The sequence below is a fragment of the Leopardus geoffroyi genome, chromosome C2, assembly GCF_018350155.1.
Source record: "Leopardus geoffroyi isolate Oge1 chromosome C2, O.geoffroyi_Oge1_pat1.0, whole genome shotgun sequence".
NCBI lineage: Eukaryota > Metazoa > Chordata > Mammalia > Carnivora > Felidae > Leopardus > Leopardus geoffroyi.
Window position 1 is genome coordinate 128,957,264 of NC_059333.1, and position 142,788 is coordinate 129,100,051.

Genomic DNA, 142,788 nt, shown 5'->3' on the forward strand with positions numbered 1-142,788 from the left:
GCCTGGATCATATAGCCTGGGAGGGGTGGGGCCAGAGTGGAAGCCCACATGTCCCAATTCAAGAGCCTTCATGGTGGTGGCTGCTCTTGGTCAGAGCCAGAGAGTGCCAGCCCATGGTGGCTGGGACATCACCAATCACCACAGGTAAGGGCCTTGCAAACACATGCAAGCCTGCTTTGAGAGTTCAAGAATGAATGAGACAAAGTTCCTGCCCTCAGGGAACTCATAGCTTTGTAGAGCAAAGACCTTGAGCTAAGCCCAGCACCCTGACCAGTGCCTCTGGCCCAGTCATTGTTTTAAAATGTTCCCTTCATGGGCAAGAGTAACGAATCCTGTTCTTCTGGTGTTACTGAGCTGAGATACTGGCGTTTGGGGGCTTAGACGTTAGAACACTCTTCCTTACAATAGTTAATGGTGAACTTCAGTGGGGGTGAACCATGAGCCCAATGTCTGTTGTGCTCATGGGTCTAGCATGGGGCTTGGCACATTGTAGATGCCTGGCAAGGCTCCAGTCAACAAAGAGTGAATCACTGAAGACTGAGGCTGCTGCACCATCAGCACAGCAGCCCTGGCACCTGGGTTGCCCAGGTGAGACTCCAGAAGGTGCAGATGGATTCGGTTGATGACTTCTCGGGGTCCAATCCTGTGCCCTAGGAAGGGATGGTGCTTTGAAAATATTCTTTAGCCTTAGAAGCTATTGATGAGTGTGCCACTGAGCACCAGCCCCAAGTCGGCCTGAGTGAGGCTCTTTGTGGAGTGTGTGGGAGGCTGGGCGAAGGCTTCAAAGGTGGATGGGAAGAGTAGAGGACCGTTTCATGCCAGGTCAAGACTGTCACTCCCTGACCAGAGGATTTGGACCAGGAAGGTGTGCCTAGGATGTCCAGAGGCTCTTTTGACAGAGTCAGTCTCCTGTGAATGGATGTCCAGGACTTCCTTGGGTGGGAAATAACCAGCCAGGCCAAGAGCAGCATGGAAGCACAGGGCAGGGGCTCCCAGGACAGCATACCTGCCTTCCCTTCAGAGGTGTCAGAAAGAACCTTCAGTCCCTTGAAGACATTGGGAATAAGTCTCGCTTTCATTCAGTGATTATTTAATGAGCCCCTACCTTGTGCCAGGCACAAAGCAGACCAAAACCCCTTCTCCTATGGAGCCCACACTCCACTGGGATGATAAACCCTCTTTCCCATACATTGAGAAGGCTCTCTCGGAGGGGTCTGTGCCTCTCCTGAAGCCAAGAGGGTGGCCAAGTGGCATGGACTAGAGATAGAAAGTCAGGCTGTCAGAAGCATCATGACCAGCAATCAGGCCAACTGGTTGCAGACTTTCTTAGGTACAGATTTCTTTTTAAAGAATCTTACCTGGAACCCCACATAAACAGTGTTTTACTAAGCATAACTTTATTTATTGCTTTCCTATCTGTTGTGTGTACTTATCAAGTCTATTGGTGAGAACAATCAGGCAGTTTGATCAACATAACCACTTGAAATCCAGGGTTCTAGAAATCAATCAGAATCATGCCAACCTAGGCATCCAGCACCTTCTGACATATCAGGGTTTCTCAATCTCAGCACTATTGACATTTCTGACTAGATATTTCATTGTGGGGGCCTGTCCTGTGCATTGTAGGATGTTTAACACCAGGCCTAGCCTCTACCTAGTAGATGCAAGTAGTAACATTCCCCTCAGTAGTGACAACCAAAAGTGTCTCCAGATATTGTCAGGTGTCCCTCAGGGGGGCAAAATCACCCCATTTGAGAACCACTGCCATCTGTTTGTGTAATATCAAAAAAATCCTATTTCACATGGAGAAGTACTTCTATTTGGTAAGAGTGTTTTTGTTTTTTTTTTTAATCAGCTCTCTACATTTAATTAAATAGAAGTTTTATTCTAAGGTCTCTACAACAACAACAACAAAAAGTTAATGCAGCAGCCCAAGTTAATGTGTTGGTAGTTTTCAATATACTAAAATTTGTATGTAACACATTTGTGTGGGTGTGTTGTTTTTATTACAGTTTTGAAGAATAGGAAAATCTTCATATGAAAGCATTCAGACCAAATGTTGGCACATCCCTTGAGCCCTTTGGGAGCAGGTTCAGAGATGCTGGTTTCACATTAGGAAGCAGCTGTGGAGAGGCCAGAATCTGATGACTGAGCAGGAGGGCAGGGTCATGATGCCCCTCTGCTGCCCCAGAGATCCCAAGACCTCATCAGACAACGCCTGGAGGAGGCAGAAAGGGTTTGCAGGGGCCTGGGGGCCTCTCCAAAGAGAATCCAGAGTTGAAGAGAAGAAAAATGAAGACTGATTCAGGGGGTGAGGCCTCCCACAGTTCTAAGAAAGAGCCCCATATATTTGGTGACGCAGGGCCAGGAGGTTAAACCCAGAATAATCATGATGAAAACAATCTGTTTCCACAACTCGATGCTTCCACAAGTTCTCAGGAGCAAGTCCAAGGTGGAAAACCCAAGCAGAAGTGCTGCTGGATAGAACTGAGCAGGCGGCTGTGGTAAGATGAAAGGCTGGGGGACAGCATCTCTCCCAGCTCCCAGGGATGAGGGCACCAGCCACCCTGGGGATGACGCAGTAGGGGCCCACAGGCTGCAGGAACAACAGCTGGCTTTAATGCTCTGGCAAAAATAGTCCTTCACTGGAATCTGTTTTTTCTCCTTCCTCCCAAATTAGAAGCCAATTTCAGGGCTCGCTCCTTAGAAATTTGCCTCAAATGAAGTGGGACAGCTGACCACAGGGCACCCTTGTGGGAATTGATAATAGGAAGGGCAAAATGTGGCAAAGGCCTGACCTGGGGACCGACAGCCACCCCGTCGGCTGTGTCCTCAGTTTCTGGTGGTGTTCTTAGAGGGGGCTGACCCAGCTGCCAGGACAAGCCCACTGGAGCCTGGAGTGCAGAGGCACCAGTCAGGGCACCCTTCACTTTGGGGAATTTTGTTCTTGTGATATGATTGACCACTTTCAACATGTTTGAATTTTGGTGCTGACAGAGAGACCTGAGAGATGATGTGGTCCAGCTCCTCACTTCCCAGACAGGGAATCTGAGGCTCAGCAGGGTGACTTTTCCAAGGTCACCCACCCAGACATCCTGACCATCAGCTCAGTGCTTTTTGATGGGGGAAAGTGACTTGTCCAGATCCTCTCAGCTTTTTCAGCCAACCTGGTGTCTCCTGAGAGATAGTGGGAGTGGGAATGAACACATGTATGTGTGCACACTTACCAGTGTGTATTCCTAGCACCACTGAGGGAGTGAATGTACATGTCTACACACGTTTGTAAGTTGCTGACTGCTGTCTGTCTGGACACTGCGTTAAGGGTTGGGATCAGGGTAAGGGCTGGGGGCTGGGGTGTGTGGGTGGGCATTGGGAGTCAGGCAGTCTGTGTGGGACTGAAGAGAGTCCTTAGAGGTTTTTGGCTGGGGCGGAGCTGAATTGAGCTCAGGCAGGTCAGAGAAGCTGTCCCAAGAAACGAGGTCCATGAAGGATGCTCACGACGTCAGCTGGTAAAGAGAGCCCACAGAAAGAATAGGGCTGCAAACAAGAGGCATGTTCAGGAAAGGCCGAATGGTGCATATTGAGCATGGGGCAGGTTTATTTGGAAAATAAATAGCTGCCAGACATTTATTGAGCACCAGCTGTATGCAGGAGGCTTGAGTTGAGAGTTTACCAAGTTTGTTCTGCTCCTTTCCCAGCAAACTTACAGAGGCCCTGCTCAGTGGCACGCATTGTGGCTTCTAGGAGGATGAAGTCCACATCCTTGAGAACTCACTGACCACAGGGAAGACTTCCGGGGGGTAAGGGGGCAGACACAAAACGCAGTTCAGAGGGCTGTGTGGGCTCCTGCCTCGTTCTCAGTTCCCTGCCTAATCCTGACTCCTACACACCCACCTCCAGGGGTCCTGCAGCCAGGATTCTTATGTATCCCCTGCCCTGGGAATTGTCTGAGCCTCTAGAATGTTCATGTGTGCATCCCCCCACCCCTGTGGCGGATTCTCAGAGGCCTCCAGTCAAGAACCACTGGCCCCCCATGCAAGCCCAAGTCTCAGTATGACAGGGGAGTGCAGAACTCAGTTTATCTGGGGTAAAGCACCCCAGGGCACTGTACTTCAAAATCAAGGATGCAAAGAAAGTCTTCAGACTTCGCCTAACTCCCCATTCTGTGGGTCCTGCTGTGCTCTTGGAAGCTTGGCAACTTCAGTGTTCCACATGAGGGATGTCACTTGTTTACCTCAGTATCTCTCCACAGGGTGACTGGACACTGATGAGTCTCACCTCACATTTGGGAAGCACCTTACTGCGACCTCAAACCTCTTTGGGGGCATTAGCAGAGCAACCATGGTTTCCATTTATAGGTGAGGTCATTGAGGCTTGGAGAGGGTGAGTGGCCTAAGGGCCTTCAAAGTTGGTGTCCTTCCCATACCCGGGCCCTGCCCTGTAGGTTCCTCAGAGCCCCCACCCCTTCCAGCCACTGGTGACTTCCCTCTGGACAAAGGCCATGTGTGCTCTGCTTCCAAAACCAACTGTGAAGTTTCCTGAAAAGTGCTATAGGGCCACTGGCTTCAAGGGTGCCGGGAGGCCCTGCCCAGGAAGCATTGAGCCAGCACTTCCCTGGCTGTGTACTTGTGCTAACCCTGGCCTCAGGGGCCTTCCTCTCCTCATTAGGAAAGGATGCTGGGGAGGAGGACAGAGGTTTGGGAGAAGCCAAAGCCCTTCTGGGAACTATCCTAAGGGAAGTGGATGCTCCTGTGTGGCCCTGGCTAGCACTGGACCGCACCCACCCTTGGCTACAGCAGAGCTCTGGTGCTGGAAAGAATGGGTCTCAACCCTGGGGCTTGCAGGAGGCAGAGGTCAGCACATTCCAGGGCTCCACCTTTCCTCCTCAGAAAGCTCCGGCACACAGAAGGCCTGGGCCTCCTCCCAGGCTGCACTGGAAACCTGCAGTGCATGGGGTGTGGGGACTAGAAACCTCTTTGCTGCCAGCAGAGATCTTGGAGCTGCTAGTCTCTGCTGAGTGAGGACTGACCTGGGAACCTTCCTTCCAAGGGTAGTTCAGGATCCCGGACCACTGCCTGGTCACAATGGCTGGGTCCCAGCCATTCATCCAGCTAAGGAAAGGGCCTATTTCTTTGCTGGTAGACAAGACATACCAATTCTAGTCCTAACTTTCTCTCCAGACTTTCTTTTTCTTTTTGAATTTTATTTATTTTTGAGAGAGAGAGAGAGAGAGCGCACAAGTGGGGGAGAGGCAGACAGAGAGGGAGACACAGAATCCGAAGCAGGCTCCAGGCTCTGAGCTGTCAGCACAGAGCCTGACGCAGGGCTTGAACTCACAAACTGTCAGATCATGACCCGAGCCAAAGTCGGACGCTTAACCTACTGAGCCACCCAGGAGCCCTTCTCCAGACTTTCTAAGTCCCCTACCTGGTCTCTTCTTGAGGCACACAGGCCTTCTCTGCCCCTCACATCTCTGTCCCACTTTCTCCCCCGCCAGGAATGTTCTCTCCTCATGTCTTCCCCTTGCTGACTTATGCTCATCCACCAGCTCCATTTTTCCCCTCACATCTTCAGATACCTTCATGGACCCCGGGATGGCTGGTCTCTCTATCCCATAACCTGAACTTTTCCTCCAGAGTGCTCCTTATGGTCACAGTTAATGACCTGAAATTGAGCCCTTGACTTCCCCTCCCCAGCCACAGGAGGGCTAGGATAGTGCCTGTCACTTGTGTGCCAGACCAGATACAATGGAAACACCCTAGCTGTGTTTATTGGGCAAAGTGAATGTTCAAGCAGGATTGGGGGCATCAGAATGTACTGCCATGTGGGCCTGCACACACCTGAAGTGGGAGGAGGCATGCATGGCCCAGAGAAGGTTCTTTAGGACAGAGCAGGGGGCATTACGGGTCTCATACGGAGAGCACAGGTGAGGATAGGGTGCCAAAGAGTGGTGCTGGGCAAGAAGATTGAGGGGGAGTGGCTTGTCTTATCACTGGTTTACAGAGGAAGGAAAGACCTATGGAAGGGGCAGTGCCCAGTGGGGACAGCCAAAGGCAGATTCTGTCAAGCCTTCATGCAATGTCACCAAGGGTCCCCCCACCTTACAAGAGAACTTCCTCCTTGTGGGGCGGGGGGAGGGGGGTCAGCAGTGGATTCAGAGACCATGCATTCACATCTCCTCACCCTCTCTCTGGAGCCCCACTCTCCTCATCTGTAGAGTGGGATGAGAAGACCTAGCCGATGGGGTTCTTGGGAGGTCAGTTGAGGGAAAGGTGAATTGAATGTCATTTTGCTTTTTCTTTGTCTGCAGAATCACGGGCCAGAGGTGAGGGTTAGGGGAAGGTCTATTGGAAGCGGTCCTGCTTCAGTGATTCATGGCTCTGAGAAAAAAGGAGAAGTGGATTCCTGCAAATTTGGAGAGGTGGGGAGAATTTTTCTTGCCCTACCCAGCCCCATTGTTCAACAAACATGTACCAGGCTCTTATAAAGGACCAGGCACCAGGCGAAAACTCAGATGGAATGACATAGCTCTGCCCTCAGAAGTCTCCCTCTCTAGGGCTAAGGGAGGCCTGACCCCTGAATGAGGGGCAGACTTGGGAGCCAGGGTACATTTTCTAGAGAGCCCTAATGACCTGTTAGTGTACGAGAGCCAAGGCCTTGTTGTTACCTACACTCCTTGGGGGAACTGTCCAGTTCTGGCTGTCAGTCCTTCTCTGTGTATCTCAGCCCAGATGCTCTGGAACCCCAGACTCAGGTGGCCAACCACCACCAACCCTTTCCCACCTGGGGACCACTCGACAGCTCAAACACATGTCCAAAGCTGAGCTCTGGAAGCTCTTTCCAGCTTTGCTCCACCCTTACCTCAAATGATGGCAACTACAGCCTTCTAGTCCTGAGGCCAAAATCTTGGTCACCCTCTCTTTCTCCCACAGCCCACCCCCAATCTGCCAACCAGTCCTGGGAGCTCTGCCTTCAAGTAGAGCAAAAACTAATTGACAGTGATAGAAAGCAGAATGTGGTTGCCTGGAGTGCAAGGTGAGGGAGATGACAGAGGGAGGGAGATAAGGAAGTTTCTGGAGGTGATAGTTTAGTGTCAAAACACACCAAATTGTACACTTCATGTGCAGTTCAATGCATGCCTATTATACCTTAATAAACGTGTTGTTTATTTAAAAAAAAACCCAGATGTTTCCAGTAACCTCTGTGAGTCCTGGACAAGTCCTTTCCCTCTCATAGCCTCAGCTTTCCCACCTGTAAAAGGAGGGTCTCTGAGGGACCTTCCAGCTGGACCATGTAACCTCCTGCCACTGTGACCATCCCCCTCATCTCTTAGAAGCATCTCACACCTTGAGGGGAGAGAGTAAGGCTGTGTGGTCCAGGTTTGTCCCAGGATTCTCTGACCCCATGTCGGATCACCCGTCCTCCATGTAGAATTGGCTCAGACCAAGTTAAGAGCTTAGCCAGGGAGAAGTGGATGCCAGGGAATAGGGCCAAGTCATGTAGGAAAACGAGGAAGTGAGTAAATCCATGACTCCACAACTGCCTGGGCTCCTCTTCAGGCCCAGAAAACCTCCGGAAAGCTGGAGAGAAGCACAGAAATTTTGCCAACATCTGCATTTGTCGCATGGGGAAACTGAGGCCCAGAGAAAAGTCATTTTTCAAGTATATGGAACTAGAAACTGGCAGAGTTGATATAGAAATACAGGGTGCTGTTAACTAGACTTCTTGTGGTGATTATTTCACAGTATATACAAATATCAAATTATTGTGTTCACACCTGAAACTAATATAATGGTATATATCTACTATATCTCAAAAAGAGAGATGCAGGTTGCTGGACTCCTAATCTAGTGCTCATTGCAGACTCTCCCCTGAGGGTCAGAAGACATGAAGTTCATCCGTGGTTCCCTGGGCCTCCCTAAGCTGCTTCCCCCTGTGACCTCGGGCTCTGCCTCTGGGGCCTTACAGGGGGTTGCATCCATTTGTGAGCACTACCCCCCAAAGGAGGGAAAGATTGCATAGTGGCATGTGCCCTGAAGTCCTTCCATTCTGGAGGATTCAGAGAATGATCTGTCCCTCCTTCCATTTGGGGAGCAGGAAGGCAAGGGCTTGGAGCCCTAATCCAAGACAGGATTCAGGACCTGGAGTCTGGAGGGCCTGCAGAGAGCCATCTGTAACTGAGCACCTGTTATTCAGCACTTCACACCCATCGTCAGAGGTAATTCTCAAGTAGCCTTGTGAGGCTGGCATTGTTAACCCTGCTTTGCCCTGTTTTCTAAACAAGAAAACTGATATCCAGAGAACTGAAACAGCTTTTTTGGCCTGAGAACTGCTTATTGGGACCACCAATAAATTCCCACACCAGTGGGGCTAGAATGCAGTTGGCCCCATTCCACAGACTTTCCAGAAAGAAGGAGGAGGAGAAACAGCAGCAAATGGCAGCAGAGTCTGTCACTTTCCGCACCAGGCCCACCTTGTCCAAGCCACTGTCTGGACTATTTCAAAGGTTTCTTAACTGATGTCTCTACTTCCTTTTTGTTCCCTTGCAGTTAGTTCTCAGCACAGCAGCTGCAGTGATCTTACTGAAAGGTAAGTTGGACCACACCCTGCCCCACCTCTGCTCAGAACCCTCCAGTGGTCCCATTTCTGAGAGTAAAGCCCAAGTCATGGCAGTGGTCTGTGAGCCCTACAACAGCTGGTCACTATTCTCAACTGATTTCATCTCTTGCACTCTCTTCCTCTCCACAGCCACCCAGCCTCCTTTCTGTTCCTGCAGTACATCAGACACACTCCTGCCCCAGGACCTTTGCACTTGTTCTCTCTGCTTGGAATACTCTTCTCCAGACATCCACATCGTTTAATTCATTCATTCCTTCAGAGTCTTTGTTTAAACATCGCCCTCTCCATGAGGCTTTCCCAAACCAACCTATTTAATACTGCAACTTGCCCTCTCCCCACCCCCAGCATTCCTGATCACCTGACTCTGCATCTTTTCTTTTTTCCACAGCTTATCACTTTCTAATGGATGACATAATTTACTTACTCATTGTATTTACTGTTTGTCTCCCTCTGGGAGACTGTAAGCTCCATACGGCCAGAGATGAGTGTGTGTTGTGATGAATCCCAAGAATCCCGAACAGCACGTTGAACAGTGCCTGGGATAAAGTGGACCTTAATAAATACACAAATTTTTTTGAAGGTCACAATCCTGTAAACAGCATGGGCTTCTGAATTACCTTTATCTGAGTTCAGAGCACTCCTCCAGCACTGACTAGCTGCTTACTTTTATCTTTTTATGATTTATTTTGAGATGTAATACACATGAGTTGCCCAGCAGAGTGAGAGAGCCAACTGTAGGGAGAAGTGACATTATTTAGCAAATAAATGTTATGAGATGAAGCTCTGGCAAATTGAATAGGACAAGTAGAGTGAGCACCCATGAACTTGATTGGGGCATGAGACTCTTCTCAGAGGAAATATTTTCTTCCCTCCTTGGCGGGAAGTGTTCTGGTCCCAGACAGTGAGCTAGGAGAACTCAGCCCTGCTCACTCACTTGCTGGCAGAAGCACTCAGGGCCCCTGGCTTCACCTCTCAGGTGTCTCGTTTATAAAAATAAGACAAGATGAGGCACCTGGGTGGCTCAGTTAGTTAAGTGTCCGTCTGACTTTGGCTCAGGTCATGATCTCATAGCTAGTGAGTTTGAGGCCCGTGTCGGGCTCTGTGCTGACAGCTCAGAGCCTGGAGCCTGCTTCAGATTCTGGCCCCTTCAGATTCTGACAGTACTCTGTCTCTCTCAAAAATAAATAAACATCTAAAAAAAGTTTTAAATAAGACAAAAATGCCTTCTCTGCTGACTTTGGGGGGAAGTAAAGGGATTGAAGGAGAAATCATGTGTGAACATGCTTTGTGGGCAATGCAGGATTGCCTTTATGAGTGTGGTGCATAACTGCCCATATGGGATAAGGTGCTTGCTGCTTCCAGAAGGTGTTATGGGCTGGATGGTGCCCTCCCAAATTAATATGCTGAAGTCCTCACCCCCAGGATATCACAGAATGTGATACTTGGAGATGGGGGTCTTTAAAGAAATAATTAAATTAAAGTGAGGTCATTAGGGTGGGCTCTAATCCTATGTGGCCGGTGCCTTATAAGCAGAGGCATTTTGGACATGGACACACACAGAGGGAAGATGATGTGAAGAGACAGAGAGAAGATGACCATCTAAAAACCAAGGAGAGAAGCCTCTGAAGAAACCAAGCCTGCTGACACCTTTATCTTGGACTTCTAGCCTCCAGAGCTGTGAGACAATAGATGTGTGCTGCTTCAGCCACCCAGCCTGTGTTACTTTGTTATACAGCCCCGGGAAACCAATAGAGTGGGCCTGGGTGGGATTCGTTGAATGTTAGCAAGCCCAGAGAATGGTGCTGCTCTGTTCCTCTCCTACACACACACACACACACACACACACACACACACACTGGCCCCAAACATTAATCCCCCAAGGGCCCCTTGGTCCACCCCCTGCCTCCCTGGGTCCCAGAAGAGTAGCTCAAGAGGAGTCCTGACAGTACCATGGGGGCCATGTCTGGGTAGAGACCCTCAGGAACATACCTTGTTGAGGTTCCATGAGGAGGGGTTTCTGGAAGGGTGTTGGTCCCATCGACTGAAATGGAAAATGCAGCTTCTCTCCTTTTTCCTCTTGGCAGAGGAGAGAAAAGTCTGTACTCTGGAAAGGGCTGGGCAAACATCCAGGGCCCTGTGCCCAAAGCCCCTCATCCCTCCACATGCTCTGGAGGTCCTGTCTGGGCATTCTGGGCTGCCAGGTTTGGGAGATCTGTTTCTGTCAAATGGTTGCCTCTGAGCTGTGGTGTCTCTGATCCTCCCAATGAGAAAGCAGGGCTCCAGGAAGCTGCTGTCAGATGACCCTCTCCTCTCCTCTCCCCTCCTTTCCTCTCCTGTCCTCTTCTGTCCTGCACTAGGCTTATTGAGTCATGAGATATAATCCACTGGCCTTCCCCAGAATCACCTAACCCTGTCCCCCTTTCAGACCAGGCACCCCTTTCAACTGCTTTGGTCAACAGTCAGGCTAAAGGTCAAAGGAATGAGACCCACATATCAGTGCCGTGAATACTGACCCTCTTGGAAGGGTTTCCAAGTCAGGTGCTAGGGTAGAAATCCTGTTAAAACCTTGGTAGAAAGTCTCATTTCTTCTGCAGAGTAATAGGAAAAAGTAAAACAAAACATGGGTTTTCTCAGCAACATAGGGCCACCCACACACACTCCCCTTAAATCTAGGCCCGCCTGGTGTAGCTGTGAGTGCTGCTCTGTTGTCATGTAACTGTCGCACTGCAAGCAAGTGCTCTGAGGCAATTTCCTCATTTGACTGGCTCCTGGCTTAGGAAAATGGGAGCTCCCAGCCCCTCCCTGGCTGACGCACCCCGGGGCCTCCAGGGAGAAAGCTCTGAATTCCAGCCCCGAGGCCTTGCTCCCAGTAGCCTCTGAGTTGAAAAGTCAAGTTCAGCTCCCCTTGGTCAGCCAGGGGGTCAAGTCCCAAAGGAACAGACTGTCCTGCAGAAGCATTGGCTCCACAGTAGCTGCTGGCATACGGGGTTTCAGATCCACAGGGAAATCCTGTCTGATGTTGGATGAGTTCAGAATTCAGACTGCAGCTTTGGGTGTGAATATTCAGTCCCTATCAAGTATTTATTTTTTAGTTTTAATGTTTTTATTCGAGAGAGAGAGAGAGAGAGAGAGCGCGCGCGCGCGCGCGCTCCAGTGGGGGAGGGGCAGAGAGAGAGGGAAACACAAAACCTGAAGCAGGCTCCAGGCTCAAAGCTGTCAGCACAGAGCCCAAAGGAGGCTCGAACTCACAAACCACGAGATCATGACCTGAGTGGAAGTCAGATGCTCAACGGACTGAGCCACGCAGCCGCCCCTCAAGTATTTTCAATGATGAGTTTTGGACTTTTGCTCCATCCTTCATGCTTCCCCAGAAATATGGATGTTTTCTTACAGAAGCCAACAACACACAGATGTCAAGGTCTGTGGCCTCTAATCTCTTTGTGCAAAGGATCAAACTAAAATGGGCTTTTCTTGACAGTTCCAGGACTGGATTAGCAGCCTGTGCTTGTGGGTGTTATGAGGCCAGAGTGACCCAAGAGCCCCACCTCTGTCCTGTCAGCAGAGGAGGCTCCTGGGAAGGGAGATGACTGAGGAGATGGCTCAGGTCCCCACATGTCTGAGGAGTCCCTGAGGCCCCTCAACAGCCTGAGCTGGAAGATCCACAGGAGGAAGCTGCATCCCCCGGGGCCTGCCTGCATTTGCAGCTAAGACCATGATGCCTGATTTCACAGGAACCCACTGCCAGGGAATTTCCTTCCCATTGTTGCCTCCACATTGAGGTGAAAGCAAATAACCAAACAGGAATGCATTTTTAAAAGATGTTTAGGGAGTTTCCTGGCTGTCACCATACATGAGCGCTGTCTACCTCCTACTTTTGCAGCCTGATCCAGTTGGAATTCAGAATAATGTCTCAGGAATCATAAAACCCTAATTGTTTTAAAAGTTCAATTATGCCTACTAGATGAATCTTACAAAGTCAGGAAATGAGAAATATGTTCAGTAAAGATTTCCAATAAGCCACAGTGGACAATCTGTGGTTGGTAGAGTGTCTACTCCACCCACAGGGTTCCAATGTGGACTGACCATAAGCAGTTGCCCTGACCACAGCTGACTGTCCCCCACCCGAAGACAGCTGCTCCCTGGTGAGAAGGAAAGGAGACTGGCGCGTGGGTCCAGCCCGGCAAGTGCTTTGCTTTCAGAGTGGTTCCACACTGACTGGACCCCAGCTGACCCTGAAGATCCTCTCTCCGGAAGCTTTGAGTCAGGACATGCAGAGAAGAAGCAGGGGAAGATTTTGAGGAGGAGAGAGAGATTGAGAAAGAGAGAAAGGAGAGAGGCAGAGGTGTGGGGAAGTCATCTTGAGAGAACAGCAGACCCACCAGGGCAGGAGAGCATCAAGACAGGGGGTCACCATGGTAGAGTGGTTCTCCTGTGCTACATTGCTGGGATCCTGACAGCTTGGGTTTGCATCCCAGCCGTGCACATGCCAGCTGTAGGACTCTGGACAAGTCAGAAATCTCTCTAAGCCTTAACATCCTTCTCAAATGGCAGTAATGTGACTCTACAAGGCTATTGTGAGAATCACATGATAATGGGTGCATCTAGTGTTGTGTCTGGGACCCAGGTGGGCCAAGTGCTCAGTAAATGCTCACTATCATCATTATTAAGGCTGTCTTAATACTAAACCATGAGTCCTGACTATAAGATGGTGCTGGAGCCCAGCCCAAGTATCTCTGTCTGTCCTGTTTCTTCCTTTCCAGCAAACAGCCACCATTCCCACTAACTTGAGCACGTCTGTGTTTTTTGCAGCTTAGAAGAACTTCTCTAATGTGAAAATAAGAAGAACTGTATCGATACGCCAGAGCTCAGATGGCCAGGATGCCCAGTTCATCCAGTAACTCTAGGTTATACATGTGGGGAACGCAGATTGTGGGGGGTGGCTTGGCCTTTAAAGGGCTAAGTGTTGAGTGCCCTTTGGGTGCATGGGGCACAGCCTAGCTCATGGAGGAGAGATGGTGAAGGTCATTTCAAGACTGGTGTGGAGGGAGGAAGAGGATGTTCCAGGCCTGTCCAGGGGCTTGATGTCCCTCAGCAACGAGGCCATGCACCAGGGTATGTGTGTGTGAAGTGGGTGTGTGTGTGGACAGGGATGGGTGGATAGACAAGAGTGCAGCGTGTCCCATGTCCATTGATGCATCTGTTTGCCGGGGTGGATGTGTGTGAAGGCGGGCTGCAGGGAGGGGTATGTGTGTGCAGTCTCGTATCTGGGGAGCACTATGGTGGGGTGTCCTGAGTGTGTGTACCTGAGGATGGGTGACATGCTCAGGTGTGAGTGTGGCCCCGTGTACGGGTGAGTGCGGGGTCACAGTGCGCTTTGTGTATGGGCAATGGCCATGCATGCCCAAGTGTGTGTGAGATTCTCTGCATGGTGGGTGTGTGAGGAAATCACCCTCTGTCTTCAGCAGCCCTGTTGGCCCTAGTGCAGGATGGGGCGGGGCAGGCTGCCTGGCCACCTGACTGACAGGACTGTAATGACAGCTTTTATGGGGCCTGCTGAATCCCGGGACCTGCTGACAGAGGACGAGGAATGAGGAAGTCCCACAGGCTTCTCTGGGTTTTCATTTCATTTCAAGAGGCACAGAGTGACCTTTGTCTCCACTACTTGGTCTGGTGTCTCCCCCAGAGAAGGGGAAAGGTCAGGTTTCACTTTCTTCCAGTTGTTTTCACTTTCAGATCCCCTTGATTAAACACCAGGAAAGGTGGGGAAGCAATGACATGACGTGTGGCGGCTCAGGCGCCTTCATGAGAGGCCCTGGCCAAGACGGCCATCCTGCACAGAGACTGGGGCTCAGCAGCCACGATCTGCCAGCCCAGCCCACCTGACGAGAGGTGCTGTGACCCCCCAGAGCACACCCACTGTAGCTGTCTGGGCCTCCTCATTTGTACTGCTAAGAAAACAGCTCCTGAGAGGAGGCGTGGTTGCCCACAGAGACGCAGGCACTGGTGCCAGAGCTGGGACCAGAGAACCTGCTGTCAGGTCTAGGATTGGTGGAGCACCGCTGGCTGACTGGCCAACAGCAAGGAAAGGTGGGAGCAAAACTCATGACCCACGTCCTAACAGTCTGTGGCAGATGGTATGGCTTCCAATACCTCTGTCCACCCAAGCCACCAAGTCACAAGGGGTGACTGGCCCTCACTGTCTCCTCCTACCCAATCTGGTGCCAGGCCAGGCAGGCCCTGACTACTCCGACTCAGGCCTCACTCACCCCAGAGACCCTGGGGTCCTCCCCAAGACTTCTCCTCAGCCTGAGTCTCCTATTCTTCAAGCAGGTCTCTCCCATGGGACTGGCCGTGACCAGGCCCAGCTTTCTCTCTGGATTACCAACCCCCAGCTTCCCATGTCCCCTCCCACATGGGTCATGCCTGCTTTGCCCTTGACCACTGCCCTCTCAGGTCCCGGGGCTCTGCTGGACAGCCACTGTGGGCCCCCTATTCTCCAGAGTGCCCCCAACAGCAACAACGCACATGCACACACATGACCAGACACCGTGCATCCTTAGGAACATCTTTCCCAGTCAGCACACTGCTTGTCTGCCCACAGCTGGCCCTGCTCCCCTTTCATGGCCCCTGTAAACTGGTCCAGTTATGCCTGAGGCTTACTCTCCTGGTCCCTTCACCTGTTGCCTGCCCCCCCACCCCCACCCCAGGGGCTCCACCTGTGTTGTACGTGTCTTGGTGGATGCTTGACATTCCTCAGGAATACATAGTTCTGTATTTCAGATAAAATAATGACAGTCTTTTCCCAACTCACAGAGCAAGTCAACAGTGAGAATGATCTCTTTTAAGTCCTTCTCCCATTAAGCTTTTGACATCCGTGACCTCAAACAAAGAAACAATAACACATTTCATATGAAGTATCTAGATTCAGTTTGTCACCCTCAATCTTCTCATTAAATGTGGCTGTTGCTTATTTTTATCTCACTGAAATGCTTTGTGTGTCTGAGATGAAATGCTAGTACAAGGACACATGCTTATAGAATGGATTAAATGAACCTGTTCTCTGGGAGGTCACTCAAACGTGGCTTTGCTGCCACCTGACCAGTGCGCACCTCCAACCTGCATTAGCTTGTGTAGTCTGGAGAGGCCTGGCCAGGCTGGATGCTTGTCACCAGCACCCTGGACTTAGTCCCTAATGGCCCTCAGCCACCTAGTGTAGCGTTGCTAGATTTATCAAGTAAAAATATATAGCGCCTACTTCAATGTGAATTTTCAATAAATAACAAATTTTTTAGTGTAAGTATGTTCCATGCAATATTTTTTTTAATCAGAAATTCACATTGGACTGAGCATCCAGCATTTTATCTGACAACCCTGACCTGGTGCTTATATCCACTGGTGTGTGCTGTCCACATCAGACTCTGCAAGGAACTTGTAACTAGTAGTAAAGAACTGAGGTTTGTCAAAGATCCACACGTGAGGGCAGATTCTGTCCTCCCCTGGCATCATGCCCCTTTCTCAGGTCCCACAAAGTGCATGCAGCCTTTCGTCAGTCTTACTGATGCCCAGTCCCCAGCCCCACAGAAGTTACATCAGTGCATTAGCTTGTATAGCAGTTACTTACCATCTGCACAGTGCTCTGAGCTTATACTTCAATGGTCTCTTTGGATTTTCTTTCTCTTCTTTTCCCATTCTAAAGACAATGTTTGTGTCCCCCCAAAACTCATATGTTGTGACCTAATCCTCACCATGATGGTGTTTGGAGGTAAGACCTTTGGAAAGAGATTAAGTTCTGAAGAGGGAGCCTTCAAGAACAGGATCAGTGTCCTTATAAAAGGGACCCTAGAGAGCTCCCTCACCCCTTCCACTTTGTGAGGACACAGTGAATAGACAGCTATCTGTGAACCAGGAAGCAGGTTCTCACCAGATACGGAATTTGCCAGTGCCTCAACCTTGGGCTTCCAGCCTTCAGAACTGTGAGAAATAAATTTCTGTTATTTCTAAACCAGGCTATTCTGTCATAACAGCCCAAAAGACTAAGATACACATGAATACTTAAAAAAAAAATTGAAGTATAGTTGGGAGCACCTGGGTGGCTCAGTCAGTTAAGTGTCCAGCTCTTGACTTCAGCTCAGATCATGATCTCACCGTTTGTGGGTTCAAGCCCCACATTGGGTTCTGCACTGACAGTGAAGAACCTGCTTGGGATTCTCTTTCTTTCTCCCTCTCTCTCTCGTCCCTCCCCTGCTCATGCCCTGTGTCTCTCTCTCTCTCTTTCTCAAAATAAATAAATACACTTTAAATTGAGGTGTAGTTGACATACACTATAATGTTAGCTCCAGGTGTACAGAAAACATAGTGTTTTGACATTTATATGCATTATGTAAGTCTAGTTAGCCATCTTTCACCAAAGTTACCACAACATTATGGACTATATTCCCTATGCTGTACTTTACTTGGGAGTAGCTTATTTTTTTTAATTTTTTTAATGTTTATTCATTTTTGAGAGAGAGACACACACACAGAGCATGAGTGGGGGAGAGACAGAGAGAGAGGGAGACACAGAATCCAAAGCAGGCTTCAGGTTCTGAGCTGTCAGCACAGAACCCGACACAGGGCTCGAACCCACGAACTGCAAGATCATGACCTGAGCCAAAGTTGGACGCTTAACTGACTGAGCCATCCAGGCACCCCTGGCTTATTTATTTTATGACTGGAAGTTTGTATCTCCTAATCCCCTTCACCTATTTCACCCCCCACATACTCACACACATCCTTCCCCTCTGGCTGCCACCCATTTGTTCTCTGTTACTTATGAGTCTGTTTTTGTTGTTTTGTTTGTTCATTTGTTTTGGTTTTTAGATTCCACATATGAGTGAAATTATATGATATTTGTCTTTCTCTGTCTGACTCATTTCACTTAACGTAATGCCCCGTAGGTCCACTCATAAACACGCTTTCAGAAAGGAAGAAAGGCAAGCCCGATCGAAGACACCCACCTCGACATTGCACTTGGGTGAGGATGACACAGTGAACATCTTTGTGAGTGATTCCCACGTAAGAGCAGAGCTGGTATTTGCTATGACACTTTCCAGGTTAACGACACCATTGTATGCATTTGTAAAATAAATAATAAGATTTCTTTATTCTTAGACATCTACAACACTTGCAAGCCCTATTAATACTTGTGGATTGGAGATATGCCAGCAAAATCAATATTTATTGCAAAATATTTGATATTTGAAAACAGATCAGTCTTGTTCATTTATCCTGTATAGTGTCACATTTTAGACTAATTTGTTTACTCATATGCTTGTGAAATGCTTTGGGGCGAACACTGCTCCTAAACACAATGTCTGGAGCATGCTCTGCTTCGCCTCCCTGCACAGTGTTTTGGGGATGTGTTGACACCTCTGTTGGCCTTGGGAGGGAGTCATGGATTGGGTTCCTGCCCAGCCCCCAGATTTAGGCGGGTCAGCAGCCACGTTACCCTCTACATCAGCCTTGGCTAAAATAACTGGCAGATTGAGGCAAAAACCTGCTAGAACCTCATATTTCTTCTCATCGTGGTTTCCCTACAGATGCCAGGTCACGAGCTGGACCTAGTGTTGAAAGAATTAGCAAGACAAGAGGGGAGTTGCACGGCTTTTGGTGTGTGCAGGCTAAGGGCCAAGCTGGGGGGCAGCAGGCAGACCCCAGCCTTGGTAGACTTGAGGAGCAGGCTTCCTGCTCACTCTGCTTTTAGGAGCTCCTAAAAGTCATTTTGGCCTCTGAACCCAGAGAAGGAAACCTGGGGCTGTGACTTTGGATCACATGACCCAGATGGGCCATGCTGTCCACCCCCAATCCAGCATGAGCTGTGCCCTGCCTGGCTGGACTGGGAGACAACAGTCAGCCACGGGAGCAAGGGATTCTCCCCTGACCAGGAGTCTGGGCAACACTGCCCAAGAAAGGAGCATATTCCATGGGGGTACTTGAAATGATTTTCGGTACATAAACTTTAGCATTTTTGTAAATGGCTATGAATTATTTCAATCTAAACATCAAAGTCAATAATCGTTTTATTATACCCTGGTGTGCCCTAGGCTGACTTCTTTAACTTATGCCACATCATCACGTTATTTAGCCATTTTAAGTAAGGTGGCTTTGTTTTTTTTTTCAATATATGAAATTTATTGTCAAATTGGTTTCCATACAACACCCAGTGCTCATCCCAAAAGGTGCCCTCCTCAATACCCATCACTCACCCTCCCCTTCCTCCCACCCCCCATCAACCCTCAGTTTGTTCAGTAAGGTGGCTTTGTCTGTCCAGCAAGACTGACTTCTCTAAGGGAGGACCTATGCCTGAATTTGTTTGGGCTGAGAGTTCCATCAACAAAGTGAGTCAGGCATAAAAAGAAGCCCAGCTGTGAGTAGATCTTCCCAACTCTCGGCTCTGGGCAAGACAGGTTTGTTTACATTTGGTGACCAAATCAACTCTTTAAAAAAATCTTTCATCTGCCTTTTATTGACCCTTGGCCCCATCCCTGGCCCTTCTTTGTTCTTTAGTCCTCTTTCAAGGTCCCAAATCTGAGGCCTGGGAATTGGAAGCATCAGTTGATGAGGAATCTACAAGGGGAGGGATGCCCTCACAGCAATCAGAGGACACCCTGCCCTTGTGGATTCCTGGATCTTTTATCTCCAGAGAATGGGAGGCAGCCATGGATGCTGCTTCCAGTAGGGGGGCCATCAGCAGGTAGTTGAGGGTTTCTTCTGGGGTGGGACCCATGGAGGGGAGAGCCAAGCTGGCCAGGTGGACAGGGAGCCTGTGGCCACGGGACTTTCATTTGTGAGCTGCTGAGTGACCAATCCATTGTTCCCGAGCAGCCAGCTGCAGGATGGAAAAGGATTTGTTTTATGCCCCATCTGAGAACTTGAAGAAGGAAAGGATTAAAAGAAACAGGAAAAACTCAGTTATAGAGGAGAGTAGCCAGGACCGTGTCAAATCTTCAAGAATGGACAGATTATCCTGGAATAAATGCGTTCATTCATTCAACAAATATTTATTGAGCATCTTTTGAGCGCCAGGCAGTGATCCAGGCACTGCTCCACCGGCTTTATTAAAATATGGCTGTTTTAAATCAGATCTGGGTCTCGGTAAGGAAGTGAGTACTGTTTTATTATAGCATTTGCCAAAAAAAATATCAAATACTTTGAGGCTTCATCCAGAGAAACTCAACCCCTGCCTCAGCAGCTTCGTATGTTCTTGAGCACATACACCTCAGCCCTCTGAGAATGACCCCCCTTCTTCCTGTGCAGATATGATCAGCCCTTGCTGGCTGAGGGAAACAGGGGAGACATTTGGCTGGGGGCTCAAGGTAAAAGCTGTTTATGTAGTCCCTCCTGCAGACAGAGGGCAGAGAGGAAGGAGCCGGGGAGACTCTGAGGCTTTGCCCCTGGGGATCAGTGCTGGCCTTGGTTGAGGCTATGCTCATGCTCTGACCTCAGCAAATGTGTTCATTCCATTTCCTTTCCAGGGCTGGCATCTGCCCTGTGTGTAAAGTCCTTCTGTGAGTACTGGTCAGGGAGTTCAGAGTGCCAGAGGAAACAGAGAGTATTCTAAATGTAATTGATAACATTTGTCTACCTTTGCAGAGGCATGGCTTTGTGTCCTTTTAAAACTCCCATGGTTGGGGCACAGAGAAAACACAACAGTTAGAAAGGAATATCTGAATCTAACCTGAAAACAGGCAGAGCACCCTCTGATGGCCATCACTACCACCTACCTATGGCTGGCACACCATTAACAGCCATTGATTCCTCTTTCTGCTCTCCAGACAGAGTAAAATGACACAGAGGAAGTTAGGAAATGAGCCAAGAGTGAGTCCAGGCACAGAACCAAGCTGATGTCAAGGGACACACGACTGTCAGCTGAGCCAAAGTGCAGGGCCAGACCATCCCTCCAGTTTGGGTGGGAGTGGCCCGCATTTGTATGAGCCTGCTGTATTGATGAGAGATTCAGGATGAGGTTGCCGCACTTACAGCAGAATTACCTGGGAACTTGTTAGAAATGCCAGTTCTCAGGCCCGACCCCAGATCCACTGCATCGGAAGCTCCAGGGGTAGGGCCCAGTGATCTGTGTCTCTGACACACCCTCAAATATGAGAATCTCACTGCTTTACATGGAACACCTCCATTCATCTTCTTTACATCTGCACAGGCCAGGTAAGTATTGTCGTACCTAACCTACAGGTGAGAACGCCAGATCCCACTGCTCATTGAGTGGCCCAAGGGTCTGGACTCCCCAGTGTCCTGCTGCTGTCACTAGTTTCTCTCTTCGACTTCCACAACAGGCCCTCAGTGGTGGGGGAGACAGAGCATCAGAGGTGAGTGGAACCCAAAATGTGCTATCATAGAGACCTTATGGGCCATGCTTTTATATGACCTGTGACACTCTCTCAGGGACAGGTGGAAGAAGTGTTTTGCAAGGTAACCTGAGGTTACATAAGGGACAGATGGCCTGCTTGCATAGCAAGAGCAGTTAGGCTAGCTAAGGGAATGAATCTCACATTAGTAGCAAAGGATGAACTTTGGCACGTGAGCTACATTGAATGCTTTAGGTCTCCAGACATACCAAAGTGGGGAGAAGCAAGTTGCAGCTGGAGTGGAGGACATTCTTATAGTTTTCCACCCTCTACCATCACTGTGAGTCTAAATGACTCCCCCCCTCCACCATAGGGAAGCTTTTTGTACAAAATGGCTAAGACTCACGTCTCACAGCAGAGTCTGTGGAAGTTTACAAGGGCATGAAAACATGGAAGTTGCTAACTTCTGAAGGAAAATGGAAACTTTAGGGAGATAGAAATAGTTTTAAAAGACAGAATGAGGGAGGGGAGTGATTGAGGGTGGCATGAGGTACAGAGCAGGGATCCCATGTGGTCACATAATGTGCATGGTGGGGACATCTTCACTGTCTGGGTGTCGAGACTCCATACCTTTGGCTGGAACTTTAGCCTGGTTCCAGAAAGTGATTTATCTCAGTCTGGGATGCACAATACCATGACCCTTAGCCTTCCTATTTGCTGCTATTATAACTGTTTGGCCATCAGAAGTGAGAGAGAAGTCTAGCAAGACTCAGAGATTTCTGCCTTGGAGTTGGTGGGAAACAGGTGAGCAGGATGATAAGGAGGTTTGGGGGAAAGATGGATGCACTCACCTGAGTTCCACACATCTGTGGGCTATCCAGACGAGCGGGCAGGGACCACCGGTGATTTGGAAGTTGGAGAGGATCCAGGTTACAGAACGATGGTGTGAGTGACTAACAGCAGCAGGTGGCAGCTGAGGTCACGGGGATCACAGTGGGGAGAGGATCAGAGCACTGGAGTGCTGGCATCTGAGAGGTGTACGCACCATGAGGGTGCTGTGGAGGAGCCTGAGAAATAGGGTCAGGGTGGGAAAGGCAGCAGGGGCAGAGTGTGCAGGCTACGCAGGGAAAGAGTGGTCGAGGCTGCCGAGAGCCCACCAAGAGCAGAGCCTAGCCCCTGTTGAACTTGTCAAGGGTGACTCCACTGTGATGGTGAAATCTCCAAGCCAGCTAGTCTGGGTTTGAGCCGTGAATGGTAAGTGAGAAAAATAGAGACAATGTCAGGAAGCCTGACCATAAAGGAGAACAAAAAACAGGACAGTGGCAAGGGGAAGCCAAGGAGTTGTTCTGTTATTAATGTGGTGAAACAGGAGAACATAAATAAATTTCCTGAAGAGAGAGAAGAGAGCGAGAGTGCAGGGGAAGATGCAGGAAGAGGGAGGAAAATTGAAGGAACAATTTATCTGCCTGAGAAAGCTGAAGGGAATGGACCCAGAGCACAGCCCAAGGGGTTGGTCACTCTCAGTCAAGAAGAGGGACAGCCCTTCCATGGAATTGTCCAGGCTGTGGGATGGAAGGAAGTGGAAATAGGTGGGGACAGACAGATGGGAGATTGAAGCCATTAAAGCACTGTGCGTCTCTGTGAAGTCAAGGCCAGCTATGGTTGAGATGTGGCCAGAGTAGAAGTGGATGTTCCAGAGGTGGATCAACTCCTGGTGGAGGCAACCCCCAGGTGTGGACAGACACGGGTGACTGATGTGACTGAGAGGGAGAGGCCACCCTCTTCTGGAGAAGGTCAGGCATGGAGGATGTGGGGACAGGAGGGTGGTCATGTGGTACGAGTGGAAAACAGAGGAAAAGCTCTTGAGGATTGAAGAGAGGGACCTGCAGGGGAATGGATGACAGAAACAAGAAGGGGGCTGATGGGGGCTGGGTTGGATATGTGAACCTCATGGTAGGCAGGGCCCAAGAAACAAAGGTGGCCTCAGGGACCCAGGAGAAAGCCTCTGGCCACTCATGTGGCTCAGGGTGTTGGAGAATGGGCAGCTCCACTCAGGAGAGCACAAGTAGGCTCTTGTGGGAAGCCAGTTCCAGCCAAAGGCAGGAAAAGGGAGCAGAATGGGGCAGAGGCTGAGGAGGTGGGGGATGGAGACCATGGATCCAGGGCTCAAGGTGGGGTGGGAGGAGCTAGAATGGCAGGGCAGTGGGAGCAGTTAGGTCTGGGAGGAAGCATAGGGGCGACTGGGGATGGAGGAGGCAAAGGATCAAGATCTGAAGGTCTTGAGGGTTTGACCATGCCCCATGCCAGGGCAGGGGCTTTCCTGCTGGCCTGGGTAGGCCCAGAGGCTTGGCATAGCTGACTGATGTTCTTCAGGCTCTGAGGCTGAGGGATGAGGCAGGGGCAGAGGGGCAGTGATCACATTCCCTGAGTTATGCTGGGCACATTCCCGAATCTAGCCGCGGTTGGTGATGTTCTCTTATTGGCTTTGATGCCCTCCTTCCTCTCTCTCTGCCTGGATAGAACCTACCAACACTAATGCAGCTCCTACTTTCTCTACAAGCCTTTCCCAATCATCCTTGGCCTCTGAGCTCATACCACATTCATTTTAACCAAATAACTCATTTTATTTACTCATTTTAATCCTCAAATAACCTTGAATGGTTATTTTATAGTTGCACGGCTATAGACTTAGAAATACAATTGGTGGATCTTCGCTGATTACACCCTAACTAAAGATTTATCACATACATTTGTGTGGATGTTACTATATCAAGATATCATGCATATTATCCATCATAAAAATAGAAATTAAAAATTATGAGACAGGAATAGCTATAAATAGTTGTGATATATTCTGTCCACTGCACTTGGGATGGTCCTCTGCCCCCAATACACTCCCCTTTGAGATCACAGACCTGTGTTATGAGCTGGAGCGATATGCTGGTGTCTTATATTTCCTCCATGTCTCCTTTGTGAACAAGAATAGTGTCATGTGCATAGCAGGTGCTTGGTAAATATTTGTGAAATGGACAAATAAACAAGTCACCCAGGAATGTTTGGGAATAGAGGCGGCATCACAGCACAGCCAGTGGCTTGAAATCAGATGAGCTGCAGTTCAAGTTCCAGCTGTGTCCCTCACTAGCCCTGTCACCAAGGGCAGGTTCTTGGGCTCCCTGAATCTCAGTGTTTTCCCCAGTGAAAGGGGCACAAGTGACCAGAGCTCCCCTGCAGGCTGTTGTGAGGGTAAAACATGCAACACAGGGTCTGGGGTCATGATGAGGGGGCACTTTCTTCTGATGTGAGTGCTCAAAGCAGTTGAGCTCTCCTATGAGGGCACGTGACTGTGAATTTTGACAGAGGTCAGTGAGTGGAACATTAACACTGGGAGCACCTCGAAGCCACCCACATACCCTCCCATTGTGCAGACACAGTGAGGAGCAGTGAATCTCCCTCCCCTAAGACCACAAGGCCAAAGCAGGGCTGGGCTGAGGTATCTTCCCTGACACGCATCTAGACAAGGGGTTGATGGAGATTTAGTTTCAATTCTGAAAGTGGTGCTTGTGGAAAACTGTTTTGTGGCCAAGTGATTCTTCTCTTCCTTTGTTTTTTTTAAAAAGCTTATTTACTTTCTTATAAAGTAATATTCATCATTAAAATCAGAAAGACGTAGAAAAAAAATTTTTTTTAAACCCTCACATTCCCACTGTGGAAAGATCATCTTTATTAACATTTTGCGTTATTTTTTTAGTCTTAAAAAAATTCCATGCACCAGCTTTTTGAAAAACATAATTGAAAGTATTTTATATAATGTATGTGTGTATAATCTATAGATTTTCCCTATTTTTTCTTTGCCATCAGGACATAAGCTTTTTCCTCACTGTTCTTCATAAACATGTTCTCAGTGGCCATGTTCACTTTTTCTCCACATGTTTTTAGAACCCTTTGCAGCTCAGCTGTCTCCCCAGGGTGTCTCCTCTGCCCTTGCATCCTCAGCCTCCAGGGCCTGACCCCAGCAGAGCATAAGTGGCTCCCCCTACATGAGATCCAGCAGAAGGACAAGAACAAGATCCCAGCAGAAGACCTGGAACACAGGCCACACTGACCTCTCACAGGGATCAGCAAGCTCTTGACCTCCAAGCCTTACTTCCTCTTCTCTGAAATGAGGATAATAACCACTGGATCCATCTCACATGGCAGCTGCAAGGTCCTGGCCCTGAGGTCACTCTGTGAATTGCCTGGTATTGTCCAAACCTTGGCTTATTGGATTTATCAGAAACTTCAGATGCCAGCAATAGGAAATCCAATTCAGCACAACTTAAACCATAAGGAGAAACTATTGGCTCACAGAACTGCAAAGTCTAGATACAGAGGCCTGGTGGGACCCAGAGTGTGACGGACTTGGTTACAGACCTCAGTGACCTCCATCCCACATTCACTCCTCTTCCCTAGAATGCCCCAGACCCCAACACTGAGGGAGATGCCCCTACTTCTGGCAGCCTTGAGAGAGGGCATGCTGTCCTGACTGAGGGACTGTCCAACACAGGACCAGAATGTCTGGGCCTGGCCCCCATGCCCTCCCACCCTGCTGAGAGCCCACCAGGCCTCATTACCAAAGGAATGTCAGGTGCTTCCATCAGGAGCAGGACACTTTCTGGAAGGGGCCAACACCAGATGTCCATTCCTTGGCCATCATCCTACTACTGTGGCCAGAGGGAAGTTCTTGGAGCAGGTGAGGCCAGGAGCCCCTGCAAAGGTTAGTTCCTGAACACTAGTGTGAAAGAGCTGTGGTCTCCCCATCTTCACATCAGAACCCACCCTAGTCACCCTCCTCAGCCTCCTCTCCTGCTGGCTGCACAGGCAACCATGAATATTCTCTTCCCGAATCCCCAGCAATGTGTTCCCTCCCTGTGACCCATGACCAGGGAGGAGGCCTGACTTCCAGTGACCTCATCAGGTGACTCAGTGCACAGCGAACAAGGCCCAGGGTGTGTTAGGGACCCCAGGCCCAGGTGCAGGAACCCACAGAACTTTACAGGCCCCGAAGTTTACAGCTAAGAAAGCAGTTGATGCTGCCTAGGAGAGCCAGGCTAGGAGTGGGACAAAGGGCAAGGACAGAGCAGCAGAATAGGTCATTATCAGAGCAGTCATTGGCTGCCAGCACCCACCCTCATCCCAAGCATTGTTCATCTGGGAAATAAAGTATGTGACAAGCATGTCCCCACCAGTCCCTTCTGCCTGAGAGGGGAGAGGCAGGCTCTTCTGACTGTTGTCCCTGCTCTGTCTCCAGCGGGTGGCATCCTGCTATCTGTACTTGTGTTTGAACTTGGTCCCTGCCCCGAAGGCTCACAATCCACTGATATAGGGTCAGTCCAAACAGTGTAGGGAGGGTGTGGCCTGGCAAGGCAGGTCACCTGTTCCCTTTCCCCGAGTGAGAGAAACAGGACCTGGGAAGGCAGGGAGGGCATGCAGAGGTGCATAAGGGAAGGAAATAGAGCAGAGATCTTTCCTGTAAGTGAAGAGGCTGCAGACCTGTATAAATAAAGGAAAGGGAGAAGGGGAGGGACAAGAAGCAAGACAAAGGGAAAAGGAGAAGATTCCTTCCAGAAGCGTCAGAAGCGAGGGTGGGTCAGGTGGGAGCATGTGCCCAGACCTAGATTCAGAACCAGGAAGAGGGCACAGGGCCGGATACAGGTGGCCCAGAGTGATTACCAAAGTACTACCTACTGGCTGTGCGGGAAATTTAGAGAATGGAAAAGATGTTTCCCTCATGAAATTCCCTCATGGACTGCCCCTGCTGTGGACAAGGTGAGGGAGAGGTGAGGAAGGGAGGGGCGCCTCCAACCAGGAAATGCCAAGAAGACTTTAAGGAGGCCTGTCCATGAGGGTGTGAGGGTGTGTGTGTGTGTGTGTGTGTGTGTGTGTGTCCACGCTGCAGCCACAACAGAGCCCAGGACTTGGGCTCCCAGGGAAGAGGCGTGGAAGCCAGGGCTGGGACTGGGACTCCCAGACTCTCCCATGTGAATGCAGAGAAGTCTCGGGGAGGAGAGAAGACAGCAGGGCCTGGGAGGAGACCTAATCCTGGCGTCTCTTCCTGGACCCAATGTTAGGGGAGAATAGGGCTCCAGACAAGCTCACTTAGGGGGCTGGATTGTCTCCCAGGCTCTACTGAGCAGAAGCCTTTGGGAAGATGTTGTTATGCAGAAAGTAGGCCCTCCTAAGGAGAAAAGCGGGGGACAGCTGAGCAGGAACAGGGACCCACGAGGGAAGCACTGCTGAGTTAGGGCAAAACAACATTATAACAGTGATCATTACTGAGGGCTTGTGAGTCCAGTTCACTCTTCACACACCTCTAAGTGGCAAGTGCCTCCGAGAGAGGTTAAGTGACTTGCCATAGGTCACATAGCTAGCAAGTTGACAGAGCAAGGAAAGCATAAGAGGATAACCCCTCTTTTGACCATGAAGTCCAATACCCTGATTATACAGATGAGGGATCCAGCAGTCCCCAGGAAAGTTCTCATACAAGGCCTCTGACCTATAGTCCTGGGTGCTGAGTTCCTTTTACAGAACTAGGGGTAGGGAACAAGATTTTGGATCAAGGCGGCCACACCTCATAGCACCCTTGGATCAGCTTCTGAGTTGGCTCTTTGAGCTCCAGGCCTTTGTCTGGGCTGCTGGGGATAAGGAATACCCTGGGGTCCCCAGTGTCTAGGTGGACTCTCCAGCTGGAAGAGAGTGGTGCTGGTCTTCCTCTACAGGGGCTGAGAGGGGTATCACTGGGGAGGAAGAAGGGACCTAAGTGGTAGAAATGCAGCATGAGGACTGATTTTGAACATTGTAGAGGAAAATATCTAAATGTGTTCAAATTACACTGCTTGCAATCAGTCCCAAGGCAAACTTTTTTTTTTTTTTTTTGCAAAAAGTTATGCAAGTTGTTATTTGTAAAAGATGAAAATTAGAGACATCCCCAACATTCAACACCAGTGCAGGGTTTAAATAAGTCCTCATTACTCTTAATGATAGAGAACAAACTGTGGGTTGATGGAGAGAGACGGGTGGGGGGATGGGCTAAAAGGGTGATGGGCATTAAGGAGGGCACTTGTTGGGATGAGCACTGGGTGTTGTATGCAAGTTATGAATCACTGAATTCTACTCCTGAAACCAATATTGCACTGTATGTTAATTAAAATTTAATTTAAAAAAATAAAATAAATAACTCCTCCTTACCATTTAAAGAATGATGAGCACTTCTCAACACAGAACAATACTTATTGTTAAAAAGTAGGACACAAATGGTATTCTGTGAGTTTTCTAAGTAAAAACATACTCATTGTGAAGAATTAGAAAAAACAGAAAATTCAGCAAAGTTTAAATAGCAGTATGGAATGATGGGTGAATGAAACATCTTTTCTCTCTCCTAGTAGAGTTAAGATGCAGTTAAATTATTTTTGAAAAAGTATAAAGATGAACAAAGTTTAAAAAAAAAAACAAGCATCATGGCAGAGACCAGGCCCTGGTTTTCTGTTTACTTGGTAACATTAGATGACAGGATCCACTGAGTCCTGGGCTGCAACAGGGCCAAGGATGATGTAGGTGTTCACCGACTGTGTTATGTGGGACCCCAGCAGGATCAAGAGGCAGAGGTGAAGTCTGAGCTCTCCAGGAATGGCTGATTATCACACAGGCATGGTGATGAGCCAGCACAGGATGACAGACTGTGATAAGTATACCTCTGGTATGACCCGAATGGGGGTGGGTGGGGTGCAGAGGCTTGGGCCAGGCTGGGGCTTCTCATGCACAGGGAACAGACATGGGAGGGATGCAGGGTGAGGTCTATTTAGGTTTCTCCTTTTCCTGCCCCTACCATGCCTCCTGCCAAAGCAGAGAGTGACCTCCATGGAGTGAGACTCAGAGGAAAGAGCACAGCCAGGCCTTGAGAAGTCTTTCCTGGAAGCAAATGGAAATCCACCCACTGCGGGTCCCCTGCCTGTGCCAAGGATTGCTATACCCCAGGTAATATGCTGAGAAGCTGGGGTCCTAGGAGGCAGAACACCCTGGCACTGCAGTGCCCTTCTCTCATCTTACTGCATTTTCTCAAGGAAGGGGAGGGCATGGTTGGCCTCAGGTCCTGAAAGGGAGATGTGGGGCTGAAGGAGTACAGGGTGGGCCCTTTGGAAGAGAGAATGGCACGCAGTACGTGCTGCAGAAATGGGATGTGCATAGTGGGGAAGAGCAGAATGGAGTGGCATCTTGGAGCAGGATCTAGGAGGGCCCCAGCGGCCCCAGCCTGTAATCAGACCTCACTTGAGGAAAGCATTCCAGGCCAGTGATGCCGGCAGCAGAGGTTTTGAGGGGGCAAGGATGGGCAAGACACCAAAATGGGCTTCAGACCCCTAAAAGACCATCATATGGGTGGGGGGTTGGACTTGGCCTGCCTGCCTGCTATGACTCAGTCTCTGTGAATAAGAACCCCCAGGAGCTGGGGCTTTGCACTGGGCTGCCAGTGTCTGGATCCTGGCTCTGCCACTTACTAGCTATGTGTCCCCAAGCAAGTTATTTTACTTCACCCCACATATAAAGTGGCACTAATAAAAGTAATCCCTCTCATCGGGTTGTTTTAAGGATTAGATGAATCAACACTGTATTGGTCTCAGGCATGGACAGTCAACACTGTGTGTTTGTTAATTAAAAATATAAACTAGTGGCCAGGTGGCCCACAAGGGAAGCAGGCTGCCCCACCGGTGACAGTGACAAAGTGGTAGAGCAGTTGGCTGCAGATGTGCCCTCTACCTGTCACAGGGGCAGGGGGGACAGTCACTGGGGATGTCCTCCTCCATGCCTGTATATGTGCAAGGAGCCAGGCGGCCAGAGTTAATTCATGATCACACTTGAGTATCCAAATTGCCAGGAGACCCTCACCAGCTGCTGCAGGAGTAGGGGGTGTGGCCTTTGTACTGATTAACTTACCTAGGGACCCATGCCAGCCATCAGTGAGGACAAGGTTGACAACAAGAAGCCTGGGGGTGAGGTGTAGGCAGAAGGGATGGCTTCAGGCAATGGGGGTTTGACAGAGACAGTGGCTTGGAGGCCTCAGGACAATGAAACCTTTCCCAGTCATTGGGTCTTTTTGGAGTTCAGTTAAGCTCAATTCCATTTAATAAACATTTTTAAGTAACAAGATATGCTGGGCCAAATAAGGGACACAAAGAGAATAAACAGAGAAGCTCCCAAGGAGCTCACAGCTGAGTTAGAAAAACGAGATATAGGGGTGCCTGGGTGGCTCACTTAGTTGAGCGTCCAACTTTGGCTCAGGTCATGATCTCACAGTCTGTGAGTTTGAGTCCCACATCAAGCTCTGTGCTGACAGCTCAGAGCCTGGAACCTGCTTCAGATTCTGTGTCTCCCTCTCTTTCTCTGCCCCTCCTCCCCTGCTTGCACTCTGCCTCTCTCTTTCTCAAAAATAAATAAACTTTAAAAGGAAAATTAAAAAAAAAAAAGAAAAAGAGATATAGAGCACACTTATTACCGTCAACACTGCCAACCATCACAGCAAGAGCAGATACCTCATTATACACTATAACAGCCCCGGAAGGTGCACATTAATATCTCCATCTTAAAGAGAAGGTCCTGGGGATCTGGAAGGTTAAACAGGCCCTCTAAGGTAACAAACACAGCTGAAGAGCAGGGTGGTCGGCATCTATGTCTGACTATAAGGTCTGCGCCCTTAACCACCATATGTATTGTCTCCACTGTCACCTGTGATAAAAAAGGCAGAGACACGTTGTATGCACTAAGGAAGAACCCTGAGCCTTTACAGTTTATTCATCTGTAAAATGAGGATAATGACATCTAGTTTCCTGAGAAAGCAGGGATAATGTATGTGACAGGTCTGCACCATGCAAGGCATGTTTCTACTCTTGTTACACGAAGCCCGGAACAGGTAGTAACAGGAGCTGCTCTTGAAGGGTAGAAGCCAAATACGTACTATGAGGCAAGCAGTGCAGGCAGGGGGAACAGCATGAGCAAAAGCTGGGAGGTGTGAACCTTCAGCTGGTCCAGCACAAAACCTGAGAAAGCAGGAGATTCAGCCAGAGAGGAGAGCCCAAAGCTCTTCCCTCCCTTTCTTCCCTCTGCAACTCTGGGAAAGTTGCTGATAGCTCCTTTGCAGTTCCTCCTCAACTCCCATACTCTGATCTCTGCCCACTGGAAACACTCTTGCCAAGGTCCTCAATGCCAGCCTGTGGCCAGCCCAATGGCCATTCTTAGGTCTTATCTTCCCTCCTCCACAACCTGGATGTGTTTCCTGACCTTCTATTTGAAGCACCGCTTCTCTATTGGTTTACTTTCCTGCCCGCTGGGCTCTCCCCTCTGTCTGCTTTGCTGGCTCCATAATCTATGCCACCTCTGAATACTGCTATGGCCGGTCCTGGACCGACTTCTTGTCAACACATTCTCATTGGGAGACCCATCTGTTCCCGAGGCTTACCTCCATGTGGGATGTCCAAGACCCAATCTCTAGTCCAGTGCCCACCCTGAGCACTGAACCTCTATACGTCCCTGCTGGGCATCTAGACCTGCATGTACTTCCAGGCAGTTTGAACTCAAAATGAGCCCGGTGGGGGGGTTTCCTGCATACCCCCACCCTCCCCAGTAGCTGCTGCTCTTTCTGGGTTCTATTTGCTAGGGGTTGGCATCACTAATACAATCAGATCCTGGGAGTTGTCCCTAACATCTCCCTCACTAACACCTGGGTGCCATCTCCTACCAATGTCTCTCACATCTTTCTCTCTCCCCTACCACCCTCCCCACTGCTGCAGAATACATCCTCATCATAGCTCCTGGGGTTCCTTCCACGGATAGCCCCAATGCCCTCCTACCCAGCTGTCAGACTGGCTCCCTATTGTGTTTGGGGATAAGGCCCACACTTCCTAGCATGCCACTCAATGTTCCAGCCTCTTCATCACATTCCCATTGTCCCTGGGTCTCCAGCCAGACTGAAATCATGGAGCAGATTTAGATAAATCTTACCCTAATTGTCCCAATCTTTCTAGTCCCTGGGTCTCAGCTTGAGGATCCCTTCCTCCTCCAGGAAACCTTCCTCCTGCCCCAAAATGAATTAGGGCCCCCTTCTGTGCCCCCATAGCATCTGTGCACAACAGAGAGCCATATTCTCTTTCTACAACGCATAATGCTTTCTTTTCTTGCTCCCCACCCTGGGACCATGGAGTCTTTGAAGTCAGGAACTGTCCTTGTGCTTTATTTTTTCTACAGTGTTAAGAAATATTTGCTGAAATCAAAGGATTTGGGAAGGGTCTTGGAAACAGACCCTGGGGGTGCTTTTAGGAAATGAGTTACTCTTTGTGCAGACACTGTAAGTTTAATACACGATATCCTTTCTCCCCTCTTCCCTAATAGAACCCCAATTTTGTTCAGGAGGTAGCAATAGCGTAAACTACATTTCTTAGTCCCCTTTGCAGAGGGTAGCCATGTGACCTAGTCTTGGTAGCTAAGCGTGCATGGAAGAGATTTGCTTCCCTGATGTGAGCACAACCCCTTCCTGTTTCCTGTCTTCCACTTCCTTCTTGGAATTAAGAGAAGAGGCTGGAGGTGGAGCAGCTATCTTGTGACAATGAGCTAGCCACACATTAAAGAATCCTTACGGGCCTAGGTCATGACCCCTGGACTGCCTACTAGCGGGCTTTTATTATGAGAGGCAAATTAATCTCATGGAAGCCACTTTGGTTAGGTCTCCATTACATTTAGCTGACCCCCCGTCGTAAGAGCAGATAAAGGCAGAGATAACCATCTGGGAGCATTTCTGAATATTCCTTTCCTTTGGAGATGATGCTGGTCCTGACAACCATACCTGGAAGAGGGTAAGGTTCATGGAGGAGGATAAAATGAGGGTTGGAGAAGCTGACTCTCCCTGGGTTTCTATCAGAGGACCATGACAAAGGCCTCACTCAGGGTTTGAGGAAGAAACTCTAGCTATCGCAGATGCAATGTGCCTGTGGCCTGGGCCTTCTCTGCTCTCTGCTTGGTTTACTTGTGGAATGAGTGTGCTGGAATAGGTAACTTTTCAATGGGCATAGTGCTTCAAGTCTGGGCTTTGGAATCAGGCAAAGCTGGACTCGGGTTCCAGCTCTATCACTTAGTAGCTGTTTGTCTTTCACTCTTTTTTTTTTTTTTTTTTTTTTTTTTTTAGTTGGCCTCTCTAGCGTCATCATCTATAAAATCCAGATAGTAATACGTACCTATAACTGTTGGGCTAACCCTGGGGTTCTATGGAATCACGTGTGTGGCTACCAAACATAATGCCTGGCACAATACACTGTGAGTACTGCAGCACACATTGGGTGCTCTCGGTGGCAGCCATCATTGTGCTCCAAGTTCTCTAAGAGGGCAGACTAGTGACTTGGAGTTTCCTGCCTGTTCTGGGGTCTGAGGCTGCTGCAGGGCTCTGGAAAGCCTCTCTAGATACCCTTTACTCTGTGGGTGAATGAAGTGGGCAGAGGCGGTCCACTGTCCAATGGCTTTTCTTCCGGCACTGCCTGCTGTTGTGTCCAGGGTTCTTGGACCACAGGTGCATAGGGGAAGCCCACAGACAGAGGACAAGCCCAGACCAGGCCCAGAAAGGCATCATCCTGTGGGTCTTTGTCTTAGCCAAAGTTTCCTGGGCATTGAAGGTGGGTTTATGCTTTTCCAGGAGACAGGGTGGGCTTCTAGAGGTTGGCTCATCAGGAGACTACAGGGATTAGGGAGCTGGAAAAATACCTCCAGAATTGGATTCCTTACTGCAGCTGCTTTTGGCATAACTTTCTTATCCTTCTCTTGAAAAGTCTCACCTTCTTTCTCTTCTCTGCAGTAGGAATTCTAGTGGAAAAAGTCTTGGGGGAAAAATAAAGCTGCTGTTCTATTCCAGCCCTGAGAAGGAGGCCAGTGGGGTGCGTCCTGTATGTCCACGGGGGGTCCTCTCTCTTGGCCCGCAGTACTTCAGGCCAGACCCAGCCATGCTGACACTTGACAGCGCCCGCAGTTTACCTTGGCTCAAGTCCAGAGAGTTCGGGCCCTGCCCGGGCGGCCCCCTCTCCAGCGCAAAGAGCAGTTTAAATATAAATCAGTCCTCGACACAAACAGCCTCAGCGAGTCTCAGAGCCATCACCGGAACTGAGAGCCCAGGTTTTCGGCAAGTGCAAACAAGCAGAGACCCGCTCCGTAAATCTCCCCGAGTGCATCGGGAGGGGTGCCGCTGCACCCCTCTCCTCTTGAAACCCCGCTCCCCTTCCAGTTCCCTGGCTCCCGTTGGCCCCTCCAGCACCCCCTCCGTTCTCCTCCTGCCCCCGGAGTCCTGCCAACCTCTTCTCCGGTCCCTTCCAGACGCCCGCCTGTCGGTCCCCGCTGCACCCCCCGTCCCGCCAGTCCCGCAGGCGCCCCCACCCTCCTATCGTCCCCTGCCCCTCCAGCCACTACCTCCCCTCCCCGGGGCCGCCGCTCCCGGCTCCCCAGCAGGCGGGACCTTCTCCGGGGCGGTCAAGCCTCGCGGGTCCTAGCTAAGCTGCGGGAGCAGAGGCGACCCCGGGCCGGGAGCGAAGTCACGCGCGGCCAGCCGCCGCGTCCCACCTGTCTGAGGGGCGGCGGGGGCGGGGGCTCGCAGAGCCTTCAACAGCCGAGGAAAAGAGGGAGGAGGGAGAGCGCGTTTCATCATCGGCGACGGCGGCGGCCACTTATAAAACTTCTGGGCGCGCACTCGCTCGCGCAGTCTCCGCGCTGCGAGCCTCCTGCGGCCGTCGCCGCCGCTCTCACCAGCCACCCGCGCGGCCGCCCCGGCCCGAGGCGCCCGGCCCCTGCTCGCCCCGCCGCCCGCCCGGGGCCTGCCGCCGTCCCGCCCCGCGGGGGCCGCCACCATGGGGCTCTGGCCCGAGCCTGGCGCGCGCCAGGACAGCGACGCTTCTTCGCGCCCAGCCGGACGCTGTCCCCGCTCTGTCTTCAGCAATATTAAGGTAAGCGGAGAACCCTCGACCTCCGGGCGCACCTTTGGCGGGCCCGGGCAGGGGTGCTGCGGGAGCCCGGGGCGGGGGAGGGGGGCGCCGGGGTCCCCGTCAGCCCTCAGTGCCGCGCTCTGCGACGCATCCCTGCGGGCCTGGAGGCGGGCTGGGGGCGCCTGGACTGGCGATCTCTTTCTGGGAGTGTGTGCGCGCGTGTGTCTGTGCGCGCGTGTGTGTACGGGTGTGTGCGTGTGCGTGTGCGTGTGCGTGTGTGTGTGTGTGTGTGTGCGCGCGCGCGCGCACTCACGCCCTCGTCGGGGTTAAGAAACAGGACAATGACAGTACCTATTGGTTCAACTCTGGTCGGATAGTGTCTTCCTCTTTGAAAAAAGAACATCTCGCGGGACACTTTTTCGGTCTCCTGAGGGCAGTTTCTTCGTGAAGGGGTGAGCTTGGAGGTGCCGGGTGACAGGCTGTGGTTCCTCTGAGATGGAGGGCAGAGCCTAACTCATCCTGGGGTGGGTGGCAGAAGAGATGTTTTTCTGCCCGACGAGCAGCGGTACAGGGGCTCCGCTACCCCACCGCTCTGCCGCGCGCAGGGTTCAGAATTCCCCCGGGCTGGCAACCAACCCTGCGTGCTTCCTGGTCTGGAAACGGCCCCAGGAAAGCAGCAGGCCCTCGCGGTATGTTCAGTAACATCTAAGCAGGTGCCTCTCTCCTAGCAAGTTATGGGGAGTGGCTCTATGGTGAGGACACTTTCTTCCCCAGGGGGTCGGGAATGTTTACCGCTTCCTCACCAGGCCAGGGAGGCCTGGAACAGTTGAAGCCTGAAACAGGCTTTTTTTTTTTTTTTTTTTTTTTTAAACTGGTTCTACCTTAGCAGAAGTGACCTAGAAGTACACGTCCTGAGAGGACAGAGCTGCTATGGTGAGGACTGTAGAGTCCACATGAGGGCTCCTTGGAGACAGTGGGGGAAGGGGGGTGGTTAGGTATGGTGCAGAGAAGTTGTTTCCAACAATCATACAGTCAGATGGGGCTAGGTAAAGCTTCCAGTGGTGCGATTAAAGGGATGGTCTGGGAGGAGTGTCTCTGTGAACTGATGATGTGAGTGTTGAACAGAAAGGGATCTGGAGGTCACAGTGAATCCCACGAATGTATTTACTCATATTGTTAGCAGAGGAGCTGGGATCCCCACTTCTGCTTCTGCTCTATCCCCACACCACAATAAATAAAGGCTGAGTTGATTCCATGGTTGGATGTAAATAAGACATAGACATTTTGAGATGGTTTCAGATAATCCTCAAATTGCCTCACCTTTGGCTAGACCTGGATGGCCAAAACACTGTGTGTGGCTTTGGTCCCACCATTCAGAAGAGTCTTGGAGAAGTTTCAGTAGAGAATTGTAGCAAATTTGGTGTTTATAAATTAGGAACTGGGAGGAAAAGGTGGGAACAACAGTTGGGTGGTCTGAAAAGAAAGAGGCCCAAGAAAGAGCCAGGGTAGGGGCAAACTCTCCCTATTTTCACCAACAAGGGCAAGAGGGATAGATTGTCCCAGAACAGTTTCCTGACAGCAAGGGTAACCCCCCAGTGAGGTTGATTCATTTAGACCCACCCTGAATCCCTAAAATGAGTTTATGGCAGCAGTTTCTTTGAAGATCCATAAAAATGAGATAATTTATCACATGTTGATGATTTAGCCACAAGTGACTGAGGCCTAGACCCAGGCCAGTTGGCCTCCTGAAGGCTCATACCAATTAAGAGTTTTTCTTAACTCTAAAAATCAAATTCTCTTAATTATTACCTCCATTGATCCATAGTAACGCTGAGACCAGAGTTTGGAGAGACTTACACTTAGCTTCACTTAATCAACCTGAAACCAGGTACAATTTGGATATCTCAAGGCAAATCTGGGGCCTGTAATTCCATTAAACTCACTTAAGCCTTTTCTTCCAGGGGGGTGGTAATGGTTGTCTGGGGGGTTGCTATTTGTTGGGAGATTCCTTCCTCCCAATGAGAGGTTGGTTGAGTGGCTGCCCTGCACTCTCTCACTGGGGTATGGATGGCACATGTCTTGTGACATGTGTGACATGGGGGATAACAGGGGATGCCCAGCCCAAGGACCCATCATTTTTCTGGGTTCTTCATTGCTGGGACAGAGTAACCAATTGGCTTTATGACATTCCTGCAAAACCCCACATACCGTATGGTTTAGGGGAAGGGAATGAGGCCAGGGGACTTAGATTCACCTCTAAATCTAACCTCTTACTAAATAGGTGACAAAGGGGAGCATTTCTTACCTTTCCTGGACTAAAGAACCTTTACGTAAACAAACAAACAAACAAACAAACAAACAAAAAAGACAAAAACAAAAAACAGGTACTATGAATGATCCCTACCTCATGGGGCTCCTTAAGGATTATGTGGGATGAGGTGAAGGAAAAGGGTTTTGTAAACCATGCAAGACTCTCCAGGACTGACATCAATAAAATGTCAGTTCTTGCCTCAACAAACAGGACTGCTTGTTTAAATATCATTTAGGATCTGTTGTTTCACCAATTATGCCTCACATGAGGCATACTTAAGAGAAACTATAGTTAGCAGTCATGTCCAAAATAAAGGTAATAGTAGCTAACACTAATGAAGCCATCTGGATGTACCAAGAACTTTGGATATATTTCACCCATATGTAATCCTCAGTACAATTCTATCCAGTGAGTATTATTACTGTCCCCATGAATGATGAGGAAAACTGGGCTTAGTGAAGTGTAGACACATAGCCAAAAAGGGGTGGAGTGTAGAGGAACCAGATATGTGAGATTGCAGGGTCAGAGACCATGCACCCTGCCCTCACCATCACACAGTGCTGCTCAATTCTGGCTTAGCACTTGGGGATACTGTATGTATAGTTGTTCCCAGAGTCAGTACTGTTTTCAGTTCCCGGTGACACTCACATCCCAGCTGTGAGCAGGGGTCACTGTGGTGGCTGCAGGATGGATATCCCCAGTCACTAACAGGCTCATTATACCTTTTCATTCTTCATAACTCTCCCTGAAAGAGCTTGGCAACTCTCACTTATGGGGTGAGGTTTTTGTATGCCCTCCTGTAGTAGTAAATATAATTGTGTTTAATCTGGAGACATTCTCAATTGCCTCTGGCTTACAAGATTCTTAAGAAACAGAAGACCTGCTCACTAGTCATTGTCAGAGAGACCAGTTCAACATCTAGAACCCTAAATTAAAAACAGGTTCATTCAGCGATTTTGGGGGTGTGGGTGGGGAGGTAGGAGACAGCCTTTGTGGCTAACTCATCCTGGCAGCCTCAAAGAGATCTGTTTCTTCTTAAAATGAAATTTTGGGGGGCAAACCGAGGTTATCTTATAAAAGGAGTAGATGATTGGTAATTGCTGCCCAAATTTCATGAACTCCCACACCCCAGGTCCCAGTTTAGGGAAATAGTGCATATCTCATCAGTGAGGGAGAGTCCAGTGGGAATGGAGGGCAGGGGAAGTACAGTGGTGAAGAAAAGGGTAGGCAGATGTCACAGCTTGGCCTGAGTGGCCTGGGGACCTCTGATCTGGGAGGGAAGCCCAAAAATGAGGAAGAAGTGCTTTATTTTGGCTTGTGTCTGTAACTTCCTAAGGCCTTTGACCCCCAACTGTAGGGGCTTAACCTCTTGGTTTCCAGAGGAAAGTGCTATATCCACCAAACTGATGCTCACAAGTGGGGAAAACACTTTCAAGAGAATCCCTGGAGCTAAAGAATTACTTAACAGAACTCATGGATTAAGAGGTGCCCACTCCCCCCACCCAGGCTGGTGGGTGTTTCTCTGACGTGAATGAAGACAGCATTCATCTATCCCCTGAGAGGGCCTGGCTTGCCCACCCTGCTTTTGTGTGGGGGTTGGGGGAGGGGAGACCAATGGGAACTGGTTGGGTGGGGTCACAGGTCACTGAGAGCCTTTTCCTTTTCCTCCTGTGATGATGCTCAGAGCCCTTCTCCTGGTGATGAACTGTGACCTACACTGCCACAGAACAAAGGGAAGAGTGATTTATGTCTCACACTATGGATAGCTCATCTCTTTCTCATCACTCTCTTTTGTCTGTGACAGTGACTTTTTTTTCCATTCTAGAAGACCCGGATGTGATGTGGGCTGTTGGGTTGGGACCATGGCTTTCCCTCACCTTTTTTTGCCCTGTTTATGGAATGCAGAGGAATGTGCATGGTCCCCAGGGTAGACCTCATCGCTCCTTGTTCTCCCTCTTCACATCCCTGCTTGGTCTTATGCTGTATCATGGGTTCAGCCACCCCCAGCCCTTGCTTCACCCCACTTTCTGCCTGTGGAGGCACTGGCCTGTGGAGAGCTCCAGTTGTGTGCCAAAGCCAGAGAGCTAGGCGTAGTGGAGCTGAGAAGCTCGGGATGGTCCCGGGCAATGGACCCGTCAGAGGACCTTGCCTGGGGCTGGGCGAGTCTGGCCCCCATTTTACATCATAAGATCATTGCTGTGTACTTGGGCATTGCACTCTCAGTTTCTGTTGATAAAGGACGTGAAGAAATAGCTGTGTGAACTTACACTTGTCTGTACCCCACAGGACTAGCACAGATGGGTTGTCACTGTGGTCCTTGGGGGCTCCTTTTGAGGGACCATGGGAGAAAGCTGAGTTCTTAGTACCAGACAATGCTTGATTTATTTTGAGTTCTTAAAAAACTTTTTATTTTGAAACAATCCCATATTCGTAGGAAACCAGTGCCAAGATGTCCTGCATACCCTTCACCCAGTTTCTTCCAATGGTTCTGTCTTACATACTGCACTATAATACCAAAAGCAGGGAACTGACATTGCTATAATGTGTGTGTATAGTTCCATGCAATTTTGTCACACATATAGATTCATGGAACCACCACCCCACTGCCTCAAGACACAAGAACTATTTCTGTCACCACAAAAATCTCTGTTGTGCTGCTCCTTTGTGGTCATGCCCACCCGCTTCCAACTGACTACCGTCACAACCACTAATCTGTTCTCTATCACTGTAATTTGTCATTTTGAGAATGTTGTATAAATGGAATTGTGCAATATGTAACCTTTTGAGATTGACTTTTTTTCATTCAGCTTAATACCCTTGAGATCCATCCAGGATGTTGCTTGTATTAATAGTTTGTTCCTTTTTATTGCTGAGTTTTATTCCACGGTATGGATGTACGGTGATTTGTCTAACCATTCACCTATTGAGGGACATTTGGGTTGTTTCCAGTTTGGGGCTATTATAAGTAAAGCTGATATGAACAATCAGGTATAGGTTTTTGGGTCAGACATAAACTTTCATTTCTCTGGAGTAAATACCCAGGAGTGCATTTGCTGGGTAGTATGGTAGTTGCATATTGATTTTTTTTTTTTAAGAAACTGCCATACTCTTTTCCAAAGTGGCCATACAGTTTTATATGTACACTAACAATGTAGGAGAAATCCAGTTTCTCTACATGTTTGCCAGCATTTGGTGTTGTCATTACTTTTTAAAACAATTTCTTAATGTTTTTATTTTTGAGAGAGAGAGAGAAACAGAGCGCGAGTGGGGTAGGGGCAGACACACACACACACACACACACACACACACACACACACACACAGAATCTGAAGCAGGCTTCAGGCTCTGAGCTGTCAGTACAGAGCCTGACACGGGGCTTGAACTCATGAACCACGAGATCATGACCTGATCCGAAGTCAGGTGCTTAACCGACTGAGCCACCCAGGCGCCTCAAGTGTTGTCATTATTTTTTACTTTAGCTATTCAAATAGGTGTGTAGTTACATCTCAGCATGGTCTTCATTTACATTTCCCTAGTGGCTAGTGATGGTGAACATCTTTTCATGTGCTTATTTGCCATGTATACGTGCTCTTTATTGGAATGTCTGTTCCTATAGTTTGTCCTTTTTCTAATTGGAATTTTTACTATTGTTTTGAGAGTTCTTTATATATATGAAATACAAGTCCTTTGTTGGGCATGTGGTTTGCAAATATTTTCTCCCAGTATGTAGCTTATCTTTTATCTAGGGTCTGTTGCAGAAAACATTGTTTAGATTCTGATGAAATCTAATTTATCAAGTTTTAATTTTCTGGATCCTACTTTTGGTGTAAGTCTAAGAACTCTTCACCAAACCTAGTTCCTGAAAGTTTTCTCTTATGTCTTCTTCTAAAAGTTTTATAACCTTGCATTTAAATCTATGATCCATTGTAAGTTAATTTTTGTATATGTATGAAGTTTAGGTCAAGGTTATTTTATTTGTTTTTTGTTTTTGTTTTTGTTTTGCCTATAGGCATCCAATTGCTCCTGAACCATTTGTTGAGAAGACTGTCCTTACTCTATTGAATTGCCTTTGCTCCTTTGTCAAAAACCAATTGGCCATGCTTGTGTGGATCTGTTCTGGGTTTTCTGTTCTGTTTCATAGATGTATGTGTATATCTCTCTGCCAATACCACACTGTCTTGATCACTGTATCTATACAGCAAGTCTTGATATCAGGATCAGGTAGAAGATTGATTTTCAGTCTGCAGTGGTATGTGTTTATCTTATGGTTACCATACTTTATAACCCATTCAGTTTCCCTTCTACTTTGCCTTTTGGGAAGATTTAAAGACAAATTTGAGGCTTGCTTTTAGTAACTGGATGGGACCTTGTGTATTTCTGTGCTCCAGCTTTTCTTCTGGGCTTTGCTAAATAGTTGTCTTTTCCCTTGAACTTGATTTGTTAATCAAGAAAAGAAGTTTCCTAAACTTTTTCTACTCTCAACCATGGCCTTGCAAGGGGTGGGGGGTCCTCAGCATCTCTCTTTCATACTTGAGAAAATGGAGGCTCATTTAAGAACACCTATCCAGTAAATGGCAAGCAGGAATTCCTTCCCAGGGTCATCGCTCTCCCTAGTTTTCTTCTTCCCATGGCCACAGAATGCCTCTCGGTTCTGGATTCTCTCATTCGTAAACATTTGGGCCTGAGCTCAATGATCTCTGAGGTCCTTGTAAGTTCTCAGATTCTCATCTGTTAAGTTACTGATGGAGATGAGACTGGGAGCAGGGCCAGTTGGGTCTGAGCTTTGCTGGGAGACCTGCTATGAAACCTGGCAGAAGTGGAAGGTGCAGGCTAGGTGGTTATCTTTGGTCAATCCCCAGCTCTCTCAGTTTGGAGGACCCTGATTCTCTGGGTGTGTCCTCCTGTTTGGGATGGATTACATTTGACCAGGGTGGGGAATGAAACCAAGGCAGGGAGTGTCCTCTGGCTGTTGAAGGACAGGTGGATACTCCAGTGAGCAGCCTTCTTCCAGAGCCTGTCCTCCCAGCCTCTTTGCCCTGTTGAGCGGGATACTCAGGAGGCTCAGAGGAGATGCTGGAGGCTCTTGGCGTGGCTGGTGGGGTGGGGCGGGGGCGGAGAGCAGCACCAGCCTGGGACGGTAAATCCCAGATGAGCTTTGGGACATTCAGTCTGGTCAGGATCGGTGCTGGCTCCCCATAGGCTGCCCCCCTGCCTCCCCAAAAATGGGCAGACTAACTCTTTGTTAGAAATTTAGTGTGCTTGTTCCTCAAATTTAGTTCCTGAGTTCTGTAGGAATCTGGGAGTCCTGGTAACAAGTTTTCTTTTGTTTACTCAAACACTGGTAATATCTACTTATGTTCTGAAGAATGCCCCATCTAACATCCTTGCGAGATGCTGGCCTAGAGCACAGAGGACCTCAGTTAAGACTCAGATGTTATCAGAGAGGGCTGTAGTAAGCTAGTGTTTTTCAAACTGCCTCACCAAGATGCCCTGAATTCTAGGACAGAGTGATCAGGTTTCCACGTACGAGTAGACAAGAGGATGAAGGGGATGAACTGTGATGTGAGCATTACATTTCTGTGATATTTTATGTTTTAATCTTAAAATCAAGTGAATTTTATATTTTCCTCCACAGTATAGGTGTGTGTTTCCAAAGAATATGTTCTATTTCCCCCCAAATCTTGGAGTAACATTGATACTCTCAGAAGCTATGCTGTATGTGGCTCATGTCTCCCAGATGTGACTAGCAGGTAGGGCATACCAAGTTTGGGAAACACAACACAGGTAGACCTCAAGTCAGAACTAGTTTATCCGGTTAGTTCACTCAGCCAGCTTGTGAGGCACAGAGGGAAAGGTACCTAGAAAGTTTAAGTGGGACAGACATGGGGTGTGGATATCAGACAGCTCCTGGGCTGAGCCCTGTGGGACACCCCAGGAGAGGAGCCAGCTAGAGAATGCACTGAGGTTCCTTTGGACCTTGGGGGAAAGGGATGGTGGCAGAAGGAAGGGGCTGGGAGGACAGCAGGCTTCCAGAGCCACTCTTGCCCTGCTTATTGGACTGCCAAGGAGTTTGCAGGATGGGATTAAATTGACCACTTTCTCATTCCGTTTTACATCATTCCTGCCTTTTGCTTCAGGCCCTTTTTGATAACTTCCTGCTTTACCTTTGATCCTCAGTGCTTTTGAGGAGTTGGCGGGAGCTGAGTGTTGGTGCAGGAGCTTGGGACTCACTCACTCAGAAGCCTTTACTGAGCATTCGCCATGTGAGGCTCTGTACCAGGTATTACTGTTTTGGCATTTGGCTCCCTAAGAGGCTCCCAAGCTTCCCATAAATGATAGTCTGTAAATTCCCTGCCTCTCAATGTGACCAACTGCCTCTTTTTGCCCAGGACGAAGGCAGTTTCTGGAACACAGAGCTTTCAGTTTTAAAACTGGAAAAGTTCTGGGCAAATTGGGACAAGTTGGTCCCCTACAGCCTCCCTTGCTGTGACATTGTACACAAATGGACTTCCACCCTCTGTGGGGCAGTGGAGATGCCGAGGGAGGGTCAGGGATGATGTCCGGTGATGGAAATAAACCTCAAGGATCTATGGTAGGAAGGGATTGTAGTCTTCCAAAGAAAGGAGGAGCGGGAGCCAGGACACTGGAGGCGGACTCATGGAGCAGCAAGCCCCATGACTCCTTGTCTGTACACTGAGGTCCTGCTATCTTCCTTGCTTATCATGATTTCTACAGCATGTTTTACTTCTCATGTTGTAGAATCCATATAAGTCATGATAAAAATGACATGTAGAAAGATAGTACTTCCTAGCTTATAGAATATTTGGATTTCAGAATTGAAAGTGACAAGAAAGCTCATCTGCTCAAAGAAGCAGGAATCCTTTTGAAGATGTCCTTACCTCTGTTTGCATAGCTCTAGTAATGGGGAACTCACCCCCTCTCAAGGCAGGCCCAGGACTGGAAGCTCCACAGTCTTTAAGTCTCTCCTGTGTTGAGCCAAAATCTGCCCCTATCCTTCCATGTACATCCCAAGAGGGAAGCTAGCAGAACCCCCTCTTCCTGGCTACTCTCTCGATGTTTCCAGTGGAAAGTAGTCTCCCCTCTCCCATAAGTCCCTCTAACTGGGAAGCTGCTAGGCAGGGTTAAAATTGAAAGCCAGATGGTCTGGGCTACCTTCCTCTGAAAGGTGAACCAGGCTCTGAAGTTGGACGTTGTTAAGGGGACATGTATGACCCCTGATTCTTGTTGTCCCAGATCACAAAGGTCTTCTTGCTGGTTCTAGTCACTGCTTGGTCAGCTTAGTCAGCACTCATGAGGAACCCTCAGGCTGTGTGGAGGCTGGTGGGCCTTGAGTTTTCTGGAACCAGCAGAGATCTTCCCATGATGGGGACCTCCACCCAACTGGAGGACATCTCTTAGGAGGAAGTAGACGAGGGGCTCACTGGGGACTTACCTTCTGACTTTATCACCAGAGGGCCCAGCATAGACCCTCAGAGAGGGATCTGGCCTAATGCTAACAGGAACATACCTGTGGAGTGTATTCCAAGGATGCACCCCATACATCCCTCCCATCCCAAGTGGCAGAGCCAAATTATTGTAGAACCAGCCTTGTCTTTTGGACCATCTCCACCCCTAGACCTTGTCACTGACTTGGAAAGTGAGCCTACATAGCCTTGTGATTGTCCATTTCATTTCACATTGCCCCTGCCATCAGGAGGCTGTCCTTCTAGACTCGCCTGAGACTCCTTCTTCTTCATAGTCAGCATCCCAGGAAAGCACAGTCCCACTGAGTCAACCTATAAATTTAACATATAAATATGTAAACTTAGCAAGGAGTGGGGACAAACCTATTCTGGATGCCCTAAAATCACAAATTCAGAATTCCCACCCTCAGCAACACATTTTTATTAGCAAAAATTATGATACGATTTTCTGAGCTATCATAACATAGATGGATACATTTTATTAGGGCACATACATATGGGCAATATATGGGGGCATAGGGATATTTAGTTGTGAATGCAAATGCATGTATTTGGGGGAACCCATTATGTGCCAAATTTAGTGAAATAATAAGTGGACAAGGTTAGGTCCTTTCAGAAATGCTATCTTGACTAAAGCCTCCCTCCCATGCTCCAAGGTGCATATTACCCACATTTTATAGGGGAGGATACTGGCAGGAAGCTCCTGGGAATTGGCACGTTACACAGTGACAAAGCTGGTATCTGGGAACTCTGTCTTATGATTCTCTTCTCTATGACTGCTGCCTGCTTCACACCACAAACCCCAAGCAGCTGAGCCAGACTGTGCTATTTCAGTCCTCCATACCAACAGACACAAGCAGGGCTGCTAATGTCTGTAGTATTTTATTTTCCCAAGCCAAATTTGGCACTGGTAGCCCTGTAATTCTTTGTGCCTCAGCTTTCCTCTCTTAAACCTTTTTTATAGGGGCACCTGAATGGCTCAGTCAGTTAAGCGCCCAACTCTTGGTTTTGGATCAGGTCATGATCTCACGGTTTGTGAGTTTGAGCCCCACATCAGGCTCTGTGCTGACAGCACATGGAGGCTGCTTAGGATTCTGTCTCCCTCCCTCTCTCTGCCCTTCCCCTACTTGCTCTCTCTATCTCTGTCAAAATAAATAAATAAAAATAAATAAAACCTGAACCTTTATTTTAAATAAATTATTTTAATTTATTTTTCTATTTTTTTTTAAGAGAGAAAATGAGACTGGGGGAGAAAGGCAGAGGGAGAAAATCTAAGCAGGCTTCATGCTCAGCATAGAGCCTGACACAAGGATTGATCCCACCACCCTGGGATCATGACCCGAGCTGAAATCAAGAGTTGGATGCTTAGCCGACTCAGCCACCCAGGCATCCCCCTCAGCTTTCCTTGTTGCACGTCCCCTCACCCATGTTGATAAGGCTAGACAGATACTCCAGCTGTACAGCACACAAGCACTTAGACCAGGGACTCGGCCCGGGCGGGGTTGGGTGGCCATCACGTGGCTTAGAAACACTTCCTGGAAGAATAAATGGAAACCCAGTCAGTTGAACAACATTTTATCATGTGACTCAAATGCTCAGAAGCTTATAATGACGAAGTGACTTGTATATCTAGCAACTGGAGAGTCAAATACATCAGGGGACATCCATCTGTAGCATATATACAAATTATTTTTAAAGTTCTATTGAGAATAGTTTAAACTTGGGAGAAGGGTTCATTCTATAATGTTAAGCAGAGGCTGCAGGATAGGCAACCAGATGTAGAGATGATCCATCCACATTTTTAAAAGTCACAAGAAGACTTGAAGAGGGTCTATAGCCAAACAGATATTTCTCTGTGTGGGAAGCCTACAAATGGTTTTATTTTCCTTCCTTGTGACTTTCTGTATTTTCCATTTTTCTGCAGAAAACAGGTCCTGGACTTGTAATTAGAAAAAACTGCCAACTAAAAAACTCTAGTCTGTGGTGACCCCCACAATCCCCTTTGCAGTGAGACATTCTGCTGTGATATATGAAATGCAATATAAGATGGACTGCATATCCATATAATGGACTTATATCCATTATATCTTATACCTCTGGTCTCCACGTACCTGAGGAGGGACCAAAGATGAAACCAGGATGGCAGGCAGGGGCAGGGGCTTCTCTAGAAAGACCATTCCTGCAGTTTCCATCACTGTCCTCCCTGCATTATTAATCTGTTACCGCATTTGAGTGCTATGGCTCCTCAGAGTTGGAGATAAAGTCAGATAACAATACTTTAATTCTAAGAGAGAGGTTAACCTATGGAACATTTTCTTTTTTGGGAAGATTGAGAGGTGTTTGTCTGCTTCCCTCTCTGTTCTTCTAGTGCCCACTCTGAGAGGCTGGCTCAGAGCTTGGGAATCTAACCCTAAAGATGGCCAAACATCTTAGGGAAGTGAGTATATCTGATGGGCTCCATGCCATGAAGGAAGAGAGGGCCTGAGGAGGAGGCAGTGAGGATAGAGGCTGGGACAGGAACTGCTATGTGCTGCCTGGGGTCTGGTCCTGAGCCTGGACTTTTATACCTGGGAAGGTGTGAGGACATCCCTGGGTGGATTTTCACCCAGTCATTTGGTAAGCCTTGATTCACTATCCACTGTTTGTAAGATAGCACTCTGCTGGTGTATTCAGCAGGAGTTTCGGAACTTTGAGGGCAAGAACGGTGTCAGGATGGCTGCCTGAGATGCATTCATTTGTTCATTAATTCACACAACATGTCATTACTGATCACTTACCATCAACCATTGGAGATACAACAATGAACGAAAAAGAGTGGGCTATGCTCTCATGAGAGATATAAACAGCGGGCAGATGCACAGATAGATGTAGTTACAAAATGTGTCAAATAGGAGGGTACTGAACTGGGTTTTATGAGGGAGAAGGTGGTAGAGACAGAACTGGATTCTGCTTAATACATAGGGGGCCAGGAACTCTAGATTCTAAAAAGTCACCTTCATACTTCTGATATATAATCTCTCCATGGGGAACACAGCTGCAAATCATACAAGGTAACTCTCTTTTAAAGGCTCTGGCTAGTTAGGATAAGATGGATCATAAAGAACTATAGTGAATTATGGCTTCCATCAGCATGATGGGTTCACATAACAGGGGACTTCATACTATGAATACCGAGAGACGCTGCATAAAATAGAACACCACCAAATATTTAAATGCATAGCCAAGCTTGCAAGAAAGTGAAATTTTCAGGTGCAAGAAATGAAGAATGAGTTGAATACCAAAACAATGAGTGTACCAGCTGACCCTGCAGCAGGGATCGAGGGGGAAAGTGTGTGTAGTATGACTGGATCGGTAAAGAAACCCTGAAGAAAGCCCTAATGGAGACTGGGTATTAGTAATCACACAGATAGCAACGATGACATGGGGAGCTGGTCCTCAGACTTATGCCTAAAGCTGGCCCCTTGGTGAGAAGGGAACTTATTAAACTCTGCCCACCACCCTAGGGACAACAAAGAGGCTGATCTCTAACAGGACCTCTGGGTAAAATAATGCCTCTAAGAAATCAAAACCCCAAGTCTGTACCACATGGAATGGAAAACAGAATTTATACTATCCACATGATATGGGAATCTCTAAGCAAATAAATTAGCATAAGAATTGTTAGGGGGCTGGTGATAACTCTTTGCCATCTGGTAGACGCAAAAGTGAAACCATTCCAGAAGGATGCTTCTACAATGTAGACCAACCGGAATCCCCAAGGGAAGACTGCCTTTGGAAGAGGAGCTTACAACAAAAAGTTACACAAGGAAATGACCCACCATAACAACAGGCAGCAAATATATCAATGGGGGAGATTAGCACCTCAAGATTTTGAGATAATGGAACATTTTGACAGAGACTATAAAAACTATATTTAAATGCTTAAAGAGGTGTAGGAAGAAATAGAAAATACCAAGAAAGAACAAATACTCTGAAAAATGAATGGGCAGTTTTGAGAAACGTGGGAATTCTAGAAATAAAAAAATATAGAAAGTAAAAATTCAGTGAATGGTTAAATAGCAGGTTAGATAATTTCCCGATTTGAAACCCTTAACTTAATCACACCTGCGCTTAATGATATTAGCAAGTGGAAGATAAGATTGAAGAAGTCACCCTAAATACAGCACAGAGGAATAAAGAAACGGAGACTATGAAGGACAGGGTAAGAGATATGGAAACAGTAAGGACAAAGTGCAATGAAGGTCTGAAATGAACAACAAAGAAGAAAGTAGAATGAATAGGTGACAGACACTATTGAAGAAATGACAGAGAATTTCCAGAATTGAGAACACGTATGGCACCATGATATAAAGAAAGCACCATAAGTTCTGACAGGAATTTACAATTACAGCATGCCTCCGGGAGCCTGGGTGGCTCTGTCCTTGGGTGACCCCCTCTTGATTTCAGCTCAGGTTGTTATCTCACTGTTTGTAGGTTCGAGCACCTCATCCAGCTCTGTGCTGACAGCACAGAGCCTGCTTGGTATTTCTTTCTTTCTCTCTCTCTCTCTCTCTCTCTCTCAAAATAAATAAACTTAAAAAAAATTTTAATAAAGAAAAGAGCACACCTCTGCTTATTATACTGAAACTGCAGAACAGTAAAAATAATAATTTTAAGAGTTCTATGGTGAAGTTACAGACTACTTATGAGAATCAGCAATTAGACCAACACCAGTCTTCCCAAAATAAATAATAGATACTAGAAAATAATGGAACAATTTTCAAAATGCTAAGAGAAAATTGCCACCAAATTCAAATTTTATAACTAAATAATTCAGGGAGACAAGTTAGAGATTTTTCAAACAAAAGCAGGTAATTTACTAATCACAAGTCCTCACTAAAATAAAGAAGGGTGAAATACATAAAGCAAGAAATGAAACACAAAAGAAAAGGATAGGATGCAAAAAGTGGTAGTAATTATTAATTGGTGGTAGGCAAAAAATAATAATGATTTATGGAGGGAAGAAACATTAGAAGGAAAAATTGGAGTTAAAATCATAAGTCCTTGGCTTGTTTGGGAGGAGAGTGGAAAAATTAATTAACTTAATTTTTAATTAATTAACTTTGTTGCCAGTTATGTATGTTAAAATGTATGCATAATCATTAACAGAAAATGATAAAATGAGGTAGATATGAATCTAGATTTGTCAGAAATTACAACACATGAAAATGGGCCACTCTCACCATTTCAAAGCTAGAGAATCTCAGACTAGATTGAGACAGGAGCAGAGACAGACAAAGGGAGGGAGGGTGAGAAGGAGAGAGAGAGAGAGAGAGAGAATCCAGTTACATGCTCTTTAAAAGAAAATGTTGAAAATCAAAGGACAAAAGCAGATAAATCAGGAGATATATCAACTAAAGAGAAGATTTATCTACTTTAATAACAAAGAAGAGTTTGTTAAGGCAAAAAGAATGACAGATTGTGAGATGCTTACAATGTCTAAAACTGACTAGAGACCAATATCTAGATTGTATAGGATCTCCTGACAAGAAAGAGGCAAGAACTACAATAGAAAAATATGCAAAGGATTTGGGCAGGTGGACTAGAGTGCCAGCTGGGCTCCCTCTGCCCTCTGTACTTTTCTCTGAACGTCACTGCCATTATCGTCCACTGTAAATGTCTGTCTTCATGGCTAAGTGATGGCCAGCAACCAGCATTCCTGTGGCCTTTCATTTTAGTTCCAACTTGAAATAATCCTGGGGAAGGACTCTGGCTTAGCTGGGTCAGGTACCCTCCTTGAGGCAGGGCAAGGTCCTCTGACTGGTGGCTTCTCCTAGAACCCTGTGGTTGAATAAGGGTCCTTCTCTAAAAGAAAGAGGGAGGTAGTGCTGGTCTCAGGAGGAGGGCTCAGCAGACAAGACGATTGAGACTTCCTATGGAAGGGAAGAGAACACGCTCTAGCAGACACTGAAAAGGAGATGTGGTCCTGCTGAGGGAAAAGAGGTAGCCTGAATGAAGGCACTGGTACTAGGGAAAAAGGGAAGGGTCCTGGATGGAACAGGGTTTGTATTAGATTTTTACTCCTGTTGGAACAAATCACCATAAAATGTAGTGGCTTTAAAACAACACCAATTTACTGTCTTAGAGTTGTGGAGAACAGAAGACCTAAAATCAAGATGTTGGTAGGCCCGTGGTCCTTCCGGAGGCTTTTGTGGAGAATCTGTTTCCTTGCCTTTCCTGGCTTCTAGAGACTGCCTAATCCTTTGGCTTATGGCTCCTTCCTCCTCAGAGTCAGCAGGTTAACATCTTGAAATCTCTCTCCCTCTCACCTTTGTTTCTGACTCTGACACTCCTGCCTCTCTCTCCTAAGGACCCTGTGATTACACTGGGCCCACCCAGATAATCCAGAATAATCTCCTATTCTAAAACAATTAATCACATCTACTTAAGTCCTTTTTGCCATGTAAGGCAACATGTGTTCACAGGTTCTGAGTATTAGGGTGCTCAGACACTGGGGAGGTCATTGTTTTGTCTATTTCAGGGTTCAATCAAACCAGAACCAATAGAAGATACACATATATGTATGTATATGTATTTGTATTTCAAGGAATTTGCTTATACAACTGTGGGGGCTGGATAAGCAACTCCAAAATTCATAGGGCAGGCATTCAGGAAAAGATGATCACAGGCATTGGGCCAAAGCTCCTGTTCAGGGGCATCTATCTTTTTCATTCTGTCTCTTCCTCTTTCTTTCCTTCCCTCCCTCCCTCTCTCTAGCTTTGTTCTCTCACACCTGCTTTTAAGACCCTCTGATTAATTGAATCAGGTCCACCCAGACTATCTAGGATAATCTTCCTTACTTAAAGTCATCTCGCTATATATTGTAATGACATCTGCAAATTTCCTCCACAGCAACACCTACCTTAATGGTTGATTGAATAACTGGGGACTGAAGCCTAGCCAGACTGACACATCAGAAACAATGTCACAGGGGCAAAGGGCAGTGACATTCAGGACATGTACATGACAGAATGTGGCAACAGCAGGCAGAGGGCTCCAAGAAATGTGAGAACTCCCAGGCAATAGACAACCCCAAAAGGAGTGCCACAGGAGCCAGAGGGGCTTTGCCGAGATCACTGAGGGGAGGAAGGCGTACTTTGGGGTGAGTTGCTGCAAGGAGGCCTAGAGTGAGGCATTCCATCCGTTTCCATCCACTTCCCATAACTGGAGTCTGCTTCCCTTCTCTACGCTGATCAGATCCCAGCATGTCACCAGTGCCTTGATACTCCTTCCTTATGTTGCTTATCAGTATTTGTTCTGTTGAGGTCACAGGCCCCTGGGCTGCAGACATGAGTAGATAGCCGTGTTGGAAAGGTGGGTGAGCTCATGTCTGCTGCTCCTAGGGCTGCAGCTGGTAGGCGTCAAGTATTTGCTTAGCTAATCTTTTCCCATCTAAAGATGCTTATTGATGATTTCATTCATGAGTCTTGAAACCTACAGGTAGCAATCTCAGCCAAAACACACCAGGTATGGATGATGAAAACACATTCCCTTGCACTTGCCTCTGACAACTCTAGTGAGGTGGCATGGGGGAGTCAAAGGAATGGGGAGGTGGACAAAAGTACACAGTCAGGGCTGGTGTGCCGGCCTCTACCAACAGTACAGCCAGAGCCACACCATGTGAGGACACCTCATGTCAGATGGGCAGATGCACAAGGGGAATGCTGAGAAATCATGAGATTTCTCGATTTTACCCCCCCCCCCCTTTTTTTTTGGTAATGGATTTGCATACAGAGGTTGGACCTTGTCTCCAGGAAAGAGATATCTGGAAGGAAAGATTTAGGTTAAAGCTCAAGAGGACCTACGTGAGTCTCAGGTGGTAGTTCCCTAAGTGTGGTTCCTGTACTAGCAGCATCAACATTACCTGGGAGCTTGTGATAAATGCAGACTCCTGGGCCCTATCCCAGAGCTTCTGAATCTAAAACTGGAGGTGAGGCCCAGCCAGCTGTTTCAACAAGCCCTCTATCTAATTCTCATGCACCCTGAAATTCCAGAACCTCTATTCTGAGGCAAGGCACAGATCGGAGCACTGATTCACATCAGAGGTCACTGGACTGTCTGTGATATCCTTGTCTCCAAGATAGTCACTAAAGTGACGTATGGGAAGTGATCCCAGTAAACTGAAATGATTCCCAGGAAACGTGGGTCTCTCAAGTGGAGCCACAACTGATGGGAGGAACTTGGGGGACCTTCTTGCTACATGTAGCCTGAGGCAAAGCCAAGGGCTGTGCAGCTCAGGCCCTGACACCTGCCTCTGGGCCACGGAGAAGGGAGGATGGGGAGGGTGCAGAGGGCAGTGTGCTCAGCCTGGAGGAGCATGACCAGCCACACGTTGGAATTCAGAGAATCTCCGGAGGTGCCTTGGGCCCACAGACTTGCTGTACCAGGCTGAGTGACGTTGCAATCTCTTTTTTTACCCCCAGGTAGTTTGGAAACGGCAAATGTTCTCAGGGGCTGAGGTCAGGGGTGTTCGAATTAATGATATTTATAGCTTAAAATTAAATCCTGTAGGTAAACAGAGAATTTGAGAAATGTGCTCACCTTTCCCCTTGCTCCTACTCCTTCCCTCATTTCCTGTGTTTGGACTGGACATGTCACAGTGCACAGAAGACCTTGGCACCCTGAGGGAGGCCTCCCCACAGTGATGGAGATCACTGTGGCCCTGTCCCCTTGTCACTCCCTGGGGTCCTGGGCAGTGGTGTGGGAGGGGGTGCCAGAGGGTGTGGGTAGCAGGGAAGGATGTTCTGGTGGCTCTTATCTAAACATGGTTTTCCGGTGGGAAAGAGACTAGCATGCCTTGCTTGACTTCCTGCCTTGACCTCTAGTATAACAGTTTCCTTTCTTCTCGAATACCAGCCTAGGACCTGAGGAAATTTTCCAAGAGAGGCTTTGGACATTTTCTGCAGTGTTGCCTGCCTCTCTCTCTCTCTCTCTCTCTCCTTTCTGCCTGAAGACTGGTTCCCACCCAGCTTTTCTACCTTTCCCTATGCAGGCTCACTGGTGTTTCTCCCTCCTTGCCCTCCTGGCTGAGCTGAGGACTGGAACTGGGAGAAAGGCAAACAGAGGGGAGGTGGGGAGAGGGACACCTTGAGAGACACATAGGAAAGTCAAAGAGGCAAGGTCACAGAAGGAGTGGCCCTCTGTCTGCAAGAGTCCAGAAAGAAGCTGAAGCAATGGAGAGAATAGAGCTGGAATAGCTGGCCAGGGATGCCGACAGAAGACCACCTACATCCTGATGCAGACTTCTACCCATCTGGAGGCTAGACGAAAGACTCAACTTGGACCAAATCATGTATGTTGCTAGCAACCAACCTATTTCTGTCAACCTCCAGATCCTTCACCTTTAAAAGCCAGAGTTCTTCTGTCCCAGAGAGCCTTGTTAAAGGCCTGTGTATCCTCCTGATTCATTTTTTTTTTTTTTTTTGAGAGAGATGGTGGGAGTGAGCAAGGGGCAGAGAGAGAGGGAGAGAGAGAGAGAATCCCATGAAGGGCAGAAAGAGGGAGAGAGAATCCCACGCAGGCTTTGCACAGTCAGCGCAGAGCCTGAAGTGGGGCCTGTGCTCACCCGAAGCAAGGCTTGAACTCAGATCCGTCAGATAATGACCTGATTCTTCTGCAAATTTAGCAAGTGAAGTTCTGTTAGGAGGTATGCCCCAGGGCTCCATTTCCAGGCATCTCACAGATGGTAACTTGCAGCTGTGTAGAGTCTAACAAAACATAGGGTTCTTTGGCCTCAGGGAGAGGGAACAAAAGGTAACAGAGATAATGGGATAAGACATCTTCCCATAGCAGCATTCTTGCAATGTTGACACCCAAAGAATGTCAACATTGCATAAAGCCCAAAGGGGATTTATTTCAAAACCCCACATATAGCTATTGAGTCACCATTTTATTCTGGAGATTGATCCTTATATTCCATGTGGTCCAAAAGAACTTATCCTCTCTTCCTGGGTATGAGGTTGAATAGCTGTCAGAAGTAAGGCTCACTATCTGTAGAGGCACCTGCTGGCCAGCCAGCCTGAAACCCAGGGATGGCTCCCCTGGATGTCCGCTTGGGTCTGCCCCAGCCCCATTAGTCTATATGTGCCTCTCACCACTCACCATGTTCCCACTGTCTTTTGAGTTCCCTCTTTCCATTTCCTTGGTCTTCAGATCCTCACTCACTACCTCCCATTTTCCCTTAGTCATCAAGTCATTGCCTTCCCTGGAGCTTTTCTCCTGCTGATGTCCCCTGGTCCACTGCCTCTTCTGACTGGAGGCTTCCTCTACCTGTTCCAAAACCTTGCATTGGCCTACCTGCCTCCAGTTGTCCTATTCTCTCCTCTATCCCTCATCCTGTTACAGTTTAACCTTTCTAAAAATGTTTGACGTGCATTATGTCTTCCCAGAAGTCTTCAGTGATGGCCAAAGAGAGATAAGATTCTGTGGCTTTCCTTGGGCACCAATCCTCTTTCCTGACTAGGTTTTCCCCTCTCACCTAGCCAGAACTTTCTCAGACTAACCAGATCATTCCCTGACCCCAATCCTGTCGTGCTTGTGTTTTTCCATTCCTCATCTTGCCTCCTGGGCTAGGATGACCCCTTTGTTCCCCTCCACTTTCTGACATTCTCCTCATCCTCAAAAACCCAGCTCTGACCTCATTTTCTCCAGGGACCTCTCCCTCACCTTCTCATATTCTGAGTGCCTCTGGCACCATTACTTGTATCATTCCTCTAGTGTCTGCCATATTGCCTTGAGAGTAGTTACTACCACTATTGTGTACATATGTTTCATCTTACTAATACACTGCCCCAGAAGGGTCTGGCCCTACTTGACCCTTGGTCTCTTCTGGAATATGCTTGGCTCATGGTGCTGTTCAATAAATATCTGCTTACTACATTATTTTTAATGTTCCTTCTGGGCAAAATTAGCAATAATGTACCCCCCCTCCCCAACATACACACACACAGCCCCTAGTAAAATCTATCAGCACTGGCAAGCCAAAGAATTGTAAACTATATCTGCACCTTTGGCAGAGGAGGTGCGGTTTCAGTCGTCTTAGGGAGATACCACATCCAGTGAAGGGTAAGTCTTGACTTGTGTGTGTTTTGAACTAAGTGAGGATTTTAAGAGTGGACCTGCCCCCCCAACCCTGAATAATCATGATTGCCCTGGAATCACAGCTGTGATGGCATTAAAGTGATGTTCAAACAGAGCTTGGTAAGGAAATCACAGGCCGACAAGGAGGTCTGGGCAGGGAGGACACAGGAGAGTGTTCTAGGCCGAGAGCAGCACGTGCAGGGGGCATTACCCAGATGAAGAGAGATGTGTTTAAGGAATAGACACAAGTGCAGTGTGATGGGGCTTGCACCACCTCCCAGAGCCAGCCACAGAGAGGAAGGAGGCCTCTTACAGGTGTGCCTGCTGGCAGGCATGGTTTAGAGGGAGTCTGGAAAAGGAAAAGTCTGGAAAAGCAAGTCAACCTGGAGCTATGTCCTTTATAAGATCTAGAAAAAATGGTGAGTAGATATTCTTTGGCAAAATGTCTGCATACGATTCTCTGATGCTTGTGAGAACTTACCATCGACCAAGGAGACAAGTCTTTCTACACGGCAGCTTTGAAAGGTACGAGGTAAACCGTTTCAGTTGGAGGAGAGAAGGTGTCCCCTGCCCCATCACATTTTACATGGGTTTCCTGTAACTATTGGCTCACATGGAAAAGAGGTCTGTGTGTTTGGGGAAAATTCTCATGAAACATGAGCAGTCAGCACCATCCAGTAGTGAATAGAAGGCAGAGGAACCTGAGAACGAGTAAGAAGACACCCAGGGTTGCGGGAGCAGAGCCTAAATTGGGCAAGCACATCAAGGATGGGAACAGGGGTGAGGCAGGAAATGGGTGCCCAGCACAGAAGGTCCTGGCTGTCAGTGTTTGTCCACAGTGGACAATAAGTGAGTAATAGAGGAATTAAGGAAATAGCTGGGGTGAGTTTGGAGGGACTTAACAACTAGAAAAATAAAGCGAGGTGCCTGCGTGGTTCAGTTAGTTAAGCATCTGACTCTTGATTTTGGCTCAGGTCATGATCTCACGGTTCATGGGATCAAGCCCCCAGTCAGGCTCTGTGCTGACAGCATGGAGTCTTCTTGGAATTCTCTCTCTCTCTCTGTCTCTGCCCCTCCCCTGCTTTCTCTTTTGTGTTCTCTTTCTCTCTCTCTCAAAAAATAAAGCAACCTACTTCCTCAAGCAGCTGGAAAGCAGGTGAGAGCACTCTCCTGAGAGCTGGAGGAGGTAATGTGGTGGCCCAGAGAAAGTGACACAGGTTTCTGTGAGGGTCAGCCGAGGACCCCTGAGCCAGAGGGACAGGATTCTGTCACTGAACCAAGAGGATGAAGACCAAGGCATGTCCCCTGCACTTCTAATGATTGGCAAAAGCCCTTGGTATTCCTTGGCTTATAGACACATCAATCCATTCTCTCCCTCCATTGCCCTGTGTATCTCTGGATCCCAGTTTCTTCTTCTCATAAGGATGCCAGTCATTGGGTTGGGGCCCATATTATTCTAGTATGACCTCACCTTAACTTGATTACATCTGCAGAGAGCCTATGTCCAAATAATGTCACATTCCTGGGTACCAGGAGTTAGGGCTTTGACCCTAACACAATCCAAGGACACAGTTAAACCCATCATACCCAGCAAGGAAGCTGGGGGCAGCATAGGCAGTAGAGAATGTCCTTAGCAGTTTTCTGTGAGTTCCAGGGGCTAAGAGAGTTTGGTGTAGAGAGACATGAGATCAGTCATGAAGATCATAACAAAGAGTGTTGGGGGACCACCACTGTAGGTGGTATAGTCCTTTGGGTCCATATCTTTGATATTTTGTCATGGGCCAGTGGGGAAACTGAGATTACCGGGTTACACGCCATTGCTGTGATCTATAGGAGGTCAAGTGGCAGAATCTGGAATCATGATCATTGCTTAGCACTTAGGGAAGACATTTTATTCCCTTGAGGTTATGATGGGATAGAGACAATTGAGTGTGAGACAAAGAACCCTTTCCTTCTGACATCCTTCCAACTGCCACCAGAAGAACAGAGGGAAGGAATAACCAAAGAAGTGTGGTGATTTTCCTATGTAGGAGCAGTCAATTCCCTCTGTTGCAGGTTGGGTTTTCTTTTTTGTGCCTCCTGAATGTCTTATCCTGGATGCCAAGGGTCTGCTCCACCTGGGGCCAAGTTATTAGGGGGCTGCATAGCTTTCATGGAGTAATGAGATTTTGGAAAAGTGTGGGTATCTGTGAGATCAGCCCGTGAATCCTGGGTCCCTCGGCATGCAGGGGAATGCCAGGGTGATAAGGATGGGGTGTGACAATGTTCCCAAGCAGGAAAGCATGTCTCTGCCAGTGACAGACCTGTTGCAGGGGAGTCCCCACCTGTGTGGGTGCACGTGGTGGGAGTGGCGAGCTGAGCACACCTGTCTGATGCATGTGTGTGCACGTGTGCATGTGTGCGTGTGTGCCTGTGCTATAGCCTCGGGAGGCACTCTGACACCAGGGCAGCAGGAGGGAGAGTGCTGACAGGGAGCGGTGCCCAGCACAGTGGCTGGGCCTGGGCCAATGGGCGGCCACACACATGTCAGTGCCTGGGCCTCTCAGAGTGGGCAACGGCTCACCCTCCTCTCAAACACCTGCTGTGTTTGACTCTTTTGCAGGTTCTTGACACTTTGTTCTCAGGCCTCTCCTGTGGCTTTGATGGGCTGAGCGTGCTGTGATTTATCCAGAACTCTGAGGGAGGCTATGGACTGGTCTTCCCAGAGCTGATGCTGCTGAGGCCCAGCATCGGTGGGTGGGCACAGGCTGCCCACTGTGGGGGTTTCCTGGGCAAGGGCTCTTTCCTTATTCTGCCAGGAGACCCACGAAACCTTCTCAGGCTCTTCACCTGGTGGCCCCCGGCCACACCCAGACACTCACTCACCACTCCCTCCTCACCGCTCAGGGCAAGTCTCCAGTCTCTTGTCTGCTAAAAGACCCGGAAAGGCCAAGAGTCAAAGATGGGTCTAGGCTTTCATTTCTCCAAGAGGAGATGCTTGGGAGCTCTGATTTGGAGCTAGTCCAGCACTAATTCAGAGGAAAGTGAAAGAATTTATAAGGGCTTGCTAAGTAACTTACCAGCCTCCAGAACTTTTTTGGAAGATAAATGAGTACAATAGAAGGAAAAAAGCCTACCTATTTGTACAAGGAATTTTCAATCACTTTTGATAATTGCACATCCACTTACTTAGGGTTTTTGGGTGCCGAGGTTACCAGTGGTGCAATTCACTAAAATGTATTCCTTCCCTTTGATTTATTCATTATCAAGCATTTGTGGAGCCATCGCCTCTTCCTCATAAAGTAGCAGCCGCGCTCTGTGGTCATTCTCCTCCTCTGCCCTGCTGGCAGGTGACAGGTACATGCTAGGTTCCAGGATTGCCGCAGGGCCCAAAACACTCATGGTGGTTGTAATTGCAGTCTGGGCTCAGTGCCCCATAGGAACAGAGAGTGTGTAACAGGAGGGCCACTCTTTGCCACCAGAAAGACAGGTGAGTAGAAGCTAACCAGGTGAGGGGACAGGAGTAAAGAGCCCCCAGGTAAAGTGAATGGCTCTGAGGCAACACCTCATCTCACAGGGGCCGTGAATTTTCCACTCAGTTTTCACTTTCTACAACAGGCTGAACATAGGAGAAAAGGCCCAGGTGGTGGGTAGTGCAGCGAGAGCAGAAGGTAGACAGGGGCTAGATGGGGGAGGGAGGTGCCTCTAGGCTGGGACACTTTGCTTGTTTTCACTTTGAGATGGAGGGAATCTATTGGAGGGTCACAACAGGCTCTGATATTCATTTTCAGAACATCATGCTGACATAGTATGTGATTGTATTTCGGTAAAGTACAAACAAAACACGCAGACTAGCCCATTGGCTAGAAGCCACTAACCCATGTGGCTAGAAGTCAGGAGAATCATTCTGCTGGAGGTGGAGAGTGGTGAGAGGGGTACTTGGGCTTTTGGGAAGCAGGACATGTTCTGTTTTTCAATCTGTACACTGGTCCTTTAAGTGTCCTCAGTTTGTGAGATTTTACCAAGTTGTACTCTATGACTTAGGCCTTTTGTGTGTGAATGTTATACTCAAAGCTCTTAAAAGATGACTCCTTGGGGGAAGGAGGGGTGCCTCGTGGCTCCAGTGGTTAAGCGTCTGACTCTTGATCTTGGCTCAGGTCATGCTCTCACAGTTCATGAGATTAAACCCTGCTTAGGATTCTCTCCCTCCCTCTCTCTCTGTCCTTCCCTGCTCATGCTCTCTCTCTCTCAAAAATAAACAAATAAACTTAAAAAAAAATATGACTCCTGGCTAAGGAACAGATTGGAGGGAGGAAGGCGTGAGCTTAAGAAAAGGGTAGGAACCTGATTGCAGCCAGGCGAGATCTGACAGTGGCTGGAGTGGAGGGCGGCAGTGGAGCTGGAGACCATGAGCTGGATTTGAGTCTTGGTTTGGAGGTTGAAGTCCCGGGGTGAGAACTGACATTGAGAAGAGGAGATCCAAGGTAAGATCATGGTTTGGGGCGTGGATTTCAGATACTGGGGGAGAGTCAAAGCTGAAATGTGTGGAATGCAGTTCATTGCAGGACCTGGGCTAGAGGAGGATGGGTCTGCCCTCCAGCGATGGCAGGACTTCAGCATCCCGCCAGGGTGGCCCTGTGGGGGCTGGTGGGCGAGGTTCCCAGGGCCAACGTGTGTAGAGAGATGGGCAAAAAGGCTGAGGACAGAGCACAGATACCACCCTTTTCAGGTGGGGAGCCAGAAAAGGGCTCCCCCAAGGATTTCTAAGAAGGGACAGACAGAGCAAGAGGGATGACAAGTAATATCACAAAGGTGAGGGAAACCAAGTGTGTCAAATGCTAACAAAACTTAGAGCCACCGTTGGAGGCCACTGGATTGGCAATTAGATAACCAGAAATCTTGCTGAAAACAACTTCAGGGATGCTTCCTTCCACCAAAGTCTCATAAGATCGGGTAGCTCGGTGGGGCAGGGTGATGGCCTGATTTGGCGTCAGCTGGCTGTCTACCATTTACCAGCTATGTGACATGAGACAATTGTGTAAGCTTCCCTGAACCTCCATTTCCTCATCCATAAACAAAAGGAATCCTACCTACCTCTCAGGGCAGTACGAGGACTAACTTAACGGAGCAAATATTTATTGGACATTTATTATGTGCCAGATGGTCAGCCAGATGCAGAAGATACAGGGTGACCAAGACTGATGAAAGGGAAAGAGAAAAAAGTAAGCAAACAAGATGATGTGAAGAAAGCAGACAGCCCCTCAGTGCTCCCCCATGGCCACGAGCCAGCCTCCCTTCTGGCCAGCTTCCTGGGGATCAGCTCTCAGGGTTCCAGGCTCTTCTCACTCCACATCCCCCATCCCCACTTTCTCTGTGAAAAACTAGCTTTCCCTTCCTTGCGGGCTTAATCTTCAAACCCTTCAGAGAAGCAAGGGAAAATATTAACATCCTATCTTGTTACTGCAAAGAATAGCAAGGATATAAAATAGATAAAGTCTCCATATTAATACAGTCTGGATGTTCTTTTCCTGCCATAAATGGATTCAAAGAAGTTTCCCTAATAACGCCTTATTTCAATCTAACAAATTACTTTTGTGCCAACTTCCAAGAAAGACAAATGGCACTTGTACTCCATGAAGGGAAGCTTTTCTGAATTAAAAAAATAATAATAACTTTGGGAATTTCTGAGGAAGAATTTGGACACATATTTACATAAATGTCAATGATATGTTTGTTTCAAAGTGTTTGTTTTTCTGGGGACACTTGAGCACCATACTTCTAGCTAATCTGATAAATTCATTTAGTCTCATGTGCTCATGTCTCATCTCTTCCAGAAATTTGATTTCTAAAGCCCAGAACTGCAGGTCCCTATTATATCAGGCAGTCTCTCACCCTCTGTCCTCCATTTTATTTTCCCTCTCAAATGCTACCAGATCAATCTAGCCATCTGCCTTCTCCCTCCCTGGGGCCAGGTGCCAGACAGGCACCAGCAGGATAAAACCTAAGACAACCACAACCAAAAGTGTTTGAGAATCACTAGTGTTAGCAGCTAGAAAGCTCATGTAGCTCCCTTTCCTGTGCCCGGTGTCCCCTCCGACAAGGACTGAATGGCAATCCCCATATCTCTTTACAGATGGTTCTGATCTTTGTACTTGCAAGGCCCCCAGGGCCCGGGCTTATCAAGGGCCTGTTCTGGCTCATAATAACATTAAACACAAAACACACAAAATGACAACAAAAACTACAGAATTATGCAGATTGGGACCTTCAAGGTCCATTCTAGTTTCATCTTACAGGCGAGAGTTTTCAGGTGAGATTTTTATCTAAGCTGAGTAGACTAGACTAAACAATGGCCAAAAGATCTTTTTTCTAATTCAGAGCGTCAGAGACCTGACTCCAAACAGGACCCCCCAGGCAGTGTGAAAGCGGGAGAGCATCCACCTGTGCATGATGTCCCTCTGTGCCTGCTGTGGTTTCCAGTGGCCTCCTGGCCTCCACTGAGCCTCCCTCCTCCCTGAAGCAGCTCTCACAGACCTCAGAGAGTGGCCTTTGTCTGTCATATTAGGAGAACCCTGCCATATAGTAAGGCCATTCTGTGGACAGTAGAGGCTGGCAAGGGGGCGCTGGAGAGAACAGACAGGGGCCTGGCTTGACCACTTCCCCTCCCAGGCGGGGTCCCAGTTACAACTCTCCAGTCTGGCTACTTCCTTCTTAAGGAACAAGGAGGCTGTGGTGGAAATCATGTTTTTCTTCTTAGATTATCCTGATTTTTATACTTCCAAAGGTCTCCCAGGGCCCTGTCATATCAAAGGCTTTTTCTAGTTTATAATAATACTAAAGATACCTTTTATTATTGCCCCTATGAATACCACCAACTTTGACCCTAGGCTGGCTATTTTGAATCTCTGAACTTTATCTTGTTCAGGCATTCTTCCTGCATGGGAAAATATTTGATTTCCTGAATCATTTCTTGAAAGAGACGTTCCCCTTTGGGGCCACTGGGCCATGGTTGGGATCCAAAGCCACACCCTGCAGAAGGTACAGGAGGGGTAAGCCAGCCGACTGATGAAGGAGGCCTTTCACCTCTGAGTCCTTGCTTTCTTCCTTCTTTTTCTTGTGTCAGGACAGGGGAAAGGGATCCCTGTTTCCCATCCAACTCTGTCTGAGGGGCCTTTCAAGTGGGCCTCAGAGGAGCTAACACAGAGCCTCCTCCCCTTTCAGATGCCTTGGTCTGTCAGGTCACTGGGAAACGGCGAGCATCACCCTTTCTGAGTTCTCTTCTTCGTCCCCGTTGCACTAGGGCATCTTGAGCCCAGGGCCTCACCTCCAAGGTCTTACCCATGTGGTGAACTGCCAGCCAGGACTGAGATTGGGCTATGAGGGTAGAGACACTGAAAGACGCAAATACATGTGGAGATGGGCAGACACCTAGAGCCAGCACCACCTTCCCACCATGTGCCTTCTTTTGGAGATACCACTGGAAATAGCACTTTGTGGAAGATTCTGATCAAAGAAATGAGGTATCAGAATGCATGAATGTAGTAGGGAGGTCGTGGGGGAGAGTTGTAGAGAAAGACCTGGATACACGTTTTGGTTTGTCTACTTAGTCCACAGACAGGTGTATACTGCTTTTTTTTCTCCGTTGTAAAAGTGGGCACAGAATTATCAATTTGTTTGCTAGACCTAGCATCAGGAAAGACGTTGCGTTTATGATTCAAGATGGCAGACCAGGCACATATTTGTCTCCCCTCATCTCCATCACCCTCAGTATAATGAGAGTGATGAATAAAAGAATGGCGAAAGCCAGTAACAGAAAAGAGAAAGGAGAGATTATGAGTAGGTGAACAGTTGCAATAATCTCAGTAAGACGGAGGCAGCTGAGAACGTCGATGGGCCGAGGAAGGCCCACTGTCAGGTGCACACATGGGGCCTGCAGCGTGTGGAACCCTTGCACTGGGCACAGCCCTAGAGAGCAACCAATGTAGAATGTGGAGGGCTGGCAGAGATAGAGATGGGAAGTGGGGCCGAACCCCAAGGGGTTCATATAGAGCATCCGTTTACCCTTGGGAAACACAGGCAACCTTCAGCTGAGGAACCATCAGCTGGCACACATGCACACTAAGGGAAGCTTTGCGCCTTCTGGCTCCCCGCCTGCTTGCCGCAGAGCAAAGTGATCCAGTGTTGGGTCACTTGGTAGATCCAATATGGTAGAACTATTGCAAGTTGGAAGGAACTGGGAGAGGGGTGGGAAATGTAGGAATACACGAGCTAAATCCTCTCCTCTAATGGCATGCAGTCCAAAGTGATAAATCAGGAGACTGCAGAACAAGCATGTTATTTTGATATGTGTGGATGTAATCCACCGAACAGCTCAGACCAAAGGTGGTTGTCCCTGACCTCCTGCTGCACTGGTGCTGGGCTTGAGCTGAGGGCAGGGCGGGGCCTTGGCAGTCTAAGCCCTTCCGTGTTACCTGATTTTTAAAAACATATGCACGTCTTAGGTTGATACAAAATGAAGGGAGAGAATGAAAAAGAGAAAAGAAGTGTAAATGGATTTCTGATTACATACGAGAGATTCCAGTTGACTGTGGAAAGGGGGTTCCGAATGCCAGCTGTTGCTCAAACCCAGGAGGGTCTTCAGTGTGGCTCTGCAGCTCTGATGCTTCCTGAGAGACGTGTGAGCCTGTCTGGGGTGTGGTCAGCTCCAGCCAGGGGGGACAGGAGCGGCAGAATGGTCTCTAGAGCCAGATTTTGACTCCAGAGGTTGGAAGAATGAAAGCAAGCAGTGCCTTGGGGTCTCCGCCCTCACTCAGAGAACTGCCCTCAGCACACCCCTGAACTCTCCCTGAATTGCTGGGGAGGGTGAGAATAAGGTCTCACTGTGCTCTTCTTTTCTCTTTCTTCTCTCTCCTTCCCTCCCTCCCCCTTCCTCCCTCACTCCTTCCTTCCCTCCTTTCCTCCCTTCCCTTCTTCCAAAAAATAGTTCCATTTAGATTCCTGGCAGCTGCCATTTATGGAGGGAAGTAGTTGTTCAAACTGGGAGGTCACAGCCTAGGTCTCAGTCCAGCCCCACCTCCTGCTCCTGAATGGTTTTCTTCCTACTCCTAGCCTCTCTTGGTAGATTAAATTATCTCAGAGATGTCACATCCTAGTGGACATCATGTATCAAGTGAATTTTTTAGAGTTTTGCCTTCCCTAGGATGTGTGTGTACAAAATCAGAATTGGTGGACAGCAGAGTCCATGATTAAACAGGTAGCAACCTCATAGGCATCACATTTCAGAACCTCTGCCCAGTGTCCCTATAATCGTGAGTGGATGCCTCAGATCATAGTCATAATGCTTAGTTTGGAAAAGAGGGTGATGGACATGTAAAGGACACTGTGTATTAGCTGCACTTTGACCCTTTCTCATTTATCTTGAGCTGCGAAGGTTTCCCTCCTTGTCCTTATGGCTTACCCTCTATGGTGGTATTACTTACATCTTGAAGCTTCGCTGGGGCCCAGGGCCTCACTCTGAACCCTCACTTGGCATCTCAGCCATCTTGTCAGCCTTTTGGAGCTCATTGGTACATGTAGCAAAAAGATTTCTCTTCTTTAGAAGAAAGATCTTCATGACCACCCCAGTTTCCCTGCTTACCTCCTCTCCAAGCCTCCTCATCATGTTTGTTAGGGTTGAGAGAAGGAATGGGGTTGCGGGCATGAGCATTTGGGTCTAAGAGCTTCCCTTCTACCACGCCTTGCAGAAATATTCCCCTGTGTTAGCCTTCTCCTCGAGCTTCCTTCTACAAGATGTTCCAAAAGACATGTACAGTTTTACACACACACGGAAACCTAGCTGCTTATATTGGCACACCACACAAACATAGCCATTTACGTGGGTTCTGACCCTTTCAAAGTGGGCTCTTTGAATAAATAAATGTATTCCAATGACATTACCAATGCTCATATTAAAAAACAAAACCAAACTGTGGAACTCCCTTCAAAGCCTCAGAACATTATCTTGAATACCTTCATGGTTGCAAGTCCTTTTAAAATCAGTTTTTCCTTAAATCAACTTTATTGAACTCTACTTTATATACAAAAGTGCACAGATTTTAAATGATTGATGAGTTTTGCCAAATGTATACACCTGTGTAAATACTGCCACAATCAAAATATAAAATATTTCTACTACCCCAGAAAGCCCCTTCAGACATAAATGCGAATGTTGAACTTTTTAGTTTGGGTTTAGAAAAATCCAACAGTGACTTAGTATTGAGCCAAGAAAATGAGTGGGGCAGCAGAGTGGATAAATGTGATTTTGTGCCTTGAGACCTATGTGGCTTATAGACTGATCAAAGGCAGCACTGAGGGGGCATTCATAAATGACTGAGGACAGATCACTGGAATGAACCTGCAGCTTCCTCAGTGGCTCTGATGGACGAATTTCTTGAGCAAGGACTCATGAGTTAGAGTATTTATTTATTTTATCTGTTTACTTATTTTTGAGGGGGGGGGAAGGGAGGGAGGGGGAGAGAGAGAGAGAGAGAGAGAGAGAGAGAGAGAACCCCAAGCAGGCTCCTCACTATCAGTGAGGAGCCTGATGTGAGGCTCAAACTCACAAACAATGAGATCATGACCTGAGCCAAAATCAAGAGTCAGACGCTTAACCAACTGAGCCACCCAAGCACCCCATGAGTTAGAGTATTTAAAGAAACATTCAGGGGCTCCTGGGTGGCTCAGTTGGTTAAGCGTCTGACTCTTGATTTTGGCTCAGGTCATGATCTCACTGTTCATGGAATCAAGTGTGATTCCCCTCATCAGGCAGAGTTGACGGTGAGGAACCTGCTTGGGATTCTCTATCTCCCTCTCTCTGTCTCTCTCTGCCCCTCCCTTGCTCACGCATTTCTCTCTCTTTCTCTCAAAATAAATAAACAAAATTAAAAAAATAAAGATAAAGACACATCTATTCACTCAACAACAATTGAGCTCTGATATGGACCGGGCATTGTTCCAGGCAATGGGGAAGTGGCACCTTAAAAACCATTCATCATCTTTCCTCTGTGCAGTCTCTGTCTGGTGGGGCAAGATGCCAATAAGTGGCAATGATATAATTTAGGAAGCAAGAAGTGCCATGAGAAAGAAAAAACAATATAGTGAGGGGATTGAAGATGATAGGGAGAGAGAGGGTTCGGTTGGAGAAGTATGGTGAAAGTTGGCTGAAAGCTGGTGATGAGGTTGGCTCTGTGAGGGGGTGTAGGATGTGGAAAGGTGCCAGCTGGCTCTAGGCAGAGGCTCCCACCTAGTATCTGGGGGGGGGGGGGGGGAAACGGGGAATTTCTGTGTTTCCTGGAGAGAGCAAAGGCAGATCTTTCAGGAAAGATTGGAGACAGATTTTTTTTTTCTCCCACTGTCCTCACCTTCCTCTCATGAGACTGCTGGGGAATTTGGTAGAGGTTAGTCATTCCTATTAATTCATTACTAATTTGGTTAGAGGGAGACTGGTCTTTTCTGAGCTTTATGCTCAGAAACTTGGATATTCCAAAACTGAACTCACTGTCCTCTCACTCCATATACACTCCCCTGCCTGGGGCCCCATCTTGCCTTGCACACACAGCCTTGCCCCCTTCCTGGCCCTGAGGCTGGAAACTGCCCCTTTTCTTCCAACTCAAATCACTGGCAGCCTTGTGAATTCAACCTTTGTGGGTGCCTCCCTGGATCTCCGCTGCCCGACCTTTCGTCCTGATCTCATACTTTCTCCCAGGCTGTTATGACAGCCCTCACTCCTCTGCTAGATGCTGCTGCCCTTAAGGCCAACCATGTGCCAAGCCTCCAAGAGGCCTCTGCAGCAATAGTATGTTGGGATTTTTAGAAGCAACCTTGAACTAGACACATAACTGAGCCACATGCTGGGCAAGAAGAGCCAAGAAGAGTTAGTTATCCAGATCAAGAAGGGGAAGATAATTCAGCGCAGATTGTGAGCAGAGACACAGACAATGAATGTGTGCTGTGGAGAACTGAAGTAGTATGACCTTGATGGAGTTTGAAGGGCAAAGTGTATGGCCATGGGGGTTGTAGCAATCTAGTGCTGCATTACAAAACAATGCAAAACTTAGTGCTTCAAAGAATGACAGCATTCATTTGCTCACAAATCTGCCATCTGTATAAGGCTTGGTGGGATCGCTCATTTCTGCTCCACTTGGCATCAAGGCTGGGGCTGGAACCCTCCAGGGGCTCTTTCAGTGACATGTCTGGCAGTTGATGCTGGAACTTGAGCTGGGGTTGGCTGAGACAACGACGCGTGACCTCTCCATGAGCAGGGAAGACTGGGCTTCCTTACAATGGGATGTCTGGCTTCTTAGGGTCCCAGGAGAGAGTCAGAAGGATTCTCTGTCAGTGTCAGGACTTAGCCTCAGAGATCACATAGCATCACCTTCTGCTTCACTCTCTTCATTAGAAGCAAGTAACTAAGATTGGCTCAGATTGAAGGGGAGGGAACACAAGACCCCACCTCTTGGTGAAGGAATGTCATTGTCACATGGGATGGCAGATATTGTTATAGCCATCTTCATAAAATACAATCAGCCACAGCAGAGTAGGCAGAGGCAGGCAAAGTCTGGGATCTGTAGCATCTTAAATACCATGCCATTGCATCTTAAAAACCAAGGCATTGGTTTTTGTCTTGTAGGAAGTGGGGAGCCAGTGAGTGGTGTTCATTTGGGTATAGCCTGCTCACATCTGAGTTTGAGAAAGCTGTCTCTGCGGTGGTGGGATGGGGGATTTTAAGGGGAGGGCCTGAGGCAAGGCATGCCATGCAGACAAAGCACAGGTCAAATATAAGAGGCGCCAAGGAGAAATCACAGGGCTCAGCAAGGGCAATCCTTGCTCAATCCTCCTAGATGCCAGAGTCTGAGATGTCAGAGTGTGAGAAGCACGGGCATCTAGGAGGATTCCCAGTTTCTAGCTTGGGGAGCTGAGTGAAGGTGCTGGGGAAAGAAGGGAAAGCAGGAGAGGTTTGTGGGGACAATGAGTCATGTTTGGGACGTGGGTCTGAGAATGTCCAGGTGGACACAGTCAGCAGACAGTAGGATGGACTTGAGTGTCAAGCCCTGGGGAAAGTTCTAAATGAGGGACTGAGATGTGGGTGCCACAAATGGATTTTCCAATGAATGTGTGCAGAAAGGGTGTTGTGTCCCAGAGATGGGGACCACAGACAGAGCATCAGAAGAGGTCTGGTGAGGCATCTGAGATCACTTGGCTCTTTCCTGGATCTGTCCTGGGCCAGGAAGCGGGGTTCGAGCCTGCTCCACTGCTGTGTCCATCCTGGAAAAGTCCCTCACTCTCCTTTACTGCCACCCTCACTATCTTAAGGTGCTTTTCCATCTGGCCGATCCTCAGCAGAAACCCCTGTACATTCGGGACTGTCTGTGTTCAATTTGTTTTCTTTTCCTCGTCTTCATACATTACCCTCTGCACACAAATGGTCAGAGCCACGGCGTCATAACACACATTGCCCAGTGGATTCTGCTGGGTGAATTTGTCTAAATAACACACTTCGGGCTTCACCTCCACCAGTTTTGATTCAGCAGGCCTCAGTTTGGGCCTGACCTTATATTTCAGAGACACCACCAGCCCCCACTAAGCGATCATGGATGAGAACTGAGTTAAGAACCACCAATTTAGCCCAGTTACCTCACAGGGAAATCAAGACCCCAAGAGGCAGGGCCAGAACTGGTGCACTTCTGGTATCTCACTGCCTGGCACCCGAGCCCAGAGTGCTGACTGCATGCGGAATGCTCTGCAAGGCACTTGGGAGCCCCATGTCGGGACTTCAGTTTCCCCATTTATAAAAGACAGTGGGACTAGATCGTTTTCAAAAACATCTTTATCACAAAATCTTAAGAATCGCAATATATGAAATGAAGCTAAGCAAGGCCTCCCTAGGGAGGCAGGTATGGAGTGCTCCCTCCACCTCCAGGTGTACAGGCTTCCTTCTGTCCCCAGTGAGGAGCTAGGTGGCCGCGGGCTCTAGTAGGTGGCACTTTGGAAAGGTGTGTGGTTTTGTGGGTGTCTTGGCCTCCTCGGATTTGGAGACTGTGAGCATGGATGCATGTGTGGGCAGACAGCCAGTGCCGGGCCCTGTCGGAGGCCCCAGGCTGCCCTCACAAGGGCTCTGCCCTGGCAGGTAGGAGAGGGAATGTCAGCTCTGATCCCACAGCCTGGAGAGGGGCCCCCGCACAGGGGGTGGCCTCGGCTGTGCAAGGAAACGGAAATGAAGGAGGAGACCCAGTTGCTCTTCTAAGATGCCAGCCCTTAATTAAGGGAAGAGTTTTGGCAGACTATGAAACACAAGGGCACCGCACCCTTCCCTGGAGGAAAAGTGCAATCTCCAGCAAGGGGCACCTTGCAGGGGAGCTCAGGGATGTGGGACTCCTGGCTCTGAGCCTGCTCTGGCCCAGCCCACTGGCTGAGAACCCAAAAGCTCAGCCTGGAGCCAACTCCAGGTGCTACAAACCATTGTCACCCTCCCAGCTGTGTATCTGTCCCATCAACCCCAAACTCACATTCATATTTACTCATACTCTTAGGGCAGACATATAGGGCAGGGAAGGATGAAGAGACTGTGGCCCAGGGCCTTCCTGGGACCTTTATCATGCATCCACGGAGGAGCAAGCACAATCACAGGTACCCCTGATAAGAGATGATAGCAAGCTGGGGGACATTCATTCAAACCAGGGGTTTTGGGAACCCACCATGGTGCATTAGAGACCAGCCTTGGAGAATGGGTATTGATGGTGGAGTGGGGAATGGAGAACAGGTCAAGAGGAGTGAAGCAAAGTGCCCTCAGGCTTTCTGTGTCCCTGAGAGTGACCTGGACAGCTGGAGATTGGCTTCTAGTCTTCACAGGACTCAGGAGGAAGGGCAGAGCAGTGCCAGGGGAGGGGGTGGGGGGCGGGCACTGTGGTGTAGTTAGGGGACAATTCAAGGTGCTGAGTGCTCTAGATGTGGGGCTGATGAGTCACACCTTTCCCTCCCCTCGGGAGTGAGGGTGCTTCTCCAGCCCTGTGGTTTTGCGGGGACCTTCATGCTGACAGGGCTAGGAATGGCAGGAATGATGGCAATGGCGAGCAGCCCTGAGTGAGTCCGTGGGGTAAAGCACTGATGCAACCATATAATTTCACCCTCCGGACCTAGCCATAAAGTAAGTGTTCCCAAGTAACAGGTGAGGAGGCAGGCCGGACTGCTGGGGCTCCATGCCGCAGAGGTCCCGTGGTGGAAGGCCAAGGTCCTAGCCCGGGCTCACTGTCTCTTCCCCTAGGTGTTCGTGCTCTGCCATGGCCTCCTGCAGCTCTGTCAGCTCCTGTACAGCGCCTACTTCAAGAGCAGCCTCACCACCATCGAGAAGCGCTTTGGGCTCTCCAGTTCCTCCTCAGGGCTCATTTCCAGCTTGAATGAGGTAAGCAGGAGGTTCCAGTCCCTCGGACCCCACTCGTGTGCCACCCTGATCACAGGGTCTGCTTGAGGGCTCTGAGAGGGGCGGGGGAGCTGGGGATGCACACATGGGACCTAGAGACTGCTAGATGCCACAGGCATGGAGGCAGCTACCTTTTCCGAGGCTTCGCTGAACCAGGCACGGGGCTAAGAGCCTCTGGCAGCACCTAAACTTGGGGCCTAGTCACAGCAGCCCTGCGAGCAGGTTTATTTCTTTTTTTTTTTTTATTAAAATTTTTTTTTAATGTTGATTTATTCTTGAGAGAGTGAGAGAGAGAGACGGAGCACGAGCGGGAGAGGGACAGAGAGAGAGAGGGAGACACAGAATCCAAAGCAGGCTCCAGGCTCCGAGCTGTCAGCACAGAGCCCGACGCGGGGCTCAAACTCACAGGCTGTGAGATCATGACCTGAACCGAAGTCAGACGCTTAACCGACTGAGCCACCCAGGCGCCCCGAGCAGGTTTATTTCTTAGACCTAACAGTCCTGTGTGTGTGTGTGACTGTGTATTCCTGTGTGTACATCTGTATCTCAGTATTTGTGTGTGTCTGCGTGTGTCACTACATATATGTATCTGTGATCTGTGCCTCTATGTGAGACTATGTGTGTGTGTTATTTGTGTATCTGTGTCTATGAAGATCTGTGCCAGTGTGTATCTGTCTGTGTATTTGTGTATGTCGTTGTGTGTATGGGAGGTAGATGGGTGAGTGTATGAAGGTAGGAGAGGAAACTCAGCCAAAGAGCTTTCTACACTCTTGTTGTTTCTGATGCAGGCATTTGGAAATAGACTGAGTAGTGAAATAGGGCTCTTAGCAGCAGAGCAGGAGAGCAGAGGGCAACCAAATCAGGGGAGGCCTTTATGGTCAAGCTCGAGGCTTCCAGCTTTTGTGGTAGGTGGTAAGGAACTGGCACGGCTACTTGAACAGAGCCAGGCAGGATGAACAGTCTCATGAATGGGAACCCCCTGGAAAAGGTGACTGGGAGACACTAGAGGTGGGGGACAGTGCATCCAGAAGTCAGCTGGCTGGGAGCTGGTGCTACCAAGCCAGGCTGGAGAGGCTGGGGGAGAAGAGGACCCCAGCGACAGTGCGAATGAAGAAAAGGCAGGATTTGGCAGCTGCTGGAGTGCAGGGTTGAAGTCCCACAGACTACAGAGAGGCTGCTGCCAGAAGCCTGAGAGGTGCTAGAGGAGAACGGGCCTGGCGGAGGGGAAGGTGAGGCCATCTTGACTGTGGAGTGTGTGGCCAGCCTCCAGGTGCATGAGGCTTCGGGCTGCTGCCTGGTCCCAGAGCCTTCCAGGCTGGCGGGTGAGTGAAGGGGAGAGGAGGGCTGGGTGCAAAAGGCCAGCGACAGGACGAGGAGCTTGGCTGACGGGAGAAGACATGGGCATCTTGCCCTGTGAGGCAGCCGCTTCTTCTGCTCACTGCTGCAGGCCAGGCCTGGGCAAAGTCAGAGGGAGCTCTCGGGGCCCCACCCTTAATGCCTGCCACCAGTTTGCCCTGGGGACACCCGTGTTTGGGGACACTGATGGGCAGGGAGGTGTCACAAAAGGGCTCAGTAACAACTTTCAGGAGTCTAACGGGATGTCAACGAGCTGTTCAGGGGCTGCCGAGGGGCTGAGGTGTGGATGGCAGGGCCCTCCTCACCTCAGTTAGAACCGCCTCATTCATGTGTATGAAATGATGTTATATTTTACTATGGAAAAATGGCCTTTTCCAAGGAACTCCACTGCTGAAGAGAAGTTTGGGGACTAAGGTCTTAAGCCAGCATCAGCCATAAGTGCTGTGGAGGCCCCACTTCTCTCCAAGAAGTGAGCCCAGGCCCTGGCAGTGCTGGAGGGGCCAAATCCAGATGGACAGGGCTCAGGCACCACAGGCCTTCCTCCCCATTGTGGGGTGCTTTGCTACCCCTCTTCACCCAGACCTTTTAAAGTCAGCCTCAGGTAGCTTAGCCTTTCTAGTCTGACAGTTACAATCATTTCTTGAAAAAATGATAGAGAAATAAAAGGATGGGGAGATAAAAATCTAAGAAGCATAAATGAAAGCTTTGCTTCTGGGTATGGGTTTCAGAATCTTCTAGAACCATGTCTAGCCAGGGGCCGGAGCAACCCCCTAGATCAGGCTAGGCTGCCTCCCCGCGCACCTTCACACCCCCTTTCTGTATATATTATAAACCATCTTACTCTTGGCCACAAAGCAGGAATCTTCTGAGCAATTGTGTCTTCTTGAAAAAGCCTATCATTCATTCATTCATTCATTCATTCATTTATTCAACAAATATTTAATGAGCAGTAACTATGTGTCAAACACTGCTCTAGGTATGGAGAGGCAGAAATGAACAGACAGATAAAAACCTCTGCTCATATATCATTCTAATGATAAATATGACATTTGTTTACAGAAATAAATAAAATTTGGTAAATCAGATTACAGTAAGTGCTATGAAGAAAGATAAAGTCATGGAGGGAAGTGGTGGTTTTATTTTAAATAACTTTTTATATAAATTCTATTTAAATTATGAAAATATTTAAATAGAACTTAAATTATAAAATGTATTTAGAGGCACTTGGGTAGCTTAGTCGGTTGAGTGTCTGACTCTTGATTTTGGCTCACGTCATGATCTCAGGATTGTGGGACTAAGCCCCGCATCAGGCTCTGCACTGAGCATGAAGCCTGCTTAGGATTCTCTCTCTCTCCATCTGTCCCTTCCCTACTTGTGTGCATGCACGTACACACGCTCTCTCTAAAATAAATTTAAAATAGATGTATTTAAATATAACTTATAAAAATATTTAAATACAATTTAAATTATAAAATATATTTAAAATAACTTAAATTATAAGTTATACTTAATTATCATAAATATAAGTTATATTTAATTCATTTTTTATTGAGATATAATTGACATTTAACATAATATTAGTTTCAGGTATACAGCCTAACAATTCGACCTTTGCGTATATTGCAAAATGATCTCCACAATAAGTCTAGTTAACATCCAGCACCTCCCACAGTTACAGCTTGTTTTTCTTCTGATGAGAACAGTTAAGATCCACGGTCTTAGCCACTTTCAAACAAACGATACAGTGTTATTAACTAGAGTCGCCATGGTGGGCATTACATCCCAGTACTTACTTATTTTATAACTAGAAGTTTGTACCTTTTGAGCACCTTCACCCAGCGCCACTCCCTTATTTTTCAGAGAAGACCTTAATGAGACATTTCCGTCTGAGCAGAGGTCTAAAGTAGGTTAGATGACAAGGGAGCCCTGTGGACACATAAGAGAAGGGGCAACAAGTATAAAGGCCCGACGAGGGCATGTGTTAGAACAGCTAGAGGCAGAGCAGCTGGGGCGAGGGAGGAAGGGGGTTGGAGGAGAGCACATCAGAGCCTTAACACAGAGGGAGGCAGGCCCCATAGGGCTCTGGAGGCTCTGGGACAGACTGCCTTTTACTGTTACGAGTTTGAGCAGAGGAAGCATGGTCTGTCACGTCAACGGGATCACTCTGTCTGCCAGGTGGAAAATAGGCTGCAGGAAGGCAAGAGTGGCCCCCCTGGGGCCCAGTTAGGAGGCTGCTGCAATAGTTCAGGCAGGATGTGGCAGTGGCTTAGACCAGGAGGTAGTGAGGGAGGTGGAGAGAAGCACTCAGCTTTCAGGTGGCTATTGAAGGTCCAGCCAGGGGGACGTGCTGATGGTTGCACATGGGTGTGAAAGATCAGTCAGGGATGATGCTCAGGTGTCTTGCTTGGGGCATTGGTGGGATGCAGGTGCCATTGACTGAGATGAGGAGGACTGTGGAGGGGGAATGGGGGAAGATGAGACATGAGGTTTGGGTGTGCTAAGCCTACGAGAATTAGAAGCACACACAGAACATGTAAAGCCGTGGGACCGGGTAAGGTCACCAAGACAAGAGCAGAGTCGAGAGTTCAGGGGAGCAAGGAGGAACCAGCTAAGGAAATGGAGAGGGAGCCCCCAGGAGAAGAAAACTAGAAGGTGGGTGTCCTGGAAACTCAGTGAAAGAAGTGTTTCAGGGAGAAAGAAATGGTCATTGGAATCACATGGTGCTGAGAGGTCACGTAAGAAGAAAACTGAGAATTAGCCAGTTGGTGGTTTGGCAAGAGCCATGTAGCAAGACTCTGACCCCTATTTCCTGAGACAGGGGTGCATGCTTTTCCAGCCAGAAGACTGTGGTGTGGATAGGGCAGGGCTGTGAGTGCTGGCATTTAAGGCTCCTCCAGTCCAGGTGAGCTTACATTCTGGGGCAGAGGGCGTCTCTTTGGATAGAGCTGTAGTCAGAAGATCTGCTAGCACCCCTTTTATCATTTGAGACCCTGCTCCCCAGGCTGAGCCTTCAGTTCCCTTCCCTGGCTGAGGGTGGGGCTCAGAGACCACACCTTCCAGGGAGCACCAAGAATGTGGAGTTACTGATGTTTGCAGCCTGGAAGGAACTCAAGGGGTGGTTTGGTCCTCCTCCCTCACTAGCAGGAGTGGAAGTAGGCCCAAGGAGGGCCAGGGGCAGGTCAGTAGCAGACGTGCTGGGACAGGAACCCACTGCTCCAAGAGACAGGAGACCAGTCTACCTAAGACTGGGTGCTTTAAATTCAGTAGTCCCTGCTCAAGCCACCCCCTAACCCCATAACATGGGCAAGTTATCTGATATTCTGAGCCCCACTTTTGTCATAAAGAGAGAGTTATTCCAGGATGAAGTGAGATAGCACACGTTGCTTGGTGATTTTCTGACTACCGAGCCAGAGTCTTTAGGGCATTTAGAGAACATGTGCTTTGATAGGAGCCAGCCAGAACTGGAGGCTCCCTTGGACTTTGCCCCCAAAAGATTTGGTTCTAAGATGGTTGAAATTTAGGCTGTGAGCTTTACATGGTCTCTAGATACTTCCCTTGGTCTGGTCCAGAAGGCTGAGGCTGGTAAGGGTTTCTGCCAATAGGGGAGAGCTGAAAGATCGCATGCTGGACCCTCTGTGAGGGTCTCTGAGCAAGGCTGACCCTGGGCGGCCTCTCACCTCTCTGCTTTTCCTGGACCAGGTACGGTCAGGTCTTCCCTGTGGGTGGGTAGGGACAGGGTCTCAGGTCTCACTCAGCCCCTCTGCTCTCTCTGCAGATCAGCAACGCCATCCTCATCATCTTCGTCAGCTACTTTGGCAGCCGGGTGCACCGTCCACGGCTGATTGGCATTGGGGGTCTCCTCCTAGCTTCGGGTGCTTTTGTCCTCACTCTCCCACACTTCCTCTCAGAGCCCTACCAGTACACCTTGACCAGTGTTGGTAAGTGGCCTCCAAGAGGATAAGGAAGGAGTGGGCATCTCACCAAAGTTGGTTGGGATGCCACTGGGGCAGTGGATACCATTCTGGGCCATGCTGTCCCCTCCCACCAGAAAACATCCTTGGATTTCATTGTTTTGTTTCTCCCCAAAGCACATCTGAAAGTGAGAACATATGGAATCATGAAGAATTTTGGAGCAGCCCTGGCTTGCTGAGGTCGGAGCGTGAAGCTGGTGGCTCACCTCCCCCTGTGATTCTCTGTAATTCCCTGTGCTTTGTGCCAGGAATGACCCAGCGCACACAAGTGGGGACGCTTGTGAGCACTGCCTGTGATGGGCTTGTGGAGGGTCAAAGCATTGACCATGATGAGATCTGTGGATTTTCTGCATGTTTGATCATATGTTTAATACTTCCCAACATTTTACACTCATCCATCACTCTTGAGGTCACAACACGCTTACACTGTGATCTCATTGGAGTCACCTTGACACCTGTGAAGGGGAGAGAAGAGGTCTAAGATGAGAAGTTGGCACTCAAAGCTGTCCAGTAACTTTCCCAAGGGTACCAGTCAGTTAGGGAGAGACAGACCCGGGTCTCCCGATTCTTGGACAAGTGGCCTTTCTGTGACAGGGAGTCCCTGGTTCTTAGTGATGTGCCCTGTAGTATAAGGAGAGATGTAGGAGGATTTTACACAAGTAATGAACGAGGAATTAAATAACACCCGATTGCCCAGTAAGAGTTCCCTTTTCTTAAAAAGTTATTTTATTTTTGGGGAGCCTGGGTGGCTCAGTCAGTTAAGCATCCGACCTCGGCTCAGGTCATGATCTCATAGTTCGTGGGTTTGAGCCTCGCGTCGGGCTTTGTGCTGACAGCTCAGAGCCTGGAGCCTGCTTCAGATTCTGTGTCTCCCTCTCTCTCTGTCCCTCCCCTGCTCACACTCTCTCTCTCTCTCTCAAAAATAAACATAAAAAAAAAAATTAAAGTGTACAATCCAGCAGTTCTGGCATGTTATTTTAAAATTGTGATAAAGTATATATAAAACATAAAATACACCATCTTAACTGATAGAAGTGTACAATTCAGTGGCATTCATTACATTCACGGTATTGTGCAACTATCACCACTATTTCCAAAACTTTTTCGTCAACCCTAAGCAGACAGTCCGTACTGCTTAAGCAGTAACTCCGAATTCTTCTCTCCCTGCAGCCTCTGGTTACCTCTAATCTGCTTTCTGTCTCTATGAATTGGCCCAATCTAGATATTTCATATCAGTGGAATCATACAATATGTGTCCTTTTGTACGTGGCTTATTTTAATTTGCATCATGTTTTCAAAATTTATCCACATTGAACTTGTATCAAGAACTTCATTTGTTTGTGGCTGAATAGTATGCCCTTGTATGGATGCAACACATTTTATGTATACATTCACCTGTTGATGGACACTTGGGTTGCCAGATACCCCTTTTCAAAAAAGAAAGAAGACATTAACACCCTCTTGACTCCTCACTTCTTCCCCAGAGGTGGCCACTCTCCTGTAGTTGGTGTGCTTAAGCCCATTGTTTATTTGTATACTTTTCTTCCTTCTACTGTTATGTCCTATTTCTTTAGTCTTATTTTTTTTTCTTCTACTCGTTTGGAAGGTATACATTATTAGTTATCCTTATGTTGAAACATTAAAAAAATTATTAGAGAGTAAAATTGCCTTTGTGTTAGGGGTGACACGCAGTTCTATAAATGTATTCACATTTATAGATTGTGTAACCACCACCACAGTCAGAATACAGAGCAGTCCCATCACTCCAACACCCCCATCATGCTATTCCTTTATGGTCATGCTCTCCCCAACCACTGCAACCATTAGCCCAGTTCCATCACTATAATTTGTGGCTTTTGAGAATATCACAGAAATGGAAATATATAGCATATAACATCTTGAAACTAGATTTGTTTCTGCACCATAGACATTTGAAATTCACTTACATTGTTGCACGTATCAGCAGTTCATTCCTTTTTCATGGCTGAATAGTATTCCATTGTATGGCTCTACCACAGTTTATCCATTTACCCGTTGAAAGACATTTGAATTGTTTCCAATTTGCACCAATATAAATAGAGCTGCTGTAAATATTTACATATAGTTTTTTTTGGTAAATATAAGTTTATGATGTTGAACATCTTTTCATGTGCTTATTTGTCAGGCATGTATTCTTTTGGAGGAGGTGTCTTTTCAAGCCTTCTGCCCATTTTGTAATTGAATTATTTGTTTTCTTATGGTTGAATTTGGGAGTTCTTTATAAATTCTGAATACAGATTCTTTACTGGACATCAGATTTGCAAATATTTTCTCCCAGTTCTCAGCTTTTCCTTTATATTCTTTTAACAGTGTCATTTGCAAAGCAAAAGTTTTTCATTTTGATGAAATACAATTTATCATTCTTTCTCTTTAATGGATCTTGCTTTTGGTGCACATTTAAGAACTCTTTGCCTAATCCCAGATCAGGAAGATTTTCTCGTGTGTGTGTGTGTGTGTGTGTGTGTGTGTGTGTGTGTGTGTGTGTTTCTGTGTTTCCTTAAATGTATAGCTTTATATTTAGATCTATGATCCACTTGAGTTAGTTTTTTATAAGATTCTTTTCCTTCTTTTTGCATATGGATGTTAAATTGTTTTAGTATCATTTGTCAAAAAAGACTGTCTTGGGGCGCCTGGGTGGCGCAGTCGGTTAAGCGTCCGACTTCAGCCAGGTCACGATCTCGCGGTCCGTGAGTTCGAGCCCCGCGTCGGGCTCTGGGCTGATGGCTCAGAGCCTGGAGCCTGTTTCCGATTCTGTGTCTCCCTCTCTCTCTGCCCCTCCCCTGTTCATGCTCTGTCTCTCTCTGTCCCAAAAATAAATAAACGTTGAAAAAAAAAATTAAAAAAAAAAAAAAAAAAAAAGACTGTCTTTTCTCCACTAAATATTTTTTGCACCATTATCCAAAATCAATGGGAGGGCCTGGGTGGCTCAGTTGGTTAAGCACCCTACTCTTGATCTCAGCTCAAATCTTGATCTTGGGTTGTGAGTTCAAGCCCCGTGTTGGGCTCTGGGCTGGGTATGAAGGCTACATTAAAAAAAAAATCAATTGGTCATATTTGTGTGGGTCTTTTTCTAGACTTTCTATTCTTTTCCATTAGTTTTTGTGTCTGTTCTCTCCCACTATCACACTGTCATGATTATTGCAGTTTTATAGTTTTTTTGTATTGGTTAACATTTTATTCATTTATTATTTAAACTTTAATTAGTTAATATATGGTGCAATATTGGTTTCAGAAGTAGAATTAAGTGATTCATCACCTACATACAACCCCCAGTGCTCATCACAAGTGCCCTCCTTAATGCCCATCACCCATCTAGCCCATCTCCCACCCACCTCCTTCCAACAACCCTCAGTTTGTTCTCTATCATTAAGAGTCTCTTGTGGGGGCGCCTGGGTGGCGCAGTCGGTTGAGCGTCCGACTTCAGCCAGGTCACGATCTCGCGGTCTGTGAGTTCGAGCCCCGCGTCAGGCTCTGGGCTGATGGCTCAGAGCCTGGAGCCTGTTTCCGATTCTGTGTCTCCCTCTCTCTCTGCCCCTCCCCCGTTCATGCTCTGTCTCTCTCTGTCCCAAAAATAAATAAACGTTGAAAAAAAAAAAAAATTAAAAAAAAAAAAAAAAAAAAGAGTCTCTTGTGGTCTGTTTCTCTTTCTTTCTTTTTCCTCCCCTTCCCATATGTTCATCTGCTTTGTCTCTTAAATTCCACATATGAGTGAAATCATATGATATTGATCTTTCTCTGATTGACTTATTTTGCTTAGCATAATACATTCTAGTTCCATCCAATTCATTGAAAATGGAATACACACACACACACACACACACACACACACACACACACACACACCACATCTTCTCTATTCATTCATCACTTGATGGACATTTCATCTTTCTCCATACTTTGGCTATTGTTGATAATGCTGCTATAAACATTGGGTGCATGTACCCCTTTGAATCTTTATTTTTGTATCTTTGAGTAAATACCTAGTAGTGCAATTGCTGGATCATAGGGTAGTTCTATTTTTAGTTGGTTTCTTTTTTTTTAATTTTTAAAAATGTTTATTTATTTTGAGAGAGAGAGAGCATACATGTGAGCAGGAGAGGGGGAGAGTGAGAGAAAGAATCCCAAGCAGGCTCTGCACTGCCAGCACAGAGCCTGATAAAGGGCTAGAACTCATGAACTGTGAGATCATGACCTGAGCTGAAATCAAGAGTCAGACCCTTAACCACTTGAGCCAGTTAGGTGCCCCTATTTTTAGTTTATTGAGAAACCTCCATACTGTTCTCTAGAGTGGCTACACCAGTTTGCATTCCCACCAGTAGTGTAAGAGGCATCCCCTTTCTCTACATCCTCACCCCCACCTGTTACTTCTTGTGCTATTAATTTTAGCCATTCTGAGAGGTGTGAAGTAGTATCATGGTTTTGATTTGTATTTCCCTGCTGATGAGTGATATTGAGCCTCTTTTCATGTGTTTCTTAGCCATCTGGATGTCTTCTTTGGAAAAGTGTCTATTCAGGTCTTCTGCCCATTTCTTTACTGGGTTGTTTTTTGTTTTGTTTGTTTTCTTTTTTTTTTTTTTTTTTGGTTTTTTTTGGATGTTGAGTTTGATAAGTTCTTTATAGATTTTGATACTAACCTTTTATCAGATATGTCATTTGCAAATATCTTCTTCCATTCTGTCAGTTGCCTTTGAGTTTTGTTGATTGTTTCCTTCACTGTGCAGAGGATTTTTATCGTGATGAAGTCCCAGTAGTTCATGTTTTCTTTTGTTTTCCTTGCCTCTGGTGACGTGTCTAGTAAGAAGTTGCTGTGGCCGAGGTCAAAGAGATTGCTGCCTGAGTTATCCTTTGGATTTTGATATAGCATTACTCTTACATGCTGGAAACATAACAAGCTTTTAAAACACACAAACAACAGAAACTTAGCCAAAATAGCAAGATGGGGAATTCTTCCCAAAACATAGAAGACACCAGAGAAACTCTTGCTGCAGAGATCAAAGACCTAAAAACTAGTCAGGCTGAAATATAGAATGCTATAACTGAGATGCAATACAGACTGAATACAATGACAATGAGGATTGAAGAAGCAGAGGAGAGAATAGATGATATAGAAGATAAAATTATGCAAAATCATGAAGCTGAAAAAAAGAGGACAAGAAAATTATTAGATCATGAGGAGAGACTTAGAGAACTTAGTGATTCTATGAAACAAAACACTATCCGTATCATAGGAGTCCCAGAAGAAGAAGAGTGGGGAAAGGGGGCAGAAGGTTTATTTGAACAAGTTATAGCTGAGAACTTCCCTAATCTGGGAAAGGAAACAGACATTCAAGTCCAAGAGGCACAGAGAACTCCCCTCAAAATCAACAAAAACAGGTCAACACCATGACGTATCACAGTGAAACTTGCAAAATACAAAGATAAAGAGAGAATTTTGAAAACAGCGGGGGCCAAAATGTCCTTAACCTACAAGGGGAGACACATAAGATTAGCAGATCTGTCCACTGAAATTTGGAAGGCCAGAAAGGAGGGGCAGGAAATATTCAATGTGCTGCATGGGAAAAATATGCAGCCAAGAATTCTTTATCCAACAAGGCTGTTCATACAGAATAAAAGAAGAGACAAAGAGTTTCCCAGACAAACAGAAACTAAAGGAGTTTGTGACCACTAAACCAGCACTGCAAGAAAGTTTAGTGGGGATTCTCTGAGTGGAGGGGGCGGGGGGGGGGCAGGGAAGACAACCAAAGCAACAATGATTACAAAGGATCAGAGAATATCACCAGAAACACCAAATCTACAGGTAACACAATGGCACTAAATTCATATCTTTTAATAATCACTCTCAATGTAAATGGATTAAATACTCCAATCAAAAGACATAAGGTATCACAACATATAAAAAACCAAGATCTATCAATATGCTGCCTACAAGAGAATCATTTTAGACCTAAAGCCACCTGCAGATTGAAAGTGAGGGGATGAAGAACCATCTATCATGCTCATGGATGTCAAAAGAAAGCTGGAGTAGCCATACTTAGACAAACTAGACTTCAAAACAAAGACTGTAACAAGAGATGAAGAAGAGCATTATATCATAATTAAGAGGCAGTTTTATAGTTTTGAGACTTAAAATTGGGTACTGTGATTCCTCCAATTTTATTTTTCTTGAAATTATTTTATCAATTCTTATTTCTTCCCATATAAATTTTATAATCAGTTTGTGTATATCTAAAAAAAATCCTTCTGGAATTTTTATTCAAATTGCATTAAATTCATAGATCAATTTGGGGATAATGGACATGTTTACTCAGTTGGCAAGTCCACGAACACAGTATGCCTCACCCTTACCCTCACATTTTCACACTGACCTATCATTTAACAAACTCTAAAGATGACAAATGTCTCTATTTTCCAACAGAACAAAGTAAGGTTGCTAGGATGTTTTACTACTTGGTCTCCTCTTCCATCTTCCATGTTTTTGTTGACCAGTACTTTAGTTCTGCCTGTCTTTAACCTCCCCCCAGTGCTCATTATTATTATAATTGTTGTTACTTATAAAGTCAGCACTTATGCACATTTACCCACACGTTTACCAGTTTCTTTGCTCACAATTGCTTCTTGCATTTCACCTACCCCCTGTTGATTTAATTTCCTTTTTCCTGAAATATATTCTTTAGCATTACTTTCAGGTGGACCCGTGGATGAGAAAATATCTAAGTCTATGTCAGAAAATGACAATTTTACCCTTGTTCTTACATTGTAGTTTAGTTAGTTTAGTTTAGCTGCAAGCAGGATTTTAAATTCACAGTTATTTCTTCTCAGTGCTTTGAAGGTACTTCAAAGCCTCTGTCTTCGGGCTTCTCTCACTGGGGCTTCTCCATCAGTCAAATTGTCATCCCTTTGTAGGAATTCCATTTTTTCTCTCTAGTTGTCTTTAAGATTTCTCTCTCTTTTTTTGTGGTATTGCATGTGTACCATACAGTGTCTAAACGTAAGTTGATTTTTCATGTCTATTTTGAAGTTCAATGTGCTGTTTCTTTTGAAGATCAAAGTTTTTCTTTGATTCTGAAAAATTTTCAGTCAAGAATGTTCCTGATATTGCATATTGCACGGCCCTATTTCTCCGTTCTTTCCTCTAAAGATCTGTAAATATATATATTTTTATTCCCGTTCTCCTTGTCTCTCATCTTTCATAGTTTCAAGTGCCTTATTCATCTAAGCTGCTTCCTTTGTGATTTCCTCAGATATGTCTTCCTGTTCACTTAGTCTCCCTCCAACTCTCTTCATCTGATGTCCAACTCCTAGTATACATTGTATATCTTAATGGCTCTATATATTTTGCTAACTTCCAAAAGTTATTATGATAGTTTTTCAAATCTATCTGCTCGATCTTCATGGTGTTTGATATTTACTTATGATTTATATTTTTATTTAGGTCTCTTGAGTTATTTTAAACATTTTAATTTTATAGTCTTTTTCAGTCCATTAGCTGAAGTTTTGGGAATGCTAATCCTCCCATTTTTGTGTTTTCTTGTTCTTCTTCACAGTGGCTTATTTCCTGTGTGTTCTGTCATGTTTGGCTGTGGGGTCATTTGCAGTGGGATTTTTTTCTTCTGCAGAAATTTTTGTGTACTTGGTTGGGAAATAGCCTTACAAAGTGGTTTTGCATTTGTATTCACTTGGCACACCAGGAACAACCCTGCTTTGGTGCTAATTTTATGATAATTTATTGGCTTGGGATAAACTTGCACTTCTTTTCAGGGATGTAAGAAGGGACAGTGGTTTTGTGATGAACAGCAGTGAGAGGCCAATCCACAAATGCTCATCCTTGGCCCGCTGTATTGGAATTGAAGATGTCTGAGGATAAATGAGCCATCAGAAAATAGGCCAAGGGACAACTGATTTCTGTTTGCTTAAATACCAGGCTTTTTTTGTTTTTGTTATATGTGGAGGTCAGATTCGAGAGGTGAATCACTTAGAATGATAGAAGGGATTCCTTTATAGGTTGTGAGACATATGGTAGAGAGAGACAGGTGGCTGGATTGGAAAAAGAATGGAACAGGAATAATAGCATCCAGTGATGAGATGTCTGTTGGGTTCTGATCATGGGAATATTTTAGATTTCTACATAAATCACCAGTGAACTAATCTTTTATCATGAACACATTGAGGCCTTGTGTCTATTTGGACTGTGTAGGGAGTGAATCCTTCAAGTAGGTCCAGGAGGAAGACAGAACCAAATCTAGGTGTTCTACCATGCTCTTTCTCCTCCTCAGTCCAGACAAGGGGTTTGAGGCCAGCTCTGAAGGAGAGTCAGGCATTCCTGGCCACCCTCCCAAGGAGCTGTGTGCCAAGCCCACTCCAGACCCGGTGTCCCTGCCCTTTCCCACCAGCATGAGGACTGGGTTGATGAAATCAGCAAGGGAGCCTGGGGCGCGGGGGTCAGACTGATGGGAGGGCTTCCTGCCAGGCACCACACACCATGGGTTGGTGGGTTGGCTGCCTGCAGCCTGGGCCACATACCAGTGGCATTTCCTTCGCACAGAGAAGCCACCACAGAGGGTGGTTAGAGACAGGCGGGCCTCTGAAAGCAGTCACTCTGCTCCTTGTTAAGGATGGTCCGTTGGCTGGGGTTCAGCCCACCAAGATCTTCCCTGCTCAGAGTTCACTCTGCCATTCCCTCCTTGACCTCAGTGCTCTTAGCCAAACTCCAGTGAGAGGGGACTGAAGGGCATGGGGACAGGGACCACAGCTTGCCTCTCAGCCTGTGGGGAGGAATCGTAGGCCAGTAGAGGAAACTTTTTCTTTGTCGTTGCTCATTTTGTGTGTGTAAATTCTATCTGCGATGGTGAGGCCAGCAGTCTCCCTTACTCTGGCTGGGTTCAGAGCAGCAGCTGGAAGTGCTCGGGCAAAGCCACCTTCAGGGCATCTTCCCAGTGCCAGGAGGTGGGATGAGGAGGACTTTGGCTCAGAAGCCACATCCATCAGATCTATCAGGGGCTGTGTGCTGGGCTCCAGTGCAGCATGGGCAGGCGCTGTGCTAAAATGTGCAAATGAAAATATTCAGAAAGTCTTACTTCATGGGAAAAGTTTGAAATGCGACTCCTATTTCAAATGCATTCCTACGGGAACTTTAGTTTTGAATTATGCAAGGCGATCAGGAACAAATGAATTTTATTAAATGCACCACCCTGAGTGGTGTTCTGGAGTCAGGCAGTGCTCGGGATTTGACACTCCCTCACAGTGCAGCCCAGGCAACCTCCTCCACAGCTCTGAGGCTCAGTTCCTTCCTACATGAAATGGACCCTCGCTCACAGGGCTTCAAGGGCTGGAAAGATGCATGCTCAGAATTTGGTAGGGACAAGATATGTATTATGCTGGTTAAACTAGGGTCCCAAATGAGGGGGGGCCCTGCTTCCTGTGGTGAGCAGAGTCTCACAGCTCATGACTGATGGGCCTGTTGTCCTGGGGGCTTCGAAGGCAGCTTCCCCTCGGTCCTCACTGTAGGTCTTCTGCTCTCAGAGCAGGGCTTGTCCCTCAACCTAGTCCCTGCTGCATCCTCCATATGTGAGTCAGTAGGATTCCTCTTAGTTGAAGCTTAGGCTGCTTTTCTGCTCTCTTCCCAGACCCTCAGTTAGAGCAGCCTGGTATTATAGAGAGAGCACGGACTTCAACATTTAAATGGCTAAGCCATCTACTTGCCAAGCTCCTACTTTAACTTTCTGAACCTCGGTTTCCTTGTCTGTAAAATAGAACCCATAATACCTTCACTTTCAGGGTGTCCTGGGGGCAAAATCAACACAAGATAGTATAGGTGAAGTGCCTGGCCTGTGTTAGCTGTCCAGCACATTTTTCTTGGCCTGCCCTTGTTGTGACATTTGAAATTTGTTACTCATGAGTAATGACCCCCAGACCTATTATGTCCTGATTGCTGATTTCGTCTCCTTGGAGGAAATCTACTCCAGAAATGAACATGGGAAATGAAGAGTAACTATGTATTTTAGGGAAAAAAAAAAAAGAGGGGCTGAACATTGTGGAAATCATGGAGACCTTTAACAACTAATTGCTAATTTTAAAAAGGCCAGGCAGACATTTATGAATGTTTAGATTTTCTAAATGTCAGAGGGGTCCGGAAATGTGCCCTGGCGCCTTTAGAGAAAAGACTAGCTACCCAGCCAAACCTCCAAGACCACTTCTGGAAGGCGCAGCAAGGTTTCGGTAGATGGGAAACAGGCCAATGTGACACCAATTCTCTCAGGAGATAAGAGAGGAGTCTTCGGAAACCAGAGTCTGGCAGGACGAGGTGTAACCTCTGAAGGCTCCTGGGCCAAGTCCAGAGGGAAGTGGGCCCCTATACAGACAATGGATGCACACAGGCAAGGAGTTTCCTGTAAGATAAGAGGTGGGGTTGGATTGTATTTTTGGAGCAGTCAAGAAAAGAAAGGAAAGAGTCATTTTCTAGTCCTTTACTCATAAATGTGCCAGCCCCTCACCCAGGCTCATTCATCCCTGAGAAGGAGGGTGGGAAGGAGGTGTAAGGAGGGGAAGCCTCTGGGCCCTGAGTGACTGTGCCCCTTGCTCAGTGGATGATAAGCAAGGCTTAGAATGAGCTCCCCAACCCCCAGAGCAGAATGCACTCCACTGAATGGTGGGAGCCATGCAGCACCCTTCCGCTGGGAGAGCTGCTCATGGCAGACCAGCTTAGGGGTGTTCACTGGGGGAACACCCAGCTGTAGTGTGAGATGGGTATGCTCAGAAGCTGTGCGGGGTAGACGGGAAGTATGAGTGTGTTTGTGGGGTAATTGTGTATGTGTGGAAGGGAGGGAGGTGTTTTATGTGTAGGGAGTTGAGGTGTACTGGTGTGGAGGGGAGGTGGATGTGCTTGAAGATGGGAAAGGTGGGGGTGGAGCCATATGCAAGGGAAGAAAGGTGGGGGAGGTGTTTGGAGGGTGTAGGGGAACAGTGTGGATATGCGGGGGGTGGAGATGGGGATATACGTGAGAGGGAAAAGTGTGTGTGGCAGGGGTTGGAGGGGGTGTGGAGGTAGGGGGCATATGGGGGGAGGTGTAAGTGTGTGTGTGTGTGTGTGTGTGTGTGTGTGTGTGTGTGTGTGTGTGTGTTGGGGGGCATGAGTGGGTGGGCAGTTGGCGCAGTTGGATCTATTTAACCTGAAAAGAAAGAGAAAACAACAAGAGGGGAGAAATCACAAAACACATGGGGGTTATTAAATCAACTGAGGAAAAAACAGCCCCAAACGGATGAGCCCGACAAAAACTAATGAGATTTGATGTGGAACATTCTTTACTGCGGAGTGCAGGAAAGAGTAGAAACCACTGTGGAGAAGTGATAGAGAATGCTAAGCTGCAGTGTTGGACATTAGGGGAAGGAGCCAATGGGTCATCTCCATGGCAATAGCACCATGGTCTCTCTAAAGGCCCAAGCAGTTGATATGAGAGTAGTCGACTCTGTCAGGCTTTCTTCCCATCTGTTTTGTGGGCAAGCCACAATTCCCGCCCCCAACCTTGGCCAGCCTGGAAATGAGACCCCCTGTTCTCCTGGGTCTCCGGCTGAGGTCTGAGTAGGGACCTGAGCTTGGCTCCCCCTCCCTGTCAGGCCCTCAGGGCTTGTTTAGTCATTTCCCCCATTCAGGAATGAGGCTGGGGTGGCAGCCGTGCTTGGGGCCGGGTGAGCTGTATCCTGCAAGTTGTATCCTGCATCCTGCTCCAGGGGAGAGTCACTTCTGCAGGATCCCTTAGGTGCGGTGGGGGGCTTGGAGGGTCTTCTTGGGAGAGTCAGCACATGGAGTAGAAAAGAAAGGCTGGTTACTATTCTACTGGCTTTGGGCACCCCAGGAAAACTGTTAGGGAATGAGAGGTAGCCCCACAGAAAGAGTGCAGGCCCCTGTCCCGCTGGAGTATATGGTTTGAAGAAACCATTGATCTCTCCTGCAGGAGGCCTGGGGCTCCCTGAGGATTCCTGGGGGACACAGGGAGGAACTTTCTGCTCTTCTTGCCACACCTGGTAGAGCAGAACTTCTGGCGGTACCCAGACACCTCCTGTGGCCCAAAGGCTTGAAATGGGAATCACCAGGCACATTTGGGCAGTGTGCTACCCACTAGGAGGCAGGAAACCAGCAAGAGCAGTTTCTTTCTCTCAGGGACAAGAGGAATTTTCAGGGTTCAGAGCTCGGATTTGCCACCATCAGAAAGGATGTGAGGCTCAGATCTAACTGGGGAGAAGAGCAAAGAGAAGTCAGGACAAACATGATGGTGTTAGGAGGTGGTTAGGTCACAAGGGTCGTGCCCTCATGAATGGGATCAGAGTGCTTATAAGACATCAGAGAACTCCCTCACTCTCTTTCTGCCTTCTGAGGACATAGAAGTCAGCAGTCTGCCACCCAGAAGAAGCTCTTGTTAGAACATATCTGTGCTGGCTCCCTGATCGCAGACTGCCAGCTTCCAGAACTGTAATAAATGTCTGTTATTTACAAGCCACCCAGTCTATGACACTTTGGTATAACAGCCCAAACTGACTCTATTAGATTTGTTCTCTTTGGTTGCAGCCACACTTTATACCCTCAGACCTAATTTTGAGCTTTCAGGCTTTGGACTATCTTGTTAACCATTCTTCCCAGCTTTGTGTCATTCACAATTTGTCAGCTGTTCCTGCTTTCACCCCAGGCCATGACAACAGTGTTGAGTTGTGGGCAGTTAGGGCCACCATCTTCTGGGTCACACTGGTCCATTGATGCCTGCCCTGGGCATGCTTCGGGCCAGTTCTCCCCAGAGGACTCTCCAGCCACGTGTCCGCATCTTGTCTACCAGGATATTATGACAGGCTTTGTCAAAAGGCTTCCTCCAGTCAAGTAACACCATGTTACAACTTCCTGCTGGTCTGGGAGCCCCACTAACAAAGGAAATGAGGTTGGTTTGGCATGGCTGACTCTTGATGAACTCATGTTGGCTCAGCTAATCACTTTTTTTTTTTCCAAAGAGCTCCTCATCAGCCTACTGAATAAATCTGTGAATAATAAGTTCTGCTTCATTCCCAGTTGGAGGGTGCATAGTAAGTGCACATCTCTTCCAGAATTAAAATTAAATGACTTCGAGCCACCATCCTGCTCATTGAGGTATGTTTTCCTTCCCTCCTATCCACTAAGAAACAGTTTTGATGACAAGCCAAGCCGGGTGATGCCTCCTTCCTTGGCCTGGTGGCAATTCCTCAGGGTGCAGGGGCAAAGGTATGGGTGGGGTAAGCCCCTTGCCTGCAGTATAATGTGCAGTGGACCTGCCCTTTCAATGCAGCTCATTGGTCACATGGCCTCCTCAGTACAAGTAGACATTTTTCCCAGGGCCCCTCTAGTGCCAGGGTAGCTGTGTGGGAAGGGGTGCCCAGCCTCAGCCTCAGAACTAGTTTTGGAAACTCAGTCTGAGAGCAGAACACAAGAATATTCTCCTTTTCCTCCCTCAAGCTCTCTTTTCCTTCACAGAGAGGAAACCTTCCAAGCAGCTCCTTTATTACAGTCTATCCACTGCCAGTGATCAGCACTGATCTTACTTGTCTCTGGTTTCTAGACCCAGTCCCCAAGTTCTTAGAAACTTGGGCATTATTGCCTGTCCCCAGAGTTCTGCCATCTCCCTTTTCCCTTTAAATTTCTTAAAGCTTCTGACCCCTTTGGATGAAAATTGATTTTATTTGATCCCTATGTCCCAGGTTATGATATATACTCCTTATTTTTAATCCTAATATAACATTACAAGGTAGGTATTATTATTATATCTATTTTGAAGATGAAGACGTTGAGGTTCTGAGAGGTCCCCCAACCAGTGAGCAGTGGAACCAAGATTTGAACTTAGTTTATCTGGCTCCAAAATGTGAATTCCTTCCATTGCCCCATGATGTGACTCAGGCTGTCAACCCTAACTTTTGTTTTCTGCTGGTGCAGAAGAATATGTTCTCCTAGTTTCCCAAATGAAAGTCAGTCTAATGGGAATAGACCACATATTACTACAGGGGTATTTACAGATTAATAAGGCTTTGAGAACTCCACTGAGAATCTAATCACTTCTGACGTGTGAACAACCCACTTTGCAAACCGCTTTGAGATCTCGAATCATGGACCAGGTTTGGGACAGTCTGTTCCAGGCCTGATGGTGGGTGTTGCCAGAGTTTCGGGAAGAACTTGAGTAGCTGAATTTAGGAGGATGGGGAAATAGGTCCTTCAGAGTGGAACATTCTGAATGAAGTTCTAGGAGTTTGCTGATAGTCTGAGGGCTTGCACTTTGGCCATGTTTCCAGAAAACTCTCTGGAAGCACCTTCCTACCTTTCCCTATTATTCTCTTATGTATTGCATCTGAGACTTGGGTCTTGCTAACCTCCTCCTCACTTGACTCTACTCACCCAAAGCCACGCCATCTTCTGAGCAGGGAGGTAATGTGTGGCTTTCAAGGAAATGACTTGAAGGAGGACTCACTGCAGCTGTTCTGTTTCCTGTTTCCCAGAAGAACTCTCTCTTTCCTCTACCAGAATGATGAAATGATCAAAGGAAAGCCCCATTTGCCATGGCCTTCCTGTGTTGCTTGACCCTTCTAGGCTTCTCTCTTGGACCCAGTTTCAGATCTTTATGTGCTTGGGAGCCTGACCTCAGGCTGGCCACACCTGGAACGTGTGTCCTTGAACAATGGAGTGGCTAGACCTAGGTCTGCCCAGATTTGCCCTGTCTTTATGGGTTCCATTCTGGGGAAGTGGACCTTCTTCCCACAGTCCCCTATCTTTCCAAACCCACTGAGAGGTCTAGAAATTAGAACTGAAACTCTGCATTTATATTGTGGAATGAGTCAGAGGGTTGACTCACGTGCAGCTGGGGTTGTGCTGGGGTAGCTGGAGGAGGGGAGAGGTCCCAGCCTGTTTCTAGTTAGCATTTCACAGCCCTGTGAAAACTGGCACAGCCAGACTTCTGGTGTCTTGTGGGAAAAGAATGTGCTCTGATGAACTTGAGCCTTCCAGAAGTCTGCCTCAGGGAAGATGAGAAACAGACTGACATCCCTCTAATGAAGACTCCCCTCCCTCCCTTTCCCAGGGCCCTCCAAGATGGAGGAAAGTGACCTTGGGTGGGCAGGCAGCCTCTGGAGTCTGCGGTGACTGGAAGAGGCAGGCATTTTTCTGACCTTACCACCAGATTTGACACGGTGGGAAGATTGGAGCTAGCAACACTGGAAGAGGAGGGTGATGTGCTTCCATAAGTCAATGGAGAGTAACTGGGTATAGGGCCTTTGCTGGAATGCTTGCAAAATGGGGAGAGGTTGCTCTCTCTCCTTCACATGGGCCTGAGCTCCTGAAGGAAGCTGAGAAATCCACTCTAGGGAGGAGAGGGATGGAGTGAGGTGAGGAAAGCCGAGCTCCCCCACCACTCCCAGTTGTGCCAAAGTCTTCTGATACAAGGTCTTTTCCTCCCCCTTCTTCCAGCCCTTGGATTCACCAACCCCTGTCCTCTAGGTTTTTAAGAGAAAAGCCTAATGGTCTAAATTCTAGAAGACTCTGCTCTCACCAGAGCAAGCTGGCCATGACTACCCACTGCAGAAAGTCCCAGGCATGAGTTCTTGGGAAGCTCACACTATGTCTGTCTCTGACGTAAACACCTGTGCCTACATCAAGCCAGGGAGCAGTGAGTCCTACCCACTGCGGTGCCCTGTTCCTCCTGGCTCCAGGTCTCTCTGCCTCCAGGACAGCCAGCTGCTGCTTCCCTCAGGGCACTGCTCCCTGGTGAAGGAATCCTTGCCCTCTGCAGGTGAATTTCGCATGAGTCACAGCCTGTGCCAGGGTGGATTTGGCCCCATTCAGGACTGGCAGAAGGAAAAGAGAGTTTGTTAGGAGATATTCAATCGATTTGGAATGCAGAAGAGCCAAAGAGGAACTCTGTAGACTTGGAGTTGGGGCCAACTGGTTATATTTTTTAAATACACATTTTTAATAAAGGCAGTTCCTGACATATAATCTGACACTTTAGAAGTTAATAGTAACAAATGATCCCCAGATCCTTTTCGCCTCCTGGACATTTCATTAGGTGAAATTTCGTGAGTATTTTTGTGGCACTGGTGTAGCATGCAAGGTGCCGTGTGAAGACTTAATAAGCCAGCCAACATTTTTACGATCTTCGATGACCATGAAATGTCCCACAAAAAAATAATTCTGCCAGCCAAGCCAGCAACAGTGTTCTACTAAATGTGAATGTAGTAAAATAACAAGAATCAGAGAAATAAAGAAGTATAACTTTTTAAAAAATTTTTTAGTGTTCATTATTTTTGAAAGAGAGCAAGCAGGGGAGGGGCAGGGAGAGAAGGAGACACAGAATATGAAGCAGGTTCCAGGCTCTGAGCTGTCAGCACAGAGCCCGACATGGGGTTCAGACTCACGAACTGTGAGATCATGACTTGAGCCAAAGTGGGATGCTCAACCGACTGAGCCACCCAGGCACTCCAAGAACTACAACTCTTGAAAAAAATACTTCTTCTCCAGTCCTTCATTTGTCACACACCTGCACTCCTGCAGCCAGCCTGGCCTGTGTCTCACATATGCCTCTGGGCTGTGCGTCACCATCTACATAACCACGGAGCGGCCAGCACCCCCTGGCCCTCCTGGAATGCACAGCCTTACCTATTTTGCCACTGAAATATCTCTTTACCAGGTCAATTCCACTCCCTGCACAGGGACCTTGCAAACTGGTATTAATCCCTCCAGTGTGTTCGTTGCATTACCCCCACTCATGATCTTCTGGACTTTCCTTAGGATACAATCCATGCCCCTTCCCAGCACACACAAGCCCTCCAGAAGCAGCCATGACTCACCCTGAGTATACTTGCACGCTGACCACCCTGAACTTCATTTTGTGCCGTGGAGTGTGTTACCCACATCTCTGAGCCCCGCCACAGGCTGCTTCTCAGTCCTCCTCACTACCAATCTTTGTCTACTTCCTTTGCTTCCTCTTAGTTCAGGGCCATCTTCCCCAGGAAAATTTTCCCAAACCCTCTCCCAACCAACACTGGGTATGGTGCTCCTCCTACGTGCCTTCTGTTCTCTCCCAACTCATGTGGACCAAGCTATATTATTTATTGTGGATATATATATATATATATATATATATATATATATATATATATATCTCATAACGTTTACCATTCTAACCATTTTTAAGTGTACAGTTCAACAGCATTAAGTACATTTACACTATTGTACCACTGTCAACACCATCCATCTCCAGAACTTTTCATCTTTCCCAACTGAAGCTGTCCTCATTAAACACCAACTCCCCATTCCCCCTTGCCCCTGGCCCCTGGTAACCAACATTCTACTTTCTGCCTCTATGAATCTGTCTATTCTAGTTGCTTCATATAAGTGGAGTCATGCGATGTTTGTACTTCTGTGCCTGGCTTATTTTAGTTCACATAATGTCTTCAGGGGTCTTCCATTGTGTATGCAGCACGTGTCAGAATTCCTTTCCTTTTTAAGGCTCAGTGATATTCCATTGTGTGTCTATATCACATTTTATTTATCCATTCATCCATTGATGGACACATTGATTATTTCTACATTTTGGCTATTGTGAATAACTCTGTTATGAAGGCTGGTATACTGTTCAAGTCCTGCTCTAAATTCTTTTGAGTATATACCCAAAAATGTAAATGCTAAATCATATGGTGGTTGTATTTTTTTAAAGTTTATTTATTTATTTTGAAAGAGAGTGTGATCAGGGGAGGGGCAAAGAGAGAGGAAGAGAGAGTATCCCAAGCAGGCCCTGCACTGCCAGTGCAGAGCCTGACACAGGGCTCGATTCCACAGACAGCAAGATCATGACCTGAGCTAAAACTAAGAATCGGATGCTTAACCAACTGAACCACCCAGGGGCCCCTGGTAGTTATATTTTTAAATTTTTTGAGGAACTGCCATACTGTTTTCCATATGGCTGTACCATTTTACATTCCTTCCAGCAACGTACAAGGGCCTTAACTTTTCCACATCTTTACCCAATACTTGATGTTTTTGTTTTGGTTTATACACACACACACACACACACACACACACACACACAATGACCATTCTAATGGGTGTGCAAAGATATCTCATTGGGTTTTGATTGGATCAGGCACTATTGTGGGTGCTCCTTCAATGATCTGTGTACCACAAAAGGCTGGAGAATTTGTAAGGGCAGCACCTATGCTTGTCTCAGTCACCTTCTTGTCCTCACCTGAGTGGTGTGTCTGCCCATAGTCACTATTGGCCAAATAACTGAACAACTGAGGATGAATGAAATTTGGTCCAGTAGTCTTTTCATGACTTAGCATCCAAGCTTTCTCCCTGTCTGGATGGCCCTGACAAGAAGACATCTTGCCGTCCCTTGCTGTTCCTGGGACAGGACTCCCTGTTTGATGGGGGAACCTTGCAGGCCAGCAGTTTTCAAGTGTGTCCTATACAAACACCAGCGTAGAGGACAGGCGAGGGTGGGGCCAGGCTGTACAGAGCATGTTGTGCCTGGGGGAAGAGAGAGGGCAATGAGGAGGGCAGAACCTCCCTAGCCCCGCCATCCAGAGCAGCTCTGGGCAAAGCATGAGGGGCAGATCTGGTCCACAGCCTTCATATTTCCTCTCTGTAGGGCTTTGAGGCCCACTTAGATCAGGGTTATACCCTCTCTGGGAGCATCCCAAATGGGAATTAGAGGAAATCGTGTTAGTAGAGCAAGATTGGTGACTTCAGTGGTTTCCATTGGCCTGGACAAGGTAAGTAAAGAAGGGATCTTATGGGAAGGGAGTCCTCAAGAGCTCTCAAGGCCTTGGAGAGCTGACAGTGCTTACTGGTTGGTGTGGGCATGAGATGGCAGTCCAGCCTGACCAGGTCCCCACAGCCACAGGCAGCATGGTGCCCACTGGAAGTTTCTGGGGGCCTCACAGAAGGGTCTAAGGTGAAGCCTGGCTCCTGGGTGTGCAGCCTTGGCTCCCCATTTGTAAGAGGAGAGATTGAACTAGAAGGTCTCAAAGTCCTTTCCAGCTTCCCAAGTCGTATGATTCTTGATTGCTGCCCATGTTTGGTAAGGACATTAAATGCCTTTGGCAAAAGGCTCTCCAGTATGACACAGTGCCAGGCTTATCTAGGAATCAGGCTCAAGGAGTCATGACACAGGAGGGACACATCCAAGGTGGGGGTGACACTGTCTTCTGTGAGACAGAATAACCTTTGTCCTGCTAAAGAGAGCCACACCCTGGGGACCCCAGGCCTGAGGCTGAGCACAAAGCACTTCAGGCTGGTAAGCCTGGGGTTTGATCCTGGATCCCCCTTTTGCAACTGGGGGATTCCTCCAGGAATTATGGCATTGGTCTCCATGCACAGCTCCCTGCCTGTTACCCATAGAGGAGAAAGAATGGTTCCCCATGAGTGGATAGTGTCCTCTTCCACCTAGGAAGGGCTGCTTGTAGGACAGGAAGCCCACACTCACCTTTCTGTCACCTCCACTCACTCTCAAAAGGCCTGGGAGAAAGGCCAGCTTCGGAGGCCGGCTGGTGGAACCCGGAGACTGGGGTGATGGTAACTGGCATGCTCTCTTATTGCAGGGAACAGCAGCCACTTCCAAGCTGAGCTCTGTCAGAAGCACTGGCCCCCCAGTAAGTGCCACAGCACCGCCCGGGACTCCCGGAAGGAGACCAGCAGCATGTGGGGTCTCATGGTTGTCGCCCAGCTGCTGGCAGGCATTGGGACGGTTCCCATTCAGCCATTCGGGATCTCCTACGTGGATGACTTCTCTGAGCCCAACAACTCACCCTTGTACATCTGTGAGTCACAAGCTTGAGGAAGGCTGTGGGGAGGGGCCCAGTCCTGATGTGGCACTCCTTCAGGCCCTGAGGGGCTGAACTGAGGCCTAACCCTCTTTGTGCCACAACACAGCAAATGAGGGCAGAGCTTTGGGGAGCAAATAGATCTGGTTTGAAGGCCAGCTCTGTTAATCTACCAGATGTGTGATCCTGGGCAGGTAGCTGGGCCCCAGGGCCCTAGGTTCCTCACCTACAGAACAGGGCTAATAGTATCTGTGCACTGAGCAGCTGTGAGATTACATAAGTAATGTATATAATCACTGAGCCACATGCTGGGCACACAGCAGCTCCTTTATCATCCCCTTAATGTTATTGTCCTGTCCTCCAGGCACGGGCCGGGGTACACATGTCTTCCCAAACCGTCCACTTAGGGGCAGTTTGGCTTCAAAGAAGCAAAAGCAAAGCAGATAACAGATGACCATCTGACAGCCCCATCCTTCCCTTAGAGCACAGCACACTGAGCATTCTCAGGGCCCACATCCCAAACCAGACAGGGCACACCCACCCACTTGGTGGCCCCACAGCTCCTGCATTTGCAGGAAGCTTCACCCACCAGCACCCCCAGCAGGAAACTTTAAATGCTGAGGAGGCTTTTCCTCTCGGCAAGTGGATCTCTCTGGCAGCTGGCTGGAGGAGAAACAGTTTTGGTTGTGCGCATCTCAGGACCTTGAGGGATTCTGGTCTTGTCTATGGGAAATGCCTTCAGTGTGGACTTGTCAGGGCCAGGGGACAGATTCCTGACATCTCAGGAATCCCTCAGCTAGGGAAAGAACCTGGTACCCTTTCAATCTGCTCAGCCTCCTTTCTCTGCTCCCGTTTCCAGCCATCTTATTTGCCATCTCTGTATTTGGACCGGCTTTTGGGTACCTGCTGGGCTCCGTCATGCTGCAGATCTTCGTGGACTACGGCAGAGTGGACACAGGTGAGTGTGGGCGAGGATACCCATTCCATCACCGGTTCCACGAAGCAGCCTCCCAAGCCCCAGACAGTCGAGGAAAAAATGAAACTTCCACTCCAGATGCTCAGGACTCCTCCTTCCCTCACTCATTCACTCCTGCAGAGCCTCAGACAGCCAGCCAGAAGCAGACAGCACACCTCCTCTTCCCAGGCTGGGCTGGAAAACACACTTTCTGTCCTCAAGAAGTTTGTAACAGGACACCTTGAGACCTGGAGCAGGGCCTCAGGTGTTGCTAACACAGCTGCCCGTCTTGGTGGTGGTCTTAAAAATAGTTTTATGGGGGCGGCACCTGGGTGGCTCAGTCAGTTTGGCCCAGGTCATGATTTCATGGTTCGTGGGTTTGAGCCCCGTGTCTGGTTGTGTGCTCACAGCTCAGAGCCTGGAGCCTGCTTTGGATTCTGTGTTTCCTTCTTTCTTTCTGCCCTTCCCCCCACTCGTGCTCAGTCTCTCTCAAAAAAAAAAAATAGTTTTATGGTTCTTTGATTCTAAGATGGTTTTGATTGTTTAAAAAAAAAAGATCTGATAAGAGCTGTTTTGAGGGGAAAAAAACCAAGCAGTACACAAAATATACACATGGATTATGAGTCACATCCAGAAGGGTATAACATCGTGTTTAACTCTGTTGGCATTGGTAGTAGACAACCTGTGTCTAATGCTGATTCCACCTCTCACTGGCTGAGTGCTCTTTAGCAAGTGTCTTTATCTTTCTGTGCCTCAGTTTTTTCATCTGTAAGATGGGGCTAGTGATAGTAAAATAGAGTCGTTGTAAGGATTAACACATGCCTGATATATATTAAGAGGTTCACAGGTGTGAGCTCTTGTTCTTCACAAAATGGTATGGACTAAATCACTGTGTATCTTAGAAAGAGAAAATACAGGGGCACCTGGGTGGCTCAGTCGGTTAGGCGGCCGACTTCAGGCTCAGGTCATGATCTCGTGGTCCGTGAGTTCGAGCCCTGCGTCGGGCTCTGTGCTGACAGCTCAGAGCCTGGAGCCTGTTTCAGATTCTGTGTCTCCCTCTCTCTGACTCTCCCCCGTTCATGCTTTGTCTCTCTTTGTCTCAAAAATAAATAAACGTTAAAAAAAAAAAAAAAAGAAAGAGAAAATACAATCCATAGACCAGAGCACAAGCACTGAGTTAACCATTCATGGAGCCAGCCCCATGATGAATCCTGCAAGGGCTCCTCGCCTTTGTAAGCTTGTTCCATGGCACCCAGCCTCCCACAAGGCAGGGAGGGCCAGCACTATAACAGAGGGGCGAGCGAAGTGCTTTGGAAGCTCCAAGCAGGCAGGAGACAGTGCTACTTCCTGAGGTGGGCAGGGAGGGCTTCTCAGGCAGCTGATGTCTGCATCAAGCCCCACTGATGGGTGGGATTTCTGCAGGTAGTACTGGGAGGGAAGGCCCTCCAGGTGGAGAAAAACTCGTGGACAAAGCCAAGAGGTGGAATGTGTGTGGGGTGTGAGGGTGATACATAAAGTTCCTGCCAGCCAGAAGATATGGCTGGAAGGCAGGTCTGAGCCAGACCCTCAGGAATAATGCTCTCAACAGTTCTTCACACACAGATCAGGGTCTGCCCATCTCACAAAGAATGTAGACAGGCATTAAACCTGCCATGCTGCCAGAGTCCACAGACTCCTGTTCCTGGGGACCATCAGACCATGATGCCTTCCTTGCGGTATCTCCTGCCTTGACTTCACATGATGGGGAAAAGCCAGGGGAAGCTTTCTGCCTCAGGGTCAAGCCATCTTTGCCCTTTTACTGGCACTTCCTGAGTTGATTCCTGCCTCTTATTGTCCAAAAAGACTAGCAGCTGAGCTCTCAGTACCAGGGACAGTGCCTAGAGATGTCTGTCATTGTTTGGCTGTGGGGCCATACTGCTACCTTCTCCTTCCCTCTATGCCCCTGTAGTTTCTTTACAAAGAGAAACACAATGGCAGACTCTCAGATGCAGATGGGAGACCTGCCAGGAAAACCATTTCCTTTGGAGGCCAAGGAGCCCACTCTGATGATTGTTGTTCCTTCAGGCTCCTCCTAAGGACTATGGGGACTCCTTTCTTAGGGTCAATAAAGTTGGGAAGCAGTAGCATTCAGTGGTTAAGAATGGTTAAAATTGAGCAATCAAATGGCACTCACTAGCCTTAACCTTGCACCAGGGCAAGGTTGACTTCTCTGGTCCTCAGTGTTCTGATTGGTTAGAGGAGAATGGATGCAGCCTCCTTTGCTATTATTCCTACCAGGGGTTGGGAATAAAATAAGGTGAGGCCAAGGTTCTGATTCCTTCAGCCTGGGGATTCTCTGATGCTCTCCTTTATGCAGAGTGGCCGCTATGCTCTGGAGACCAGATGGCCTGGAGAGGGAATGTTGTCTTGACCCAGGTTCTAGCTCATGGCTTACCTCTTCTCTATCCTGGGAAGAAAGTTCCCTTGATCAGAGGCCCTCATTCCAGTAAAGTGAGATTCTGTATTCATCCAGAAAACACTTGTTCCCTTTGCTTTCTCTCCAGCTGCAGTTAACCTGAGCCCCGGAGACCCCCGGTGGATTGGAGCCTGGTGGCTCGGGCTGCTCATCTCCTCAGCCTCCTTGGTTCTCACCTCTTTCCCCTTTTTTTTCTTTCCTCGAACAATGATCAGGGAAGTGGAGGTAAGGTTCTGAGAACCCCTGACTCTACCTATAGAACTTCAAGAAAGGGAGGTGGGGATCAAATTAAACCGAACTGAGAAGCTGCAGCAAGTTAAGCAAATTCTGCATGAAATCTAAATGAGTTGCATGATACAGGACTTCTCAAAGGCTTTAGGTGAGAGTGCTGGTGAATTCCCTAAAGATGGGTTCTCACCAGTGTTCCCTTACCACTTCAACACCTCAGGTGTCAGGACAGCTTCAGGGAATGTAGTTTGGGAAACTACATGAGTAGTTGAACAAATGAGTTCATCTAAACTGGGATGAAGAGTTAAGAGCTAGTAAAAGCAGAATATATGACCTGGCACCATCTGAACCTGCAGGACTGAGTGGGAAGGGGGTCCCTAGAGCTAAAGAGCATAAGGGTGGCCTGAGAGTGAGCTTACTCTGAGCACTTGGACCTTCCATGTGTCTGCCAGCCCTGTCTGCTGGGAACAAAGTCAGGAAAGGATGAAAATGGAAAACAGAGAAGTCTGGTGGGGCTCTGATATTAGGCTGAGGGTCTAAAACTTAAAGTTCTGGGGCACTGCAGTAACTGGGTGGCCAGCTGGGTTGAAGGTCAGGGAGTCAGGGAGGAGTGAAGGCTGACCATCTGAAAAAGCCGGTGTAGAGACAGGGGATGAGACCGAGCACCGGGGCAGTGGTTGCTGGACAGTTGAGGCAAGGGCAGGCAGAGATATTCTTGGAGGGGGTGCCAAGGACTCAGCAGTGAGCCAGACTGGAGGAGAAGAGGGACCGAAGTTAGCATCAAGGTTCTGAGCCAAAGCTCCACATTGGGCAGTGAGATGTAGGCCCCTGTGTGGGAGGAGGAACAGGGGTAGGAGAGCCTTCGCTTGTCTTGGGGAAGAGTTTTGGAGGTTGGCAGTACATCGTGGTGGTTTTGGAGTCAGGCAAACCTGAGTCTGAGTCCAGGTGTGTCACTTAAAACCTTGCCAAGTGATCTTGGACAAGCTTCCTCGTGTCTAAGTTTCCTTTACAATACTGGAGATAGAGCACCTGTCTCAGAGGAGGCCATGGCATGCTGGGCATGGTGTCCAATGTGGACTAAGCACTCAGTGCATGGGAGCTCCCACGCCTGGTAGTGTGTTCCCCTGGGGGGCCGTGCACACCTGTGTAGGGGTGCAGAGCTGCAGCTGACGAGTTCATAAGTGGTAGGCGAGCTCACTGAAGTGGTATGAACAGAAAGCGTGGGCCAGGGGCCAGGACCAAGCCTTGGTTGAGCAGGACTCAACTCTGGGCCCGGAAGGAAGCAGTGACTCCATAGAGGAGACAGAAAGAAAGAGCTGGAAACAGAGGTCATTCTAGACCAGTGTATCCCAGAAGCCTGCAGCCCCTGGAATCTGAGGACAGGGAAGAAGTGCAGCCACGACAGAGAGACAGGGAGTGAGATCTGATCAGATACCTTTTGGCATCAGTCACGGGAAAGTTAGAGGTGATAACATGCTCAGAGGTATTTCAGGAGGCATTGGCATAGATGTGTTCTGGCCGGCAGCCACAACTCTGGGTTCACTAACATGCAGGTGGTGTTCGTTTCAAGAGAGCATTCTCTGGGTGCCCTCCCACACCCACACCCACACCCACACCCACACACACACCCACACACACACACACACACACACACACCTGGGGTGGGCAGCTCACTGCTGCCCATCCCTGAGCCACCAAGACCAGGAGGGTCAAGGGCCCAGGGAAGGGTCATGACAAGGAGCCTCGGACATTAACATTCACCTCCTTTGCTGCCTTCAGAGGTCTCCTGCCATAGTGGACGAGGCAAGGAAGATGGACGAGGTCAAGCCAAGAAGCTCCCTGCTGGATTTCATTAAACGTAACTGACTGACCTGGCAAAACCCTGGAGGTGGGGGGGAGGGAGGGGTCTGTCTTGAGGGAGGTTCAGGAGGTACCCCAGCCCATGTGGTATTGTGTGTGGTGAAGGTCAGTAAGAACAGGTGGTCTGTAACTGGCCCATCTCCCAGGAGGAGTTCTGCCAGGGGTCCTGGTGACTGCTTCTTTGCAGGTCTCAGGAGACTCAGATTTAGCAGTCAGCCCTGCCTTCATGGTCTGGCCCTGTGTTCTCTCCCCTCCTTTCACATGGAGGTGGCTGTCATGTGAGGAGAATGTTCCCGGTGTTGGTCCTATTTCTATCCAGCCTCCGCCTGATATCTTGTAGGCATGTCCTCATTTTACTTAGCCTGTGAGTATGTTGAGTGGGAGTCGAGCGGCTCTGTGCCCCCAGACTGGCCACTGAACACTTTGGTGCCTCAGATCTGCCATGAGAAAGAGAGGAGAGATGCCTGGAGGAGGAGGAAGGGCAGTGACCTAGTATCAAGGTACCCCTGGGCTGACTACCACAAAGGCCTGACCCCTGACAGCCGTCTGATTACAGGGTTTCCCCGCATCTTCCTGAGGTTGCTGATGAACCCGCTCTTCATGCTGGTGGTCCTGGCCCAGTGCACCTTCTCCTCTGTCATTGCTGGCCTCTCCACATTCCTCAACAAATTCCTGGAGAAGCAGTATGGTGCCTCCGCAGCCTATGCCAACTTCCTCATCGGTAAGTCCAGAGGGTGAAGGCTCTGTAGGAGCTAGGGGGCCTGCCTGAAGGAGAGGCTGGGCCCTCTGCTGCCCATACAGGATGGGTGAGGCCAGACCGGACACAGATAAGAGCCAGAAGAGGACTGTGGCCCTGGGGAAAGAATTTTAAGGACACTTTTCCTGGTTAGCCATCTAGAAGGTCTTTGGCAGATCTCTGGGGCCCCTATAATTCCAGGCAGGGAGAGGCAGAGGCTGGGGTCTGCCTTCCTTTCCATCAGAGGGGCTGGAAGCCTAAGGGCTTCCCAAAGGTCCTGACATCATCTGGGGCAACAGAGGAAAGAGAAAGGTGTAATTTGGGACTAGGCAAAATGCCTCCTGGTTTTTTTCCCCTCTTCACCAAGACTTGAATACATTCGCCTGGGTAAGGAGTATGTGGCCCAGTGATTCTCCACCCTGGCTGCACTTTAGGACCCCCTGGACAGCTTTAAAAAGTACAGATACCCAGGGCCCACCCTCAGTTGATGCAAGCAGAATCTCTGGGTGGGGCCCAGCATTGGTATTTTTTGCCAATTGAGATTGAGAATCACTGATGTGGTCCCAACCAAGTACCGAAGTGAATTATTGAGCCCAGTCCACAGGTGAGCTTGACCATAGGGATGTGGCAAGGTGGCCAGGGCCTCACCCCTCTAGCTTTCAGGCACCAACCAGCACATCAGGCAGGGAGCACCGCTGTGTGACTCATGTGGTGACAGTGAGGGTGCAATGAGGGGCCAGGTAATGAAAAGCACTTACTAAATGCACATTCAACCCACATCCCTATGACTGCAAGGGCTCCATTTATTTCTCTCTCCTTTGCACAAGCAGGACAATCTGCTACATCAAGAGAACTCTGTAGATGTGTCTGGCAAACAGTAAGCGCTGAATTAATGTCAGCTCTTACCACAGCATTTGAATGTATCAAATGTCCCTTCAGGTAGTCGTGTCTCCTTGTCCATGGTTCAGCTCAGTGTCTGCGGCTCCTCACAAGACTCCCAGTCCTGTACACCCAGACCAGCTTCTCTTTACCTGTAGGTGCTGTGAACCTCCCTGCAGCGGCCTTGGGGATGCTGTTTGGAGGAATCCTCATGAAACGTTTCGTTTTCTCTCTGCAAACCATTCCCCGCGTGGCTGCCACCATCATCACCATCTCCATGATCCTCTGTGCCCCTCTCTTCTTCATGGGATGCTCTACCCCCACTATAGCGGAGGTCTACCCCCCCAGGTAATGGGAATGAGAGGTGAGAAGATCCCCTTCACTGAGGCCAGAGCCTGGATCTGGCTGCCGTGCATCTTCCTTTCTGCTTCCTCAACTCCTCTCTTCTCTCCTTTCAATTTTGATCTAATCTCCTGTGTGGCAACTTAGAAAATGAGGCCTTGAAAAATATGCTCACTTATGAAAAGAAATCAGAGAGTCCTACTGGGTCACCAGCAATCAGTGTCAGAGTTCTGTCTTTTGTTTTGTTTTGTTTTGTTTTTAAGAAGTACCAAGGGGCGCCTGGGTGGCGCAGTCGGTTAAACGTCCGACTTCAGCCAGGTCACGATCTCGCGGTCCGGGAGTTCGAGCCCCGCGTCGGGCTCTGGGCTGATGGCTCAGAGCCTGGAGCCTGTTTCCGATTCTGTGTCTCCCTCTCTCTCTGCCCCTCCCCCGTTCATGCTCTGTCTCTCTCTGTCCCAAAAAAATAAATAAACGTTGAAAAAAAAAATTTGAAAAAAAAAAAAAAAAAAAAAGAAGTACCAAAAACTGGTTAATTTGGTTTCAGGATGAATCTGTAGGGCTGTGAGCCTCAGGAACCAGGAAATAAGCTATGTTTAGCATCAGCTCTGTGCCAGCTACAATTACAAAGTCTCCTTGAGCTGCTGAAGAAAGATGAGAGAAGGGGACTTGAAAAGATCTGGGAAAGAACAATGAAAGTGATGGCAGACTCAAACAAAATTAGGGCAGGAGAGGAAGAAGGCAGGTAAAGTACACCTGTCGGTTTGCATAAAGCAACCTGGTCCTAAGTTTTGAATCTGGTGTCATGTTCAGGAAGAGTTTTAGGGGCCTGTGAGGGAAGGGTGCTAAACAAAGAGCATTTGTTTTTACCTGAGTGCCCCTTCCAACGACTTCTTCTTTTACATTTTGCCTAACAAGGTTGCAATGTTTGGACATACTGTACCCTTCTGTCTTGGTGTTTTCTCTTTTTCTCTGAAATTGCCTCTTCTGTCTTTGGTGGGTGAAGGAGGGAAGGGAGGGCTGCTCAGGGCGGGGACCCCCCCCCCCACCACCACCAGGGTGCGTTGTTCTGCAGGCTGACTGTGGATTGAGAGAGGCCGAGAGAGCTTGGAGCCCCTGGGCTGCTCTCAGTGGGGGTTTTTAGCACAGGGCTCTGTCATCAGACTGGGGAGAGTCTGGCACAGCCCTTTGTAGCTGGGGAAAGTTACTTGTCTCATCTGCAGTTTTCTCATCACAGAAGCAATGGAATTAATTGAAGAGTTGTCATGATGGCTGCGTGAAAAGCCGTGAGCATGGTTCCTGGCACATAAGAGGCACCCCATTACTGTTAACTATCAGTGGTGTCATTGTTTTAGCAGCCCCCTGGCTTGGGGTTTGTCAGCCTATGCCTACCCTCCCCAGAGACGATCATGAACATCAGATGTGGCGGGGGTGGGGGGGGTGGTGAGAATGGTGAGGTCAGCTGGTGAAACCCCCTTGGGTGCAGCACAGGGGGTGGAGCGACCTAGACAATGTCTCCATAGAACCAGAGACTGGAGCCCTCTCGACCCCAGATTGCCTCAAGGAGCCCCAGCCTTCCCTCCGCCTGAGCACAGATGAAGGAGAAGGGAAGGGAAATATTGCCTGTGACTTTGCATAGCATCTGCCGTCTCTTTCATCGGAGTCCTGGCTGGTTGGGTGTCTTGACGTCCTTCTTCAGTGTGGGGTTTGCTGACCATGCCTTGCCGAGCTGCACCTGGTGATGCCATGAGCCCTGATCAGGCAGTCAGTTCACCATCGGCTCCGATAAGCATCATTCAGGTCCCAGGGTGGCGCTGGCCCAAGACAGAGACGCACAGGCACACTAAACAGGCGGGAAACTCACACTGGGCTGGCGTGAGGAGACTTTTCTTTGGTCTTGCTTTGTTTAATTCCCCATTTCCTGTTTTGCTGGCAGGACATCAAGTCCTATACATCCGCAGACTCCTGCCTGCCGCAAGGACTGCTTGTGCCCAGATTCCATCTTCCACCCAGTCTGCGGAGACAATGGAGTGGAGTACCTCTCCCCGTGCCACGCCGGCTGCAGTGAGATTAACGTCAGCTCAGTAGCCTCCAAGCAGCTGGTAAGGGTGGGAGAAGCCCCGTGGGGTCTCTGTGCTCAGCATGTGCCCTCGCAGACCACACCTAGGCTCCAGGATGGGCAGACTGCCACCCACCCCACACTCATTCCCAGCTTCTGGCCTCTGGGCCACACCCGCCCTCTCTCCACCTCCCCTTCCCTAAGGTCATGACCAGATGCCTACAGCCCAAAGTCAATTAAAGATTGGCCGATGTTCAACAGATTCACATTCCTGAGGCCTAACAATGCTCAGAGCAGAAACAAGCCAAAGAACTGCTTCAGCTGAGGCCTTTGAGCCTCATCCCGAAGGATCCTAATGGGCATCCTGGATCCTGCATACTGGCTGTGTGGAAAGCCACAGAGGCAGGCCTAGATAAACTGAGGACAGAGGATCTTCTGTGATGTGGCCCCAGAAGGTTAGAGCTGAAAGTGTGACCTAGGGCATTCAGTGGAACCTGTCAGCCCCTACATGTGGCCACACAACTGACCTGAAGTCCTGAGCTATTTAGGGACAGATCTGGGACTAGAACCCAGGACCCAGCCTCAGTCTGGGACACATCTGTTCAAGGTCACATATCTCCTCACCAGCAGCCTTCCAGTGGTGCAACCCACATTCACTATGCCCACCTGGCAAGGTTCTAACAGCCCTCTGAGTGCTATGCCTCCTGGATTCTAGGGTCAGTCAGCAGCAAACCAAGTCAAGACATTTGTTCAGTTATTCAACAAATATTTAGTGAACATCCAGCATGGCCACAGAAGTTGAGGATTCAGCAGTGAACCCATCAGACAAGGTGCCTGCTCTCACTGAGTTTGCATTCTATCAAATAAACGCACAAGAGGGGCGCCTGGGTGGCGCAGTCGGTTGAGCGTCCGACTTCAGCCAGGTCACGATCTCGCGGTCCGTGAGTTCGAGACCCGCGTCGGGCTCTGGGCTGATGGCTCGGAGCCTGGAGCCTGTTTCTGATTCTGTGTCTCCCTCTCTCTCTGCCCCTCCCCCGTTCATGCTCTGTCTCTCTCTGTCCCAAAAATAAATAAACGTTGAAAAAAAAATTAAAAAAAAAAATAAACGCACAAGATAGTTTTAGAATGTAATCCATGCCCCCAAGAGACTTAATGGACAGAGAGTGTCTGGGGGCCTCCCTGAAGAGGTGACATTAGAACTGAACAACCAGAAGAGGAAGACCCTAGAAAGTCCTGGAAGTGAGGCATTCCAGGTAAAGAAACAGCAAGAGCAACGCCCTAGGGCATGACCTAGCTGGGTGCAGGAGAAAGCAGAGAAGGCCAGGGTTGGTGCTGAGAGGCATGTCACACATAGGCCAAGGCTGGCCAGGCCAGGCCTAGGATTTGGATCTACCTTTTGCTAAAAGCAATGGAAAGTCTGTTCAGTTCTTCTAAAGATGCCCTAAGGAAAAGCATACGCCTCGTTCCTTTAAGCCTGTGTGGAAGGCATGGACAAGGCTAGCCCCACTTAGCATCATCCTCTGAGAGCACAGGGCAAGGCTGCTCCCACAGCCACCTCTGTGGGCAGGTGGAGGACAAGGAATGCAGACATGATGCTCTCTCCATTGCCTTCTAGTCAAATGAGTCTGTGGTGGCTTCTGTGGTTTCCTTATCTTTATTTACTTACCTCTGACTCATCTGCTTCCAGAAATCATCTTGACAGGTTTCCAATAATTACACAGAGCCATTAGCATAATATCAAGAACAGACGGTAAATTACAAAGGGAAAAGATCTATGTTAAAAAAAAAATCCAGACTGAGGGAACTAATAGCCATACTGCACATAACTTATTTCTGAGCTTCCTGGCAGCCAAAACAAAGAAGGTGTGTAGTTCCTGCTGTCTGCCAGAAGGGGGCATACTAGCTCCTTAGTTCTGGTCCTAGCCTTGTAACCGCTATGACACTTAAATGGTCATAGGCTAGTCCATCAGATGCTGTGAAAGGTAAGGTGAAGACCACCTGTCACGGGCAGTGGCCACCAAGGCCAGTCTTACAAGAGCGCTGGACTATCTGGACTTGCAGATTTGAGACAGGGACCTCCTTCGCTAGAGGCCTTCACAGACGGGAGGAGTTCCGCTCAGGCAGAGGCCTAACAGATGAAGAGCTCAGCAGATTCAGCTAGGTTCCCACTGCTGTCTCCTATTTATACCTTTCTTACCTTCCGTGCAATAAGCACACAAACTGCAAGAACAACCCATGAAACCACTGCTGCTGGGCACAGGCCAGCCTGGCCCTGAAGAGAGCCCTCCCAGCCCCTGGTCCCAAGCTGGGTAGGCCTTGCCTGGCAGTGGGATCCTGCATGTCCTGATGTGAGTGGAACCGCTGGAGGGGCCCAGCCCGTGCTAGATGACTGGTTTTGGTGAAGATGGTTTTGATTGCCCAAACAGAGGTCAGAGGTGGTATCCATGGGGCACCTCGAACCCCTCACCAGGTCTGCTCTCCAGCCTCCACATGCAGCATTGCCCAGCTCCCCAGGGCAGAGCTGTCAAAACCTGAGGGGCTCTTAGGCTAGAGCCGGTGCAGGTGTTTGTCATGTGTGGAGGCCAAATAATAACAGCAGATTTCCCCCTCCCCTCTCCCTCTCCTTCCCAAGACCTATTTGAACTGCAGCTGTGTGACCGGGGCGTCCTCTTCAGCCAAGACGGGACCATGCCCCATCCCCTGTGCCCACTTCCTGCTCCCGGCCATCTTCCTCATCTCCTTCGTGGCCCTCATAGCCTGCATCTCCCACAACCCGCTCTACATGATGGTTCTGCGGTGAGTGCGCCTCTCCTTCCCCATGCTGCCTGCTTCTGCCTCTCCTTCCTTTCCCTCAGAGTCCTTTGAACGCCAATCTGCAATGCCCTTTGGATGATGCGGGACGGTGATACTAACACAACGATGCCGGGGGCCCTGCCGAGCCAGACTCGGTGCGGAGCCCCTCACTGTGCTGCCTCAGTCTGTCTCAGGGCACCCATGTGCCCTGTTGGCACCTCCACTCTGCACTGAGAGACCCCAGCCCTGGGAGGGCAGAGCCATGAACAGTTAAGTCCTGATGAAGCCGGGCTGCCTGGTTCCATGCTGTGGAAATGCCTGTAGATTCACTCATATTTAAATCCTGGAAGAACTGAGAAGAAGGAGGAGAATTGAGTTAGATGCACAAAATCAAGGAAGAAAAATATGAAAAGTTTTTCCAGAGACAGAATGAAGGCTATGAGGAAGAATGAAAATAAGAAAAGCCCAGTGTGTGAGGAGCCAGGACCAAGTTCTCCAGTCAGAAGGGAGAAGCTGGCCAAGGTGGGAGGGGAGGACAGAGGTGTTCCATTACAGTGGCGGTGAAATGTCTCTGAAGTTTTAGCAGGGAACTGACCCTTCCTTCACCTCATCCTCTGCAAAAGGGAAAACAACATTTCAACCAAGTTCACCTAACCCACCCCTGCCTGCCTCTTTCCTGTCCTCACCCACCTTGAAAGAAGAAAGGGAAAAACACAGGATTTGGATGCCCATCGCTAGGGTCACAGACCCAGCTCTGCCATGCGTTGGCTGAATGCCAACCTCACTGAGTCTCAGTTTCCTCATTTATGAAAAGAGGTTAATGATAATTGACAGGAAAGGACTGGTGTTAGGATTACCTGGTAAATTGCCTTGTAAATATAAGGTATCCTATATATTAGTTAATTATCACTATTAACCAAACTCTAAGAATCATTAACAGGTAGCTAGGTGCCAATGACCTATTCTTCCCAAAAGGCTAAGAGATGAAGAACAGAAGCAGCCACTTGTCAGGACCTGGGATTTTATCCTAATTATAAGTTAGCTTGCAAACTACCAAGCTCCTGTTTTTGTTACTGTTTCAAGAATGCTGGCAGAAGACAGGAGACTCCTGGTTCAAAGATAAAGGACTATTACTCACAGCACAGTAAGGAGCGTGAACATCATTTATCCTGTGTCCCACATCCCATGGGGTGACCTAGAGCACCCAGGTGTATGTTTCACATGCAGTGAGCTTATGACACAGTGATGAACACTGAGCTTGAGAGAGTCACAGCTATATAGACCAAGACTGCTCTTAGTCTAGGGGAAGATTTTACCCCATGCCTCCAGGTTGCTCATTGCAACCACCATCCTGAGAAACGGCGCAGAAAAAGAGCAGTCAGAACCTTGTGTTCTTAGCATATTCCACAGGAACATGTGGGGATGCTCAGAGCCAGAGCATTTTGCTTCTCCCAATACCATCAGTACCCTCTTTCTACCACTCCCCACCCTGTGCATTCCAAGCATGAGTACTTTCACCTGAGGCCCCTGGGTGGGGTTACCTCTTGCACCAGGGCCAGATGGGCTGTGGAGGACCCTCTAACCCTGAGAAAGATCTGTGGGTGGCCAGGATGAGGAGAGGGAACAGGATAAGGAAATTTCACAGGGAAGTCCCTGAGCAGTCTGCCTCCCAGAGGACTACAACAAGCCTTAGGGATAGGGAAGCTGTGGAGAAGGAGCATCATTTCAACCAGAGGATGGGCTTTCCTAGGAAACCTCTCCCTTCTAAGTCTGGCAGGGGCTGAAGTGAAATTGAAGAGGCCCCAGGACCCCAAAATTGTTTAAAGATAAATCCCACTGGGAAAGATGGGAAAACGGATGCTATTTAGCGTGGAGAAGGTGAAGCTTAAAGATGACTTTGTAGGTGACCCAACTGTTGTTTGTACCCTGACCCCCAACTAGGCATGGAAATACAGGCTGTGAGGGAAGCTTCACCAGAAATGTGGAAGGAAAGAGTGGGCAGAATGCCAGAGTTAATTCACCTCCAATGTCAGCAGACACCATAAGAGGCTCAAGTTGTCTATCAGAAGGCAAACTGGGGTGCCCAAGCCCCATTCAGTTCAGAATCTAGGGGAGTCTGCCCAGGGACAATGACCAAGACTTATGAATTGGGCCACTGGAGGGACCTATAGGCATAAAGGGAGCATCCATTAGATTGAGATTTGAGGCACTTTCCACTGGGGGGTCCCAAGTGGCTGTCTTTTTCCCCTGCTGCACCCCATGAGTACTGTTTTCACTGGGCCTTCCTTCAGAGGAACTGGAAGAGGGTCCCATTCCACTCTGCTGGCAGGACTGTGGGGACAGAACAAAATGTGTGCAGAGACCTGGAGATTAGTTCTGACTTCCCTTCCTTGATGTCTCCTCGGCCCCGAATGCCCTTCCCCCACAGATACCCACCCAGGAGTGTGGGTTTTCAGAGCACAGAGAAGCCTGATGCCTCTGCAGGCCACCTCCTGGCTCCCCACCTTGTGGATGGGGTGTCCTCCCTTTCTGCCCCACGCCCAGCTGGGATGGCAGGGCCTGGCAATGCCACTGACAGATAGCTTCCCCATCGCTCTCTGAATCTCCTTCCTCAGCCAAACATTCATCCCCTCTTGAGGGAAGAAGGGTAGGGGTAAGAGTGGCTACATAATTTGTAGGATCCAGTGCAGAATGAAAATGGGAGGCTCCTGGTTCCAAAATTATTGAGAATTTCAAGACGGCCGCAGCAGACCGTTAAACCAAACGTGGGGCCTTTCCGAGGGTGGGGGTCTGGGAGGCTGCACAGGCCACACGCCCAGGAAGCTGGCCCCAGGGAGAGGATTCTTTTCATTGCACACAGAAGCCTACAGCCCAGGGGCCTTAATTAGACTTTCATCAGGGCTGTCTTTATTGCTATTTACACTCCATGGGAGTTGTTCAGGCCTGCTGCTCTGAACACACCCTTCCCCATCCTTCTGTCCGTTCCCAGCCTTTTCTGCCCTCTGCCTCTTGGAGGGGACACTGGGCAACCCTGAAAGTCACAGGGACCAGTGGTTCTCAAATGCGAGTGTGCAACAGAATCTCGGGGAGGGCTTCCTAAAGCACAGATGTCCGGGCCCCGCTCCCAGAGGATCTGATTCTTAGGTCTGAGGTAGGGCCTGGGAATCTGCCTTTCTAACAAGTTCCTGGGGTGTGGGGAGGTGCTCATGCTGCTGGTCCAGCGATGATGCTTTGAGAACCACAGATATAAACAATAGGAGCACTTGGCTGAGGTGAATCCAGTCGGTCAGGTGGCTGTCAGGCCACTGGGGGGCAGGTTCTGGCATGCTCTGAGGTTGGCTGCCCCTGAGCGAAGGCACAGCCCTCAGGCCTCTGGCTGCTGACTTCCAATCTTCCTTTACAGTGTGGTGAACCAGGAAGAAAAGTCATTTGCCATCGGGGTACAGTTCTTGCTGATGCGCCTGCTGGGTAAGTGTCTGCGATGCCCCCTTCCTTCCTGGGGAGTGGCACCAGGCATCTGAGGGCTGTGAAGTGCAGGTTGGGGTTGCAGGAAGCCCTCTCTCATCTCTGCTGTGAAGAGAAGCTGTGCATAATCAAGCATCAGCAAAGGCCAAGACCCTATATGGATGGCTTCCCTGTTCCTTGAGGTTAGGAAAGATTCCATCTATGGCATTAATTCCAAACAAAACCATGTAAGAAAAATGAAAAGTGGACACAGCTGAGAATACCTAATAAAGAATTGAAGGCAGGTATTTTTTCATCTCTCTCCAAGAACTGGCTGTAGGAACAAAAACCCTGCATTCCTGTCCCAGAACAGCAGCTGAGCCCAGCCCTGGCTTCCCTCCCATTTTACAAAACTCCCTCCCTTGCCTCTATGCAGCAAATATTTCTCATTGAGGTGGGGCGGGGGGAAGCCTCTGCCGACAAGCCCTGCCCACGCTCCAGCAGCCCAGAGCCCACCCTCCATCCGGAGGGATGGAGCTGTGAGCACAGGATCAGTAATGCTCCCCACCCCCCACCTGAGGGCAAGCTCCCTGAGGGCATGGTCTGGGGGAGGCTGGGGCATGTGTGGACCTCACGGCCCTTTCCCAGAGGCTCGTGCTGGATCCTCCCTTCTTGACACATTTAGGAATCAACGTGCAGACCCTTGCAGTGACAGGTAAACCAAGTAAAGGGACTAAATTCGACTGAGTATGAAGGACCCAGTGTGTGCACACTGCAGTGGGGAATATGGCAATTGCCCCAGAGGGACTTCAGTTGCTATGGGAGTGGACTTTCTGACCCTACATGCTGAAATCCCTGCAGGGCCCACCGTGCATTATTGTCCAGGAGCCAGGCCTCGCTTGGCCCTCCGTTATCGTTCTGGGGTGTGTTGGTGATGTCCCTGGTGGGGCCTGCTGAGCGAGAACCTTTGAGGAATGAACCAGCCTTTTCAATGGGATTTCTCAGGCTCGGGTCACTTGCTCCCCTCCTTCCAGCACGGTGCCTTCGGACCCTCCTCCTCAGGCCTGTATTACCAGCATGGAGGATGCAGGGCAGTGGGCTCTACCCTGTCCTGGTGGCAGAGGCACTGCCGTCACCACACCTCCTTGCTGTCATTTAGCCTATCATACATGATTCATGTATAACTTGCTCCAAAATCTCTGCTGGGAAGGAAACCCTGCATTCTGCCCAACACAGCCAGCAGCTAGGACGGGCTCTGAGGACCTTCTCCTAGCCGCCTTGCAAACAGTCACGGTCCCACTGCTCAAAGCACCTGCTGCCTTTGTTTTCTCATTGGAGCTCAGACAACTCCATCTGGAACCACAGTTAGAAAATCCAGGCTGAAGGCATTTCCATTCATCACCCATGAACACAGCCCCACTCTGGGGTGGAAAGAAGGACATGGATAAAACCCAGCAAGTTTTAAATTACCCACTGAAATTTGGTTGAAAATTTCTCTGGATTTCGTTTCTATTTAGGGAAGCGTCCTTGGTGGACAATCCTTGTGGCCAGTTTCCATCCCCCGCTTAGCTGGAGACTTGGAAGTGAGCAGGGTCTGAGTAGAGAGGCTGGTTCTCAAAGGTTCCCATTATGGGTGGAGCCACAAGCAGATTTCCTCTTTCTTTCTTCCTGAAGCAGCTTCTCACAGGGCCCTAAAGACAGTCTGGAGACTGTTCTGAGGGCAGGGTTTGGGGTGTGAATCCCAGACAAGCCCCTCCCCAGTCCCGAGACTGCCTAGAACTGTAGCTAACAATACAGGAGTCATTCTGAATATTTAACACCAGGATGGCATAGCCTCTGCCTCACCGCTCAGCTGTGGGGAAGTTCAGGGGGCTGGGGTAGAGGCTCTGAGCAGCCAGAGTGTTGGGGGTCTTGTGGGGGTGCTGTCTCAGCCACAGAGGCAGCCTGTTGTGGTGAAAGATGGGACCAGAGGAAACCAGGGTTCAGAGCCCAGCCCTGACCCTCCCGGCTATGCAACGGTGAGCTAGCCATGCCCACCTTCCTCCTTCTTAAGACAAGGGTACCCACCCACCTGTGAGGACTTGAGGAGTCGATGCCCTCAGGAGGCTCCTGCCACAAGGTGGAGGTCAGCCTATCTCCACTTGGGACCAATCCAGCGTGAGAACTATGTGGTATGTCTGAGCTGGCATCACGGTGGCCGCTGTGACTCACTGCCCCGAAAGTATGGCTCAGGTCCCTTTTCTAAGCCTCTAGTGAAAGAGGAATTCATGCTTCTCGGGAAGCTATTCGGCTTTCCAAAGTCACTGTGGTTCCCAGGGCTGGGGCAGAGCCGGTCTCATTCAGGCAAACCACACAGGGGCGATGGGTGGGTGGGTGTGCTCTCCTGTCACCCGGTCGGGTGCCTCAGCCTGCACCTCCATGTGACTGGACTCTCTCAACTCTCTTCCCACCGACACCAGCCTGGCTGCCGTCTCCAGCCCTCTACGGCCTCACCATCGACTACTCTTGCATCCGGTGGAGCTTGCAGTGCTCAGGGAGGCGCGGGGCCTGTGCCTACTACAACAATGATGCTCTCCGAGACAGGTGAGGGCCCGGCAGCCCGCCTTGGGCGGGGCTGGAGAGGGGGTCAGGCCCCAGCCCAGAGCAGAGGGCAGCCATCTGCTGTGGCAGCTCTGGGGGGGGGGGGCGGGGAGGGGGCAGCCGGGCTTCTGAGGGAGGGGACTAGAGGGGCGCTGTCATGGAGAGGGACCAGGGGTCACTGGTGACAGAGAGCCATCCAGGTGATGGAGAGAGAGAGAGAGAGAGAGCCCACCAGCACACGCACACACTACTGGGAGCTAGCCCCTGGTCCACAGTCCCTCAGGAGGGGAAGCAGCAGAAAGAAGTTTGTCAAAGGGAAAGGGATGGCTGCAGTCTGAGGCGAGGCTGTGGCTGTGGAATGATGCAGGCCATCTCCCATGCTCTGAGAGAGGTGGCCCCACCGTGGCTCATGGCACGGGTCAAGGGCAGGTGGGCCTAACCTGCCTCAGCACCCCTTCCAGCCATCTCACCTGTTGCCCATCACCATATAGATCAGAAACCGAGGGGAGAGTGGGCTTGAGGGGGTGGAACAGAGTCTGGAAACAGTGTCAGAGTGGCATAGAAGGCCGGGAGAGGGCTGGACCAAGAGGGCAGTGAGCAGACACCCGTCTCCTGGCTATGCTGGGAGGACCAGATGCTCCAAACTGGCTGGGGCCGCAGTGTTGTCTCTGGCCCTGGGAGCATGATGGGGCAGGGAGAGGGGGGCAGGGAGGGGGGCAGTGCAGGGGTGGGGAAGGACTACTGGATTGGGAACATCATGCCTATTCTCTGGGAGGCTCCTGCCCGTGGGTCAGAGAGATGAGGAAAGTGGTCCCCAGCTGGGTGGTAATGGATCCTTACCTGACAACATAGTCCCTGGGCCACTGTGGAAATGATGATGCTCTTCTCCATGGCCCTGGGACCCGGTCCACAGAGCCTCCACACCCCCTCACTGGCCCCGCCTCCTCCTGCTGTACAGGTACCTGGGCCTGCAGGTGGGCTACAAGGCGCTGGGCACGCTGCTGCTCGTGTTCATCAGCTGGCGGGTGAAGAGGAACAAGGAATACAATGTGCAGGAGAAGGCTGCGGGCCTCATCTGACCCTGGATGCCCGGCCCGGCCCGGCCACTGCCCTGCTCCAGAAAGTGGACCCTGCCCCCCCAACACCCGCCTGTATTCACTGTTAACACATCACTTCCTTTTTGTTTTTTAAGTAAGAGAGAAACCCCAGTCACCGTTCGCCTTCCCTGCCTCCTCCTCCCCCAGGATTCCTTAGGTCCACTGTGCACCTGGGCTGGATGGACACTGAGCTGGAGGGCCAGGTCTCCTCTGGATCCTCAGGAGGCTCTCCTCAGTGCTGGATGACCACCAAAGCAGCCCCGGCCCCTCACCAGCCTTGGGAGGTGGGGGTGGTTTCCTAAGTGGAGAGAGGAAAGGCATATCTTCCCAGAGGAAAAAGGGAGAGGGCTGGATTATGATTAATGGCCAGATCCAGGCTAGAGGAGAGGTGAGCCTGGCTGTAGCCCCTTTGAGTCTCCGTTCAGCATCAGCACGGAACCCAGGAGGGGCTGGCCTCCTTCCCCTCAGGTCTTTGTGTTCTGCTCTTAAAGGCCATCTTGGAAGCTGCCATGTTGGGAAGTATGGCCAGTCAGTCTCCTCTCAGTTCCCTCATCCTCAGGCACCAGAGCAGGGACCAAGAAACCCTGAGGGTGGGTCATCCAGATGCTGTTCATGTTAACTCTAGACCCTTCTGTGCTAAGAAAGCCACACCATGGTGAAGACTTGAGGAGGGCTGTGAAGTGGTCCGTAGCCCGACCTCCCACACCCACAAAGTGAGGACGAGACCACTCAACTCAGACTGATGAGAAGACCCTCCCCAAGTTTTCTTGGGAGCAGACTAGGTGGCCTCACATGGGCCTCCCTGTCTGGACCTCACCCTGTGTGTCAAAGAGTAAAGACGGGCAGTCCAGATGTCAGCAGAGCAAGTGATGAAGCTGAGGGGACGTCAAGGGCTACCAAGCTGGATGGCAAGCTGCAGCTCGCAAAATAGAAGCCAGCATGGTCGGCTCCCCTGTTCCAAACAAGCTTGTATTAACATTTTCTCAGCCTCTTCTCACTGCCCCTCTGTGGGCCTGGGTTGCACTACCCTGCTGCTATGTGGTAAAGGTTCAGACTTAGAAGTCCACAAAGGAGGCCTTTCATCAACAAGTATTTTATTTATTGCAAAGCAGCTTTGTGCAAGGCAGTGCTAGTACATGGTGCTCCACCGAGCTTTCCTGAGACCTCCCCTCACCTCCCTCTGTCTACACTGGGCCTTCTTCCAGAGTGTGCTCAGTGGAGAGCAGCAGGAGAGGCACAGCACAAGCCCAGAGCTTATGAACAGGATCTTGGCCATCAGTGTCCCACCAGGTTGCCCCTGAACCTGGCCCTTTGCCAGATAGACACCTGGCTCACCATGTCCTCTGGAGCAGCTGGGAACTGGTTATTGCCATACATGACTCTCTTGAGTGCCACTCCTCTTAGAAGAAGCATACCAGAAGCCACCTCTGAGAACGGCTTATATGGTAGTAAGCCAAAAAATGTATGTCAGTGGCCAAACTGCCATGAGACTGAAGTCTTTGTGAAAGCCACCATTAGAGATGGCTTTATTTCCTAAGCCACCTTTTTATTTCCAAAGATCTCACTCAGGAAGGGAGGCTCCATGCAACCTCAGGGGCCAGTTTCAGCATTTAAAATGGGTCTGCTTGGAAAACGATTCCCTGCAACTAATCCTGGTCCTTCTTGCTGCGATGTAACCAAATTCTGAAGGCACTACCTTCAGCTGAGCTGACAAACATCGGATGCCAGCCTGCAGATTCTGGAAGATTGGTTGCCCTCCCAAGGCTTTATTCTATTATGATATTGCTATTAATATATTATAATTTTGCTATTGCTGTAACTTGGTTATGAATTTGTACTGTCATGTGTATCTGTCAGAGAGCCCACAGAACTGTACTTTCTGGCCAGAGAAGGTGCCCAGGCCATAACCTCAGGGGCCCATAGCCATGGAGATCGGAGATAATGCGACTCTCAACCCATTAGCCTGGTATAGAGCAGGCCGCAGACACTCCCTGTTCCTTCAGTGACATTCTGCAGATAACTGTCAAAGCCCACGGTCCTGGGCTCTCAGGAGGCCTAATAATCTCTGCCTGAGTTTATAGCCGTAAGTGGAATTGAACACCAACAGCTAAGTCCATGACATAACTCAGAATTAATATCATAATCATCATCGGTCACTTGGTCACAGCCAGTGCTACTGCTCCACAGCAAATCTTTTCTTCTGATTGCCAGCAGAGAATATAATGGTGTCACCTTCATTTCACTTCTAGAGCAAAGCTGAAGGAACTTCCTAGAGTGCTAGACACTCATAGAGGATGTGGTTAAAATGCAAATTCCCGACCTCTCCAGCTAGCCCCCGAGTTGATCTCTGTGGATCTAAGAGGGCCCAGGAGTGGCACTTTCAACCGGCCCCTCATGTGAGGCCGATGTGGGTGGTCTCTAAACCCTGTGTGGTGGGCCATCAGTGCAGCAGAACCTTGGGGACGCCCACTTGTGCCTAGGCCACTGAGAAATTTAGAGACTCTGTAGGCCTTTGGTAAGTAAAAGATGATTAGGGAAGGGGTGCCTGTTAATCTGATTTCCTGGGTGGCTGAAATCAGGAGGCAGCAGGCATGAACAACAGTCTAAGAGCTCACATTTATATTAAGTTCATACCAGTACTGAGAGTGGAATTCTCACTCTCCAAGCTTAAGTGTGCTTAAAAAAGTCACAATTATTCTTTAAATCAGTTATGTTTGATTTCTTGCTGTCTTCCTGCTGGCTGGCTGGAAATTTAGCACCAACCATCCTCAGATCTGGCTCCCAAAGCACTTGGGTCCTGCCAGTATGAATCTCTGGTCCCTTCCCAGGCTGAGGCTCCCTAGTTGCCCTGCTTCCCCCTGAGCCTGGAAACCTTGCAGAGGCCAGATGCAGGGCTAGGCCCACAGTGAAAATCAAATACCATATCTTCATAAATTATCCTTTGGCCTAAAGCCCTCTGGGGTGATCCTCACCACAGCCCCATGAGGGAGACCAGCCTGGTCCTAAGGCCCCACTTGAAGACGAGGAATCTGAAATCGAGGAGATCATTGTGGCCAACTTCACCCATATAACACCTGGCTGGGTCTGGACTTAAACCAGGCTGCCCAGATCTTTCTACTCGAGCCCCAGCTGCAGCCCCAGAGCCCCTACTGAGTTATTCTGCTGAAATGGGGGGAAGCCCCTCTATTCCCACGGAACTTCACTGACCCATGGGGGGGGGGCAGAATCTACTGAGGGCTATGGAGGTAGGGAGGACCGGGTACCACTTCATTTACCCAGCTTCTATTCAAGTGGCAAGAACATTACCCTTGCTGAGTTAAAGGAGAGTCGCAGAGAAACGACAAGGAGGAAAAAACTTTCAGGAGAAAAGGCCCTGAGAGAGCTGAACACAGACCCACAAGGGAACACCCCCACCTGGTGGTGGGTTAGCAGAGTCCCGCTTAGGAAACAAAGCCGTAATGGGAGTTCTCTAACCGCTCTCAAAGATGGAGAGAAGCAGCTAAACTGGGGGCTGAATCCAGTCAGTCTCGGGTTGATATTAAAATATTATATCACCGAATCCCAAAGTGAGAGATTGGCAGGGGCTCTGTCTTTGTGTGTGTGTGTGTGTGTGTGTGTGTGTGTGTGTGAGAAAGAGAGACAGAGACAGAGACAGAGACAGAGAGAGAGGCAGACAGAGAAACCGTGCAAATCTAAAAGAGAAATCCTATCTTCTACAAGCACAGGAACTACATACCTGGGAAAAATATCCACCTCCTGCCAATAGCACCCGATTCATTATAACCTTTCCTCAGAGATTAAATATGTAAAGAGGTCATGGGCAAGCCCTTGGCAAATCATAAGTGAAAGAAAGTTTTTCTCCTGCCATTCGTCCCCACACTACACAGGGGTCACCCCAGCTTGCTGAAGTCCCTATTCCCCCTCCCCCGGGCACCTGCCACACCTTGATGACAATAACAATAACTAAAATGCACACGGATCTTTATGGCTCCCCAAGTCACCCATCCACTCACCTAACAAGCTCATCTAATTGGAATTCGGTCAGGACAGGCTTGGCTATGCTGTGGTCCCCTGACCAATCTGTCATGTGACATAACGGGAGTTCCTGTCTTGCTCACCTAAAGTCTACTGTGGGTCTAGGTGGCTCTCTGGAGCAGTGGCTCAGTAATCCAGTATTCTGAGGTCCCTCCATTTCATAACATGCCACTACAGTTGACAAGGCAGGGGCAGATCCTCAAAGGTCTCGCACTGGTAAGTAAATGTTCTGGCCCCGAGTAACATGCTTTCACCTCTGCTCCCAGCCTGTTGGCCAGAACTTGCATGTATGTCCCTGACTGAACTGCAGGTGTGGGGTGAGTTCAGAAGAAATAAAACGCAGATACGGACAGTACTAGAATCTTCTACCACTGGGGGCGAACCTGGGGGACGTGGGTGCTCCCAGGGACACTTAGGCCAGGCTGTCGGGGAGCGGGAAATGCTTTCCAAAGGAGGCAACATCAATGCTGGCTCCCAAAAGGTGACGAGATGATTTCCAGGCAAGGCTGAGCCAGCAGACAGTTTGCAGAGGGATGGGGAGGTGGGGGAGGAAGCAGAGAAAGCAGAGCTGGGGTGGCAGTTGAGAGAGATATACAGGGTCTCCTCTTGAGACAGGAGAGATTTGCTGAGCAAAGAAAGGGGTAAAGGACTGGGGAGGCTGAGGAGTCAGACAAGTACAGCTGCCCGAGTGACCCTGGGAAGGAGGAGGCAATGAGCCAGTGCATACCAGCCCTGGAAGGCCAGTATGGCTAGTCCTATCCTACGAATGGGGAAAATGAAGCCCCTTCTAGTTGTCACTTGTGTCTCCATTTATTCATTTAGTATCCGATGCAGATGAGGACTGGAGATGACAAACACAGGGTCACTAGCCTTTAAGGGCATATCGGGAACCAGAATAAGACTTTAACAGAGGGCAGAGTTCAAGTGCTTTGAGCTCATTTGGCTGAGAGATCAGAAAAATGGGTTGATGCTCATCCTGCAGGATGGACTGGATCTCAAGAGACTCCAAGGTGCAAAGACACTTCAGGCAAAGAGAAGGAGGCAGGAAAACCTGGACAAGTCCTGAGAGACCACTGGGCACAGGACCCATGAAGGAGTTCAGAGATAAGGCCTGGAGAGGCAGTCAGGTCCAGGCTTAGAGACTTCTGGAGGGTCTTGAGGGCTGGCTTACACCAGGCTGTGAGTGGTGGGGCCGGCCTGCTCCCGGCTCCTGGGTCAGGGCATTGGAGAAGGGCCTTAGGGCCCCAGCCAGCCAATCCCAGGAAGGTGCTCTTAGCTCAGGGTCCCCTCCTGGAGTCTACACTGGGGGGATCCTGGTGGGCCATGCCATACCCTCAAGGGGGCTGCCCTTTCGATACTCCCAGCGCTCACACAGGGAGCCCCTCACCGCTTGTGCTTGAAGGAGCCACAATGCACAAATGCAGTGCTTCAAGGCTGCATTTGCAGCCTTCCTCTTGGCCAAAGCTTCAAGCCTGTCCCAGCCCAGAGTGGGGTGAAAGCTACTCTATCCCCATCCCTTTCTTCCCACTGCTTCTCTCTGCCCATCTGGGCCCTGAAGCCCCAGGCTTGGAGCTGGGAGTCAGAGAGGTTCAGTCTCAGGGCAGAATAGAGTAACTAATTTAAAGGGGCACCTGTTCAGTCCCCCAGTGTTGCTAACCCCCTTCCCTCTACTCTGTCATCCATCAGCGTGAGAAACACGAGGTATCCCCTTTTCCAGATGCCAAATCCATAAAAGTGACCTCAGAGATCCCAGATAGGGACCAACATTGGTTTAAACCTTGATCCTCATCACACTTCATTACCCCTAGTTTACAGAAGAGGAACGGGGGTGTCTGGATGAGACAGAAGCTCTCCCTTTGCCGTCTACACTGGCAAAGGACCCAGGCCGATTTCACACTGTTTCTGTCTGGCCTCTAGATCCAGGCAGCCTCCCCAGACATACTGAGATTCCAGAAGGGTTCCTGAAGCGCAGAGTTTCAATACATCGGGTGTGTGGAGCGCTCAGACACCGTCCCAAATGCTTTAGACAATTTTGCACCTAGACTCGTCACCGCAGCCCTATGAGATCCAATTATCTTGCCATTTCACAGACGAGGAGCCTGAGGCAAGGAGGACCGCGGTCTTGGCTGCTTTTCCCTCCTTTGCAGCGAGGCGGCGCGCGCCGGGAACGGGGGGCTGAGGTCTGCAGAGAGCGGCGCCGCGCAGGGGCCACGTGCGCCAGCCGAGTGGCAGTCGGCCACCAGGGGGCGCGCGCGTCCCTGGGCCCTGGTCCTGCCGGGAGCCCGGAGGAAGTCAGCCCCGCGGACCCAAGACACGCGCGGCCGGGCCGGCTCCGCGCCCGGATGGGGTGCTCTGCCCGGGGTTCCGGCCGCCCGGCTTCCCCGCCCCGGCGCCCTCGGCCCTGCGGGGCTCCACATATGCATCCCACGGCGGCCTCCAGAGCGGCCCAGAGTCTGGGCACCCGCTCACAGGTCATGGCCTTGAGAAAATGTCCTTCTCTCCTGCTCCGCGACAAAGCACAATTTAGTGTGTTTACCTGCGTTTTCAGTACGAATGTGTAATGAACACATTAAAGAACAAGGAAAGCAAAGAAAAAGATGCCAGGAAGCACCAAAAGGCACACAGGGCTTCCAGAGGCAATTGGACCTGTTGTGGGCAGACGGTTCACTCAGCCTGCATATGCAGTCGTCACAGCGTCGCCCTCTCGGAACCCCTGTTCCGCGGCTCCAGGGGCCTCAGGTCCCTCTGACCCCTCTTTCCTTCAGTTCCCAGAGCACCTCCTAGGGCCTGGCCCTGAAATAGGAGCAGGCTTCAGAGAGAAAGCTATGTCTGTATCCTGGGCATCTCCACTCAGGGAGCGTCCCAATTGTCCATCCTGTGGATTCGGGTATCAGGTAAGTGGTGGGCACCAGGCCTGTGGAGTGAATATGACAAACGGAACCCCTTCACCCTTGGAATTTACAATTTGGGAAGCAAAACAGACCTAACCAAGAAGGCACACAAATAGTGTGGCAACTGGCTAATAACCTATTACAGGGCCAGCAGTGCCATGAAGAAGTGCATATAGACAGAAGGACACCCGCCTCGGAATGCAGGGGGAAGAGCAGGTATGTGGTGATACCACAAAGGTGAGAGAGGCCAGTTCCCCAGCAGATTGAGGGTCAGGAGTACAGGCAGTGAACTTGGGCTGCATCATGAAGGATGGGTTAAGTTTGTTGAGCAGGGCCTGAGAATGGAGGTGTTCTGGGCAGAGGGGGCTGCAGCAGTGAAGGCTCAGAGGCCAGAAAGCTTGGGGTATGTTTACCTGGAGGGCAGGGGGTGCATAGGTCTCAGTTGGCAGAGTGTAATGAGTGATAGGTTGCACCGTGCACACCCGCTTTAGTACCTGGATGCTGCCTGTGGGTAATGGAAAGGCACTGACAGTGTAAGAGGCTAGATGCAACCAGATTTCTGGGCTTAATAAAAGGCCATTGGGGCTGCAGGTGTACTTGGGAAAGGGAGCCTGGCTGGCAAAGGTGGGTTCTAGGAAAGGAGGCCTCCTTCTTGTCATTGTGGCTGCTGGAGGCACTGGGGCTGAACAAGATCGGAAGTGGGATGCTCCAGCGGGTCCAGAGCTGAGGGAAGGACCAGTGAGCATCAGGAGCATCCCAGCCACACACAGGCTCCCAGCAGCTGGGCTGTGCGCTGCCTGAAGGGCTGGAGCCGATCCCTGTGCCTAGAATGTGCCTTGTTATAAAGCAGACATTGGGAACTGGCTGTCTCTGGGCCCAGCACATGGGTTCTAATTGGCCCACATGACATTTGTGTTTTTAAGTTAACTGCAAACATTGGGAGAGTTTGGATTCCGGAGTTTCTCTTGAAAAACCCTGGCCCGGCACTCCTGCCTGATGTCAAGGGACTGGAGCTGAGCACAGAGCACTCCTTGTACCCTTAGGGTTGCTGCGGTCTCCACAGCACTGGCTTGGACCCTGTGAGTATTTACATTTCCACACATACACACACCCTCGAAAAGTCCAGCGAAGCCACTGAGAATCCAGGTGAATGTTGGGAAAGGCCTGGAGGAGGACAGAAGGGCTGTGTTTGAGAAATAACAAGCAGGTGGATGACTGGCGGGTAGAAGGTGGGAGGAATCGGTGCGGACCGCCAGGCGGCTGGAGAGTGAAGTCCAAACTGAACTCCCCATCTCTCTGCCCAAACTCACTTTCCCATCTCACTTAGTGGCACTCCAGCCTTCTAGCTGATGAGACCAAAAACTTGGAGACAGAAGAAAACAAGGAAGGAGAGCTTAGTAACGGGAGGCATGAGAGAGCCTTCCATGGTTGGAGCCTTCCGTGTTCTATGTCTTGAATTCGTGGTGGGGGCGTTGTTTTGTGATAACGCATGGAGTTGTACGTGGAGCTTTATGCGCTTCCGTGTATTATAGTTTACAGTAGAAAGTGGCAAAATGTCACGCACGTATCTCAGTTGGGCGCTATTGTTACCATAACTTCACCCCAGGGAAAAAACACAGCATCGTCCTCAAAGTAAAACTCACACTTCAGATTTGATTTTCCAACAGTTTGTTAAATTCGGGGTTCTGAGTAAATTTTAGATTTGCCCTCACGGTTTCATTACACAATAACATTTTACTATCTTTTTAAGTAAATGGTCTTTGTATTGAAATGCCCTCAGATGGAAAGCATTCCCTATCGTAAAACTTTTACCAATTTACTTTTATGATTTTTTTTTTTTAACGAGGGCCGATGTTACCATGTTGCAAGGTACCACCTGCCCTGTAATTTATTGTAGATGGAGGTGGCTTCAAGCCAAAAGTCTGATTTTTTTTAACTTAATAAAAGAAATAAAGAAGTGACTTTTCCATTCCCCACTTTCTCATGCTGCACTGATAGGGGAGAAAACAAATTATGTGAAAAAAAAATTGGATTATCATTTTTAACATTCAGCATAAATTGTAATAACATTTTAATCTTTATTGTTTGAAATTCATCTGGAACTTGAAATGTTATAATTAATGGCTTTTTACCCAAAAATATCTACATATATTTGTTCTCTCTTGTCCGAGCACAATATTGACTTATTAAATGGAAGCTTAATTTTTTTTGAGAGAGAGAGCACACAAGCCAGGGAGGAGCAGAGGGAGAGGGAGAGAGAGAATCTTAAGCAGGCTCCACACTCAGCATAGAGGCCAACATGGGGCTTGATCTCCTGGCCATGTGATCATGACCCGACCCAAATTAAGAGTTGGATGCTTAACTGACTGAGCCACCCAGGCACCCCAGTGGAAGTTTAATTATTATTATTATTTCAAATGTTTATTTATCTATTTTGAGAGAGAGAATGAGTGCGAGCATGAGCAGGGGAGGGGCTGGGAGGGAGAAATTGAATCCCAAGCAGGCTCCTCCTTGTCAGAGCAGAGCCTGATGCTAGTCTCAATTCCACGAACCATGAGATCATGACCTGAGCCAAGATCAAGACTCCAACACTTAACTGAGTCACCCCAGGAAGCTTAATTATTAATACATAGCTTACTTTGATATCCACAAGCTACCTATTTCAAGAATAAAGTTTTGGATTTTTTATAAAGTCTGTCCTTTAACAATGATTTTTAATATTCATTTAATATGCTTACACACATCTTAGGGGTTGGGTTTTTTTTTTTTTTAATGTTTTTATTTATGTCTGAGAGAGACAGAATGTGAACAGTGGAGGGGTAGAGGGAGAGGGAGACACAGAATCCGAAGCAGGCTCCAGGCTCCGAGCTGTTGGCACAGAGCCCGATGTGAGGCTCCAACTGAGCCACGCAGGCGCCCCTACACATCTTAGAGTTTTGAAATCATACTCTTTCACTTGGCTTTCTGTAAAATTGCAAAGATGGGCCCCCTCAGACTGCAGGGACGGGGGAAAGAACAACATGTTCATCAAGCCTTTGGTTGTTATGACAATGAGTCAGGAATCCATAAGTCACTGTACTGTCTATCTGAATACCTCTGGTGTATTATTCCACATCTTTGGATAGATAACCGCATGTGGCCATGATTCATATGTGCTGGGTGAGAATCCCCAGAGACACACCCTTCTGTCTCTGCCCACTTCACTGTGTTCCTGGGGAACATCTTGCACACTCAAACAGTGGCACGGAGGTACTCAACCCCGTGCTGGGAGGGCCTCTCAACCCACATGACTTAGTCGAGTATGGGGATTTTCTGGGGGTGCAAAGCAGACAGTGCAATCCAGAGAGGGGGCTACGCATCCTGACACATACACAGCAAACACCTTTTTGTTCTGGCTCCTGAACCGTGGGCCCCATCGTTTAAATGTGAATGGTGCTCCACACAGATGCCCCGTGCACAGTTAAGAAAAGAGACAATGTGATCAGAGCTGACTCCTGTTGAAACAAGTTGGGACCAGAAGCGTGAAACCCCATTTGTGGATCGGTACAGCCCCTTCTTCCTTCCTGTCCTTGCCAAGGGCCCAAAACAACAAACACTCAAGCCAGCCAGCACAGCTATCTTCTCTGACTGAGGCTTTATCCTCTAGCTGCAGAGAGGCCCCACAAAGGAGGCCAGCAGGTGCCAGGGGAGCCCCGAGGAAAGCCTGAACCTCTACCTTGGTCTGGGACAGCGAGAGACCCCGCCCAGGTGGGGGCTTCCGATCAGAGTAATTCACGCATTCACAGCTTTGAAATGGAAACCTCAGTTTCTACAGTGTGAGGCACTGTAGAGCCTCACTGTAGAGCTGGACACTTTTCTAGCTTTCTTAATCTTACCACCCGTGGTAGGCTAAATGATGGCCCCCAAAGATATGTCCATGCCCAAATTCCCTGGAAGCTGTGAATGCTACGCTCTATGGCAAAGACTTTGCAGATGTAATTAAGGATCATAAAATGGGGAGATTATCCCGGATTATCTGGGTGGACCCTAAATACAACCACAAGTGTCTGCTAAGAGGGAGGCAGAGGAAGATCACACACAGAAGAGAAGGCAATGGGAAGAAGTAAGGAATGATTCTCCCCTAGAATCTCCAGAGACGGTGTGGTCCTGCCAACGTCTTAATTTCAGCCCAGTGATCCTACTCTCAGACTTCTGGCCTCTAGAACTGTAGGAATACATTTCTGTCATCCTCTGTTGGTCAGAACCAACTCCGACCGAAGTGGTGGTCATTGATTACAGTGGCCACAGAAAGCTGGGACACTACCCGTCAGCCGGAACCCTGCATTCTCAAAGAAAACCACCTTGTGACCGAGCTTCTAAAATTTTGGTCCTCAACCCCATTGGCTGGCGGGCAGGCAACTCCTTCTGTATATGATTTAGTGGTTATACAGCAAAATCAACCCCTCATAGCTCTGAGCTGGCAGGGAAGTATTGTACCCTTGGCATCCCACCAGATAAAGCTCCATGCCGGGGAGGCCAGGCAGCCTGTCCCTCTGGCCACACTCCATAATTGTCATTAAAGACACCCTATGTTTTCTTTTTAAATGAATATGCCATAAATTCTTGCCTAAATATTTTTAAGGAAGAAAGCTTACCTTCAATTTCGTATTCCACAGACACTCTCCTTAGTTTATAAACCCAGATTAATTATAACAAGGTCAGAGGGGACATAGGCAAGGATTACTTGTCAAGTGGTTGTGAGCAAATCAATTTCCTACCCCCTATATAGTTTGCAGCTCTGGGTGAACGTTCATAATTTTTTATAACGAGCATCTTGATAACTACTTTTTTCTACCAGACATACAAAAAATAACACTTTTCTCTACTACACATACAAAATAAAACAAGCATTTCAGTTTCTAAGGCCTTAAGGTGAAGGGTTACATTCCCAAGAAAATTTATGGTAATTCTAGACTTAAACTGTAGAAGATTACAGCACACTCCTGCAAATAAACTACTTACGGTAGTGATAGCAAGATTAGAATGAGCAGATAATTTAAAAAATTTTTTCTTTTACATGAAAGAAAACCAGTATGAGTTTTGTAAAAAGAAGGCATACATATTATAAATTATTCAAACACTGCATGGAGGTTAAAAAATTTCAAATGCCACTGCTCATAAATAATTAGCATTTACATTAGGAGGGTCTTCTCATGTGTGTGTTGCAGAAAGGCTAAATAGATACATCAAAAGATTTTGATAAATATGTGATTGCTTTATATATGCTATTTGTAATGTCATTCCATTTAATTTCATTTATATTGAAAACTTGAAAAAGAAATCAAAAGGAATCTAAAAGATTACATCTAATTCTAATTGTTATGCCTAATAATATAAAAATATATAATTATATACATTAGCTATATATTTGAGACTAGGTTGAGAAATATATATTTCTCAGATATTAGATATATTTTTTATTAGCTATGTCAGATATTAGATTTTTTAATTTTTTTTTAATGTTTATTTATTTTTGAGAGAGAGAGCATGAGCGAGGTAGGTGGCGGGGCGGGGGGGTGCTGGTGCAGAGAGAGAGGGAGACACAGAATCCGAAGCAGGCACCAGGCTCTGAGCTGTCAGCATAGAGCCTGATATGGGGCTCGAACTCATGAACTGCAAGATCATGACCTGAGCTAAAGTCGGACACTTAACCTACTGAGCCACCCAGGAGCCCCAATATTAGATATTTTTTTTAAAGATCTTTTTATGATTACAAAAAAAAGACTTGGGAGGAAAACACATTGAGATTACAGTAATTGTTTTTACATTCCATACTTCAATTTAGGCATTATCCTTTGATCCCTTGATATGAAAAATGAGGACATTAGATCCAGAGCCTTCTTTTCCCCTCCCCCACATCTTTACCTACTGTGATATTAATATTCTTACATAAATAGTATTTATATTTTATTTTGTAACTATAATTTGTAAAGTGTTTTGTAGTAATATTAGTAAATAGTTAAATGTTTCCAAATCTTACCAGCTTCTCTACTCCTGAAATCTTCATTTCAGTTGATGGAAATTTAATTTCAAATAAGATCTTTATACCCTCCCAGCTAATGATATTTATTTCCTGAATGTTTTTATTTTCAGAAATAGTTCTTTTCAATAGTATTTCCCCTTAAATTTTTTACTGTAACTTGTGACTTCTATTTTCTTGAATATTTAAATTTTTCCCAAGGCTGAGAGGAATTAAAGGCTTTTACCCAGTGTCACACAGCTAGTGTGCCAAGTCAGTATGCAAATGCAGGCCTCATTTCTTTTTCTTTTCCTTTTTTTAATGTTTTTAAATTTATTTTGAGAGACAGAGCGCAAGTCTGGGAGGGGCAGAGAGAGGGAAAGAGAGAATCCCAAGCAGGCTCATGCTGTCAGCGCAGAACCCAACACGGGGCTTGATCTCACGAACAGTGAGATCATGACCTGAGCTGAAATCAAGAGTCTGACCTTCAACTGTCTGAACCACCGAGGTAGCCCTACAGGCCTAATTTCAAAGCACACCCTGTTGTCATCTATCCATTATCCACTGACACCGTTCAGTTATACATTCGCTCATTATCCATCACTCCTCACCTGTGTAGCTGTTTCTATCTATCTGTTACCTCTATCCATCCTTCAGACATCCATTTACCTGCTTCTTCGTTATTCCATTCACACACATATGATACAAACTTACATACATATATATACATAGTCATTCACCTATCCAGACATTCTACCTGTTGCACCTGTCCATCAACCTATCATCCTTCCATTCACCTATCTATCCATTTTTCTATATTAATATACTCCAACATCCATCCATCTACCTATACTTGGATACATACATAGATACAACCACTCATCCAGACATTCATCTATCCATCTACTCATCAACAAAGCTACCCTTTCACAAATCAGTCCATTCTTTTCTCTTTAAAAATTTTTACTGCTTATTTTTGAGAGAGAGAGAAACAGAGAACAAGTGGGGAGGGGCAGAGAGAGAGGGAGACAAAGAATCCAAAGCAGGCTCAGGCTCTGGGCTGTCAGCACAGAGCCCGATGCGGGGCTTAATCTCACAAGCTGTGAGATCATGACCTGAGCTGAAGTCAGACGCTTAACTGTCTGAGCCACCCAGGTTCCCCCAAATCAGTCCATTCTATCTCCTATGGATCCTTTTTATTCTTTCTATTAATTCATCTACTCATTCAACCAGTTTATCAATTTATCCAGTCACTGACAACTCTGAAAACCACACCTTCCATAGAATAGGGAGCTGTCTCCTTCTAAGATTCTTTTCTGATCTTGTTCCATTTCCTAGCCACCAAGAGAAGACCACAGTATTCCATGAGCACAATAAGGAGGCTGAGCCCCTACCTGTCTCTCACTCATATGAAAATTCTTGCAACAGACTGTGGGTCTTACAGTACCCTGTAACACCCCAATAATTGAACCTACTAATCTTTGTACAGTAACCAATCCTCTCTTTATTGAAGAGTCATCAGCAAAGATTATAACCTAAGACTATGAGGCAGAAACTTTGCCTACATTTGGAATCCTGTAGACCTCCTTCATCATTGCCCTGATATTTTTATTGCAGTCACAACCTTCTATCGATTGACCCACTGCTTAGCTCTCCGACCATCCACACCCAGTCACTAGAAGTGACTTGCCAATTTACACATACTTTAACTTTCCCCACCCCCATGGTAGGTTAAATATTAGGGACGCACCACTTTAATGGATCTCAATAAGAACTTGACATGACAGAAGCTCAGTTGCTCACTCAAACAAGCGATTCACAACTAGAATGATTGGATCAAGGCTATTCATGACAAATACAAGTCAAAACAAACCAAAAGAGTAAAGAAATAAAAACAAACTTTAAAGACTCTCTTGCAGAGTATTTTGCAAAGTAGATAAAGAAACTATAATCAAACTTAGAGTAAGTAGAAAAAGAAAAGAAGAAAGACAAAGAAAAAAGAAGAGGACATTAATCATAATGACAAGGAGTTCCAGGAGAAAAGGTTAGAGGAGAAAGAGGGATAGTAGTACCTTACAACATACAGAACTAGCCTTGTCTTCTGGCTGCTTCCAAAACTATCAGTGATAAAAAAAAATTACAGAAATGATGTCACACAACTAATATAAAAATTGTGACTGTTTCCTGGAGCGACTAAAGCTGGGGTGAACTAATGTGAAAAGTTAATAGCAGTCTCAAGTGGGGGTGGGAGGTACAGAGGTGGGAAGAAATACTCAGGAGGGGAGATTTTAAGTTCTGTTCATTCCTCTCTCCCATATTTCCCAGGGAAGGTGACTGGTAGCCTCTGCCACTGGAGGAAAGAAGTCAGTGGCAATAGCTTGGCTGCTCAGGAATCGCAGAATAATATTGGAGCCATGCTGACTTGAGATTCTGATAAAAACACATGCAGGCTGATCAGATGCCCAGGCATTTACTCTTCCATCCTAGTCTCCTCAAAACCCTCATGGATTGACAGATGAGCATTTCAATGACAGTGGGATGATCTCCTTGTGAATGGTGGCTGACCATTCTAAAGATCTTGTCTTCTTTCAGTGCTGTTTTTTTTTTTTTTTTTTTCAAAGAATTTAAGAGGAATCTCTGACTAGGGAAAGTTCTCTGTGACACGATGGCAAGAGGGATGTTGAGTAGCAATTCTGGAGTCCCTGAAGTTCTCCATCCTAGGGCTCAACTCCACTCTTTCCTTCATATTCACTGGAGGGACAAAAGCAGACCTCTACCATATCCCTACCCATTATCGGACTGGGCAGCTGATAACCACAAGGGAAACAGAAGCTCACAAGCCACAATCAATGGAGACCCAAGGAGTAAAACCATTATACAAGATTATACAACAAACCAAACACAATGTAGGTCTAGGACAGATCAACGGTATAAGATTGTATAATAAATATAACAAATATATTCAAAGATATAAGAGAAAATATTGGTAAAATTAAGAAGGAACAAGAAGCAATAAAAGAAGACAAACCTGTGCCTCTTCTGATAGAAGGACAAGAAATTCATTCAGGACAACAAGAGGAACTAGGCACAGAGTTTTAAAAATATACTTGAAGATACTGGAGAGAGAGCAAAGTAGTAAAGAAGTGGCAGGCCTAGGGGCGCCTGGGTGGCTTAGTTGGTTAAGCATCCGACTTCAGCTCAGGTCATGATCTCACAGCTCGTGGGTTCAAGCCCCACGTAGGGCTTTGTGCTGACAGCTCAGCGCCTGGAGCCTGCTTGGGATTCTGTCTATCCCTCTCTCTCAGCCCCTACCCCGCTCATGCTCTGTCTCTCTGTCTCTCCATCTCTCTCTCTCTCTCTCAAAAATAAATAAACTTAAAACACTGAAAAAAAAGTGGCAGGCCTAGATCTTGGAGAAAATGAGAATCCAGAAAAGTGTGCTCAACATTTGAACTACTTCTGCCCCAGAAACATTTACTGACTCTGGACAAGTCAGCAGTGTTGGTAATAACCAAACACTGGAAACAACCAAAATGTCCCTCTACAACTGATGGATAAATGAACTGATAAAATCACACAATGCAATACTACACAGCAGGGAAATTAATCAACTGTAACTACATGCAACACCATGGGTGAATCTCAAAAACTCAGTGTTTAATGAAAGAAGCTAGATGTAAAAGAGTACACATTGTTTTATTTGACTTATATGAAGTTCAAATATGGGCACAACCGATCCATGCTGACATATCTGAATAGTTATTTGCTTTGTGGGAGCAGCACAATGACTGAAAGGGTGATGGAGACTTCCAGGATATTGGTAATATATACGTCGGAAGGTGGAGCACACACACTTTTCACTATTCCTCTTGCTAAATATAAGTGAATACTCTAGATGTTATGTAGAAAACAAAGCTAAGAAAACTGAAAGGTGGAGAGAAGAAAACCTGTTTTGGGCCTTGGGACACAAGGAATGACATGGTGATGAATTCCCTATGTTTTCTTTTTACCTCATATATCCTAGACTTGGAGCAGAAGAAGCTGGTGACTCAAAACACCACTGAGGGGTGCTTGGGTGGCTCAGTTGGTTAAGTGCACAACTCTTGATTTTGGCGCAAATCATGAGATCAAGCCCAGTATCAGGCTCTGCACTCAGCGTGGAGCCTGCTTGGGATTCTCTCTCTTCCTCTCTCTCTGCCCTTCCCCTCTGTGCTCTCTCTCTCTCTCTTTCTCTCTCCTTCCCTCCCTCCCTCTCCCTCTCCCTGTCCCTCTCCCTCTCTCTCTCAAATAGTAAATAAACTTAAAAAAAAAAAAAAACACATCGCCTAGTACAGACAAAAATAAAGCCCCAACGAAAGCCTGCTCTCTCTAACCAATGGACCAAGAAAAGGAGAGCCTAGCAAGAAAGAAAACATTAGTCAATAACTGCTCTACTCTAGTCAAATACCACAGAAAAAAACTGAGATCTCCTCCAATACCTACCTATCCCGGCAAATGTCCAAGCTGTGAGTATGGACTTCCACCACCACCAAGCAATATCAGAGCTGCAATGGTGCGTCAAGGAAGGCCAAGATGGGAGACAATGCCTTTCATCCCCACCAGGCAGGACTGAGGGCTTCAACCTGTGCTATCAATGGAGACCATGTGGGAAGTCTGGACATTCACCCTTCCCCTACAGTAACAGGGCCCAACCTTTGGCAAAGGTGCAAAAGTAATTGAATAGAGAAAATATAGCCTTTCCCAAAAACTAGTACTGAAGAAACTGGACATCCACAGCACAAAACAAAACAAAACCCTCCAACACACCTCATACAAATGTAATTCAAACTGGATCATAGACTTAAATGTAAAACATAAACCTATTTTTAAACTTTTAGAAAAAACATACGAAACAACCTCCGGGACTTAGGATCAAATGAAGCATTCTTGGACATGACACCAAAAGCACCAAAAGAAAAAAATCAGTAAGTGGGCTTCATCAAAAGTAAAAACTTTTACTCTACAAAAAAACGAAAAAAAAAACAAACAAAAACAACCAACCAACCAACCAACAAACAAAAACCCTGTTAAGAGGTTGAAAAGACATGCTGCAAAGTGAGAGAAAATATTTGCAAACCACATATCTGACAAAGGAATAGTATTTAAATATATAGAGAACTCTCAGAACTCAACATAAAAACTCCCCACAAACAATCCAATTAAAAAATGGCCAAAAAACATGAGCAGATATTTTACCACAGAGAATATATAGATGGCAAATAAGCTTTGTTCAGCATTGTTAGTGGTTAGGGAAATGCATATTAAAACCACAATGACATATCACTTCATACCTCTCAGAATGGCTTAAAAAACCAATGAAAAGTGATGAAAACAAAGGCTGGTAAGGATATGGATAGACTGAATCCCTAACACATTGCTAGTAGAAATGTAAAGTGGTAAAGTGGTACAGCCACTCTGGAAAATAGTTTGGCATTTGATTTAAAAAAAAAAAAACAACAAACAACTAAATGCAACATGCAACTATCATATGACTTAGCAAATGCACTCCTGGGCATTTATCCCAGAGAAATAAAAAACTTACAGTCACACAAAAACCTGTATATGATTGTTCACAGCAGCTCTATTGGTAGTGGCCAAAATATGGAAATAACCCAGAAGCCCTTCAATAGGTAAGTGCTTAAACAAACTGGAGTAATCCAGGGGCACCTTGGTGGCTCGGTTGGACATCCAACTCTTTTCTTTTAATGTTTATTTATTTATTTTGAGCAAGAGAGAGTGAGAGAGATTGTCCATGCATGTGAGCAGGGGAGGGGGGAGGGGCAGAGAGAGACAGAGAGACAAAATCCCAAACAGGCTCCACACTGTCAGCATAGACACTGACTCGGAGCTCAGCACCATGAACCAGGAGATCATAATCTGAACTGAAATCAAGAGTTGGACACTTAATTGACTGAATCACCCAGGTGCCCCATGACTGACTCTTGATTTCGGCCCCAGTCATGCTTCTGGGGTCATGGGACCGAGCCTCGTGTCCAGCTCCATGCTGAGCATGGAATCTGCCTGAGATTCTCTCTCCCTCTCCCTCTGCCCCTTTCCCTGGCTCATGCTCTCTATCTCTCTCCCTAAAAATAAAAAGTAAATAAAAAAATAAAAAACAAAAATCAAAAAACAAAAACAGCTGGGGTAATCCATACCATGGATTCAGCCAAGCAGTAAAAAGGGAGCCAATAACTGATACACACAAACTGGAAGAATCACCACAGAATTATACTGAGTGAAAACCAACTCCCAAAAGGTTACATACTGTATAATTCCACTTATATAACATTCTTAAAATGACAAAATTATTGAAAAGAAGAACAGTTGGTTGGTTGCCAAAAGTTAGGAAGGGGTTAGGCCAGGAAGAGAATATAATGACAACATGAGGGACCCTTCTGACAATGGAAATTTTCTTTTTTTTTTTTTAATTTACTTATTTAAATTCAAGTTAGTTAACACAGTGTAATATTATTTTCAGGAGTGGAACCCAGTGATTCATCACTTCCATATAACACTCAGTGCTCATCCCAACAAGTATCCTCCTTAAGGAGGGCATTAATGCCCATCACCCATTTAGCCCATCCCCCCACCCACCTCCCCTCTAGCAACACTCAGTTTGTGCTCTATATTTAGGAGTCTCTTATGGTTTGTCTCCCTCTCTGTTTTTATCTTATTTTTCCTTCCCTTAACCCATGTTCATCTGTTCTGTTTCTTAAATTCCACATGAGTGAAATCATATGATATTTGTCTTTCTCTGACTGACATTTCACTTAGCATATTACATCCTAGTTCCATCCACATTGTTGCAAATGATAAGATTACATTTTTTGATCACATATATATATATGTACACACATATATACATATACATATATACATATATGTGTGTACATATATATGTGTGTATATATATACACATATATATAACTATATATATACATATATATGTGTATATATATATATATATATATATATATATATATACACACCATCTTCTTTATCCATTCATCAGTCAATGGACATTGGGCTCTTTCTGTAATTGGCTATTGTTGATAGCACTGCTATAAACATTAGGGTGCATGTGCCCCTTTGAATCAGCATTTTCGTATAAATGCCTTTGGATAAATACCTAGTAAAACAATTGCTGGGTCATAGGGTAGTCCTATTTTTAATTTCTTGAGGAAGCTCCATACTGTTTTCCAGAATAGCTGAACAACTTTGCATTCCCACCAACAGTGCAAAAGTGTTCCCTTTTCTCTGCATCCTCCCAATACCTGTTGTTTCCTGAGTTGTTAATTTTAGCCATTCTGACAGGTGTGAAGTGGTATCTCATTGTGGTTTTGATTTGTATTTCTCTGATGATGACTGATATTGAGCCTCTTTTCATGTGTTTGTTAGCCATCTGGATGTCTTCTTTGGAAAAGTGTCTATTCATGTCTTCTGCCCATTTCTTCACTGGATTATTTGTTTTTTGGGTGCTGATTTTGATAAGTTCTTTATACATTTTGGATACTAACCCTTTATCCAGTATGTCATTTGTAAATATCTGCTCCCATTCAGTTGCTTTTTAGTTTTGTTTATTGTTTTCTTTGCTGTGCAGAAGATTTTCATCTTGATGAGGTCCCAATAGCTATTTTTTTTTTTTTAAATATCCTTTCCTTCCAGAGACGTGTCAGTAAGAAGTTGCTGTGGCCAAGGTCAAAGAGGTTAGTGTCTTGTTTTCTCCTCTAGGATTTTGATGGTTTCCCATCTAATATTTAAGTCTTTCATCCATTTTGAATCTATTTTTGTGTATGGTATAAGAAAGTAGTCCAATTTCATTCTTCTGCATGTTGCTGTCCAGTTTTCCCAGCAACATTTGCTGAAGAGACTGTTTTTTCCATTGGATACTCTTTCCTGTTTTGTTGAAGATTAGTTGACCATACGTTTGTGGGTCCATATCAGGGTTATCTATTCTGTTACATTGATCTGAGTGTTCATTTTTGTCCCGTTGCCATACTGTCTTGATGATTACAACTTTGTAATACAGCTTAAAGTCTGGAATTGTGATGCCTCCAGCTTTGGTTTTCTTTTTCAACATTAGTTTGGCTATTCAGGGCCTTTTCTGGTTCCATACAAATTTTAGAATTGTTAGTTCTAGCTATGTGAAGAATGCTGGTGTAATTTTGATAGGGATTACATTGAATGTGTAGATTGCTTTGGGTAGCATAGACGTTTTGACAATATTTGTTCTTCCAATCCATGGAATATTTTTCCATTTCTTTGTGTCTTCGTCAATTTCCTTCATAAGTGTTCTATAGTTTTCATTGTACACCTCTTTTACCTCTTTGATTAGGCTGATTCCTAGGTATCTTATGGTTTTTGGTGCAATTGTCAATGGGGTGGATTCCTCGATTACTCTTTCTGCTGCTTTGTTATTGGTATGTAGAAATGCAACTGATTTCTGTACATTGATTTTATATCCTGCAATTTTGCCAAATTCACATATCAGTTCTAGCAGTTTTGGTTGAGTCTTTCGAGTTTTCCACATAGAGTATCATGTCATCTGCAAATAGTGAAAGTTATTTCTTCTCTGCCAGTTAGGATGTCGTTTATTTCTTTTTGTTGTCTGATTGCTGAGACTAGGACTTCCAGTACTATGTTGAATAACAGTGGTGAGAGTGGACATGCCTGTTGTGTTCCTGACCTTATGGGGAAAGCTCTGTTTTTCCCCATTGAGCATGATATTAGCTGTGGGCCTTTTGTATATGGCTTTTATGATGTTGAGGTGTGTTCCTTCTATCCCTATTTTCTTGAGGGTTTTCATCAAGAAAAGATGCTATATTTTGTCAAGTGCTTTTTTTTGCATCTGTTGACAGGATCATATGGTTTTTATCCTTTCTTTTATTACTGTCATGTTTCACATTGATTGATTTGTGAATCTTGAACCAGTCCTGTAGCCCAGGAATAAATCCCACTTGATCATGGTGAATAATTCTTTTAATGTTCTACGGAATTCAATTTTCTAGTATCTTGTTGAGAGTTTTGCATCTATATTCATCAGATTAGTAATCTCCTTTCAGTGGTGTAATTCTCCTTTTTAGTGGTGTCTTTGTCTGGTTTTGGAATCAAGTTAATGATGGTTTCATAGAGTGAGTTTGGGAACTTTCCTTCCATTTCTATTTTTCTGGAACAGTTTGAGAAAAGGTATTAACTCTTCTTTAAATGTCTGGTAGAATCCCCCTGGGAAGCCATCTGGCCCAGGACTCTTGTTTGTTGGGAAATTTTTGATAACTAATCAATTTCTTTGCTGGTTATGCGTCTGTTCAGATTTTCTCCCTCTTCCTGTTTCAGTTTTGGTAGTGAGTGAGTTTCTATGAATTTTTCCATTTCTTCAAGATTTCCCAGTTTATTGGGATATAGTTTTTCATAGTATTCTCTTATAGTTTGTATTTCTGTGGTGTTGATTGTGATCTCTCCTGTTTCATTTGTGATTTTATCTATTTGGGTCCTCTCTCTTTTCTTTTGATAACTCTGCCTAGGAGTTTATCAATTTTGTTTATTCTTTCAGAGAACTAGCATTTAGTTTCGTTTATCTGTTCTACTGTTTTTTTGTTTCTATACTATTTATTTCTGCTCTAATCTTTATTATTTCCCTTCTTCTGCTGGCTTTAGGCTTTACTTGATGCTCTTTTTCTAGCTCCTTTAGGTAGAAGGTTAAGTTGTGTATTGGGGACCTTTTTTTACTTCCTGAGATAGGCCTCAATTATAATGTACTTTCCTCTTAGGACTGCCTTTGCTGTATCCCAAAGGGTTTGGACTGACATGCTTTCATTTTCATTTGCTTCAATGTACTTTTTTTTCTTTAATATCCTGGTTAACCCATTCATTCTTTAGTAGGATGTTCTTTAACATCCATGTGTTTGAGGGATTTCCAAATTTTTTCTTGTGGTTGATTTCAAGTTTTATAGCATTGTGGTCTGAAAATATGCATGGTATGATGTCAATCTTTTTCTACCCATTGAGGGCTGATTTGTGACCCAGTTTGTTATCTATTCTGGAGAATGTTCCATGTGCACTCAAGAAAGTTGTGTATTCTGCTACTTTAGAATGAAATGTTGTGAACATATCTGTTAAGTCCATCTGGTCCAAGGTGTCATTCAAAGCCATTGTTTCCTTGTTGCTTTTCTGCTTCAGTGATCTGTTCATTGTTGTAAGTTGGGTATTAATGTCCTCGACATGTTGGTATTATTATCAATGAGTTTCTTTATGTTTGTTACTAATTAATTTATATATTTGGGTGTTTCAGGTTGGGGGCATAAATATTTACAATTGTTAGATCTTTTTTTTTTTTTCTAAACATTTATAAATTTTTGAGAGTGAGAGAGATAGAGCATGAGCAGGGGAGGGGCAGAGAGAGAGGGAGACACAGAATCGGAAGCAGGCTCCAGGCTCTGAGCTGTCTGCACAGAGCCTGACATGGGGCTTGAACTCACGGAGTGAGAGATCGTGACCTGAGCCGAAGTTGGATGCTCAACCGACTGAGCCACCCAGGCTCCCCAATTGTTAGATCTTCTTGATGGATAGACCCCTTAATTATTATATAATGTCCTTCTTCATCTCTTATTACAGTCTTTGTTTTAAAATCTAGTTTATCTGATGTAAGTATGGCTACCCTAGCTTTCTTTTCATGTCCATGAGCATGATAGATGGTTCTCCATCCCCTCACTTTCAATCTGCAGGTGGCTTTAGGTCTAAAATGAGTCTCTTGTAGGCAGCATGTTGATAGATCTTGGTTTTTTATATGTTCTGATACCTTATGTCTTTTGATTGGAGTATTTAATCCATTTACATTGAGAGTGATTATTAAAAGATATGAATTTAGTGCCATTGTGTTACCTGTAGATTTGGTGTTTCTGGTGATGTTCTCTGATCCTTTGTAATCATTGTTGCTTTGGTTGTCTTCCCTGCCCCCCCCAACCCCCTCCACTCAGAGAATCCCCACTAAACTTTCTTGCAGTGCTGGTTTAGTGGTCACAAACTCCTTTAGTTTCTGTTTGTCTGGGAAACTCTTTATCTCTTCTTTTATTCTGTATGAACAGCCTTGTTGCATAAAGAATTCTTGGCTGCATATTTTTCCCATTCAGCACATTGAATATTTCTTGCCACTCCTTTCTGGCCTTCCAAATTTCAGTGGACAGATCTGCTAATCTTATGTGTCTCCCCTTGTAGGTTAAGGACATTTTGTCCCCTGCTGCTTTCAAAATTCTCTCTTTATCTTTGTATTTTGCAAGTTTCACTATGATATGTCATGGTGTTAACCTGTTTTTGTTGATGTTGAGGGGAGTTCTTTGTGTCTCTTGGACTTGAATGCCTATTTCCACCCACAGATTTGGGAAGTTCTCAGCTATAATTTGTTCAAATAAACCTTCTTCCCCTTTTTCCCACTCTCCTTCTTCTGGAACTCCTATGATACAGATTTGTTTCATTTCATAGAATCACTAAGTTCTCTAGGTTTCCCCTCATGATGTAATAATTTTTTCTCACTCTTTGTTCAGCTTCATGATTTTCTATAATTTTATCTTCTATATCACCTATTCTCTCCTCTGCTTCTTCAATCCTCGTTGTCACTGTATTGCATCTCAGTTATAACGTTTTTAAATTCAGCCTGACTAGTTTTCAGGTCCTTGATCTCTACAGCAAAGGTTTCTCTGGTGTCTTCTATGCTTTTTTCAAGCCAAGCTAGTAGTCTTATGACTGTTCTAAATTCTTGTTCAGATATATTGCTTATATCTGTATTGAGCAAGTCCCTAGCTGTGATATCTTCTTGACCTTTCTTTTGGGGAGAACTCCTCTGCCTTGTCATTTTGGCTAAGTTTCTGTCTTCTGCGCATTTTAAAAGTTTGTTAGGCTTTCTGTACCTGAGAGGACTGCTATATTAAAAAAGGGTCCTATACACTGTCCAGGGGCTGGCACTTCAGGAAGTGTTTCTAGTGCATGTTGTGTGCAGTCTGCTGTTGCATCTTGGCTGCTCTTTCCCACTGGTCAGTCCTCTGCAGAGCTCCTCCTTGCTTGCAGTGGGGAGTGTTTGAATCTTTAACTAGGTGTGCTTTGATTTATTTGTTGAAGTAAGCCTGCCACACTGTCTCCCTCCAAATGTGGAGATCTTTCTGCCACCTGTGGTTGGTTTCCTGGGTGTTCAAAGTGATCTGACCTCAATACAGCTGTTTTTGAGAAACAAGGAAAACCCAGGGTCCCCCTACTTCTCCATCTTAACTCCTTCCCAGTGATGGAAATGTTCTATACCATGACTGTTTGAGTGACAACACCCTAGCTGTGGCATTTTACTACAGCTTTGCAAGATGTTACTTTTGAAGGAATCTGGTTAAAATGATACACAGAATCTGTCTTATTTCTTACAATTATTTGTGTATCTACAATGATTTCAAAATAAAAAGTTTAATTTAAAAAAGTATATATCACAGCAAAGGGCTGAGAATATCAAGACTTTCTTGAAGAAAATAAAAAAAACATAGGTGAAGATGTAGAAATACGTGACCTGAGGACTATCTTTGGAAAACAGTTTGGCTTAAAATCAAAGACATATTTCTTTTTTTTTTAATGCTTATTTATTTATTTTGAGAGAGGGAGAGAGAGAAAGAGAGCATGAGCAAGGGAGGGACAGAGACAGAGACAGAGAGAGACAGAGACAGAGACAGAGAAAATCCTGACATGAGACTTAATCTCACAAATTGTGAGATCATGACTTGAGCCAAAATCAAGAGTCAGATGCTTAACTGACTGAGCCACCCAGGCACCCTACATATTTGATTCTATACCTCAATTCATCTACTTAATATCTTGGAAAAACGTCTCCCAGGTGCATTAGGAAGCACATAAGGAACATTCATAGCAGCATTTGTAGTAGCAGAAAGAAACCTCTGTGTGTTTCCCAATGTTAATTTCCTTGTTTTACTAATGTATAATAGCGATGTGAGATGTTATCATTGTGAATTAAATGTATGATGGTGATGTAAGATGTTACCACTGTGAATCTAAAATTATTTTAAATTAAAAAAAACCGTTCTATCTGGACAGTGGAACACTAAACAGCAATGAAAACAGAAGAACCACGGCTATATGCAGCAACAGCTATATCTTAGGAACATAATGTTAAGAAAAATGCAAGTCATGGGGAGACAATACAGTTTGATACCTTATATAAAGTTCAAAGGATGCAAACAAAAGTATTGTTGAAGGACATATCCAAATGTGATAAAACCCAAAGAAAAACCAGAGTTTTTTCTGCTTTGAGGAGGGAGGAAGGGAAAAGGGCACAGGGGAGGGAAACAACCAGAGATCTCAAAAGTACTGTAACTTTGAGGGCTTGGAGGTGCCAAGACAGGCCTGTGTTCCATCCATCCTCCCCTACTGCCTACCACCTTGTGTGCAGAGGACCAGGTGATCAGAGAAGGTATACGAGTTGCCCAGGCTCACCTAAAAGATGGTACACTTCCTGTCACATCTCAACTGCTTTGTCTTGCCACTGACAATGTCCCCAGTAAAGGCTGAGAGGGTGCAGGAAGACAGCACCAGGTGGCAACTTGACTATGATTCCTCTGGAACCTTGGTGGAGGGACCACTCAGAGGTAGGAAGGGCTGCGGCATGGGAGCGTCTTCCAGAGCCTCCTTCAGCCCCATGCTGGATGCAGTCTCCTGAGAGAATGAGAACCCCAGAGCGGAAGTACAGTGGGAGTTTGGAGGGTCCCCCTGAGCCTGATGCCGGGCACAGTGGAGTAGATATCCCAGAGTGCTGGCCTGCAATCCCTGAGGCTCCAAACCAAAGGTGACTGAGAAATAGAACAGCTGTTCTGATTTGCGTTCTAGACATTAGCTCAAACGTTCTACAACTATTTAGTAGGCTCTCAGCTAGATCCTTGAGATCCTATAGTGGA

General features: G+C 47.6%; 1 protein-coding gene across 1 annotated transcript; it reads left to right on the top strand.

Annotated features, from left to right (window-relative positions):
- Window positions 1-34,450: 34,450 nt before the first annotated feature.
- On the top strand, window positions 34,451-117,710 carry SLCO2A1 (solute carrier organic anion transporter family member 2A1). The gene is made up of 14 exons (XM_045503591.1): window positions 34,451-34,957; window positions 71,127-71,264; window positions 76,414-76,576; window positions 96,245-96,463; window positions 97,326-97,424; window positions 99,965-100,101; window positions 101,884-101,962; window positions 102,521-102,685; window positions 103,738-103,927; window positions 105,855-106,020; window positions 108,610-108,773; window positions 112,174-112,238; window positions 114,674-114,797; window positions 115,753-117,710. Exons 1-14 carry the CDS (start codon window positions 34,862-34,864, stop codon window positions 115,871-115,873), a joined length of 1,926 nt encoding a protein of 641 aa, XP_045359547.1. The 5' UTR covers window positions 34,451-34,861; the 3' UTR covers window positions 115,874-117,710.
- The last annotated feature ends 25,078 nt before the right edge of the window (window positions 117,711-142,788 follow it).

Excerpts from the sequence above, each read along its gene's own strand:
- SLCO2A1 (XM_045503591.1), top strand. The coding sequence starts at position 34,862 with ATGGGGCTCTGGCCCGAGCCTGGCGCGCGCCAGGACAGCGACGCTTCT. Across the intron at positions 102,686-103,737 it reads CTATGCCAACTTCCTCATCG|GTGCTGTGAACCTCCCTGCA; the intron begins GTAAGTCCAGAG and ends CTTTACCTGTAG. Across the intron at positions 112,239-114,673 it reads CTTGCTGATGCGCCTGCTGG|CCTGGCTGCCGTCTCCAGCC; the intron begins GTAAGTGTCTGC and ends CACCGACACCAG.